The 144179-nt window shown below is 43.5% G+C and overlaps 1 protein-coding gene across 2 annotated transcripts; it reads right to left on the reverse strand.

Moving 5' to 3' along the window:
* Positions 1–19900: 19900 nt before the first annotated feature.
* On the reverse strand, positions 19901–79208 carry FAM107B (family with sequence similarity 107 member B). Of its 2 annotated transcripts, XM_042053328.1 has the most exons (5): positions 79066–79167; positions 77154–77270; positions 29204–29387; positions 25058–25211; positions 19901–23047 (listed from the first exon to the last, which is right to left on the reverse strand). In XM_042053328.1, exons 3-5 carry the CDS (start codon positions 29329–29331, stop codon positions 22931–22933), a joined length of 399 nt encoding a protein of 132 aa, XP_041909262.1. In that variant the 5' UTR covers positions 29332–29387; positions 77154–77270; positions 79066–79167; the 3' UTR covers positions 19901–22930. The 2 variants fall into 2 exon arrangements, with proteins under 2 accessions (XP_041909262.1, XP_041909272.1); XM_042053338.1 differs by lacking the exon at positions 77154–77270 and having other exon boundaries at positions 79066–79208.
* Positions 79209–144179: the final 64971 nt, after the last annotated feature.

Raw genomic sequence — 144179 nt, forward strand, 5'->3', positions numbered from 1 at the left:
GGCTGCAGGCAGCAGGCCAGAGCCAGGGAAGTCTGCTGTAATCCTGCCTGGACAACCTGGCCCCTAATGGGAAAATTTCAAGCTCAACAGCTCAGGAGTTGGTGAAAAAGGTGAGGGCTTTATTTTAAATTCTGCCAGATAATGAACAGCTCATCTTGTTGTTGAGCAGGACAAAAACTCATGGCTTTTATCTCCAACACAAGCAGCAGCTCATTTCAAAGGGGAATGCAGGGCTGGGAACCTCAGCTGCCAGGCTGAAGGCAGTGACTCTCCTCAGCAGTAACCCCTCTGGTCACCAGCACAGTCACCAGTCTGCACGAGCTGGAAAACATTGAGAATTTTTTCCATGAAGCAGATTTGAAGGTAATTTTGTCCCATAAAAGAAGAAGAGGCAAAAGCTATTAACTTTGAAAATACTTTGAATTTCACATTGCTTAGGACAACCTTTTTCCCCTGCCATTTTTATTGTAAAGGTAAAATGAAAAAAAAAAAATTATTTTTAGTTTTTCTTGGCAACTGCAAAACAAGATTCAAAAAGGGTTACTTGAACATCAGTATATGCAAAAATTCCAGTTATAAATGCAGCTGCAGAAAGCTGATAAAACCCTTCCTTCCTCTTGCTCTTTCCTTGTACTTTTTGATCCAGTGTTCAGAATTCTGTCGAAAGTACCTGATATTTTGTGATTCAGGTGATGCTTTTTCCTGGTCTTAAAATCAAGAGTCAAACACGGTTAGAAGGGGAAAAGGGATTTTACCTTGGTACTTATTTTAAGGATCCTTAGGTGCACACGTCCAGGTTGAATGCACAGAAATGCACACTGCAATGCACATCCCCAAAAGATCTGGTATAACATTATAGGTTTTACTAATTAGCATATCTATCAAAAATTCCCCAATGAGAGGCTTGAATGAGCCCCCCCCTCCCCGAGGAACCTTCCCCTGGATGGTTCTATCTTAGTTTACAGAATGTGTTCTGGAGAGGACCTTGGGGTCTGGGGCACACTAACCTCTACCTACAAAGCTTCTAAAATGTTTAGTCTCCTGGCTGAACAAACAAGTTCAAGAATGTAGGCAAAAAGCACTAAGAATACAGAAGTTGTAAAAAGGTATAACAGGGGTATAAAAGAAAAGGCAAAAATTCATGATGGCATCACAGGACAGATGTGAGCAGCCAGAGAGCAGCTGCTCCAGGACCATTCTGGACTCTGCTTTTCATACCTGCTTGCAGATATGGATCCAGCTGCATCCAAACCCTCTGCAGCCTTCCAATTGGAAGGATACTGGTTTCTCAGAGAACCTGTATAACTATAGATTACAAGTACTGCAGCTAAAGCTCTCCTCTCCTAACCACACACAGTGGAGTTGCAAATTAGACTTAAAAGATTGCTTTTTGTATAAAAAAAAATTCTGCATGAATTTTACTGCCAGGCTGTGCCCAAAAGGGACACATGGGGTAGAGGTGGCTGTGCATGTCTGTGCATGCCACATGCATGAGCCACATGCTCTTTGTGCTTCACCAATTTTTCACCTGGAAAAAATACTGCGATGACCAAGTACTGTCGTATTTCATACAATACTCATCTTTGCATGACCAAATAGGTTTATCTGAGTAGCTGTCAGCAGCAGACATCTGGGGGTAGTTATACATCAGCCTTGATGTTTAAAAAAAATAAAAAGTGGTCAAATTCAGAGAAGACAAATTATTTCACAAGCCTCAACACCAATTAAATGTGTATTTCATTTTCATATGATATATTGCAGGTGTCTGAAAGGCCTGTTGCTGGCTGTCTCCCTGCCTGTGCACTTGATTCCCTGGATCTGCTCCCTTGCAGAAGCAGTCAGGGGGATGCAGCAGAGGAACACAGGTCCCTCCCCAGATCTGTGCTCTGAGCACACGTGCAGGGATGTGATGGTTCTCCAGCCATTCATGGGCCCTGTGAAGAGAAAGCACAATCTGGAGGACATGGGAAAGGGACTTCCCAGAATCAAGCCATGGAGTAATTAATGTTCCTGAAGAGTGAACTCCAAGGAGTCTGTGACTGAGAATAGAGATGCACTGATGTGTCTGCTTAATCAGGGCAGAGTAATGAACAGATCCACAGGGTCTGTATGGATCAAATTCCACTCGGATGCTGTGATGGAAATTACACCAGACTCTGTTGAATATTGAGGAATTATTCTAATTTGAGACAAAGTGCCCTACCTGCAGGGGAGTGACAGCTCTCCAAATCTCACAGGTGCAGGTGAAAATGAGAGAAGACAACTGAATACCACACCTGAAGTCTTCTGATGACACACAACATTATAGTTAAGACAAAATCTATAAAGCCATCAAGGTAAATATGCTGCTGTTCTTGCTGGCCAGTCTTCCCAGACACTAGGAACCCAAAGAGCAAGGAATAAAATCAGGTTTTAACCTGGATCTCTATATCTGTCAGAGGACAGTGGCCTGAATAATAAGCTCAGCCTTAAAGCTCTAGCTGGTCTCATGCTGCCAACCCATTCTTCACAAAGTGATGATCTGCATAATTGTTTTTTTGAAGAATTGGCAACAAAACAGGCTATGTCATTTAAAAATTTAGCCCTGAATTCTCTTTAATAATAAATGAGGGCATAATTTTAAGTACTGGGCCTTTAAATCATTTACACCTTTTAAAACAAATACAGTATTTGTATAATAGTTTGCATTTGCTGCCCCTCCCAAGCTTTCTCATTTATTTCCTCTTCTCCCATCATCTCAATTACCATAGAAAGTGGATAAATGCCAGCCAAGACAGACGCAGCTTACGACATCTCTGAATGCCCAGGAGGAAGGCAGGTCCCTGGGGGGCAGGAGCTTGAGTTCAATGCAAATTTTAGGCGAAGCAGAAGAGGGACCAGCACCTGACTCTGTCACACTCGAGAGAATTGTCTAATTGCTGACTGTTAGTCCTCTATACGACTCAAAAACCTGTCTATGCCTCTTACTAAATCTTTACCCAGGGCATAATCACTGGGAATTGGAATTAGATGCTGGAATGATGCAGTAAAACTGGCAATAAGCACAAAGTCAGGGGAAGAAATCTGACCCTGTCCTTTTATTTTGTACATTGGTTGCCTATAGGAAGCACAGTGACACAGCTTCAGTTTGTTTGGGCACAACAGCCCCAGGATTTTCTGCCCCAGTTTTCAGGCACATCAGATTCTGCTATGGCAAGTAGATCTGTTATCCAGAAGAGGCATCACTGCTACTCCAGAAAAGCAAACATCAGTTTCAGAGTTAGATTCCTGCTTCCCAAGGCCGTGATGGTTTTCTAAGAAGCATCCCCAGACGCCCAGGTCACATCCCCTTCTCTTCTGGCCAGTCTCAGACAGCTCCCTTGATCTCACTTGTCCAAGTGCTGACCCTAAACAAATCCTGACCCCTATGAACCACCTTCAGTGAGATGAGGGAGATCAAAACCACAGAACATATAGCTTTTGTAGGAATTACGGGCTTTGCTCTCCTTCAACCCCCACCAACTCTTGCTGAATAAGATTCAATGTGCTACAGCCATAAAAAACAACAGAGAAGTTGATTTCCCACTGTAGCTCTTTTTTTTAATCTTCTTTCCAGCTTGTCTGAACTCCTCTGATCTGCTTCACTATATCTTGACAGCTCCAGCATCTCAGTGGCAGGAGAAGGAGCCCGCTGAGAACCAGCTGATACCTTCCTGTGTCCAGCCCTGCTGCTCAGCGTGGCCCTCCCAGGTCCCCAGTGCCTCCCAGTGAGTCCATCTGTGGTGGGTGGATGGGGAAGCTGAGCTTGGGGAGGGCAGCAGATGTCTGAACAAAGCCAAGCACTGAACCTGGCCTGGGCCAGGAGCCTGTGTCACAGTCCCATGGCCAGGCTGGGTCCCCTCCACCTCCTGTCCCTTGCGCTCCCTTGAGATTCCTCTTTCATCCCAAATAAACGTGGGAAGGCTGCGCTGTGCAGGTGGCAGTGAGTTAAATGGAGCACGGGTGCTCCATAACTGAGAAATGTGCAGTCACAGGAGGTGGCAGGGAAGGAATGGCTTTGAAGCTCAGCTTCAGTGTGTCCCTCTGGGATTTTTGTTGGTTTTTTTCTTCCTTACACTCGTTTTTTGCTTTTTAAATATACGTATTTTAAATGGCTGTGTAAATAAATGAGGATCTGGGAGAGGATCTGCCACAGCACAGAAAGGAAAGAAGTTTCTATGCACCAGACAAAGAAATAAAACATGAGAGGATGTGGTACCTTCCCTTCCCTTCCCTTGGTAGCAGTCATTAATAATACCAGGCTGGAGCAATGGTGTTTGGATGTTCACACCTTTCCGTGGTGCGCTCTGCTGCACCCTCGTGTGTTTGCTATTTGCAGCTCATAATTGACAATTTTCTCTTGCTTAAAAGCCCCAGGGAGGAAATAGCAAAAAAAGAAAAATCTCCAACTTGCTACCAATCCCAAGTTCAGGGGGAGGCATCCAAAACTCTTCCAGTCCTTCCTATGAGCTGTAGGGGGAAACATGAAATGTTCTTCCAGAATCTGGAGTCCAGGTAGTTAACAGATACTCAGCAGTAATTTGTGATAAAAGAAAAAGAAGCAGGAAAAAAAGCAGTGAAAGAGGGGGAAAGAGGTTCTTGCTCTATTCCATAAGATTACATATGTTTCCTAACTGAATTAAAAATCAAAGCAGAATATATTGTTTTCAAATGAAAGCAATTTTTTTAAATTGTCTTTCCAAATTTGCGGGCATTTTAAAAAATCAAAACAAAGAAAAAGAAAGCATTAAATTGCTTAAAACAAATGGAGCAATGTGTGGCTGAGATCATTCAGTGCTACAATAGGCACAGTACTTACTCTTTTATATCTTCTCCTTTCAGACTGGAGACCGGAGAAGGAAAAAAAAAAAACTCATTAGATGATGAAGAGCAAATCAGAACTGCTTCAACACTGGAGCTCAACACATTCTGAGAGATTTTAAGGTCATCTTGCTAGACAGAAAAGGAAATGATTACAGGAAATATTACACTTCATGCTTCTGCAGCTGGATTAAGTGTTTTATTACTTACCACTGAGGACACTTCTGTTTGACACAAATATATTTGTTAGAGTATTTTATTAAATTATAGCAAACATCTGAATTCAGAGTGGGGCTATTGAGAAGCTAAATGTAAGAAGAATTGACATTACAGTGTCTCAGCAGCAGTAAAGCTGCAATCAGTGTTGACAGATATTACTCAAGTGCTTTAGGCTCAAGAAGCTGTTCAGATACCACCATGGAGAAGCAGAAAAGCATGAATTATCAGGAGTTCCCTAGGAACACAGCACCATGGAGAAAGGCTCTCCAGAGACACTTCTCCCTATTTTTCACCAAGAGCTCTACAAAACTGAGGGCTGTATGTAAATAACTGGTAAATCCTTTGGTATTTAGAAAGATTTGGCATGTTTGTCAATAGGTCTGCCTCCTGAACATACATGACTGCATAGACAGCTTATCCATCATTATCAAAGTGTCTGGCCCCGGAAGCTGTGGACAAATTGTAGGCAGAAAATGAAACTATCCCACTGAGGGTTTTTCAAGCAAAGTTTTAAGGCTTGTTTCATGAATTTTTTAATTACCATTTGACTTTTTTGGATGTTTGGAAACAGTAATTTTGGATCCTTTATTTTGCTGTTTCTAGCAGGAGAATTAGGAAGGGCTGGTTGCTGGTGCCTGCTGTACCCCAAGACACCCTGCAACAGCTTGGCAGGACTGAATGCCAGGTCAGGGCAGCTGAAGGGCAGCAACCCATTCTTTCCTTCTCCCTTGGACATGGAAGGCAGGAGGAGAGGCATAAAACAGTATCAACAGCGGGGGATCCCCAGTGGGATCCTCTTATTTAAGTAAATGTTAATTCCAGGCCAGAAGGAAATTCTATTCAGCAACACTTAGACCAGTGTTCTGTAACAATGTGGGTGCAATATGACCCCATTTTTTTGTTGGTTTCACAGGAGAACTACTGTGCAGGGAACATTTTTCACATCTCCAATATGCTAGAGGCATTTTCAAAGGGTTAAAGGCCTCTTGCTCATCACAGGGCAATGAATTTCCCAGAGGAACATTCTTAGGCTTATCCCTTATTCCTTTCACTTTGCTCTGTAGTCCTGGGAGTCGTTAGTGCACAGGTACATCTCCAGACATTTTTGCAATACCTTAGGAATTGCACAACTGAGATTACTTCCTCTCCCCAGCATGCAAATCATCCCTAAAAGGGTTTTCCTGGAAAACAATTCCTTACATTCTTTCCCAAGGGTATGTGCTCTTTTATTTGTCAGGGATCAAAATGCTTATGTGGCGATGCATAAGGAGATATTTAAACCCAGAGTACTTTGAGGTGACAGCAGCTTTTTCTTCACTTCATTTTTTCTCATTCTTTTTTCCCATTCATCTGCTGAGCCAGAAGCTCAGAAAAAAAACTCCAAACCACATTTAAATGGTTGTTCAATGCCTTAATGTGCTGAAACCAGCCAGTTTCTCTGCAAAATTCTCTTAGGCACCAGCTGTTTACCTGTAACTTCTTGTAGTAGACAAGCTTTTTCCTTTATACACTCCTTGGACTTCTATTTTCCTTACTCAAAGTTTGCACATAGTGAAGGGTATCTCCTGCAGAAAGCTCCATCCCACCTGGGTCAGTGGTGCAGGATTATCCTCAGATGTCTGCAGCACTTTTGTCGAAGTCTCTGGACCACCACAAGCTTGTCCTTTAAGTCTCCAGCCTGTAATGAGCAGCAGGTGCCAGATGTATGAAACAAGGTACTACATATTTGCTCCTAATTAAATCCTCGTGACGTATCCAAATCCTTCAAGGACTTCCAGGGCTCAAACCCAGCTGAGGACCCTCACTCAATTCCAGCTCTTTGAAGACAAACACAGGCAATCTTTCCCAAAGTTAAATGTCCTGGATGGTGATGTTGGATGTATGCTCACGTTCCAGGGATTTTGTTAGGAATTAAAAGCCAAGACGCAGGTCACTGATAAATTGCAGTTTGGCCATTCACATCAGGACTGAGATTTACATAATTAAGCAAGAGGCAGGAGCTTTGGTGACCAACATACAGAGTGTTTCAAAGCCTCCAACAGTTTGTGAGTTCAGACAGACCACCAGCTCTTTGGGCTGGGTCTCCTGCTGGCTGTGCCAGAGCAGAGGGAGCTGCTCCATTGACTAACTCCACAGGGAGTCCTTCCTCCAGACTCTGTTTTGCTGCTTCACAAAAATAAAACAGTTACAGCTTAGGTGGGATTTCTAGTTCCTGGAAGTCTCCCTCAAAATGAAGCTGACATACAATCCCACATTGTTTTTTCCTGGTGTTAGGGACCCCGAGACAAAGCCACTGGAAATGATAGCACCATGTAGAGAAGTTCAAGGGTCTAATGCAACAAAGGACCTGTGTGTTCAGGTCTTTTTCTCCTTTACAGGAGAAAAGTCTTATTCTTTCTTAGTTTCCTCTCTGGAGAGAGCTTTATTTAAAATTCTGTTTGTACATCTTTTTTTTTTTTTTCCTTTAGTGCCTCTGGGCCATGAGAAGTCTGGAAGCTCAAGAATTCAAGATTCAAGGAGGTTGTTTAGAAGAAAACTTCAGTGTGCTACAGCATTTTGTAAACCCCAGATGCAGGCTGGTGCCTTTGATTATTCATACATGCCATTCAGGCTCTGCCTCTGTCAAACATTTTATATTTCCACACTATTGGATGAAAAACTCCCCATCCAGCAATTGCCTTGTGAAGCAGAAAATGCTAATGTTTGTGTCTGTTGCAATGTACCTCTGGCAAGAAAAACAGAGGCTCTGTGCAGGGAAATCTTAGTGTTGTCAACCTCTCCTTTTCAGGTAGAGAATGCACCTATGTCATATTTTTATATAATCACAGTAGGTTGGTCTCGGCAGAGAACAAAGAGCTTAAATTTATGGCTTGCCTGGCTGTGGTTGTCCCCTGCAGCTCATTTGACTATTCATCATTCTCCACACCACCAGCCCTTCGTACAGCCGAGGATGTCACCTATCAGAGGATAAACCCTTTGGTCATGTCATAAATTTAACATTATACATTAAATATCTGTATTATTATAATACTGACATAAGATGTTTTATATGTATTAAATCTTTAGAACTCTGTGTGAAGAGATTTTGACTGTCAGGTCCTCCTCAGGCTGTAGCTCCAGTAATTATACAATATTCCTCTCATAATGGAGCAGAGTTTCAACTGGTTGAAAAGCCAAAATCGATGCAGCACCACTGCAGCAGCTCTGCCAATTCACACCATGATGGACTGGCAGCACCTTCCTCCCCTTCATCCCTTATCCAGCTCTCCAGGGACTGAGCCCCAGCTCAGCTCTACCTGTGAGCCTCAGGCAGCACAGCTCATCAGGCAGGGGAAGGAGGTTTGATCCTTCCTGGGCTTGGACAGGCTGGGAAGCTGCGAGCTCCACAGACAGTTCTCCACCAGGAATATTTTCTCGGCCTGGGCTGCCATATAATTCCAGCTGTCCCCATCTCTACTCCCCAGGCAACCCTGGGAAGGGGTTTCCCTGAGGTGACAGTCCCCACTGGCACTTAAAATGGGACCAGACACCAATGTTCAGGTAACTAAAATCTGCCGGTGCCCTTACCTAAGTAAGCCCAAAAAAAGAACCCAGAAAAATAAGGGAGGTACCCAGCTGAAGGGTGAGGAACATGATGAGGCACTGAACAGGCTGATCTAAAAGGCAGTGAAATCTTCTCCTTGGAGATCATGGAATCACAGACTATCCTGAGATAGAATGTACCCACAGGGATCATCGAGTCCACTGAGATAATAAAAACTCAGCTGGAGCAGGCTGTCAGTGACCTCGCCTAAGCTGGCCCCGATTTTAGAGCGCATCAGAGACATCCAGAGGTCCCTTCCAACCTGAATTATGCTACAAACTCAGGCTAACAGATGGGATGAGGCCCACAGGACAGACAAATAAGATTGGGGTTGCCAACAAGAGATCTTGCTCTTGACCCTCCAAAACACAGGGTGAGAGGGAGTTGCATCTCAGCCAGTTATGGTTTGGTTTTCCAGAGAGAAAACACAGCTTGAGAACAAGTGTATTTATTTGATTTTCATTAGCTAGGCACAAAAATAACCCGTGTCAGCTGAACTCTCCTCGTGCTTTTCAGTTTTACAGATTTTTCTCAGAAAGCTTCCAAAATTTAGAAATATTCCCAGGCAACCTTCCAAAACTCAGAAAGCAGAGAATATTGAACACTGTTTTCCTTCTTCTAGACTCCCTCATTAATTTTAATCAGCAAGGAATATATTTTCAAAGCGGCACTTAGAGGCAGAAAAATCACGTTAAAAAGTAAGGGTATTTCCATCCCTAAATCACCATGACCACCTTTAAATCATACCTGAAGGCAGCTCATTACTCTGCCCAGGCAAAGAGTGAGGCAGAGGGAAAACTCTGGGTGCCAGAACAGGTCTGAAGGATTTTTTGCTTGAGGAATCCACATTCTTTGCACATGCTTAGGAAGGATCCCGGGAGCAGGATCCCCATCCCTGGCACCTGTGTCTCACAGGACCTCTGTGTAATCTTCTATTTTTTTCTTTTTGCTGCCCACTCCCTGGAGCGCCCACTCCACACAGCATCAGAGTCTCTGTTTCTTAACACAGGGTGGAAGAACAGATGTTAACTCCACAGGTCTGCACCTACATGAGCAATACATCAGCCAAAATGGCATCTCAATCCATATCTTCTCACCCCACAGACAAGATGTCAGGTTAACTGGTGCTCTGGACTTGTGTTCGCACGCTGCATTTTTGTTTTAATTACACCTCATTAATTTTCGACTTCTAAGCCTACAAACAGCAGTGAGAAACCCAGATACTCACTCCTGTTTTTCATGCACCTTCATTTCTTTCCATTCTGGGTGTGTGACATGCACAACATATTGACACCAGAACACTTGGTAACAGAAAGTTAAGACCCAAACACAAAAGCATTTATTCTGTTGACTTCCCATTGAGCTCAGTGGGATGTTCAGAGTCTCACCAGGAGCAAAGAGCAGCAATGGTTGGCTGAATTGGAGCCCAAGGAGGAGGCCAGGACCACACAGTGAGCTGGAAAGTGCTCCAAGAATAAAACCCAGGAGCCTCCTGGCTCCTTGTTCCCCATTCAGGACACAGGATCAGGCTTCCTCTCTCCACTGATGTCATGTGGGAGCAATAAGGGATGACACAGGAGCCCACATGCATGATTTGGGGATGGCCTGTGCATCTCTGATTCACAGTGACTGATGTTCCAGGTAACCAACACAGAAAATATTTGAGGAGAGGGATGTAACAAATCTGAACATACCTAATTGAGAGAAAATAAAACTGCACAAATAACTGGCTTGAAAGCTAAGATTAGAAATAATTAAACACATAGGTCACGGTATTACCTGCCACAGTGATCTGTGATGAAAACAACAGACTTCAGGAAATAAGACATTTCTAGATTTTCGGGAATATTAACAACTTTGAATGAGGCTAAATGCCACACTTCTTCAACCCTCCTTACAAAACAGGAATGTTACAATACATAAAAAGAACGCTTAATTTTTAACAGAAGAAACTGTTGAAGTGGCCCTTCACAACACGACGCCACTCATTAAAGCTGTTTTTTAGCACAAAGGAAAAGAACAAACTACACATATGAGGTGGCCCAAACAGCTGCCCCTACTTTGTTTTGCTTAATGAGTTATCCTGAGGCAGTTTCCCCCTGGCACAGCCACAAAACCTCAGAGCTCTGCTCGTACTGCTGTGGGCTCCAGCCACATTTAAACACAAGGCAGAGTCCTGGAGCTCCTCGTGTGCAGAGCACCCACTGCAAACATCTCCAGCACCACTCCCAGCACCTCCTGCAGAACGCTGACATTCACATTGCCTGTAATGCAAATACCTCTGAGCTTAAATATCAGCCAAGATATTTCTGAACTGCCTTCAGTGCTCTTTCCATGAGATAACCCCTGCCTCAAAAGGGGTGAAATAATCAGTCAGTCATGGCTGGAAGAAGGATGTCTGCTAGTCCCATCCTTCTTATGTTTGAGATAATCATGGCATTTTGAAGACAATGAGAGTTTTTTGAAACTTCCTTGGCTGAATACTGGCCTTTATGAAGACAGCTGCTTTGAGGGAGCTGCATGTACAAAATGCCTTCACTGAATAGCATCACTTAACTATGCAGGCATTTTCTTAGATTATTTCCTCTTGTTTGGAAGCTTAGCTATTCCAAATACCTTCAATTTTACATTAGCTTAAGTTCAGGGATGTCATCATTGCTGCATATTAATTCACTGGTAAAAAAATCCAATTACGAACTCAGCCTAGAATCCAGAAAGAAATGCAGCAGATAGTGCTAAAATCTTTAGGAATTAGAATAACTGCTGATAAAAAAGCCATTATCTTTTCCTGAATGCTTGGTTGAACAAATCCAACTCAAGGTGAGAACAAACAAATTTGGGAGAACTTCTTTGGCATAAACTTGACAAGGGCCTATATAAACAGCTTTTCAGAAGCATAGCTCAGGTCTGAAATCTTGCAGCAAGAGGATGAAAAAGACATCCAAGCTATTGAGCCTTAATTCCCTCTCACGCTCCTCTACACACAGCCCTACATACCAGGATGACTTAAAAACTGGGAATGGAAAAATACATGGACTGAGAAAACCACAACTTAATGTAACGTGGCAGGGCTGAAATGCCCTTGAAATGACAGGTGGAAATCCAGGACCCTTCACACATTCCCATTTGGATGGGATCAATGAAAGAATGACGCTTTCCCTGGAGAAAATAGGGGATGCAGGACCTGTGGTACCAAGGTGATCTGCTGTTGGAATTTCTTCCATTTCACTGGATAAGTCAACTTGGGTCAAAGGATGTCTTCTGTGGAGCATTGCATCTCACTGCTGGGTCAGCTGCTCTTGTCCCCGTCTCTGGAGCATCCCCAAGCTGGGGAAGGCAGGCCAGTACCACTGGAGGTGGAGATTAGGCTGGGAAGCAGCAGGTTGGTTCCTCAACCAAGGTGAGGACAAGAACATCTGGGCCTGGTTGCTGCTTTTGGGATGGCACAGCCTGGGCCTGCCATGGATTCCAGCTGAGCCTGCTTAGAGGTACAGAGTGCAGCCAAAAAAAACGGTAGCTGAGAGTCTCCACTTATAGGACCACCTCACTGCTTCCTCAGAGGGTGGAAAGCTCAGGACAAAGGGACACTGTCCCCTGTAGTCACAGGAGGAACATATGTGTCCTCCTGATGGAAAAGTGGCAGTAGCAGCTCAAATTTGTCTGAAGCCTTTTCCCAATTATCAAAACCAGGTTGTGTGAAAAGCCCATCTGTACAACGAGCCAAAAACATTTTGCACCTAAAAGTAATTAAAAAAAAAAAGAGATTGGTAGCTTTGGAATAAGGAAGCTCTTGAAACCAGAAATCCAAAAACAGCTCTTTAATCCAAAGCTCTGTATATAAAGAAGAAAATTTATATTGCAGTTGAGGCCACAAAAATAATCCCAAAATTAACAGTAGCAGATACGTAGCTCCAGCTGCAGCCAAGAGTGCAAAAACAGTTCGCTGCTAAAAGGAGCAGAAACTGCCAGAAGTATTCTAGAGAGCTTTCCAGTTTGCTGGGTTTAAAGTGATTTCACTCCAGTTAGTGAGGGTGAGATATAAACACCAAGGGGCTGGAGAATTTAAAAATGCACACAAAGGTACTTATAGGGAGCAAACTCTCAGCAGGTCTCTTTGGCCATGCACCTTGCTTGTCAAACAAACAGTGGTGGAGGAGAACAGCTCCTCAACCTCGCCAGCCCACTCACTAGAGGAAGCTGCACTATTCAATACTTGTTCTGTGAAACCCCCAGATTTTCCCTGGCCTCCAGCCTAGGAATGGAAAATGGAAAATGTTACAGGTAAAGCAACAGCTGGAGCTGTCCTGAGTGAGAAGATGGCAGAGGATATAGGATCATTCAGGTTGGAAAGGACCTTTAACATCATTGAATCCAAATGTTAACCCAGCACTGACAGTCCACCAGTAAATCACGTGCCCAAGTGTCCCACCTACACATCCTTTCAATGCCTCCAGGGATGGTGACTCCACCACTTTCCTGGGCAGCTTGCTCCAATGCTGGGCAACCCTTCTAGTGAAGGAATTTTTGCTAATATCTAATCAAAGCCTCCACTGGTGCAACTTGAAGCCATTTCCTCCTGTCCTATACCTGGAAGAAGAGCCTGACCCCCACCTGGCTATAACCTCCTTCCCTAGAGTTGTAGTGATAGGATCCCTCCCTGAGCCTCCTTTTCTTCATCCTCAACTCCCTCAGCTGCTCCTCATCAGACTTGTGCTCCAGCCCCTTCCGCAGCTCCACTGCTCTTCTCTGGACATGCTCCAGCACCTCAATGTCCTTCCTGAACTGAGGGGCCCAGAACTGAGCACAGCACTCGAGGTTCCTGATGTCCCTCCAGTCTGGCATTATCCTGGGAGGCTGTCCTAGGTCTTTTTCAGCAGGGTGGTCAGAAGTCCTTGTGATGAGCCCTGGGGACAGCAGTTTGCCCAAGGAAAGGGCAGCAGAGATGCAGCTCAGAATGAGGAGCCTCGTGCCACACTCTCTCAGCCAGAGAGGAACTCACTGTTTCCATCTGCATCTTCCAGTCTGCTGCTGCCAGCCCAGAAAGGCTTGGAAAAAGCAGTTTTAACTGGAGCTCATGATCCAGGGTGGAAAAGCCACCATGAATGTCTGCTAGTAGGGCCCTCAAGGAGCTCAAGGGTGGCAGGGCTTGTTTTTCTGCTCTCTGCAGGACAGCAAGCTCTGCCCACAGCACCCTTGCAGTAACAGAGAGGCTTTACACAGCACCAGTGGGTACTCCTGGGCTGGATGCATGGCTTATGCCACAGGGCAGGGACACCCAGACTTTACTTTAGAAAAAAATTCTTTCCCCTGCGCCTTTGTGCTAGACACACCTTCCAGCTTTCAGACCAGACCAGGATACAACCCTGGACACATCTTTTTCTCTGTATTTCAAGCAATTGTCCACATTTCCATTCATAATTTAAGCTGCATGGGATTTATGGGCCAAAAGAATGGTGTTTTAGCTCAGAGGGTATGTGGGACAGTCAGTGTGGTCCAGGTCATGTGTGTGGACCCAGCTGGAGGGCTGCAAAGTATGTACAGAGGGGAAAGGAGGCACATGGGATGTGCAGAGGGCAGCAGCCCCCCAAAGGGAGCAATCTCCCCCTTGCAGGCAGATGGCAAAGACTTGAGGAAGAAGAGAGTGTGTTCACACCTAGGGAGTGATGATTTGGATGCAGGCAGGGAAATGTGACAGGGTCTGGCCAATTTGGCTGGGCTGCTGCTCGTTGTTATAGCAACAGGAGGAGTCTGCTGCCAGCCGAGAGGATGGAGCCGAGGATGGGGGACATTTTTAGAAAGCAAAGGAGAGAGTTTGAATGGGTAGAGAGAGGGAAAAGTTGTAGGTATGGAAACCAGGATGGCAAATGCAGACGGACGAGTGGGATATGTAGGAATGGAGGATTCTCCCCACCTGCATTCTGATGGTCCCATTGCACTCCTTCCCTGGGGCAGAGGGAGGGTCTGCCTGGGGTCTCTCTCCTGCCAGAAAGGGCTCCCAGGCCACAGGGGGCACATCAGTGCTCTCCTGAGTGACAGCAGGATGAACACCACTGCTACTGGTGTGGGCAGTGGAAGGCAGCAGACGGGGGCCAGCACAGGGACGTGCTTGCTGCTGGAATTGCAGCAGGAGATAAATCCTCTGCAACGACCCCAGACTGCAACAGTGGTGGCTACTGGAGAAGGCTGTTCCAAGCACAGCCCTGGCACATTTGGGCTTATCACACCTCCAAATCATCCTGAGAACGCCTTGGATCTCTGCAGGGATCTGTCGGTGGATAGCCCCAGGGACTCCACAACAGCTATCACAGACTGCTCCACGGCAAACCAGACCGAGCGTTTGAACACAAGACACCAAACACCCCTTTGTGAATCCAGCTCCTGAGTTACTGAGGTCTTGAAACACACTCAGTCAAGGCTTTTTAACACGGTGAACCAGCGATGCCTTAGCGGAAGTGTTAGTGAGATCGGCATAACAAAAATCACGAAATAATTACGCGTTTTCCCAAGAAAGCACCAGTCACTCAGTCTCGACAGCTCAGCGCCGCGGTGCTTTAGAGGAAAGCCCTGGAGGGAGAAGGAAAGGCAACCCCTCGATCCCGCTCCGCTTTGCCCAGGAGAGGGCAGCAGCCGGTGGGAGTTGAGCGGGGGCTGCGGGAGCATCCTCGCTGCATCCCGGCCCTGGCAGCTGGGCGCTGGGTAAGACCTGGGTAAGGAAACGCCGGCACCGCAAATGCTTCGAAGAGGCTTTTTATGACTTTAAGGAGCGCAATTTGAGTTTGCCCACGCATTGCTTCTATGTATTTTAGGCTTCTTGCTAATCATAGAATGGCTTGGTTTGGAAGGGAATTTAATGATCACCTAGCTCCTGCCCAGTGGCAGGGATGCCTTCCACTAGACCAGGCTGGTCAGGGCTCCATCCAACCTGGCCTCGAACACTTCCAGGGATGGGGCATCCATGACTTCTCTGGGCACCCTGTTCTAGTGACGCACCACCCCACGAGTTAAGAACATCTTCCTAACATCTAGCCTGAATCTCTCCTCTTTACTTTAAAACCATTCTGCTTGTCCTATGACTATCTGCCCACATAAAAAGTTGCTCCCCCTCAATTTTTTAAGACCCCCTTAGGTACTGGAAGGCCACAGTGAGGTTTCCTCAGAGCCTTCTCTTCTCCAGGCTGAACAACCCCAGCTCTCTCAGCTTGTCTTCCTAGGAGCGATACTTTTGCCCTCAGATCATCTTTGTGGTCTCCTCTGCACCCACTCCAACAGCTCCATGTCCTTGTGCTGGGGATCCCAGACCTGGATGCAGCATTGTAGGTGGGGTCTCACAAGGTCAGGGGCAGTAGAGAAGGAATCAAGGAGCAAGCTTTTGCCATCCTCCTTTTCACCCCCACAGGGTTTTTCTCATCACGGTCCTTCTTTTTAAGTAGGGCTCTGAGATAAAAGCTTTAAGATATCTATATTGGTTTCTCATTTATGCTCTGTCAGACAGCCACTCAGAATTTTTATTTCCACCTGCTCCTGGTCCCTGCATACCCAATATTTCCCATCTCCACTCCCCACATAGCAAGGGCTTGGGCTGCGTTTCCCTCTACACTGCAGTAGTCAGCCTCAAACGCCCATTTTAGGATCCATCCCAAGGATTCTTTGCTAATTAAACGCTTTTCATTACAAACCAGCCCTGGGAAATAATCCAAAGGCAGGGAGGCCTGAATAGGCAGGAAGAGCTTGGGGTGAAAGGAAACAATAGGAAAGGAATCAAAAACACAATGAGGCTTCAGGGGAAATAAAAAGGCACATGGTACATTAGATGCAAACACAGATGCAGGCTGTGTGCATCATCCTCAGAGTTGATGTTTAACCTTGGGTACAAGGTGGAAGCCTTCATCAGTCACGCACTTGCCTTCCCACTGTCTGTTCCTCCTTTTTAGCACCTCCTTTTTCCTTCCCTGACAGCAATCTCTGCTTTCCAGCATCAGGACTGAGTGGGTCTAACTGCAGAGGGACATGCAGGTAGTTTGCAGATCATCTCTGGTCTGGTTAACATAACAATTTCCTAATACACAGAGAACAGAGTTCTTGCTATAAAGCAGAAGCAGCTCCCTTGCAACAAGAAAATGATAAAAAATGCAAGATCTCTGTCTGAAGAGAATTTACTCCTTGGTATTTAGAAAGTTAATTCTATTTGTATTAAAAATGAGAGTAAAATTTCCCTAACATACCAGAGATTGTGATGTATGGGGCCCACTGTGCTTAGCAAATTCCCCAAATCCACCTTGTTGCTGAGCTCAGCTCATGAAGGTGGTTCCCTGAAACTGCATGGAGCAGAATTCCACTCAGATTAGCACCAAAACGAAGCTGAATGAAGACAAGTGCTCAAACTGCACAATAGAGAAAATCACTCTGTATGGCCCACAGCCACAGTGATGAAGGACTTTCCAGGTTTGACAGCGTAAGTTTAGGAGGTCTCTCTCTTTTTCTGCTGCTACTGATGAAAGCAAATTCCTGATTAGCTTTTCATCAGAGAATATTTTAGGTTTCATTTGCCAAATGAAGGACAGATAACCAGCTGGACACAACCCCTCCAGGGAGACCATTTCAGACGGGCTGGGTTGCCATGTCCTGACTCCAGAGCCGGCAGGTTTCAGTGCTCCACAGGCAGCTCCCTCTGCCTTTCCATACCAAGCAATACATACCTCAAATGAACCCCACTAAGGGGCTTAGGCTTGCTGGGTGCTCTTTAATTTTTGAGCACAATGAAGCAGACTTGGCATTTAGATTGCATTATTAAAGATTTGTTTCCAAATAGATGAAGAGGGGGAAAGAAATATGTTTCTCCTTCCCATTTAATCAGGCTGAAGTTTCCATGTGCCAGCCTCAATCTCTGTTAAATTGCTCATGCCATCCACCCAAGAGATTATAGACTTGGGTGCATAATAGGAGTTAATTCCAAAAATGTTACTCAGATAATTAAGTACTATGGCTGTAGCAGTGGGTGATTCTGGCTATTGGAGCCCCCTCTCAGGTGCTTCACGTCCTCCTCCTCTCCCACCACTGTGGAGATGCCACCTCCCCTCCTGCTGGTCAGCATTTGGCTTGGGGCAGGTCCCTCCTCTGCAGCCCCCTGCAGAGGCCCCATGTCCCCTCCAAGGAGCTGGGCTGACTCCATGGCACTGAGCACCAGAGCCAGTGGGCACAGTGCAGAGACAGGCTCTTTATCACATTATGAACCACACAGACATGAAGGGGCAAATTTACTAAAGGCATCCAGGTGCCTCATCTATCCTGGAATGCAAAACTCCATGAAAAAGAGCAGGTGGTTTGGAGGTGGCATTTGAGCTGCCCAGCTTCAGAATCCATGTAACGTAGACAATGTTCTCTACGAGTCAGGCGTTGTAGGCTCCTCCACAGTCAAAGGAAGGTAACCACACTCCACAGGGCTGACTGCTCTGCTCTGGTATCAATGAAAAGTGGCTGATTAGCTCAAATGCATGTAGTTGAGGTTCAGAAGTCAGCCCAGAGAACAGAAGCAGTCCCTGCTAACCCCAAAGAGGCACTGCAGGCCGTGGGATGGACTCACTGCAGCCCTCACCTAGGACTGCAGCAATGCCAAAACATGAGCTGTGGAACACAAGCACTGGAGTGACAGTCAGGACATCTGTGCTCTATTACCACCACCAAATACTTCCTCTGGCCACGGTTTCTGCCACTTCCATGGAGGAGAGTCATCCTTAATATTGACAAGAGCACCACAAACTCAGACAGATGAAAGATTCCAAATAGAGCACTGTTTAAACTGGCAGGGGGAGGGGGAAAGTATCTTGTATTTCCACTCCTCCAGATCTCATCAAGCATTTGTGCTCTTCTATTGCAATGCCTTCAGAACCCAACTTCCCCTCCAGTTCTTCCCCCCAAAGACATCAGTTCTGATCCCATGGAAACTGCACAGCAGCAGCTCTTTGGTCTCCAGTTACTTTCTTAAGTGAAACTGGTCACAAGTGCCACCAGGCATTTTAGGTTACAGACACTATCCAAGGACCCTTTAAGAGTAGCTAAGGGACCTCAAGGTACTTCTTTCCACAAAGCTATGGCATGACACAACCCGTCTGCCTACGGCCACAGGAGCACAGGCAAAGTCCCCAGTGGACTGGTGCTTGCAAAGCCTACATGACAAAACCTATTAGCTCAATGCAACCCAAAAAAGCAGACAAAAGGAGGTCGTCTTTTCTTCTGGACATGCTACAAAAGCAGATCACATGGCCTCACCATTTTCTTTCTGGAGCTGAAGTGAAATATCAAAGGATAATTCAAAGCACATTTTGCTACACTTGAGGTAGGAGAGCACAGGGCAGTATCTCCAACAGGCCATAGAAACTCACCCCTTACTAACTCTCTGTTCTTTCTTACCTCCCCCGCATTTGAGAGCTCCTGGAGCGGGTCCAGCATCATTGCATCAGCAGTACTGCCAGGACCATTCCACATGCTGAGCAGTTCCTGAAGGAAAAAAGCATTTCCTGACATCTGTTCTGAATTCACTGCTCTCCTCCTCCTCCCCCACTTCATTTTGCCCTGTGCTCCTCTCCAGCTCCCCCTCCATTGCCACCTGCCTGGCTGACCAGGGCTCACCAGTGTGAGCCGAGGATCTTTGTGGAGAACTGATGGCACATACCTCTTCCAGCCCTGTTCATCCCCTGCTACTTTTCCTGTCTGTTGTGGACACAGGATTTTGCTCTTTGGCACTGAGCTGTCTGACCCTAACCCAGCAAATCATTTGTGCCTGTGCTTTCTTTCTCATGACCAAGTCCTTCCTACTGGAACCACAGGTTGGAGCATTGGCTAAATTAAAAGGACCATTGTAGGACTTGAACCCAGAACCAGGCTCAATACTCTCTTCTCACTCCTGTTTGAAATGGAGCTAGGCTGACAATTCCAAGGATAGGGAATGATCTCCACAATTACTTGACTCCCATGATAAGTTTTCCCTCATGCTCTGCTTCATTTTGTGCTACCTGAACAGCTGCACAGTCCTGTTAAAAACTTTCTGCATCAAATATATTCAAAAAATTATATTGCTAAGAGATGAAGCAAACTCTTTCTGCCAACTTTTGCACATACAAACAGGGATGCAGGGTTTTAGGGAACCAAGTGCCATCATGATCTTGATACTTCCCCCCACATTGCAGAATTTTAAACAATGCAGATATCTCAGTGCAGCCCCCAAGGTTTGTTTTTTTGCAGGATATAACAGACACCACCACATACACCAAGCATGTAGTAGATTTTATTAAGCATAACTTTGGTTCTAAGTATTCCACCCTCATTCTTGTAATACCTTTAGTTAAAAACAATTATACAAGAGCAAATACAAAAAATATTAAATTATGAAAACAAATCCATTAAGGCTCCCTTTTTATATTTATATATATTTATATATGTACACTCAAACAAGTGCAGATATTAACAGAAGGTTAAAGCCACAAAAATGCTAAAAAATTTACTACTATACTATCAAAAGCAAGAGTTTTAAAAAAAGTACAAAGTGGTAAGTGAGCGATTTTCAAATCACTGAAGTATTTGCTGGATTGCTTCAAAACCCATATAGCTTGAAGGGCAGAGCAGGAATTGCTTACGCTCACTGCAAAGCAGTTTCTTACTTGAGTAGCCGCACAGGACACTTGTGGTGTGACTAACTGGCCACCCATTGAAGGGTTGCCCAATCCTGACTTCAAAGACAAGCATTTGCCTGTGAAAATCAACATGAAGGTGGCTGGGGTTCCTAGACTAAAGGATTAGCAGGATTCAAAGATGTTCTAACACACACGTTGATACTCTGTTCACACGGAGAGTTAATTCCAATGAAAAACAAAAAACAACTTCATGCTGTATGTACAAGGAAGTTTTCTGGCCTGCTGTGTTCCAGAAAGAGAAACTCTATCCTGAACGACAAGCTAACCTGGGGAGAAAGCAGACTGCCTTCAGCCTTGAGGGCCCAATCCAACACACCCACGGAAGCCAAAAAGGGGGTCTTTGTCCCCCACTGTCGCCGGTGCCACCAATTTCATTTCCCTGTGCACGTGTGGTAGGATTGCCATGATCACCAAGGGGAAATGGCTGACACGAAATGATCTGCTCAAGCCAGAGGAAGGGTTCCTCACTCACTTCTAGACTTTTCCATACTGAGCAGAAGGTTAATGTGGAGGTGAAACCAAGAGGCAGGATGTTTGGTAGGCTGGGAACAGCTAAGATGAGAGTGGAATGGAAGGCTTGGACATAGTGCTGTCTGAACAATATGAAACAAAATCAGTGCAAGTGTTGGAATGATGTGTTGCCAGAGAAGATCCTCTCCTTCCAGGAGAAAGGAAGGAGAGAGGGAAGAACCTGCAGCATTCAGGGTGTTCCTTTGTTGAGATGGAACATGGAAGAGTCTTATATTTGGCCTTTGTCTTTTGTATGTCTATAATCTGAACAGTCTGTTAGACCATCTTCACATTTAATCTTCTAGACGTGAGTCACACTGCAAGCCTAAATCAATGGCAATATACTTATCGCAATTCAATTTACCCTCAATCTGATTACGTCCTCACAAAAATGCCTGTATCTTGACAAAGTTTGTATGTAGGAAACATTTCTAATTGTATTTTGTCCCAAGTGCTAATCTGAAACTGTATTTAAAACATCCAATACTTACAGGAAAGGCAAAAGGAATTATAAAAACCAAACCAACAACCCTCCACCACACCTTTACAATACAAACATGCCACTGCTGATATTAATTAAAAGTGTTCTCAAACATTTGTGTCCAATGTAATTACAAAGTAGAAATTATTGTGTTTAGCATCCTAAGGCAAAGGCTAGGGATTAGATCCTCAGCTGATATGGATGAACACAGTTTCAGTGAGAGCTAGGACTGTCCTAACCAAGGAAGACGAGGATTTCTCCCCAAATTGTGAAGATATATCTGTACCCAATCACACCAGGTAAGAATCCAATTCTATAATCCTACATGAGCAATCTGCTCCCCACTCCTCATCCCAGGCTTTCCTGGATAACTAGTAGTCATAAGCATGAAGGATCAGATACTGTCATCCCTGTGCAAGCTGAGCAATATTTTATTTAATGGCAAGTCACAGGGGCTACTTGCAGAAAGGCAGAAGATGACAGAATTGGACACAAAGTCTCAGCGGTAACACACTTCCCTTCTTTCTTGAGGCTAAATGAAGGATGGGATAAAATGAATTTCATTTTATGCCTCACTTTAAGGAAAAAAAAAATCATTTCAGTAGATTCCAGTAATGGTTTGGTCTGGTTTAAACACTTCTCTACTGCAGAAACTGCAACGTGTGTCTGCAAGCAAAGAGTAGGAACAGACGGCAGATCAGTTCCAGCAAATGAGTTCAAACACTACCAAGTAATGTGTTACCACTGTACTCTGTTCAGCATGTCCTTGGAGGAGAAAGGCCACAACACCAAAGTGAGCAGGATTTCAAAACATGAAAAGTAGAGGACAGATCATTTTGCTTTGAGAGGTAAATTCACAGGTAGCACTGTACAGGCCTGTACACAACAGTGTAACTTTTATAGACAGATTAATCAGCCTCTGGAGTCTCCCTGGCAAAAGGATCATCAGATTTTCGCTCTTTCACAGCCCAAATTCTCCAGGCCAAACAGCAAGAAATGGGCTTTAAGGCTGCTGAACTTTTCACTGCTAGTGAATTTTAAGCATTCTCATCTTGCCCACACCTGCCTATCCTAGTGGGGATGGGCAGCAGTAATCAGCACATCTCATATCCTCCTAGATTTAGTAAAAATTCCAACTAAACACAAATTATTGTGGGATATACACAGCCTGTAGGTCTAGCTGGAGGAAATCTACCTGCACAGCAAAGCTTCGTAAGATATCACAGGAGGATTTTTGTTCTGTTTTAAAGCAAAATATAATCTGTGTATCTCCACTAAACTAGGATCACAAGAGTTAAAGCAGTGCAACACTGAAGGAATTTCTCTAGTATCCCTGGTTAAAATCTCTGAGAAAGCACGTCAGCCTGGTCCATGACACTGAACTGACAAAGACACTCCTTATCCATTGATCTCAGGACTGTATTTGGCAAGTCGATCTGTTTACGATACTGTCTTTTTAATCCACACGTCCCAGGAATTAAAAATCTCATCTTCAGTAAGTGTCAGCTGGATGCTGTTATTTCCCCTCATGAGGAGCAAATGTGAGACAACTTGCAAAAGCCTCTCTCTGCAGGAAAGCTGGAAGTCTTAGTGCTGGCTTAGGCGCTGGCTCTAGGAGTCTGGTGCTTCTGTTGCTTCCTGGACCGTCCTCCTCAAGTTGCCCTTGACTTTGACAAATTCAGGCGCATTTTCCTGCTCTTCCTGTATCTTCTGCTTCTCCAGTTCCAGCTTAAAAGGGAATCACATGTTAAAAAAAAAAGTATAGAAAACACATCATTGAAACAGAAGACAAAAAACTAAAGGTTTCAATAACTGGCCATGCCAAACCCTTTAAATTGCTTCCTTTCTTTGTCTCATGGAAAAGATAAAATTGCCTTTCTTTGGGAGTATGTGTTCTCATAAACAATAAATCTTTTCAAATCCTTGGCTCTAGCTTGTTCCAGATGTCCACCTTTGCCAGACAGACAAAAACTCTGCAAAAGCTCCATATGAGAACAAGACGAAGCATTTTTTAAGAATTGCTTGGACATCTTCATTAAAGAAACAACAGTAATTCTCTTCTCTGGCTTTTACAACAGAACAAGGAAGAATGTGCCTCATGGGAGAACACGTGAACAGCTACTACTGAGCGCACTTGCAGAACTGATTTCTGAGTGTTTAGGTATGGAGCTCTGTATCTAACTTGAGCCTCTTTAGGAGTATCTGGTTTGGCTAGCACAAAAAGCAATAAAAAACCAAAAAACCTTCCTTAGCCATTCATTTTTGAGAGCCCATTAACTGACGTTTTAACCAACTTGGAGCTCCTGCCCATGCAGAGACACTTGACATTTCCATGTGAGGAATGGAAATGCTCTATGTGGCTAGGCTGTGCAGTGTCCATCCAGCACAGGCTCACACATGGCACAGAACGTGGATTGCTTAGCAATCCTTAGGGAAGGCAGATGAGCTTGCAGAAGGAAAAAAAAAAAAACCTTTAGAAAACTAACAAAAGTGCCTGAAAGGAGCTTTTTTTTCTTTCTTAACAGACCAAGGTCTCCCTGATTAATGGGGACCACGTACAGCTCACCTAAATAATCTCTCCTTTGTCTCTGGTTCACCCACAAGGGACATGCCTTGTTTCCATAAATCACAACAATGTCCCTCCATGAGTCATGGTGCCAATTAATGCCATTCCTATGATGTTTACAAAGTCACAGCACTGTCTGCAATGGGCAGGCTTGTCCTCTTCTAAAAGAATTTTCTAATCTACATAATCTACGTTGGATGGCTCAGTTTCAAATTAAATCTTCCCACAAGCTGAACGATTCAAAGCTGGGCCCTTAACAGAGATTAGAAAAATGACAGGATGATACACTTAAAAATACAATAGCTTTCTCCAAAAATATTCTTAAGCCTAATTAAAAAAAAAACCCAACCTATAATAAAACCTAAATAAAACCTAAAACCTAAATAATGATTGGATTACATTTAATTTTTAATAGTAATTATTTGGTTTAATTGATTTCTATTGAGAAACACAGGAGATACTGATTTAAAGCATTTATTTATAGCATTCATTTATTTAAAAATAAATGCATTGCTCAATGCACAGTGACTTCTCTGATGAGCTGTTTCACTGTAGAGATATTCCCTCGCAAGCACAGGAAGTGCTTCCAGAGGCACAGAGAAATTTGGCTGGCCCTGTGCCTGGCAAAAAGCTTCACCACAAGGAACTCCAACTCCACATCATCTCCACACCCAGGGTCGGAGGGGAGGACCTTTTCTTTCATTTGAAAACACCAATGGGCTCACACATTTTAAGGCTATGAAAGATCTTTTTAAAGTAATCTAGTTTCTTACATAACGTAGGAGAATCAATTGATTTTCAAAAATTCATTAAATGTAGCTTTGATGCACTACAGCCTAACAGTCATTCTTAGTGGATCATAGTTAGACTACAAAAATTAACTAAATCGCCACAGCTTCAATGGTTAAATAGTGTCAGTGCTCCCCACACATTCCTGTTGCCTGGTGCAGGATTCATTTGACCAAAGGCAGACCCCATATGCAGTTTCTATACAGTAAGTGATAACGAACAGGTAATTAAAGCCTGTGATTTGACTTATCCTAAGAAATATCTGCATTTAATCAGGGGAAATATGAGAAATATTGGCTGCTGCTTCTTTCCCATTTACAAAGAGAGCCTCAGGTGAGGAGCTCAGATGCAGATGTGTGAAGGTCTGGTATTCGCCATCTTACCTGCTCCAGTTTCTGCTGCCTTTTCAGTAGCTCTATTTCCAGGTCTGACTTCTTCTTTTGTGCTTCCTCTTCTTTTTGTTGTTTAATAACTTGATCTCGTTTCCTTTTCTCCATCACCTTCTGTAGCTCTGGTTTATTCTGAGGTGCAAGACCCCTTCAAATTACATGGTGAGGAAAAAAAAAAGAGAAGTTTCAATTAGCAGGAATTCACACAGAATTGCAGGCAGCTTTACTAAAATTAAGTAGTTGCCTATTTAGATACATTGGGATATAAATAAATAATTAAAAGGAAAAAATATTCAGCCATTTGCCTGGTTTTTAATCAGTACCCTAAACTAGAATTTAAGCCATATAACCATCAAAGATATTTCCTTTAATGTGCATGCTGGTATTTCTCCTGTATAATTCATTAACTTTCATCTTTAGTCTTCACTGTATTCTCTCAATTCCAAAAGAATGGATTGAAAAAATCACCACAAATCAAGACACTATCAGAGCTAGGAACAAATTTTGGACAAGAAGAATTTGCTTGGTGGCCAGTAATTCAGAACAGCTGTGTTCAGACAATCCTGTGCAGGGTATCCTGTCCACAGAAGTTTGCATGGACAAAACTAAAAAGTGGTCTGTCACACCGCTCTGGGAAGTCATGGATTCACTCCTTTCCTTGAAAATGTAACTGCTTTACACATGCCTGGCTGTGAAACTGTTTCCAGTGAGAGCTCCCAGGCTACACTAAACATCACAAAGAGCCTAAGACAACAAAAATCCAGAATAAAAAAGTTGCTGTCACCTTGGAGACCAGACAAAGCCTGGAGGATTCTCCCTCTGATGAGCCTTTAGGTGCTACATGAACTGAATGTTTTGTTCAACACAAATTGTTTTCCAAGCCAGCTACTCCGGCATGAGAAAGCTCACTCCTTGGGAAGAAGCATGACGTTATTTATACAGGCACACACTTGGATACTCACTCCTACTTATTTTTGTGACTCCAGCTATTTCTTTTATGTCTGTAATGCTATGATGGTTTCAAAATTTGTTATAAAATCCTCCCTGTTATTCAGGTATTAGCGTAACTTAAGGCAGAGCAGAGAGATCTGAAATTTGTGTTTGTTATTATTGTCTTTCCTGTGAAGACTATTATGTGAAAGCATCCAGCGTTAAGTTTAATATCAACCATTTTGATTTTAACTTTAAGACATTCAACAACCTGATTAAGCTTTCAGAAAGCATATTTTTACCCTTCCTACTTGCTATATATCTGTGGTTGCCTAATTATTCATTAATATGCATATCTGACAGCATGTCCAATAAAACATTAAAATGCCATTTTATGGTGGCACCTAGGAATGACTCCATATATTATGCAACACTCTATCCCTGTACATACCCTGACAGTAAAATCAAATATTTAGCAACACCAAATGCTGTTCCCTATTTCTCGTAATAGATCTCATGGCCTGAGTGCAACAGAAGCTACAAGACTGTGTTTATATTTTATGTTTCATGCTATTTTAATTACATTTTAGCACGTAAAACTGAAGTCAGGCAGGAAAAGCTGGAGTCATTTTTTACTACTACTACTACTACTACTAGTGGATTGGTGAGAGCAGAGTCAGTGGAAGCTTCCACACTGGTGATCAGCAGTCAAGACAGCCACAAACCAGAGAGCAGCTGCTAAGTAACATTCTGTTGCTGCTTTTCTGACTAAGGGCGCACCATAACAAAGCAGAGGCACAGACTGATTCAGATGTGCTGTAACAAAGGGAACCTGCAGAAAGTACAAGTAATCTATCCCTCCATCCAATCAGGTGAGGGTGGCAGATCTGTAACAGAACTGTAATGTCAGTCCTGTTTCCACTCTCTTATGTAAAAATGAAAAGCACCAAACTGGGGGATACTGTAACTGGGGTCTTGTATCACCTCCTGGTGACTGTTCTGGTTAAATTACAAATCCTAAGGCTTTGATACAGAGGGAGCAAATTGTGTTACAACACAAGTTAGAGCTGCTAGGGTTAACACCTCTGGCAGGGACAGCACCAATACTCTGCAGAGCTGAGGCTGACTCCTAGTAAGTAAAAATAATTTAAGTGACCAGTGCCTTGAGGTAGCACCCCCTGAATCCTGGTTTGGTTATTTTTTCCCCCAAAACAACGACCCTTTCTGCCAAGTGAATAACTACAGCAGTTCAAGACCCAACAGACACTGCTCACAGTGGGCATGGAGAATGACTGGACCAGTACTAGCTAGTATCTTCCAACATCCATTTCTGGCTGTTCAGAGCTGATGGGTCCAAAAAGTGAAGCTGCCAATGTCTACACTGTGTCTTTGCAACAAAATAAACAGCATGTTAAGCAGACTTCTATAAGAGCACTGAAAGTCCTCCATACATATGACAGTTTGGTGTAACAAAGCAGAATACAGCCTAATATCACATTACTGAAAAGCCTCCTATCAGAGCCAGTACAGTGACACAAAGCACAGAAGACTAACCCTCCTCTAAAGGATACCAATTTTTCTGCTGGTGAAAATCCTCAAAGTACTTCATTTGTGCACCAATAAATAAGACTCTAAAATTAACAGCTGTAGCTAATCAAAATTACAATAAGAGAAGGTATTGAGGGCTGCACATTTTTTCTGTGTAATAGGATATTTTCCTAGAAGAAAAGAACTCCATACTATTTAAAAGTGCTTTATGCTTTCATAAACTTAAAAGAAAAAAAATAGTCTTAATTTATTGCAGCCTCCACATCCTCTAGATTAAGATCATCAGGAAACTTCAACTATTTTTCTTTCAATGACTATAAACTTCTTGGTGCTAGGAACTGACTTTGATGTTTAATCCCATTAATGAAAAATAGGACAAACACCTATTTAGGCCGGTTTCTTCCAATTCAGTTGGCATTCTGTAAAATATCTCTCCTTCTTCATCACTAAAGAAATGCTATATTGTGTATGCAATTCATTTAGAATTAAGTCTCTAAGCCCAGAATTTGTGAGGATTTTTCTATTACAGATAAAAAGACCCCTTCTTCCCCCAAAATACTACAATGCCTACAGATTAAAAGGAAAAAAAAAAGAGAGAGAAAAACTGCCATAATGTGACTCTTCCTGCCAAATAGAAAAATTCAGTTGTGCTGGAGTAGCCAAATTAATGACTTTTTATTCTTCTTTATCAAGATCCTGAGTCTCAAAAAGTCAGAATGGCTGCTACCACCAGCTTTCTGCTCAAATGCACTCTGAGATACTGTTCTTCCACTTCTATTTTACAGATCCCCACACTTTGCCTTTGGAAAATCAATTTTGGGTGTCTTCAATGCACCAAATCACCAAATGATATCATGGGTTCTGCTGGTTTAAACAAAGGAGCATCAACAGGCTTGGTGCCTTTTCTTCCACCAGGTCGTCTGGTGGCTATTTTGTTAATGTGTTTTCTAAATGACTTCTCTGTTGCTGAAGAGATCTCATGACAGAACTTCAGCTATTTCTGGGCCAGGTGCTCGTGTCTCTGAAGTTGATGAAATGGAGTCATGGTTGTTTACATCTCTAAAAGCAATATATAGAGCAACAGCTGTGCATCCCATCCCAGAGAGGAGCAGGCAGCATTTGCAAAACATACAAAGAAACACTTGTGCAGCTGCATAGCAGGCACCAGACTATCACACTGCGTTGTGAGACAGATCAAGTACAGTTTCATGTGAAATAAACTACATGATTTCTGTGATTTAAAAGTGGCCTCATAAACTCAGCACACTGGGAATGGTGAAAGCCCACAGATTTTATCATCCCGCTGTTAACAGCAAAATTTTGTCAAATACTTGATAATGTTAAGAGTACAAGACAAATTACAGTGCCCAGGTAATCCATATGAAAGGTAATACGGGAGAACTGAACTGTTTCCTCTCAAAACTGACCCTCTGAGTATTCACAAAAACTAAAAGAGAAGCCTTCTAGAGCAAGCTTTTGCACAGCAAAATGAAATTCAAACAGAAATAAATGCCACAGTTAAGAATCACGAGTCTTGCAATTTACAAGATCTGAATCAACAGTGCCTGCTGGGTTTTGGGTACAGTGTCATTTTGATGAAACTAAAACTCAAGCTGGGTGTTTGGGGTGGGAGGGTGGCACAAGTGATTTTTAGACTCTTACCTTTTCTGATTCATAAGCAGCTCTCTATGGAGATCTTGATGATTCCGGGATGACTTCACAGGATTAATTAATTTCTGAGGTCTAATTAATTCTGGATTGTCATCATCTATGTAGTCTGGTTCAGCCATAATCTTTCTTGGAATGGGAAATGGATCTTTGGGTTCAGTATCCTTGTTCACAGTATCTGTAAAACGGGAAAAACTGTTGTGAATCTACACTGAAAGGCCTTTTAAAGATGTCCTAAACCACAAAGGCAGCATATTACGTTGGCAACACTCATGCTTTTCCTGGGTTAGTTTTGTCTGTAGAAAGTAAAGGCTCTCAGAGCAAACACCAGTAGCATTTTATAAAATAGGCAGCAATTTCATAACAATGACATCTCCAACAGCCTTCATTCAATAACCTGGAGACAGTTTCCCCCATTTTAAGAAGAACTTGACAAATAATTTAGGTTGTGTGTGAAGATCCCTATTGATTTTAATAAGCCTATTCAGATGAAACATTTTTGGATCAGTATTACTGAGACCCTAAAGACATTTTAAACACTGATTATATTAAATACTATGAATGTGTATCAAAAACAGAGTCTCATTTTGTGCTGTCAATGTCATGTCAGCTGTGGGGAAAACACCTCTGTGGATAAGCAAGCCCTGAACTGTATCGCGAAAAAGCTTCCATGTGGAAATTGCCAGATCTGCAATTGTTGTGATGGGGGACTGGTTTCTACGTGGAAAAGCAGAGAAGAAAAAGCTAGGTGAGATTATTTCTTAAAGGCCATATTTCACCCAGTGAAAATCCACAGAAATCCACTGACCTGAAGGCAATGAATTGATGATTTATTTAATTTGGAAAAGTGGCACTTTCCTATCCTGCTACAGAAAAATTACCTACATATCAAATCACAACATTTTGAATCAACAGCTGACAAGTCAACTATGGTTTTCAAATAATTTATACGTGACCATTCATACCCCTTTCCATTCAAATGCACCAATCACAAGATGATCAGCATTCAAAACAAAGCACATTCAGGAAAAATCTGTCTCTCTTCACTGTTGTGAAAACCTGCACATAGAATTTGCAGTTGTCAGTTTGATGAAACGTTGGCCCCTCAAACAGACCCCAAAAAATAATCTCACAGCATGTGGGTTTACAGAGAAGAATCAATGGGACATGAAAGAAAAGACGAGAGGCTTCCGTTCTCCTGACTGGCAGAACAGCTGAATGCTGCACACTGTACTCACGGGGCTATGAGACAAATCAGAGAATCACTGGGATTTGCCTTGCTTTTTCCAGTAAAAGCTGAATATGTGCTTTAATTTAGATCCCATTGTTACCAGCCCTTCCCTTCCTTTCTCACCCCATGGGCTAAAAATCCTATGTTCAGCCACAGATTAATCCCTAAACTATTTTCTTTCAGTAGGAATCTAATATTGTTGCTCAGGTCTGATCAAAATCCACTTGATATGGCAAAAAGATTTTCCCTTAATACTTCAGTACATTAAAACTGAACAGTACCATCATCACCCAGCTGCAGCTGCTTACAGATGAGGAAGCAAAACAACATGAAGTTTTCAGCAGATGCAAAAAAGATACTCTGGATTTGAATGTGTCCAGTGGACCTGGCAGAGACCTTTCAGCTTCTTTGAATGGATGATGTGAACTGTGTTTTAGTGGTGCTCCATCTCACACACCAAGTTTCTGTGGAGCAACTTCAAGGAGAAACAGCTCACCAGTGTGAGCTGCTCTCAGGGTGGCTCCTTCATGAGTTCTTCAAGGCAAGTTCATATGAAGCATTTTTGAATTCTGTAGGAGTGTCAGGTCTCACAGAGACCTGTGAAACTACTATAAAAATTGTCCACAGTTCAAAACTGTGGAAGTGCATTGTTGTACATGGCAGAAACCTCGTACTGACACTGATCATGCAATTAAAATACTTCTCCTGTCACCCCTTCAGAGTCCTCCCTGCTTCAATCAAGCAACCAGCTATTACCACACACGCCAAATATACGGGATCATTGGAAAACAGGTCAGAAGAAGCTTGGAAGGTTTCTAATCCAAGCTGCTCCTGAGAGCAGGAACAGCTGTAAGAGGAGAGCAGGTTGCTCAGGACATTTCCCAGCAAGACACTGAAGTTCCCCAAAGCTGCATAGCCTCTGTGGATAGCCCTTCACTCCTCTTCACAGTGGCTTTTCCTTAAACCCACATGAACCTCTAGTTTCAACTCCAGCCTGTGGCCTGTCACTCTCCAGCCACACACTCTGGTGAAGAGTCTGGCTCCATCTCCTTGGAAAGCACCTCCCAGGCACAGGGGGCTGCTGTTTGGTCCCCCCAAACCTCTGCTCTGGGCTGAGCCAGCCCAGGGGTAGGGGTCCCTCAGCCTCCACCACAGCTCATCTTGGGGGCGCCTGGCTAAACTCACATCTCAAATCCCTCACTGTTGAATAGCATGCCATATAAAAACAAAAAACAACCCCCAAAACCCCTCAAAACACACCACCATGATGTTAATAAAACATTTGAGAGGTCGATTCTCTTAGCACATATTGTGAATAAACTAGCTGCAGTTCTCTTCTCATTTCATACTTCCTCAGTGTTAACATCAGGCTTATTACAACTAAAACAACTAAAATATTACATATCCAACCTCCACCCAAAATAAACCTTCTCTGTAAATATTTGTTTTGCTTTACTACTCTATCAGTTCTGTTGCACTGATGGGCCTGTGAGTCTTCTAGAAGCCATTTATCATCAACAGCCCTCTGTTAAAGTAAATCCAAAAATAACCTGCTGCTTCTTCAAGATAATTCTTGTTTGCTTAGGTGAAGATGAAAAATGCAGAATTACTCTACAACTGCCATAAACAATGTACAATTTTCTTGACACAAGCCCCTGAAAACCAATTTGATTCAATCATTTCTCAAAATGTGGTGCAGTATTTTGCAGCATATCGATTTGGCTTGAGCAAGCCCTTAAAGTGAAGTCTATTTATTCTTCTTTCTTCTGTCCCATCACTATTTTTAAAACATGTATTCAACTCAGAGGTCAGGAATCATGGTTTCCTACTGTAACATGAGCTCTACTAGCAGCAAACATGAATGAATAAAAACTCCCCTGGGAAGAGAAGTCTTTCCATGTGTGATTAAGCTGCAAATTACTTCAACTAGGATTTCCAAACAGAGCCAAGGACACAGGGCGCCCAGTTCCCACTCAATGAATTCTCTCACACCCTCTGCAAACCTCAGCCTGGCTGCAGGCCACCGACAAAGTCCTGCACAGTCACTGTGTAATATTATATGCAAACAATACAATGAAGATAAGGTGATCTCTACCCACACCCTGTCAAAGCTAACATTTACAAAAGCACAGGCAAGTTTCACATAAAAAGGAAACTGAGGCACAAAGGATTCACCACACCAAGGGCAGACAGAACAGAGCAGTTTATCCCCAGAGTTTCATTCTGAGGTTCAGGCTCACACCAATCAACCAGTCAAGCTCGATGACAGAATCCCTTAAAAGTCCTTAAACAAGTTTAATCAATGTTCAAGCAATAACAATTAAGACATTATTAATTCCATGAGTCTCTAGTGCTCATCACCACAAACGTCACAGCCCATAAAGCTGCTTTCAGATCATCACTAGGTGCTACAGTGGGACATTAATAAACCAAATAATCACTTAGCAGGAATATGCTGCCTGAAGAGCATCCGAGAGGCTCCTTTTAACCATCTGCTGTTACGTGATCGACTGAGAATGCACGATCCATTGCTGTGTTTCCTCGTTACCTTGCTCCAAATAAAGGAGATTTCGATTCAGGGGATGTTTTAGCTGAGCTTAGCTCAAGTTTAATACACCCACTAATTTGGCAGGTGCTTCCTAGTGCATTTGCTGAATTAGCTGTTGCACCACGAGCACCACAAAAGCATTTATCTACCTTAACTTGTCGTGCCTGAGTAACTCGCAGAGTCTTTGCCCACAACCTCTTTGGTGTATGTGGATTTTGATCCACAAAGAGAAAAAATAAACTGGGAATCCTGCATGGAAGAGCAATTTTAACTCCTCAAACAACTGCAAAGCAATTTCAACATCCCACTAGACCAAGAAAATGCCTCTGTAGAAAAATTACTTCAACTATCCTCCCAGACAGAAGTTTAATGTTTCCAGACAAAAAGATGCTCTTAGAGTAATCAAGAAGTACCATACAGGTACCTCAGCCTTGAAGGGCCAAGACCAAGCAGTCACATACTTGCAATTCTCTCATTTAATTTCCTTGGAGCGCAAGTATATTCAGGGAAAACAGAAAAGACCCTTCAAAAGTTTGTCCTGCTGAAGAGATACAACCAAACCAGAGCATGCCAGAAGTGTGAGTACATCTGGGGGAACATGTCCAGCAGATACCTTTGCTTCCAATGTTATTTATTTTTTATTCTATCTACAGAGGGTTTTTTTCCAGCAAAAGTCCCTTAATGGTAGTAACACTGGAAACACGTGTACAGAGAGAACTACAGACAGACACCAGTGTTTTTAACAGGTATCTTAACAACACCAGGTTAAGGATTCAGAAGCTGCCAGTTTTTGCTACAACAGGGTTCCCACGGCTTCCACAGGAGAAAGAAGTTCACAAAAAAAAACAACCCACCAAAACCGAAACCATCTCATGTCTATATGGCATTCAGGGAATTGTATTTATTTTCTATCTGATATTCTTCATACCAGAAATCACCCTCTACATATGGAATCTGAATATAAAAATTCCTGCGAGACACCATATATTTATATTATTACACATATATATGGCATTTTCACCCTTCAAATGATTCCCACAATTATTTCCAGCTGTGAAAGCAGAGGTAGAGTTGAGGCCCCTCAAAAAGCAGATAAATAAATGCCTAAAAATACCAATGGACATGAAAATAATAGACTATACTAGATCCAAAAGTTACATTAAGACTAAATTCACATTATTTCCTTTTTGCCTTAATAAATTCTTGAGGAGCACTAGCTCAAACACTGAATACCTCCTGAAGATTTTATTCTTGAAAAAGCTTCAACATCTGTTCTGATCTGTACTGTGAAGCATCAAACGCTATGTTTTAAGACTTACATTTTTAGCTTTTTAAACTATGGCACAGACTTGCAGTTTGCTACAAGAAACCCAAAGGCATTCTTTGGGAAAAAAAAAATCGTGTTTTACTCTCCCCCTTCCAATTTCAAGAGGAATTGAAATAAAAATTCTTCAGCATGTCTCCGCTTAGATGTTACATGACCAAGCACCACTTCTCATCAGCCAGCTTGGGCAGAAAGCAAAAGAGCTACTTAAATGCAGAGTGTGCTTTGCAGGCAGCACCTCAGCACTGTTTGCACATGAAAGCTCACGCCGCTATCGTCTTTATCTATATGCTCTCAGTGCAGTGAGAGGCACTTGACTAGAGAGATTTACTTGATTAATCCTTGATTATAGATATCATTAATAACTTCCCAACGTTCACCCTTTAATTCAAAGTAAGAGTTCCTGAAAACAGAATACAAAATACTCTTCCCAGCCAAGATGCTTGAGCCAGACACCAACAAAGGAATTACGTCTTACACTGTCTTTTGTGGCTGAAAGGGAGGATGGAGTTTGGGTCACAGCAAAACACAGACTGCCTTGGAGGGAGAGGGGAGGACCAGAGAGGTCCTGATGGCTGCAATTCCTCCCAGCCCCTCATGCTTTGTTCAAAAAGGCTGCCACTTCCCAGTGACAAGAGCTTTGCTCTAGATCCGAAGAGTAGTGTCTTCACCTGCCTCAAAATCAAACACATTCAGGGCAGCATGCACCTGGGATTGCCCCCTGAGTACTATCTTGCTACCAGGTTACTTACTACATTACTGTTCTTCAAAATTAACATCACAAGCCTTTTAAACCCTTTAGCAGGCATCTGGCTTTTGTTTACGGCTCCACACATGAAAGAGAAGAGCATCTTAGAAACTACCACACGTTTCTGCAAGGCCAATCTTACTCCTTCTTGTCATGCACTTCAAAATCTCACATCCCATCCCAAGGCTGACTAAGTTCTGTCCATCCCATGCCAGGACAGTTTAACTCACAGCACCCCTCTGACACCAGGTATCATGGCTTTAGTTAATGGCTTCATTAGTTCCACAGCTGCCTAAAGACTGACAGACCACATAGAATTCTCTCAGGAACAAGGGCTAACTTGATCAGGGCAGCCCAAAGCAATCTCAGTGATGTCAAGGATAGGGAAAGAAGCAGAGCTTGCTGGCTCCTAAAGCTGTTCCTGTTGTCGCTTTTGATATTAAAATGACTTAACCCACTCAAAATCTGACAGAGATCCAGTTAACACTCATTTTCTTCCCTTAAGTACTGCCGAGAGTAACATCAACAAAGCACAGATAAAACATCCACTAAATGAGAAACCAGAAGAAAGAGGGTCATTTTAAAGATGTTTGCATTGGCACTGACACCTAAAGGAAGGCAGAGTGCAAGATCTGGGGCAGTGCTCCACACTGTTACAATTCTCTCAAATGCAAAGAGCTGCTCATGGCTCCCATTCAATTTAAACAGCATCAGGCAGTCTCTGTTCCAGGACTTTGAAGTTCATTCAAGTCTTGGGTGTGGAGGGAACAGCCTTGACCCCCAGAGAGGCTGATGCCTGGAGAGCAGTGCTGGTGAGGACAGAACGGCTCCTTCCTCTTGGTCTCTAGTTTACTTGGGAAAGATGCAAAAGAAGACACAAACAGCTTTAAGAACGGCCTCACACCTTCCACTAAAAACCCCAGGAGCCCCAATGACAAGAATTTCCCTCAGCCTTCAAGATCTGCAAGGAAGCTCTCTGCCATTGGCTTTCAAACCAGCTGAAAGGATCAGCTCTAAATAGTTGCATTTCTTTCTTCTCTTGCTAAGTTAAAATGCTGAAAGAGCTGTCACTACAGCTGTGTAACAAGAGGCAGCAGACAGAAAGTGCCTCTCCCCTCCTACTGCAAGGAGAGGTCTGCACACAAGGTGCTTTAAGAATACTAAGAGAGGAGAAGATGGAGGCCTTCCAAAAGGTCCCCTTTTTGTCAGACACGGGCAAAACTCAAGATACTGACTTTCACTGCAACAAACTACTTAGCATCTAATTTTTAATACAGGCAGAAAAGACAGACACAGGATGAAGAGCAGCACTGTGAACAGCACTCATCTTCCCTAAGTCCTGGTCTCTGATCCACCCACTGTGACACCACAGTTCCAGTCTGGGACTAACAGCAGATAATGCACACTGTGCATCTTGTATCATTTGTCTTTCCCGAATTCCCTACATGTTTCTTAAGGACTTTATATTCCTCATACCCATTTTGCTAAGGATCCTGTGATTACCTAAATCCCAAGACAGGGCTGGGGATGTGGAAAGCCATTCTGATGGGAAGGAGAAGACCCAGTGTTTTGGACACCTCTCATCCAAAAGGCCCTAAGTGACTATAGTGCTTTTGACCTTCAGAATAACAGCAAGTCGTGCACACCCCACTGTCCTCTCAACTATGCCAGTCCTTCAAAAGGAATAAATCATGACTGGCAAAGGCACACAACTGAACATACACATAACTTTCACCAAAACACTACAAAGGTAGTTATAACACCACAGTAACATGATTTTCAGGAGATGATAATTGAAATTATGCCTCTTAGGAAAGGTACTCAGTAGCACAGTTTGCAACTAGATTAATCCCCAAAGGTAACAAGCAATTTATTTATACATGGGTCAACAGTGACTCGTATGTAATTCTGGAATGATGCATTTTTTAAGGAGATTTTAAGAGCAGAAAAGCAAATAAGATCAGTTTATACTACCTGTGGCTACAGTGCACCATCAGCATTGTAGACCCATCAGTGTGGGCCACGAAATTAAAAATCAGGACACGTTTGTTTGAATCAAATTTTACTACATTAAAACATGGAATTCCACATGAAAACTGAGCCCTGACTCAAAATCAGAAGTCCAAAGAGTGAGGGGAGAGTTTCTTCAGGGCTTCACTGAGGCAAATGTGAAGAACTATCAAACAGTGGCACCCAGTGGTAAAGGACTTTCTGCAAACAGGAACACGACAGAAAAAATTCAGGAGGGAGAAGGGGGAGGACTGCCCCAAATCCATGTTTATATACAAAAATACTGAACTGAAAGAGCAAACATACTAAATCCCCCACAATTTTAGCAGAAAAGTATTACTTCTAAGTCATTCTATTCGTGTAATCATCAGCATTAGAGGAAAGTGACTCTTCAAATACAAAAGGTTTAATGTGAAACAGGTATTTCTGAGGGAGAGAGGGAAATCCAGAGCAGCCAGCAGCCCCTTATCAATTGGGAGAGTGCAAACATTTCGAACATCTGACTTGAGATACCTAAAAGGAGACTGGTGAATCTTGAACAGCCTTAAAATCTAGTTCACAGGACTTTAGCAAGATTCTTCAAGGGAAGAGAGAAACATGGTGATAGTGGTTGTTTTTCCACTTGTTCTGTATTTTTTTCACATGATCTAGAGAGAAGGATTAGAGACTAATGTGTGTCCCAGTGAGGCCAAACAATGTCCAGGACCAAAGGGTGTAGGTCATTCTCCTGGAACAGGAATCCTCTTCTGGATGCTGTGATGATAGCAAGGACAATGGTGATGGAGGGTTCTAGCAAATATTCAACCAGGCAGAAGTTTATATCAGATATAAGCCAAAAAGGTTAAAATTACCTTTGATATATGTGAAAAAATTCAGAGCAAAAGAAGAGGCAGGTTACTTAGTAACCCTGTAAACATTACAAACAACAGCAAACAAACTGCACAGCAAACAAAGTTTTCTTTGTTATAATGAAATTAGGAAGTTAAAAAGCAAATGGAAGAGGAACATCTATAAATGGGAGAACGTGCCCTATATTGAGGTTGTTCTAACAGCCCTGTTCATTTGATTTTTAAGAAGTGAAGATTAATTGAAGCCTAATAATCATATAAGCAACAAGCCTGACAATGCTTTGAGAAATTTTGATGACTGAGTATTGAGGCTAGAAAAAAAATTACTTAAATAAGGAGCACATTTTTAAAGTGAGGGGAATAAAACCATCGATTTAGTAAAAGATTTGCGTTCAGCTGCACAGGGAGACCAAATTACAGGACCATAATTATTCCTTCTAGTTCTACAAATTTAAAATCTATGAGTGCAATTAATAAGTGTTTGCAAGGGGGTCAGAAGATTAGAATCTCTGCATTAATCAGGTAGTTATGCATTCATTAGCTACAGCAACAAAAATGAGACCAAGCAAGCAAAGTATTTCTCATGCTGCCTCAGTTACTCCAGTGCTGTAAATCCCCAAGTCTTGCCAAAGGAGCACAGCAGGACTGCTGAACCAGATTTTGCTCCGTGCCACGTGCTGTTCCTTAGGGCACAGCAGCATCCTGCCTGGAGTTAGGGCACAGCACGATCTGCTGAGCTGTCACATCTTCCCTCCCCTCTGGGGCTCTCTGAATGACAACTTAAAAAGAATGCTAACCACCCATAAAAGAAGGCCATTTGCAACAAGTTTAAAAACACTGACATAATGAAAACCACACAGTCCACTGCAGCTTGCCAGTTTCCTAAACAGACTCATAGGTAGTTATGTAAAAGTTAAGTACTTCTTCAGGCCAGGCAGATACGTATCAATTACCTGCCAACTCAACAACTCAAGTTCTTTTCATTTTCTAGGAAGAAACCCTTCTCCTAGGAGGGAAAAAAAAAAAAAAATCATCACCAGCAAAGCTTGCTTTTTTTCCTTCTCTTTGGTGACAAATGGCTCAGAGCAAGCATCCAGCCCCTGTTTTGATTTCTTAACACAGGGAGATTTTCTAGAAACAGACAAAAGGAAACAAAAAGAAGTAATTTCCTTAAACCCATTGCTATTCCAAACTAACACACTCTCAGCTTAATCACAGGAAAGAAATAAAACCTTCACCTCAAGGAGTTAGTCTTGGCTCAGGCAACTACATCCACATTCCAGCCTGCACTGTGTCCACAAAGAGACACCCTTCCTTGCCCAGACTTGTTTCATCCACTCTGAGCTGGCACAGATACATTTTAGTATGAGGCTCTGCACTGCAACTCAGCGGAAAAAGAAGCCACTACAAAGGAAAACAAGACCTGAAGGAAAAAGCAAAAATGAGGACAACCAGTAAAACTGATGACCAATCTTCCAAAAGTGAGGTAGAGTAAGAAATTTTTTAAAAAAGGCTGTTCCACACCCTCCTCATGACCTTAACCAAAAGCACGAAGCTCTAGTGGTTTAAAAGGACTGAGTGGGTGTAAGCATGTATGGCAGCCAGAGAACAAGCCTCCTGGAAGCTACAAGTGGGCTTAGGACAGCCAAGCCTGATACACATGATTTCATTAAAATGCAACAGTGATCAAAAGGCGTCCTGCAAAGAACACGACATGCCACACGGTGTGTAGAGGAACATCATCTGCTTACTGTTTGATGGGAAGAATGAGAGATCTGAAAACCAGGAATTTACAGAAAATAAAAATGGAGAAAAATGTTGACACTCAGTCCTATCTGTCAAAGCTGGTGACTTTTCACTGGTGCTCTTGATGAGCAGCTACAATCAGCAGCTTCTCCTGCAAGGTCATAAATCAGTAAGCTGTGACACCAGGGCAGGGCTGAGTATCAGCCAGAAGGCTGCACGTGGAAGGGCAGCAGAGCCTGCCTCACTGCTCAGGCGGAAGGGTGTTGTTCTCTACAGAAACAAACCTCCACCTGAACAGCATTGATGTGTTACTCAGACAAGTGAGCTTCCTTTTGCTTCTCAGCCCCCCTGAAATGAAGAACCCAGAATGTCAATACCTAAAACAAAATCAGCCACACAAGCTTAGCATGAACACAAGGAAGATTTTAGCATATACTCTGGCAGGACGATTTGTTGTGTATGCTGACACAGGACTGTTTCTAGGATGTTTTCTGTCAACTTTTTCTCTTTTTTGTCTTTTTAGAAAGACTTGAAAAGGTTCAGGAAGGGAGAAACAGACCACCACTCCCTAATCCCTCCAGAAAGGAACTGTTAAAAAAACTTCAAGTAGTTAGCAAAGAAGAGTAAGAAACTAGAAGGAGGACCCCAATGCCTCCACAAAGGGATTGTTTGTTGAGCTTGTGAACTGGTGGCAGGAAAGGAATTTCCTACAATTGTTACCTTTCTGCTTGAGAGACCACCTGGAGGAAAGTCTCAGGCTGTCCTTCCTCAGCAGCACTTGTGAAAGAGCTGTGCCCCTGGAGTTTGTAGGACCCCCCACTCTGCTCCTCACGTCCTTCTCCAGGGCTATAGAGAGGGCAGCTGCTCACTTGCTTTATGTGCTACAGAGGTGGAACTGAACTGGACCTAAACTTGAAATGCAAGAATGCTGAAGTATGTAAGTTGAACAAGAAAAATGCTCTCAGTAGTCCTAAGAGGCACTACAGGGATCTCCATCAAATGGTTAAAACAAACCACCTACATCCCAAAAAGTCACACACTAGTTTACAGTGGTCTCATAAAGGAAAAGAAAATGTGCATAGTCTTGCCTCTTCATGCTCAAAATTAACGAAAAACAAGACAAAAACCAAAGGGTTGCAAAACAAGACTTCAGTAGAGCCAAGAAAGGGGCTGAAGGTCTTTATCATAACATGCCTACAGCTGAGGAACAAAAGCAGTGTGAGGTCACAGCTTGGCTCTTGCTAGTCAAGGTTCACAAAAGCAGCGTACAGAGCTTCCAGAGAAGTGGATGCCATTTATCATTCACAGACAGACAGCCCGACAGCCACGGCTCTGAAAGAGGCTGCTGCCAGCCCCAAGAGAAGAGGGCTTGAAAAAGGCCTCCTCCCAAGCCTTAGAGCCCTCTTATTAACAACATTTCACAGGTGACTCAGCTTACTTTACAACAGGCACGGTGAAAAGCTGTCCTCTAGCTGGGTTTTACAGCAGCAGCTTAATTAATAGAATGAATACCTATTGATAGGCAATCATACCCTCCACTGCCAGCTGCACCTCTTCATGCCTGAAGCCAGCCCTGCTCTTTGTTCTGCTGCTGAAAACACAACTTGGGGGGCTCTGAGCACCTGCTGTGCCTGCAACCAAAGAGAGAAACTTTCAGGTCAGCAAACTTTCTATGTTGGCAATAAACTGCATGTTAAGGACTCCTTAAAAATGTCACCATGCAGTGTCCTCAGCAGGATATCATCTCACTGTCTCAGATATTGGTGAAGGACGGAACAAATGGCAAGAGGTGTTTCTGTCATACTTTTCCTGATCACCTTCAATAGCTAAACAGGGTATTTAAAAAAACCCTAAAAAACAAACAAAAAAAAAACCACACTGAGAAATTGTAATTAAAATTCCGATGAGCCCATGTGGCTTTCAAGACTTTTAAAAACACACATCCCTGTTTTGCAAGCAGAAGCACTCCAACAAATGGTCACAGGTGAATAGTCAGCACTTCAGCGGACACATGCCGTGTCACATCTCACAAGCACTGCCTCTCATGCTTCCTATCACTGCATTAATTACTAGTTTTCTCCATGACTGCATAACCTACAAAGATGTTTTGGACTTATTAGAAGAAGAACTTTCTTTATGACTAAGGGTGAAAGGTGAATTGATATTTATGTAGGCATCTCATGCATTGCTAATTGCTGGGGTTGCACCTCACTATGGGAAAGGTGGTCTGCAAATGTGAGCGCTGTTTCTAAAAATATAAAAGGAGGTAGAATCCCTTTCCTTTACTATAAATTCTTGGCTTGCTACTAGTCCTATAAACCTGAGTGAAACAGACCAAACTGCCACAACACTTTCGAACATTTTAACCCAAGTTGTTCAAGTTCCTACACACACCACAGCTTTTCCACGATCTTACAACACAATCACTTTCTCAACCTGCTTGCTTAACAAGCAGTGGAGAATTCTAAACTGCGAAGTAGAATATTAACATCTGCTTTTTTTTTTTAAATCAAACAATCATATTTTGCCATGATTCACTGAGGAATTATGTTTTAAAACTGCAAAAAAATTACTGAACGAGGGGAATTCATCAACATTTGAAGCAGCACTGTTCATTATAATGGGCTTGGTCACATCAGAGGCTCGCTCAGTCTGTAGGAAAGCTGCCCCACAATTACAGTGAGGAACTGAGCCATGACAGAAGAGAGAGGCTCTATTCTCAGCTCTACCAAAAACTGGATTTGTGATGCTGAGCAAGTTGCTGAGCCTTAAATTACTCTGGAACAAGCTGTGGTTGTCAGCACAAGACAACGTGTTGGATTCCAAAAGCAGAGAGAGCAAGACAGGCTTTTTTGGATGAGCAAATAAATAAGAAACATCATAAATTACAACAACACTATGCTTTGTTCTATTACAGGCAGCATTTTGTCAGACATTTTGGAGCCGTTTCATGTTAAGCACTCTTTTTTCTAGGATTGAACAAATGCTTGCTTTAGAATCAAGAGGCAAAATCCAAACAGGTAATTTGCTGAAATAAGTTTAGAAAATTAAAATGATGATGTTTAAAATAAGGTACAAAGTTATGAATTAAGAGATACACAGAATAAAATTTAGAAAGATGTTAAGGTTAATAACACAGAGGCTGTGAACTTCTTGGTGCTGCAAAACAAATGCCAGGGATTTAGAAGTCTCATGCCTAAAGGATTGACACTATTTTCACCCCAAGCCTATTTTTATGAATTTCTTCCTTCCCAAGTTATTACCAAAGTCCCCAGTGATTTTTTTTTTTTTTTTTGTTATTTGTCTGTGGATTTATCATCTCAACAACAAAAAGAGACACATTAAACACATGCTTTTTTAAGCTGCACTAGTAAATATGTTCTCAGAAATGACTCCAAGACAAAAATCCACATTGAAAAGCCGGAATGAGAGCTGGGAGCCTGAGGGCTTTCCTATCCCACTGGTGAATACAGCATGTTCTTTTTGAGCATGTTCATAATAAGACAGAGACCCGTTTGTCAAAATCTGTCCTCTTTAACACAGCGTGTATTCCTCAACAGCCTTGGTGCTCAGCAGGGTGTAAATACTGCACCTTAGCCACTTCCCCTATGTGAGTTTAACACATACATTAGTGTTTAAGATTGAAGCAAATGTTTGCTACAATTAATTCCCATTTAATCTAAGAATGTTAATAGTCATCCTTTAATATGAATGTTAACAAACCAGCCATTTTTTCATATCATCATATGTGATGTTGAACACAGGCTTCTGACCTGCTACACTGAACCCAGCAGCTTGTCTGCACAGAGGATGTTGTCCCACTGATCCCCACAAAAGATCAGAAAGGCGGCACAGAAACACAACAAAGGCAGCAACAGGATCCACTTCCAGTTTAGAAAGGCATTGGGTATGAAAGCTACCAGGCTATCAGAAGTAATCCAGGAGCCTTCCCCTGCACAGACTTGTCATTAATACTTCTTGCTCTCTCGCCTGCACCCTTCCAGCACTGCTGAGAGCAGCACCACCACAGGTACCAATGGCACCACATTGCAACTGGAAAATGAAGATGGTGAATATGGGCTGAACACAGTGTCTGTTCATCCAGATGTGCGTCTTAAGGATCCTTCCAGCAGACAACACTCTGCTCCAGCCAGTCCCAGCTCCTCATACTGGAGAAACCCTACAGCAGCTGATACTGTACCTGCATGAGCAAACAGCCCCACGAAGAAGCAAAACCCTCAGAAAAGACAGGCACAGTCAGCTGGGACTGCAGCTTCTTCTGTGCAATGTACTAGTTAAACTCAGCACATGGATCTATCTGTATCAGTATCAAGCAGAGTTACTCCAGAGCGAGAACAAAAAAACCACAGTCAGCTAGTGCAGACACTCAGCTCCCTTCAACCCTACAGAACAACTTGTACGAAAAGATTAGAATCCCAGTAACTCTGAAATATCAATCCTATTCAAGTTTCATTAGACCCTATGTTATACATTTATTTTACAAACAGCAATTGGAACAAAAATTAGAGCAACCTCACTGTTCACACATACTTGAGGGAGTCACTGTGCTCCATCAGTCTACACAGATGACTGAATCATTATCCCCATTTTATATACTCTACCTTGCTGTAAGTACCTTTGGGATTTATAAATAGTGGAACTTTTGCAAATTTTACTGACTGCACTCAGCCAACATTGTGTCCCTCCAGAGAGATACAACCGTCAGCTCATCTTTCACACAAAGGTAACATCCCACTCACATTTTAGGTAACTGTTTAGTTCAGATTTCCCAGATAAAAAAGTTGGTTGCCACCTTCATCCCCAAATCTGACCGTGCCAGCACTACTAACCTGTTTGCTGCAAATTGGCTGCCTGAGATACATTATTATGTGCCTTTGAGCAGGGTGACAGCCACCCCCACGAGAGCACACCAGCATGGCACCATCTCATCATAGGCACCATCACCATCAACTCCATAGTTTTGGGTGAAACACCCTCTTTTCAAGAGCCATTTCCATCTCACCAACATACCTAATTACACATACACCTCAGGGCCTGGTGGCAAAAACAGCAAGTCTTTGTGGCTGGGCAGGGGTACAGGTTTTGATTCAGGAAGTGTACGTCTGCAAATTAGTTTTGATGTGCACCCTACTGTGCTCAGTGCTTTCCCATGGCTTCCATTCAACATAAACACTTACTACCATTGAAAACACAGTGCTTCCAGGAAAACAATGTTTAGTTAAATTCACACAGTGATAAAAAAATTGCAATAAGACCATTAAAAGTTTGAAATCAATGGATGAACTTTCCCACACAGCAGCTTTACTAAAATGCACACCAGCAAATGTGCCTGCTCATCCTCAGAAGTACCACTCTCACTAGTAGGGAGGTAACATTTTGTTAGTAGTTTTCTAGTAGAGACAAAATAGGTAAGTTTGTAAAGGCTGCAGCACAGACTCTTTATCAGGGAAAGAGATCGATGCAAATTTCAGAGTTTATCTCATCCAGGGTTTTTTCTATTGCTAGAAAGTGCTGACATCCATTTAGTAGAAAACCTCTGAACATGTCTTTTAAATATCCCTTTCCAAAAACTTCCCATGGGACAGCTTCATTACTTCAGCAAGTGACTCGAGAAGCAGGATATATATTAAATGAGTATGGCAGACACAGAAGGCCAAGGCAACAAGAATTTCATCCAATTTCTCACACCTCATTCTACCCTTCTGATGAATCAGCATTGTTCAGCTGCAACTGCTGTCTCCTAATCTTCCCCAATACCTCGGCTAAAAGCTGAAGACATCAACCACTTGTCTCTCTCTTGCTTAAGACCTTTTATATATCCACTCTAACCCTTATTTATACCATTATGATTATTATCTAATTATAAACAATGGCTTGATTAAAACACACATATTTATAGAAGCATTCATGTCACCTACCTTTAGGCCTTTAACTGCTGCAGCTAAAATGGGAAAGCAAGCTCCTTATAGCATTAGCATGGTTATCCAGAGGGCAAATCAAAGCAGCTATGCTCAGCACTAAAGTCAAACATCATCACTCTCAAACAGCTTCCAGACACTCTCGCCTTCCTCCACTGAGGTTATGAGAAGTCCAGAGAACCTAGATTCCCAAACTGCTTTTTAAAAGGAATGGGGAAGGTCCCTTCAAAAGCAAAAGAGTTAGATATTGCAGCTGAAATTTCATAAACTACAGCAATACTGAACAAATCCAACCTGCTGCTGCTTTTTACACTATCTCCAGCATGCCAGTTACTTCCAGCTTCACATACAGTGTGATGTAAAACCATGGAAAATACTCAGTTTAATCATTTCCTGTATTATTCACCACATTGTGTGCAATCCTTGTGGATTAATTATCCAGATAACAAAATGACTGCAAGTGCCATTAACGTTGCCGGTCTGAAGTGGTGATCTAAATAATGACAGCAATGTGCTCCTATGGTTTACAGCATGAGAGAGGCTGAACTGAAGAACAACCCCCTCCTACCCGCTACACATGAGTGAAAAAAGACTCTCCTCCCTGTGCAGGAAGGTGAGTAAACCATTAAGCAACTGTGGAAAGTCCCGAAGATTAGGACAATCAAAGAAAGAAAAGGGCTTTCACACGTGGAAACCAAACTGTTTAGAGGACTGGAGAGAAGGGTCACCAAGGAAGAAATGTTTTATGATGAAGGTGGTGAGACACTGGCACAGGTTGTCCATAGAAGCTACAGATGCCCCGTCACTGGAAGTGTTCAAGGTTGAATGGAGTTTTGAGCAACACAACTGAGTGAAAGATGTCCCTACCCACTGCAGGGGGGTTGGACTAGATGAACTTTAACTGTCTCTTCCAACTCAAAGCCTTCCACGACTTCTGACTGATGACATTTCTATGAGGATGGGATAAACACATTTTGGGGGTGCTTGTACTGGTGCACAGAAGCAATCCAACAGTGAGAGAGATGCCGCTCCGCTCCTGGACCCAGGACATCCACACAAGCAAAGGAAGCCCTGGAGCAGAATTACCGCTCTCCCCAACCACAGATGTGGCCACATACCACTACCCGTAACACAGCTGGAAACATCTCATTTCTGTGCCTCCTGGTTAAGCAAGAGGCACAAATTTCTGTTTGAAGGCAATCTAAACCGCACCACTGGAAATACCAATAGAAATATTTCTGTTATTTCCAGGCCACCAAACACAAGTAGCGCTCACTAGTTTACTACTCTGGTTTCCAATTTAAGAAATGCCTTTAATGGAAGCACTTTCTTGAACACATACCAAATGCCACTGAACATAATTGTGCCTAAACTGCACCTCCTAGAGACCTCTGTTTTTAGGTTACAACATGCTCACAGTTTATTTAAAAAGGGAGGAGAGAATAAAAAATAACAAAGAAGAAAAGAGGAAGAAAGTCTCTCTTGTGGCACTTTTCTTCGAACACAGGAAGAAACAGGTGTTGGTATAAGCAGAAAGGAAGACAGATTTACATCTCACAGATTCAAAACCAAGTGCTATCAGCAAAAATACTAGATTATTGAGGCAGAGAGAGACAGAGGAAGTTGCAAAACTACTTAACATTTCAAGAAGGTCTGAGGCTTTTCACTCAGTGTTGTAGCTGGGGAAAACGGACATACACTTTGACTATCATACAATGGTTTGGACTAGAAGGGAACTTAAGAAATCATCTAGTTCCAACACCCATGGCATGGGCAGAGACACCTTCCACTAGGCTAGGTTGCTCAAAACCCTGTTTAGCCTGACTTTGAACATTTTCAGGGACAGAAAGAGCCACCACTTCTCTGGGCAACCTATTCCAGCAATTCACCACCCTCAGAGTAAAGAATTTCTTCCTAATACCTAATCTAAATCTGCCCTCCTTCAGTCTAAAGCCATTCCACCTTGCCCAGTATCCCTCTCCAGCTCTCTTGTAGACCCTTTAGGTACAGGAAGGGGCTGTAAGGTGTCCCCAGAGCCTTCCCTTCTCCAGGCCTAACAACCCCAACTCTCTGAGCTGTCTCCATAGCAGAGGTGCTCCAGCCCTCTGAGGCTCCAGCCATCTCTGGGCCTCCTCTGTGTTCACTCCAACAGGTCCCTGTTCTTCCTACATTGCGGGCCCCAGAGCTGGGGTAGAGTTGGATTAGCAACTCGGTAACAACAGTCAAATAAATGAAATGCTGCATCTGTTGTTACAATTAAATTAACAAAGTACTGATAGAACCATGCATGTTTTCCCCTTGTGTACCATGCCCTGGGTAAAGATGTTCTGTAGCTGTACATATTTCCTGTGTTATAAATTAAACACAAGCCAAATTTACTCTTCCTGCAATGCTATTAAAAATCAAGGGCAATTACTCCAGGGATAAATCTGGCCCAGTAATGTTTTTCAACAAAAATGAGTTTCTAGAATAAATTCTACTAAAATAAGTCTTTGTGGAAATACTTGAAACATTTTCATTTGTGTTCCCAGAGCACTTGTTTAAAAATAAATTGGAACAGAGAGTTCCCAGTATCAAATAGCTGGAAACTGTCAGACACTCTTTTAGAATACTGTTTTCAGGTGATCAACCTGATATTCTTACTGTCTGGTTCTGTGGGGGGTAGTTTTGTTGTGGTTGATGTTTCAATTTTTGTTGTTTATTTGGTTTGGGGTTTTGTTTTCTTGGTGGTTTTTTGGGGGTGGGGAGGGATTGTGGGGCTTTTTGATTGGTTTGGGGGTTTGTTTATTTTGGTGTTTGTTTAATACCTCAGTATTTGCAGTCTTAAACAAAGGCCGCTTACATGCAGCTCAGGTTGTGTACCATGAACTGAGGAGCTCAGAAATTAGGTGTACATGGAAAATCAGGCCCATGTATTAAAGATTTCAAATTTTTACAATGAGATTACAGAATCAGACAAAATAACAGCTACAAATAGCATCAGGTTAGACTCTCAGCTGGCCTTAGCTGGAGCCAGTCTACTAAAATCAATTTATCTTCCTCTGACTCCTGAGGGAATATGGGCAATATTAATATTGCAGCTCCCCACAAAGTCACACATGCAGAAGTGCTGGCAAGAGCAATGGCCTTGGGAAGCCTCTGGTCACAGCACACAATGCTGCAGACCCACATGGATGCACCTGTAACGCTTCTCCCATGGAAAAGTGCATCAACTACAACGATGGAAAGAGCCAAAAAACACACACAAGTTGCCAAAAGCAATTTATCTGCAGCAATTTGCACAGCCAGCAACCACTGTAATCACATTTTTGTAGAAACATGGAAAATCGGGCTGTAAGGAACTTCAAGAGGCCCCTCGCTCCTTCCCTGCCCCAGGGCAAGCTGTAGCACACCTACACACCCTTGCTGTCTCCTCCTTCCAAAGAAGTTTCTGAGCCAAAATTTTTCATTCTTGATCTTAATCCAAAACAAGATGTGATTTAAACCCAGTTGTTATCTGATTTTAAGCCCCAGGTGTTGACATTTAATGCTAGTGAATATACAGAATATCAAACTGGCTCGTTAAGTTCCAGTGTGAGCACAGAGCTGAGCCTTCGCTAACACAGGGACACCAGAAGACATAAGCAGGCAGACTAACAATTTCTTTAGAGCAGGAGTCAAACGTAGCAGAAATTAAAAAATCATTTCCCCAGATTTTTTTTCAATCTCCATTGCAGCAGGTATTTGTAGCACACCTGGAGGAGACCACAGAGCTCATGAGAAAACCCGCAATGCTCTCATTGAGGCCGTTGTCTCCACGACAGGCACTGAGAGGCAGCAGGTATTCCCACTGCCATACAGAAGAGGCCACTCTGTTCCCAGGGAGAGCTCGTCTCTCCTGCCTTGCACTGATCAAGACTGGTTTTGACCCCCTCAGGCTTTTACAAGCTTATCCCAAAATCCCCTTGCAACGGCAGAGGAGTATGTACTTCTTCCCTCTGTTTTCCCATCAGAAAGTCACAGGCTCAGGACAGAGTCGCACAGAGCAGAGAGCTCCTGGCTCCCCTGCCTCCCAAACCTCCTGGGCCACAAATTCAGAGGTAAGAGTCTGTGGAGGGAAGAAAGGGGAGGCTGGCAGGGAAAGCCATTCAATTTGCCATTTTGTAAAAATAGTACTTGGATGGCTCTCAGCAGGACAGAAGGATTCAGGACTAACAGCTACTGATGGCACTTCAGTGGTCAGGTAAAGGGAGAAGGGTCTGGACATCAGATCCTAGTCTTAAAAAAGTTTTAAATTATTAAAGCAAGGCCTCAATTCTTGCAATAAGGCACTGCAGCAGCTTATTTAAAGAAAATAATGCACTAAAATAAGAACATTTATTTCCTTCCACATCTTCTAGGCATGGAATCACTAGGATCTGTTTGGAAGTGTTTCCATTGCTTCTGCCAGTCCTGGAAACAATCTTGTGCTCATGAAGAGATGCAACCCAGTTTGCTCATTGTGATTCTAAACCAGAATATATATTGCTTCTATTTTTTCCCCCTATATATATTTTTTTGCATGCAATTATTCAAAAAAATCATACTCCCCAATCTCCTGGGACTCAGTTTATTGCAGTAATTGAGAGGGCTTTTTTCTTCTCAGATGTTCTGTTTTTCAGGGAAAGATTCCTTTTTGTGTATGATCCTTTTTCAACTATGCAAAACTCAAGGCAAAAGCGTAATAAAAAATGCAACAACTCTCTTGCTTATTTTTATACTCTGACATTTTCATTTCGTGTCATTAATGAGTCTAATCAATCTCTCTTGCATTACACACATATCACATTCCCAACCAGTAGCAATTAGAAATAGATAGCCATTTGCTTTCTCCCAGAATTGTAGAAAATTAATGCCACTTGTCACAAAAAGGGTTCCAACTACAAAGACCAACACACAAAACACAAAGTATTTTAATTTGACACCATTCTTCATGCAGTTCGCAAATTAAAAGCAATAGTGTTAAATTCTATTACTAGTCTCCTGCTTGGATCACCACTTTGAATAAAGGCATTAATGAGACGGAGACCTGCAAAGCGTTTTCTAAGAAACCAAAGAATCACTAAATTAAACAATTTGGATGTTAGCATTAAAAAACCCGAGTGAATTGCATATTCACCAAGAAAAGGTAAAAGTGCTGAACAGGAAGCATCTGTAGTGGCTCTGTCACTTTTTGTACAAGTGACAGGCAGGGTATCTCCCGTGACCCATGTTAGACTGTTCCCACTGTGGTCAGGAGCTGCACTGGCAGATTTCCATCCCAGAGCTCAAATTCTCTCATGGCTGCCCATACAGAGGGCTTTCCCATTCTCCCCCAACATGCTTCCCCCCCTTGTTTCTGGAAAGGTGACAAGCACAGTTGTCCCAGTTAAGCTGGAGGTGTCCTGCACCAGTTCATGCCCTCCCGAAGACCCAACTGGTCTCACTTTGGCAGCTGCTGTAAAAACAACTGCTCCCCATGTACAAGGAGCATCCAGTTGCTGCAACAGCCAGGTCTGTCCCAGATGATGGAAAGGGGAAACGGCAATGTCAAATGGGTTACAGAAGCCTTGCCTTTAATTTCATTTGAGAGCTCATCCCTATCTATTGGGTTTATTTGGTGCATCAGGCACTTATTCCTTAAAAAGTTCAAATGCAGGGGGAAAAAAAGGATGCAGAAGCTGGCATAACACTGAGCTCTTCCACCTCTGTATCTCTAGAAGTGGCTGTATCACATACAAAGTGTGTTGGCTGACCCTGTCAGAAGTCAGAAGGCTGCCCCAGTACCATTCCCATTGCTGCCTGTTGTTCATCCATGTGCTGTGAAATACAGACTGTGACTACAGCAAAGATGGGCACAGAGCACCAAAGACTCTGTGATTCAGTCTCAGCTCACAACCACCTACACAGATGTCACGTCCATTTCATAAAAACATCAGCCTGTTCCGCATCTGTGCTAACGGGGAAAGAAAAAAGCTGAGTCTCACAGATGTGCAGAGCTCAGACAGTAAAACAGGTCACTGATCAGAGAAACTCTCTGGGTGCATTCACTGTGGAAGATGGCACGAATGTTGTTCCCTCATGAGGTAACCAGACAGACAGCGATGCCTACTGCAGAACTGGCTCAGGAAAAGCAAGTGACACCATGTGGGATCCAGGACTTTTGCAAACAAACCCATTTAAGCTGAATCCCATATAACATAGGCAGGAGTGGGGGTACAAGAACTGCACAACTGCCAGCTGCCACATTACTGAATCTTGGATAAAATGCCTATGGCCAGCTGTCCCTGAGATTTCCAGGGCTGAGTTAGGAAAGTCTTAACAACTCATCAGCTGCTACTAAAACCTGTGCTCCATGAGAGGTTAAGAAAATACCAGGTGATTTCTTCTTATTAGGTCCCAACTTACCATTGAAGAAAGCAACAAGACAAGGATCCAAGGAGTCTCCTTTATTCCAGAGATCCCTTAAGGCCCCGTCCCTTCAAGAGGGACAGAAAGCTTTCAGTAGTGAGCAATTAACCTCACAGTCACCAAAAACCTGAAGTTTCATTTAACACATGAAATTTTTTATGCCTTTCTGAATTCATTAAACAATCTGTGCATTAGCAAGTGCAGGTTATAGTTTTTTTATTTTCATAAAGTAAACTAAATATAAACCCAATAGTTAAGAGTGAAATAAAAAACTGCAGATTTAGAATACTGATTCTTATGCCTCACCCATATTTGTATTATCTTCCAAATGTTGAGTAAATCAAAGCCCAGGGAAAAATACATCCTGTAGGCCAGATCTTTCAGCAGGTAAATGGTCTGAACAACTCTTCATATATAATTATGCTGCCAAATACTTGATGAAAAGAATTGAGTGGATGTCAGCATATGCTTCTTGTAAAACAGACAAGAGGACCTTTGTCAGACAAGACGTAAATTAAGATTCACTATAGGAACTGTATCATACAGTTTAAAAGAAAACCACAAACACATGTGCAGGCCTGAAAATGGGGGTAAAATGCTTGAGGAGAAATGTCAGCTGAGGTCTGTTCTTTGCACAGAAGGAGACTGAACAGAAAAGGATACTATTATCCATTGCATCCAGAGAACTGGCAGGCTTACTGCTCAAAAGCAGCTGCTTGAATATTTAGCTTGAAAGGCGGACTACTCCTTGCATTTTCTCTGGTGTGGCTTTCAGCTGCACAGCAGTGCCAAATGGCATCATGCTTCCTGCGGGACCGGAGCGCCTTTGGGCTGGGTACAAACTGCACATGGTTTATAGGGCACCCTGAAGGGGGGACCACAGCACTGGACTGGTGCCAGAGGGGCCTAGAAGCTGTTGCAGAATTTCTGAGGACGATGGCTCAGTATGTTCATATCAGCAGGGTGGCTGACATGATCCATTCTCAGTGCTGGCTATTTTGTCACAGAGAAAGACAAAGAAGGAAGGAAGCAGTGAGAGACAGCGAAGGACTCCTACACTGAGAGATGCACACAAGATCGGTCCATGCTAGTCAGAGCTGGGTATGACAGATGATAACTCCAACAGCCTCCATTAAACAGATACCGGGTTTGCAGCCTACACATCTGCCAGTTTTCTTGCCAGGTACTGAAAAGCAGCAGCCATCTAATCACTAACCAGCAGTAATTCCTTTTCCTGCTTCAATCTTCTGTTACATGCTGTCACCCGGTCCCAGAGACTTAAAATATATGAATTAACAACATCTGACTTTTGTGTTGGAACAGTGGAGCAAATAACTGATAAACTGAAACTTCAAGAAAAAGGGCAACAAATTTAAGTTCACAAACCGAAAATGATTTGCAAAGCAGTAATTCAGCTGAGTGTGCAATTTTACACACATGCAGACACACAGGTTTTCCACATATTAAAATAATGCTACTAATTAAATGCTACTAATGAACAAAAGATGTGCTCAGCTCACTTTTGAAAAGCCTACCATGCAAGCAGACACCTAATAAATAGAGAGACAACTGTAGTCAGAATCAATATGGCAATTTCATTCTGACACAAATCTTGCTGGCACAGAGGCTGAAGTCACACATTTTCATGCAAAACTTCCAGACTTTTCCTGGTGTGAATATTTAATGTTTTGAGAGAAGCAAGAGGATTTTGTATTTAGAAGTTACTCCACCAGAAGCATGAATTGTTATCTTAAATGTTTTGCTTTAAATTATGAATAATCAACTTGTAAGATTGCTCACAGAATCTCCAGCCCCTGAAGAAGCAAACAAGATCTCAATCAGAAAAGCTGTGGGCAAACGGGATTACCAGTCTGACTTGCAAGTGAGAATTGCCTGGTGAAAAAAGGCAGAATCATGTTTCCATGTGGAAAATGTTAAAGTTATTATAACTAAATATAACAGCTCAAATTTTCCCCCTCTATTTTATTTCCAGTAATACACACACTCATGTCTGCTTGTTCCATTAGATAACAACAGGTAGCAGAACCAGTCATGTTCTTGTCCAAAATCCCCTGGGATTTGAGTCCTCCTTCCCAGCTTCCCCCAGAGGAGAGCAGAAATGCCAGGACCACACAGAAGTAGGCAGGCACATGCCAGGGGGAGAGCAATAGGAAATAGCTGCATGTGGCTTTCAGACCCATCTTCAGCATGGGCCTCAAAATAGCCACAAAAGAGCCAAAATTCCTATATAAATCTGAACAAGAGAGGAGGGAAAGACTGAAAGTATCAGGATGTTCCAATTTGGAGATGTCATTAAGAACGATAATTCTGAGCTAATTAAATGGGGGGCGGGGGGGGGGGGGAAGGGGGGAACATAAGAATCAAGCAAAGAATATCCATGTCATACGTCACCTAGATGGCAAGAGAGGAGGATTTATTCTGCCACACTGAGATATTCTGTATTCACAGTCATGGCCACAGTGCGGAATGACGTGAAGGAAAGGGCTGCTGCTTCATCCTTGTACCATTTGCTGTTACTGCACCCTCTGCCATCCAAATTCCCACTTTCTCTCACACCTTTACAAAATGTCAGTGCAGAGACTTTCTAGGAATTTGGGTCAAGTTCAAGAATCCCCATCTGCTCCTGTTGGAGAAGGATGAGATCAGACTGTAAATGAGTGGCAGACTCCTAGCAAGGAGACACGTGAATACAGTTTGGACACATATGAAAGTCAGTCCCAGCCTTCTTCATTTAAATTAACAACTTTAGACTCTCCTCTGTCTCTCTCTAATGAAACATTCATATAATCAGTTATTCATCCATTTAGGTTAAGTGCATGTATAGGCAAGTACTCTTAAGACATTTTATTAATCTACATTTATCTTAAAGCTGTTTAGAATTGCAGACGTGCATGCACAAGATGAATTCTTCAAGACTTAAAAGCAATTAGGTCTTGAGAAAAGTGGCTTTGGTAGCACATGCTCTCACAGATATTTAAATAAGTTCAAATCAAATACAGGTTTAAATCAGCACAAGACTTCTCATTAGACAACAGCATTTTTTTCAAGTTTCCAGAGTTTTTCTGCAGTGCTTTGCACTGTGTATGTAGGAGCATACACCTGTGCTGGCAGTCAGCTTGCAGAAGGGTTCCCCTTACAAGCCTACACACACACAACATGGCTTCAAAAATTGAATTTATAACACTTTCTTGTTATAGCTGGTAGCAATACGGAAATATATATACAAAAGGTGCCTCTTTCTGGAAGTGTTTCTCCCCACCTGACTGGTTATCACAGTAGCCCAGCGCTAAAGTCAGGAGCAGAAGGATGGTGTTCATCCACTAACATGTTCCAACTTTGCCTCCATGGCACCCTGGAGAGTTGAGATCAAGCTTCCTTATTTTGTAAGAAGGTGAACATTTAAAAAAATATTAAAAAATCCAAATCAGAAATCAACTTACTTGAGAAATTAGGTGGAACATGAAACTCAAGGTGGACCATGTTAAGTCCCAAGTGAGCCTTGTAAAAAAAGCCATTCTGCATTTAACCAACTCTTACACTTCTAGATGTGCAGTAATTTCAAATCCTGCCTACTTAGGCTGTAACAGAAGACTCATGAATTTTACATCACTGGAAAAAGATGACCCTAACTATGGCAGAAAGTATTAGAATTCCTTATAATCACAAGTGTCAATCTTGCTTACATCTATTTGTTTTCCTTTTAAGTCCACAAATGGACTTCAAAGGAGAATAAACAATCCATTTCTTGGCCACAAATGCAGCCAAGAAAACACAATGTGATTACATTCTGCGTGTGGGTAAGGCCTCCTGGTTTCAAACATACACATGAACACACAGATACATTTGCACATACACAGTCCCACATACTGCCTTGGTTAATAATCAGAACAGATCTTGATGAATCACCTCTAGTTGATATTTTTACAGTGTTTCTTGTAATAAGCATTCCCCAAATGTGCAAACTATTAAGAAAATATGTGAAAAACAGTCTGATTGGCAGACTAAAGTTGGGAGGCTGAATAACACGTAAGCCTGTTTAGCATTAATGCCAGAAATCCCTTCTCACTCTAAAAATCTGACATATCATTTACTTTATTAGTTCCAAATCAACTATTCATTTAATTTACAATAAAATATGAAATTAGAATTAATACAGATGATTTAAAATTGAAGTCATGCAAAGACAGTACTTCTTTTTTAATAGACTTTCATTTTCGAAGTGAATATTACTGCATGCTGCTGAATTCCTACAGCAGTCCACAAGGCCAGCACTGGAAGTCTATCGATACAACCATTAAGATTTCATTTACTAAGAGCTGATTAATTCAAGTCTTCCTTTTCCACGAATTAATACCACAAACTCTCCAAATATTGTGCATTTAGTTCTGAGTGTATGAGCAAAGAATGACCATCTTACACACCACATAGAATTACAATTTCACAGGTCCAGGACATGAAGCCTTTTTTAAATTGGGAAAAGAAAAAGAAAGGCAAGATAGTGCTTTACCCTAGTCAAAAGGTCACTCAACTCAGATTAACTTAGAATTCATGAAACTCTAGTCAAGAAAGTAAAAATGAAAGTCTGACCCTTAAAAAGGCCAGATGTCCCACTAGTTTCCTCTTACATTTTAGTCAAGCACATAGTTCACAGGCAGAAAAGTTTACTATGAGTCACAAATATGCCACCAGAAGAGATCCAAGAGTTTCCCTTCCAAACTACAGACAATTCCCAACAAAACAGAAGACACCATTCCAGCATCAAAGCCAAACAAAGTGAGCCAGAGGTCATCAGCAATCCCACCTAGTGGAAATGGCGATGCAGAGAAACAGCTCTGCAGGCAGATCCTGTGGCTGGAACAGCTCCCAGAGCATGGGGGTGATGAACTCCAGCAGAACAGCATCACAGTCACTCCAGCCCCTGCTCACTGCAGGAGTCCTGCTAACATTTGTGTTTACTGCTCCAAGTCAATGCCAACAACTTCACAGTCCCGACCTAATGAAAAGTGCTGTCCCACTCGACCTTCAACCCCCTCCATATTCCCACTCTACTAAGGTGGGTGCCTCTTATTCCAAACACCTCAAAGTCCATCTAAGACCATTTTCATCACACACACAGAGGCCTTCTTACCTTTCAATCTTTTTACTCTACAAAACTTTCAAAGGGGATGAAAATTTTCCCTTTCTTAATCTTGACAAAATCCTTTCCCACTAAATCCTCTGTAACCAGGCTGCTGCACAGCACCATGGCTGGAAATTAGGGGCTTATATTGGAAATGCTGAGGTAACCTTAGACACAGCATCAAGCTGCATGAAAACCCTATCACAGTACTGGAAAGAAAGTGCATTTAAAGCCTAAGAGGCTCTGTCATGCAGCACGCACTGCTGCTGCATGCTCTCAAACTTTATTAAATGGGCCTGGGTGTGGCAGCAATGAAGCACAGCCTCCTCTGACTTTGTACAGTATGAGGGCTCATTGCCACCACCAGCTGTGACCACCTCCACCCTAACAAGGAAGGGAAAGAGAATGCACTAAATTAGAATCTAGTTTTGTCATCACAAAAAGAATAAGGGAACAAAATTAGTCTGTATCGAAGTCAGTGCTGGAGGGTTACTCTCACTACCTGGCCATTATTCCCTTTGCTATTCTTTGCCCAGCATTAACACCTACCCATTCCTCCAGCCCAGTGACTCTCGTTATCATCCTCATTCCTCTGTTATTACCAAACCAGCCTTCCTCTGGGAAAGGTCTATCTATCAGCTGCAATGAACACTGGCCACTGTATTTAGCATAAAATTTGGGACTTCTGAAATTAAGACAGTAAATCACCTCTATCCTCTGCACGTAAGAGACAAGTCCAGATGTGACCAAGATATAATGATGCTATTTTATTAAAAGACGAAAAGAAAATTGAAGAGAAGCGAGTGAGACTTGGTCTTAGTGAACATTTGAAAGTTAATAACTCTACATTAATAACCCTGACGAGGACTGCTGTTAGAAAGACAAAAATATCCAGGAATTTAACACAGTAAGTTTTATTAAAACTATACTTCCACCTAAAGTGCTTTGGATTATTTAAGATTTATTTGAGTGAGAGCAAGGAGACCTCATCTAATCAGGAAAATACTGCAATAGCCTTTGATTCAGAAGCCATCAATTTACTTTGTGTTCACAGACTATGTAAGATACCATAAAATGAAATAATAAAAAGCAGTAAAGTAAAAGAGATGATAAGGCAGAAGACCCCAGGTAGTAGCAAGGGGAAGAAAAAATAATTATGTTTTAAAGACAAACTACCTGCATGCACAGTTCTGAAATTATAACTCCCAACTTCCCTATCACATTACTGTGTGAGCTGCAGATGAAACAAAGTAATGGAGAATAACAGGGCCACACTGCCTTTTTTGAAAAGAAAACTTGACCATCACGGAAATCTAATAAAGAGAATAAAAGCAACAGGCAAAATTAGGAAAGCAGAGAATGAAAAGTAATAGTATTGATTTAAGTGGTTCATTTTTTATTTATGGATATCTTTCCAGTGGATGTCTCAGAAGGATTTTATGTTTAATAGGCACCACCACTGTGCAAATGTTTTCTAAGCAAAAAGCCCCCACTCTTTACTAAGGCAATAAATGGCTTCATAGTAGAAAGCCCTATGAAGAATTCAAGAACCAAAATGAAATGTGGACCATGGAAAGCACAAGGAAACTTATCCTCAGTGAAAGCCCTTTGACACTGAAACAATTTAATAGAAGGTGGGTGCTACAGGTGATAATGTTTTCATTTGGTAACCCTGGTTGTCTGTCAGACATTCTTGACTTCTCAAAAGAGAAGGTGTATGTACTACTGACTGAAAAACCAACAAAACCAAAACAAAACCCTCCACTGAATACACAAGTCCTAGTCTCAGAGCCTTAAAGAGAGTTGCTTCCTACTTCTCCCCCTTCCAACTTCTGGTTTAAATGCTTCTAATAATTATGTTTTGAGTATTTATCCAAAATGCAGTCTATTCCAGAGACTTTAACTGTAAAACCCTGATTCAGCTAAGAAATTAAATCCCACTGTTTAAACTACAAATTTTAATCCATAATTAATATGTAAAAAAAGGGCTCTATTTATTTGCATAAATTGTTCTCCTCCTTCCCCAGTCTCCATGAGAGAGAATGTTGTTTGCCAATATTTTACTTCATAATTTCATTACCAGTCTCTTCTTCCCTTTCCCATCGGTCAGGTTTTGTATTCAGATAGAAATGTCTTCAGATACTGCCTGGCAGTATCCTGGAAGCAATCACATCCAGCTGAAATTGAAAATGCTATTTAGTCTACTGTGATTTTGTTGGTATCAAATATTCAGATTAACAGTAAAGATGGTGGTAGGGAAATTGTAACAGCTTTGGGAAAATGTAACATACTCAGTACCCATTTCCTTCATTTACTGAGCAAACATGCTGCCCCTGGGCAAATGAGTGTCAGATGGCTAATAGTCTCTGTGCTGAAGGGAGCCAGGAAGCAGACTGTTAATGAAGCCCAAAGGGTACTGGAAAGAGGCAGTGGGACAGGACTGGCAATCTTCTTTCAGAACCCAGAGCCTCACTGGTGCAGCTGACCTACATTCTCCAACTCGGAGTTGAAGGCCAAGTCAAAACACGCATAAATAAAATAATGGCTCAGATTCAGCGGGATGTCCAAGCATCCCATGCTGGTGAGAACAAGCCTACTACTCCAGCACAAGCCACAGATGGTAAATATGATCCCAAGCCACTTAGTTTTAACTTGCAAAAGGCCCTTTACATAGCAGACCGTACTTTGCCAGAACCTTGCGTTAGATTGCTATTTATTGACTCTGGTGGTGGTGAGAAATCCAAGGCTTTAAATGACCAACATAACCCTTGCCTTTGAAATCTAATTCGAACCAGTTTTATGACTTCCTTCTTATAAGTAATTCCCTTTATCCAGGCATCTATTAGATTTAAGAAAGAAATCATAGCAAGCCTCAATTTTCAAACTCATTTTTACCCAGTGTAATCTTTCCTTAAAAGATCACAAATTTTCTTCATGATCTGCACATCTAAATATCTTCTTGCACAGCCAGGGGCAACATCTGCGTATTGAAAGCTTGCAGTCTGTGGGTTTCACTGTTTTACATCCAGAGCAAAGCACATGCAGACTCAAAATAATGCCATGCCTCCATTTTTCTCTTCAGCTAAAAAGGATTCAAACAAAACATATGAGAGGAGAATGCACTGGTGTTGATTTGTATTCTAGAAGTGAGCAGATGCTAAGAAATGAAAATTATTTAAGCAGAAATCTTGATTGCTATTCTCTGCAGAAGGGTTGCTGTAACATGAGCCTTTTGTTTGCTGAAGAGGCAGATAAACTGCACCACTAATTAGTCACATATAACACACAAATACCCAAATCCTTTATAGCACATGGCAAATGACTCAGTTCTAATGCTCTAAATGAACACACTTTCAACTGATATTCCTATAAACGTTGTATTAAGAGAGGTAAATGAAGGCAGAGTAGATTCACAAAACCATCAAAGTGAAACTGATTTTATTTACTTAGATAAAACCCCCTGAAGCAGGCTGGGCACAAAGTGGAACAGACATCTTGTTTATAGATAAAATTTATTAAAGTAATTACTATCTCAAGTTCACAAATTGATTATTTTTTGTCCTGATTCCAGATTTTAGAATTACTAGAGCTGTCTTCTTCTGTCTTAATCACATTCCTGACTTTTCATGACTTTCTTGGCTTTGGAATAACTATCTATTGAATTGAAATAGCTAGTTGCTAACTTCCTTGAATGTAACAAAAATCAAGAAAGTACCTCTGAAAAAGTACTGAAACATTTTGCTTGTTTCTCAAAAAAACCCTGCTTCTGACCTCTTAACCAGTAAATTTCAACAGGTCATAAAGGGGGAATCCTGAAGGTGCTTAGAATGGGGCGGGTAAGTAAGGCTGCTAGACTGAATTATTTCATTATGGCTAAACTACACATTTATTTAAAACTAAATTACAAATCAGATTTTTCACCATTACTTTTATATATTTCTAGTCCAGTTAAAATTAATATTTTGACCTGCACAATCCTAAAGACCTACCCCCATTTATACATTCAAGAAAATACTTGGAAGTTACAAACCAAGCTATTCCACCCTACAACAGATTTTTGCCAATCCTGAATTTACAAGGAGCACTTAAGTCTTATCCCCACAACTGAGAACCTAAAGAACCCTCCCCTGACCTCACTCCTGTACCACAATCATGGCAGGATTCCTGTATGGAGACAAAGGCACAGTTGTAGTGGGTGCTCCCATGCACCTCCTGGAGCCACCAGTTTGGCAGCAGAGCAGAGAAGACTGCAGCAGCACAGCTTTACCACTCACCAGATAGCCAGAGCAGGATCTGAGTCACCTCAGCCTTAGGTCCTGAAGAAAGCCTTCAAGCTCTCCTCACTTGCATTTTTCTGCTCTGAAGAAGCAGAAAACAAATATTTGAGGCACAAGGCCCCAAGAGCTAAAGTCCTCCTCTTCTTCTTGCTACAGCCAAGATGCCTGCCCTGGAGCAATGGACCCAGGTATAGGACAGGCCCTCTTTCCTGCCTTTTATCCTCACCCTTACTGGCAACAACAGAAACCACCTGGCTCCCTATATCAGATAGCACAAGCTGTCCTAATCACCCTGCAGCAGCTGCCACCCACTCTACCACTGCACTCTCTTTTCTGTGTCCCTGCACCAGCCCTGCTCTGTCCCCAGGATGTGAGGGACCCACAGCTCCGGCTTCGGAAGTTTCAGTCCCCAGAGCAGTCCTGCACAGAGAGGTGGAACCACCTCGTAATCTCAGCCTGTGTTGGCTCAAAAATACCAAGCAAACATCGGACTGTGCACTTTTGTGTACACATCTGGATACAAGGAGGCAAGGATGATCAAAAAGATACAGCTGCCTAAGTGACTGCAAAGCTTTTGGCACAAATTCAGGTGTGCCAGGGAGACACGGCAGAGGCTTGGGAAGCACAGCAGCTGGACAGCCAAGACAGACTTGTTACAATGAGAGCAAGGAACAGAGCTCTGCAACAGAGAAACCTGAACTGGTTTAACTGGGTCCTTCTCCTTATAAAATAGTTATATAAAGAAATGTGAGATTACAGGACCAGCTGAAACTGCTGTGCTAATAAAACACAGGAAACCATTGATCTCAATAATGTTTGCTGAATGCTTACAGAGAAACAGGTCTGCAGGGCTAAAATATCTTACCAGTTCTCATTTAATGTTTTTAGACATAAAAAGATCCTTGTGAAAGTCAAACACAGCAAGTGGAGAGAATCCACACCCAAATGATTCCACAGTAATAGTGGGTTTGCTGAAATTTTGAATGCAGAAGATAGCAAAGGTTTTCCTGCATAAATACAAGACTGATAACTTAAAAAAAGCTGTCCACAACCTGCCATAATAACTTAGTACCACCCATCTCAAAGAAACAAGAGCAACATAAGGAGTTCAGAGAAAAAACTCAGAAGTAAATACAATTTATTTTTTTCTTCACATGAACGACTGTGCAACTGAGATCCTCTTAAATTTAAGCATCACTAACAGATTAGCCAAAAAGCTAAACTAGAAACCCAAAAAGCAAAACTAGAACACAAAAAGAGAGATGGAATTTACTTAACAAGGTCAACAATAGATCCTGGCACATCTCTGCCTCAGGAAAAAGAATTTACAAATGGAAAAGACACTTACCACAGAGTTTTGTAAATATGGGTTGATGCTCACACACCACCACTCAGCGTAACATGCAAAAATTCACCCTTGTCAGATGCACACACATACCCCTGAAGCCACACATTTATGGCAGCTTTTTCCAGAACCAGTCAGAAGTTTTCCTTTATGTCCACAGCTGATGAAGTACCATTGCATGTGTACCTACCATATCGTGTCGAATTCTCCTGGGTTTTGAAATGATCCGCACTTCCTACTTAGAGCTGGAGCTAACTCATTTCCCAAAGAGTTTGGTTGTACATCTCCCTTGATGAAAAATTTAAATTGTTCAGCTAAGAAGCAGTGTCTTTTTACCCCAAGACACTACTCCAGCAGGAGTTCAGTAAATAATGTGAAACAAAACCAGGGAAAGGAATCAAAGTGTTTTGTAACTAGCACAGAAAGGGTTTGGGGTTTGTTTTCACAAAGTTCAAACAGAAGAAGTTTTATGACTTAAGTAGAAGGAGTGCCAAAGAGTTTGGAGAAGGAAGGTTTCCATTAAACAGATCTGAACTGGTTCAACAGTAATTTGAGCTCTGTATGAGCTCACATTTTGCTGTGCCACTGTCAGCAGTGAAGCAAAAACTTCACAAAACACAGGAGGGAGCTGATGACAAATGAGAGGGCAAGAGGCAATGCAAGGCCAGCTCTGAAATAGTTACTTGCACTGTATTACAGCCTGCCATGACAGAGCCTTTCCCACATTTTAAAGCTGCAAACGTAAACACCACTTAAAAGGAAATTTACGTGAATTGTGAAGCAGGGAATGAAAATAATGGGCTGGAAGAAAATGATGAGTTTTCCTATGCCTCAAGGAGCAGCCTTGGGATGTTCTGGCTCTCAAGAGGTAATCATGGTTACCAGGGCTCTCCATTTGTAGGGAGCGGGATTTCAGGATGGTGTTTCCTTTCCCCCACCCTTTGCAGGCTGTCAGGAGAGGCTGCTATCAGCTGTGGCAAACCCCACTCTGGGACATGGAGATGATGTACAGCAGCTCAGGACAGCTCATGGGCAGAAAGCTCAACTGCTTTTGAGGTCTGGCAGAGACAACTTAAGGAGTTGTCTTTCACCTGCACGTAAGTCAGCTCTGATTCACAGCAGAATTATAATTTCGATGGTGAAAAGCAGCTACTAAAAATGCTTTCTTGCAACAACACTGCCAAGAAAAGAGCCAGGAGACTCTCTGACAGCATCTGCAATTTATGGGAAATAGGCAATCAAGGAGCCATTGTGGGGAGGCTCAGTGGTGGGTAATGCTGCCTGGAGTTCATCCCTGTCTGCCAGCACCTATATTGCACAAGGGCAACTGAGCACATTCCCATCAGTTCCTGCAGCAGGTAATGCAGGTGACCCTTTGGAAAGGGGGGCCCACAATCCCACAGCATCAGCCCACAAGAGGGTGACTGGGGAGAGTCACACCAAATCTGCAGCTGACGTGAGTCCCAGCTCCTGCCTGGTGCCAGGGCTGCACTTACAATGGTGCGGATGCTGTCCCTGCATTCTCCCCTGTATGGTACACACAGGATGGCACCCAGGGGACTGCTGGGCTCTGGAAGGACATGGTGACATGGTTTGTCTGATGGGGATCTAACAAGACACCACTTCCTCTTGGGCAGCATGGCAAGTCTCCCTTCTGACAGCTTAACGTTTGATCCACAGATCTGCACATAATCAGCTCAGTGTTAGGATCTGCAGTTAAACCCCATTTATTGTCTGAACCTGAAAATTAGAGACAAAAACCAGAAGATTCAGGGACAAAAAGTAAAGCAAGGCAGTCAGAGTTGTTTCCCTCCTCGCTATGCATGACTGTAAATGCAGCCAAAGGACATCCACTGGCAGGCAGAATTGATACTGGTTCGATCCCTTCTAGAGAGGCGAGCAGGCTGTTACTATGCTCCAGCAGAAAAAGTTGGGAATTACTAAAAACCTCACAGAAGTTTGGAGCAGGGAGGTTCATTCCTCCTGGGGAAGGCAAAATGAGTCACCGTCTGCAGTGGCAGCCCAGCTGCCCAATTCCTGCTCAGACAGTTTAAAGCCTGACTGAGTGGTGAACAGCACTTACAGCAAGACATCGCATCAAGAGAAAACAGGTTAATGGTACAGGAGGCAAGGCACAGGCTTTGCTCAACAGGAGCTCTCCTCTCCCAGGAGTTCTGCAGATGGCATCCTTCATACTGCAGCAAATCCAGACAATGCTGGAAGTGTTCAAGGCCAGACTGGATGGGGCATCGAGCAACCTGCTCAAGGTGTCCCTGCCCATGGTAAGAGTGGTGCAACTAGACAATCTTCAAGGTCCCTTCCAGCCCAAACCATTCAGTGATGCTACAAACCCTGGGCACACCTTACAAGAGTATCAACAGGAATCCTGCTATGGGACTCATACTTTGCATATAGGAAGGCAATTTTAAATATGGATTGGCTTGATAAAGGGGACTCTTTAGTACACCAGTGCAAACATGCAAATGAACAGAAACACATAACCTGAATAACCAAGATTTCTTTGCATATTGAGACTTGCCAGCCAGTTCTTCTTCAGGCTTCACTGTAAATGGAAACATAAGTATTTTTGGTAACCAGTAATAATGACTTAGGAGAATCTCTCTGATTTTTATGTATTACATGGGCAAGAAGCCAGACAGAGCATTTAGTTAATTAAAGTTTTATTGATAGTAGTAAGTGGTACATTTCTGACATCCTTCTTTTTTCCTCCCCTGTAGAATGTGACCCTCGCCTTCCTTGATGTGCAAACAAAAGAAAATAAGAAAAAATAACTATGTTACTTCCTGCAAGAGCCAAGTAAAAAAGCTACCACAAAAATAAATAAATAACAACCAAATTCATCATTCAACATAGCCATACCCACAGAAACACTAATTTGCAGATGAAATGGGAAAGAACCTTGCCTAGGCTGCTAAAGAGAAATTAGATAGATACATTTCAAATAAAAAAACAAAGGCAGGAAGTAGGAAAAAATAATGAGATCCTTATACTCTGCAAGTTGGCCAAATGCATCAACCCTTGTTATATTTGGTTTTCATGTGTTACTCACTAGGCATGTTCATGCACTGGGAAGAAAACCAGATAAAACATGTGGTTATTGGCCCACAGAGATATCACAGCTAGAATGCAAGCTCAGGTCTGCAGTAGCTTTCCTTAATAGGTTCTTTCTCTATTTAAGCAAAGATTGATCCTACATGATGTGACAGGCCACCGATACAAATAAATTGCCTTATGATATGATCTGTGAGCAGCCAACATATATTCACCATGGGCTGAGTTCTGTACTAGCATGTCTAAGTTTCCACTTCATGTAAAATCAACTTTTATCTCTCTGTGATACAACCCAGCAGTTGAAATCAATGCTTAGTCTTTCAACCCAAAGGCCTGCAGCCAGTTTACAACTACATAATTTGAAATAACAGGAGTTTCCGATCCATTCCAATTTTCAAGCCTTTGTGATGCACATGTCATTGAATTACAGGAACAGCTCATGCAGTTACAGAAAGCTTCTAGAAGGAAGTGATAACTGAACATTACCCTTTACAGCTGTAACCAAATAATGGGACTGAAATACATTGGGTTTTTTCCCCGCCTCCAGCTTTACAGAATTTCATGTGGTTCATGGGTCAGAAGGTCAGCAAGGACAAAAGTATTATCTGCTGTTCCCCACTCGCTACCCACAAACTGCCAGTTAATGCTGAAGGAAATTGGAGTGGTTTGCTTGTGCAACAGGCCTTTCTAAAGAGGTAGCAACCATGTAGTAAAGCATTTACACACGAGATAGGGCTAGGATGCCATTCTGATGCCCACATCTTAATGAAATCAGCATGGCTCTAGCAAAACCAGAGCCACCACAGGGAGTTCCCTGGGTACAAAGCTAAGCTGCAAAAACACATCCAGGGAGAGACTGTTCCGTAACCATGAAGCAAATACAGGGCCAGGTCAGGAATTTAGGTGAAACAACCTTCTTAGATTTCTTGTATGATAATGTAAGTGTGCACATGCAACCCGCCCCATAACTTTTGGCCAGTTTCAGCCAAATTTTTAAAGGGTTTGAAGCCTCCATGAAACTCCCCTAAACTTCATGTAAACTGATGGCCGAGCAATGAAAGATGCCAGGAGTCCTGTCTCTGACAGGCTTCAGTTCACTGCTGCCAGACAACAACTGCAAGTAACAGCCTTTGGCAGAATGTTAAAAGCAACAACAAACAAAGAATTTGAATCAACAGGAAATGAATTGTCAGAAAAACAAACCCAAGGTTTATGGAAGGCAAAACTGGAGGATCCCCACACTGACCACATGTGAACTGTATGACAACACGCAACACAGAAGAGGTCAAGTTTGTGATGATGGAGTGAACGATTCACACAAGCTTATCTCATACAGCTCAGATAGAAAGTGTACAGCTTCGGGCTGTAGCAGAAATACATATGGTACAAACAGATATACCCTTCTTTTTTCTTAGTTACCTCATATTTCACTTTTTTTACAGTCTAATATTACAGTGTGACCCATTTTCTTTCAAAGTTTATCAAACACGATGAAAGGATCAACTCTAACATACCTACCTACCTCATTCTTTCTCAAAGCAGGTGTCCTGTTAAGACAGTTCTGGCTTCTGGGGCACATTTAAAGGAAAAAAACCAAAACCAAACACACACACAAAAAAAACCACAAGAAAAAAAAAAAAACAGCCCAAAACAAAACAAAAAACCCCAGCACAAACAAACAAAAAAAGCCCCAGAAGCCAAAATTATTCCAATTTAAAATAAAAATACCTCTTCTATAAGGAAAAACACACCATCAATGTCATGAACATGATTAAAATTTCAGAATCTTTCAAGAACCACTTCCAGTAATTTTACAAATTTCCTGTTGTTTGTAAATTACAGAATTGGCATCTACAATCTAAAGCATCTTTCACTTTAAGGAAAAAAAACCAAACCCTACTAACCTTTAAAAAATTGCCATATATGGGATGGAAATGTAACTCTGCTGCAATGAGAATAAAGCCAGTTTCCTCCAAACCCTAGATTAAATTATAAACCCTAGGCAAAGGTAAAGAAAGGCCTTCTCAGAATGCTCTAGTCCCTTCTACGAACTTTAAAGTAGTAACACTTAAATCTAGTCTAGACTTTCAATGTCCCAAACTTGAATGATTCAAGCTTTTTAACTTCCATTCAACCAGTCTTCATTTAACACTTTGTTTACAAAAAGATATTTAAATTGTTCTAAAGAGCACCACAGCTCACTGTAGAACCTTTTGATTCTCTAGCAGGCACTATCATTTATTTACTTTAGGTTTTCCATTATTCAGGTGCTGGCTAGTGCACATTCAAATGAATCACAAACAGCAGAACAAACAAGACAGTTCAGGCAAAGGAACACAATTCAAACAACATCCAGTATGGGAGACATTTAGACGCCCAGAGAACTAGGAAATTCTTGCTCTGCTTTTAACTTAGCATGTTTAGAACCAAAAAATTATCATTACAGAAGACTGAAATTGCTTAAAGTTACACAGAAATGCCACTAAAAACTCCCTATCTCTTAATTTTCACCAGTGATACAAAGGCATTGTCCAAAAACACTGCAATAAATAGATACTGCAATGAATTCTTTCCAAAATTCCTTCCAAATTAATATCCAGAAGAGGAGGAGAGAAACCCCAAAGCCTGTTACAGGACTACACTGTTCTTCCAAAATACACAAACATTGGAGTGGTGCAGTGACCAGGTGTGTGCTACCACCCCAAGACCACGCAATTTAGAGAAGTAAGAATTGTGCTTGGAGATCCACCATCCTTTCCACTAAAAAAATAACGATCCTGGATGGCCCTTGTGATCCAGGGAACTTACCAAAAGGAAAAAAACAAAAACAAAAACAAAAAAACCCCAAACAAACAACAACAACAAAAACCCACAAAACACAAAAAAAACCCCAAAAAAACCCAACCAAACAAAATTATGTTATGCTCAGCCAAAATTGCAATGAAAATTAACATTTGACCAAGACAGAGAAACTGACATTTAATGAAGCTGCAGTTGATGACATCCCATAAAATTATGCCAATCACTTGTCTTTGAGTCAGCTCCATCTCCACATTTAGTACAGGGCTCTGGCTGACTCACACCAATCCTGGGAGATAAGTAAAGGAAATTTCGAGCGTGATTTTGCTGCAGCTTTTCATGATGAACTGTAAATTTGCCTAGTTCTCTTCATTTGAACTCTAGTTATTTGAAAATTTAATTTAAATTCCAATTTGTTTTTAGGAATTTTCTCAGAAGCAACAAGCTTAATGGGGGTAATGCTGGATGCACAAAATTGGCAAGTAGAGAAATGATCTAGTCTAAACAGATTCTGTTTTCAGTAAGAAGCAGCTTTTTAGGCTGCTTACTTGCCTAAAGGCATTTATGGGAAGAAGATTTCTATATTGGGATAGTGAGTTTATGCTTGAAATATAAAGTTTATATTATCTTTTCATTATGTTTCTATTTGCATTGTTTCATCTTGTCTGTTGTTCTCTTGGTTCAAAGTCCCAAGTTCACATTCTATCCTTGCATTAATCAGTTATAGCTTTAGGCAAGTCAATTCAGGCTTTGTTTCTTAATCTTTAAAAGAAAGACAATAGTAAATATTTATGTACTCTAAATAGATATTGGAAAGATGTGTTACCCTGACACAGTCAGTTTTTCAACCACACCACTCTATAAAATTCTATGCAAAAATTACCCAGTCTACCCACATTAACTGGAATGGTTGTTAATTTTTGTAAATGGCCTGTGGCACTCCCTATTCTTTCCTTCCTCAAGGAGACCATTTCCTACAGTACATTTCAAAAGCCTCCCATGCAGCAAACCATGCTACCCAGAGCTGAGTTCATGGCATCCTAACTATGACAGTTAAAAAAAAAAAAAAAAAAAAAGTACATTGATTACAGAGACATTTAACCTTAGGAATCTGAATTACTGTATATCATAGTACAGAATTTTTTTCCACTCCTCTTCCTGGGGGAAAATACAGAGGAGTAAGAGCTCCTTATGTCATTGCTTTTACAGCAATAATTTTTCTGTGATATTCAATGTTTTGTTGACTAGTGTCTGTAATCTGGTCCTTTCTAAATCCAATCTTTGCCTGACTTCCTCGCACACAAAACATCTGCACTTACAAAGTAAATTAGCTACATCTGTGCCTGCTTTACTAGTCAATTAATCAGCTTCCTATTAGGGAGAAAAAATATCCTAAACCAAGGTGGGAATCTGGAGATAAAATAAAGATGAACCTCAAGCCTTGTGAAGCATCAAACCTGAGCAGGAAATCAGCTGGGGCTTCTTCATCATTAGAGATAAAACAGGAATAAATAAACTCACCACTGGCTCAAACTTTAATTCTTAATTCTACTAGTGCTGATGTTACTTGCAACAAAGAGATTAAAACCCAATACTAAAATGGGAGGAAGGGGTTGAAACAGTCCCTTAGAGCAGTCATTTAACAAAGCACCACTTTATCAATGCATGCCATGCCCAATTTGATTCATTAATTCCATTTCAGTGCTGGAAGGAATAAAGTCTTTGAAAGCACACACTCTTCTACTTTAAAGCTGATTCTAAACTCTTGCCTTCAGAGCACAGAACAGCACTCCCCCTATATGCCACCAGATGCTGACAGTCAAAACGATTAAGCATTAAAACAAAGCCTTCCATCAATACAAAAAAGAATCCACAGGGAAGTTGAACAGGTGACACTACCTGTTCTTCAGCAACAAGTCTCCTTCATAATCCTGTGGTGGGAATGAAAACTACAATGCTTTGAAAACAACTTTACTGAAAGCTGATATGAGGATGCTTCAGCAATTAAGAATTTTGTACACCAGACACCGAGATCTTAATTAGAACATCAGTATAAACCTGGGCATCCTTCTGGGGCAAAGCTGTTGCACATCACACACTGAGCCCACCACAACCTCAGCACCACAGAAATTAGATCCTCTCCCTGGCAGATGCTGCCTGCAGTCATCCCGTGCTAGCAACACTAGGACAGCTTTGGGGAAAGGAAGAACTACTTAGCCACAGGAAATCATGGCAGTGGATTAGGAAGAGACTAGACAGACACAGGAACTACAGTTTGAGCAAAAAATTTAGCTACTTAGGTATCCATATGGCCCACTGCCACAGCATACAACAAGTCCCCTAGGACTTAAATACTTCCCCATCCTGAAGTTCTTTTCCCAGTTCCTTTAAAAAGATATCCCAGTATCACTGACCTGACTGACTCCTGACTGCATTTTGAGTGGGCCTCCAGTTTTAGAGTCATCTGCTCTAAAATTACACAATTAAAGTGACAGCAGTTCTAGAAATGTTCTAGAAGAAAAGCACTGGTCTAACTTGTATTAAGCCCTGCTTTCTTTGAAAATCAGATTTACTGTATAGACCAGTGTTTCTCCTCCCTGCAATATTTTTGGCTGAAGCTGGAAAATGGATTACATTTAGCTAAAGAACACGTTGTCTTGGATCTGTTAATCCTATTAGTTACCTGGAAATAGGTACCAAGGTTGAGGAGATGCTTTTTTAGTGCTTCTATAGAGAAAAAGTAGGCCCTAACTAGCTGCAGAGCAATGAAGCAGCTTTATATAGATACATAATGTTACACTGGAAGTTTAAGTAAAAAATCTGTCTCTCCATCAAAGCAGCTGCATTCAGTGCAAGAAAAATTTTTCCACTTCAACCCTCACACCAACATGCTTCACCTTTTTCTGTCTCTAATATCCATTCACACACCCTTACTTAAACTGTAAGTTCTTCAGGGCAGAGACTCTCTCTTTACAACAGTGATAAGCAGGAAGGGCCCTCAGGCCACTGGAAAAAAACCCCCAATAGTTGGCACACTTATTTTCTAACTTCATGTGCTAACTTGTCCTCAAATCCTTAAGCAAAGAAATTATTTTATTTTGCTTACATACTACACTGAAAAAACACCCAACCAACAAACCAAAACAAAACCAGTCATTGCACATTCAGTAAATTAGATTTACAGAGGAAACTTTGAAGGTACAGCACTTTTGCCCAATTAGGAAAAGGATGTACCATATAACATGGCCAGGTGATCCTCTAACCTCTCCCTCTTTATGCCCAGTTGAATCAGTCATTAACTGCAGACAAAGCAAGACAGGCCCAAGAACTCAGAGTGGAGCTTCCCCAAAAGAGATTTTTGATAAAATGGCATCTGTAACATCTGCTTTGGCCTTTTAAACTAAATCCTCCACCTAAGACTGACAAGCACATTCACAAACTCCAGTCTTCATTACAAGCTTCAAGGCTGGCTTTCTAGTTACTCTGTTTCAGAAAAATATTTTTTAAAATCTTTTCAACACGATTTAGTTTCACACCAAGAGATAAATGCTTTCTGCTCTTCAAAGGCATTAATTTTCTTGAATTCTAAACCTTGTTTTCAAGGTATTTTCTGAAAAAGGAAGAATATGTTTGCTCGTATTTTGTGTAAGAAGTTTATGACTTGCTCAGCCTTCTTGTACTTGAAAGAACAAACAGATAAATGAACAGTAATGGGCAGGCTAACATTGCCTTTGGAGAGTCACTCCCACAGTTGCAATCTGTGGTAACAAACCACTCACAGGACAACCCTTGCATAGCCAGGGCTCCCTTCCAGAACACACTAGACTCCGTGTGCCTGAGCACTTCTGATCAGGCAGTGTGTCACTGCGCTGCTCACTATGACAAAGGACACAGGAGAATGGTGGGACAGTGACAAGGCAAGCCAAGCTCACCTTCCAAAGGGCACCTTTTTGTGTGGCAAAGCCACTGCCCGCACCCCTGACATGCTGGGTACAACCCCCAGCACTTGTTTGCTTCTGCACATTAGACAGGGATGGCCTCAAATGTATTTGAGGCTTGGAAGAAAAGATTGGTTTACTTTTAGAAATACCAAACCATTGCCTTCCAGCCAATGAAAATCCCCAAACTACCATGATTCTCTCCCTAGCTTTTCCTACATTCTCACGTGAACTGGGTTATGAATTTCTGACAGACTGTTTTCAGGGAGCAGCACTGATGTGCCAGGTATTATGAGAGTTTAAGAGGTGTTTTACAGCTTGCCTTATATGTCATAGATCTTCTTCACGGACAAGTAACCTCGAAAAGCCCTAGGATGAAAAAAAACCAAATCCAACCATAGGACCATGAAAGAAATCATAACCCAATGAAACTCCTCCTCCCTATTCTCTCCAAAAATAAACTCCACAAATCCCAGTGGCTTCAGATAAAAATTGGCTTTCTTCTTCTACCAGCAGCCAAGCCCCAAACTGCATCTCAAGGTGAGGCCAAGCACCCACTCTTCCTTGAAGAGCACCAAGGAGCTCAACCATTGCAGCAAGTCTGAAGGACATAGCAGCAATGCAATGTGACACTCAGCAAGTCATCTTTGTCCTCAGTGACACTTCAGAGGAAACTGAGGTAGCAGAGACATATTTCAGTGAAACAGCAGAGCAGTGTACATGTTTGAAGGGCTGCTCAGCTAGTCATCGTGCCAGGAAGAAGAAAGGTTACTCTGACTTAAACTCCTCACTCTTCAGAGGTACTAAACAGTAAAGCTGTACCTCTGTGGTGTTTCTAACATGCAAAGCTACCCCAGACCATTCCCTCTGAGCCCTGTCCTTAAGTGCTCCACTCAGCTAGAGGTGCACTTCACCCAGTTGACAGCATAAACTCCAGCTTCCCTGAAATCTTTTCAGCTTGTTTAGAAGCATCCAGCACAGGCACTGGCCTAGATTAGGAATGCAGTTATGCACACACGAATGGTCTTGACCCACTTCTTGTCACATTGTCCTGGCTACTCAGAGCTGTGAACTCTATTTATTATTAGCACCAGAACAAAAAAAAGCCTGTGTATGTACATGAGGTCTGACAAATGCCCACTCACTGCACAGGCAAGGAATGAAAGGAATTGTTCTACTATTTGCCTTCATCATCCTCCTCTCGCCAGCCCACTGAATGCCAGGACTATTGAAATACCTTTGATGGGCAGTGTTTGCCTCCCCTTCAGGGCAGACACTGCTGACTGAGTTAGTTAGCACCAGAGGGCACAAGCATGGTGAACTGGACATCCTTCAAGGGGCACAAAAGAACTCTTGATATTCAAGTAAGGAAAAGCAGCTCACAGTGAGCTCCCCTCCACACAATAACACTTTCAAGACTTAGTTTCCCCTGCCTAAAATATACTAGACTACAAACCAGAGGGACTGCTTCAAATGAAGCCAAACATGAGGACAGTTTCTCCTTTAGAAGCATTCCTGGGTTTCAGCTCTCCTGCTTACAAGAAAGGTAAGTAAGTCCCCAGTATAAGGTAAAAAATAAGACCCATCCCACCACAAGCAGCAAGGCTGCTCTCCAGGATATTAAAATACCCCGCACAGCAGCAGCACTTTTCACGCTTCATCATCACAAGCTCTCTACAGGACTCTAATGCAGCTCTCACAGAGAGTCTGTAAATGTAAACGCCTGAGATTTGCTGAAGGACAGCACAGAGGTTTTACAGTTCATCCTGAAAGCACAATGCTGCCAAAAATTGCAATATAAATGTAAAAATAACGAAATTGAGCTCATCTAAATGAAAGGGATTTGTGCCACTGTTCCTAAATGACTGCACTATTTCTTTCTTTGAAGAGGAGCATGTATGTGCACAAAAGGCAACTTTCTGCTTTCATGTTGTCAAAGACATTTTAAAAATGTAAGCAAATCCAAAAGTTTTGCTTCAAGGATAAATAAAGCTAAACAAGGCAAAGGTTATTTCATTTGTGCTCCCTGCTGACAGCACAAAACTAGGATCCTTGTCCCACCTAAGCAAGCTGATGATCTGCTAAAGACTCAAATTCCACTGCAAACTACATCTATGCTACAAGCAAACTGCACGAAGTCACCACAAAACCTGCCCCTTCAGCTACACGCCCAGGCTAAACCAGTGGAGGAAACACTGATTTCAAAAGTTATTTTTAAATGTGATACAGGCCAGCAGACAGCACTGCACACAAACGCTCCAAAATCTTTGCGACTTATTCTTTTGTAGACACAGTTGCAAACACTGCTCTCCCACCTGTGAGAGTCCCACCCTTCATTGCACAAAACTTACAGCACTGGACTAAGCACAAGATATAGGCTGTCAGCACAAAAGATGTTTTGAAACCAAAGTTACAAACAGGACTGACTTCACAATTATAACCACCAAGCACCAAACACAGCACTGTAAGGAAAAGCACTACTTCAGTTTTCCCAAAGCAACAGAGCACAAAGGTAGCAGGTAACCTCCAGTGCTTTGAATGACATAGAAAAGGGAAGAAAAGACCACATCTTTCCTTTTTTTGCAGATACCAGTGCTCCCTGCTCATATAACCCCGTAAGATTTCTGCCACAAGAGAACTGCCACAGGCCACTCCCTGCTGTCATGCAACACCCACAGCCCTTCATACCAACACCCCAAAGCAGAAGAGCAGCCAGGTGAGAAGAGCAGCTACGTGAGTGTCTGTGCATAGCACAAAGAAGAGAAGCCACCCCTTCAGAAACCACTTTTTTAAAAAAAAAGCACAAGCCTGGTTTCTCAGGGTGGGGATCTGCACTCAAACCTCACCCAGCTGCTGGGGTCACAGAAAGGCAGTCCTGCTCTTGATGTGACCCGCCTGGCTCTGCAAAGCCTCCTCTGCCCTTCTGCTGGCACCTGCTCACACACAGCTGTACAGTGGGACAGATGAAGGACCTCCCCAGAGACCCAGCCAGAAACCCATGGGTAAAAACAGCACCCACTACCTGAAGGCAGGTATAGAAAGAAGGAAAACGTCCCGTTCTTTTTCTTCTCTCCTGTGTATGCTGAGTATCTTTGTTTAAGTACTTATCACTACAAAACCCTTCTGTTTTCCACAGTCTAACAAAGACCAACATGCATGGTGGTGATGGAAGAGCAGTCAACCACTGAGTGCATCACAGCTGGGTGACCCAACCAATTTCCACATTGTGCCTTTTGGGCTGTGCCTCTTCTCCCACTCCTTCTGGCAGGAGCAGTACTGTCATTTCAATGCTTGCCAATAGCTCAGGACACACAAATTCAAGTTCTTGCACCACTACACAGTTCCTGGGTGGTCACAGGGAACTCATTTTCTTGCTTGTGCTTTTATTCCCCATCTGCAAAGGAAAGGTGGCTTCCCCACAATGGGAAGATGTGGTACCTTCCCACTTCAGTGTGGTTCTAGAAGGATTAATATAAATGAAGCATTCACAAAGGTAAGCCTGACAAGAGCATGCAAGACAAGTGGAAGTATCACTGATAAATGTAGTTCTAAACAGATAATTTATCTTTCTCCTAAAAAAAATATTTTTCCTGTCAAATTTGCAGCTTTATGTTCAGGTTAGCATGTGAACAATTCTCTTTCCACAGCTGAATCCTTCCACTGTCTTATGTCAAAATGAAACATCAAAACCCTGACTTACATGCTTTTTAAATAAACACAGAGGAGTTGCAGGCTCCTTGCAATATTATGTTGTGCTGCAAACCATACTTCACTGACAGTCAAAAACACACCAGGTCTGGCCAAACCAGAACAAACTTTAGAGTAATAACTGCGTTGAAGAAGCATTACGCACATTTTCTTCTCCTTCACAGTGAGACGGTGCATGTATCTTGCTCTTTGATACTGTGTCAGAATGGTATCAGCCCTGAGCTGTGTCAGACACGCTCTTTTTGTGTTCTTATGAGATGCAAATAGATCCAAAGTTGTACAGCGCAGAGATGTCAGATACAAAACGGCTCAGCAGAAGCTGAGCATTGAAACTGGCTCTGTTTACAACTACCACAGTCCCAGAACAGACTAAGAGTTGGCCACATGTATTTAATACTGTTAACCATGTACAAAGATAACATAGCTTTATTCAATAAAATATTTTCTTTGAAACTTTGATAGAGCCAAAGTTCTGTTAGAGCCAATTACTGGTTAACAGTTCCGCTCTTCTTCCCACAGCTAGCAAACATGATTATTTCCTTCTCTCTTTCCCCATTTTTCCTTCTGCTCCAACTTTTAGGTAATTTTCCTGTCCTTACTGATGTTGTGAAGAAGTGCTCTCAAAACCAGTTGTTTCTCAGCATCCTGAGTACGGGCCGTGTGTAAAAACTGAGTGACTTCCCCACCCCCATCCCAGTCTACCACTCTCTCTCAAGCCAGGCTGTTCCACTGCGTGACTCTGACAAACAATCTGCCACTTCAGCAAACGCACTGACCAGAGCCACGGCACAAATCAGATTGTGAAGGAGAGCGTGTGCGAGAAAGATCTCCCAACTGCAGCTGCCACACAGCTCCTCACTTACCCAGTCGTGCAGGGGGGGTGCAGGGTTCAACACAGTCTCAAAACCTTTAAATGCCTGGAGGTGAACTGGACTTCAGAGAAACTTCTTAATTTTGAAGAGAGAAAAAAGATGCTAAGACTGAAAAAGAAGGAGGAGAGTAAATTAAGGGATATGAGATCTGAGCAGAAAGAAGAAAGCACGTGGGAAAGTATTGTGAGGACCTGATGAGAGAATTCTCCCCTTTCTTCAAACTTTTGGGAAGCATCAGCATGCCATTTCAATTAACAATACTCAAGTGGTGAAGACAATATAGCGACACTACTCTTGAGCATTAGGGACGCAGAAGTGACATTTCACCTGCCAAAATCATCCCTGGCAAAACTCTACCATCACCAGTAGAACGACACCAAGCATGAAATTGGCCCAGAGTTGCATTAAGACAATAAAGGCTTTGTTTCAGGAGATATGGGGCATTTCTGGTTCCTTATAATAAAGCTCAGCAAACAATTGTTTATTGTCCCTGAGCAAATATCGCGGACACCAAACCAGCAGCCACCACATTCATAGAACACACTGTCTGTCCATATATTGCTAGGAAAACATCCATCAACAAAGCAACAGATTGCCACTGTCCTGTTCATATCACGAGGAAATTAAAGACATTTTAAATGCCTCCCAAACTGCCTACCAGATCCACAAGCAGTCATTCTCATTTTCAGCAACATCCTTCCACACTCCTACTTCTCTGCCAAGTCAATGAAAGTTAAATGTCCTGACTGGTGCTACAGGACTCAGTGCACACACAGACATACAACAACGCTCCACTGCCAGAGTTATTCAACAATACTCCCACCACAAACTATACACTGCAACCACACTATGCTCACACAGAAGCATCTTTTTCTCCTTCCGTTGCATTTTTGTTTGACCATGCGAATTCTCAATGAAATCCCACAAGTTCACATGTTCCTACCGCTCTCTCGAGTTTGCCACAAGCATGCCCTGGACTTACAGACTCTGCTCCAACGCCAGCCACGGCTGTACACCACATCTGCACAGTATCGATTTATGCCAGACCTCATTAAGCTATGAAAAAACTCAATGGCTGAAGCAAACAAGTACTTCAGGCACACAAAGTTCCTGTACTGCACCCTTTCTCCTTGTGCACCCCCAAAGTGAGTTCATCCGTGCAGTTTCCCTGGCCAGCTGTGCAGCCTTTCAACCCAATGCATAGGAAAACCTGGACATTTGAATTCTCGGGATCCTTGAAGGAAACTTTGACCGATCCAGGTGGGAGCGGTGGGAGCAGAGAAGCAGCTCCTCGGGGCTTGTCCCGCTCCCAGCTTCTACTTGTTTTAAAGATCTGTAAGGAGACATCCACTGCCCACACCAGAAGTTCAGCTGCTCTGAATGCCCATTTTACAGGGCACCACATATAGGAAATACAATATTTATCTTTTTTATCTGCTTTTCCGACTCCTCTACACATCCACCACTACCCACTCCCCCAGTCCTGCCAGCCTGCACCCACAGACCCCGCGGGACTATGGGGGTGCTCACACGGCTGCAAGAGTCACCAAAGGATCAAAGCTGCCCCCAAGAAGGCGCCGAACACACCACGGACACACCGAACACCCACCGACCCCAAGGCCTCGGCGAGCCGGGGACACCCGCAGGGGGCGGCGGGACCGGCGGCACCGCCGGAGCCCCGCGCACCCCGGGCACCCTTCTGCTTGCTCCCCCTTTAATTTATGCAGAGCCACGACGAACTCCCCGTGCTTCCCTTCACGAAGGAAGGCGCGGGTGCCCCCCCAGCCGGTACCCGCCGCTCCCCCCTCCTCCCCGGGAGCGACCGTCCCTCAGCCCCGCCGGGCTGGGATATCCCGTCGCTCCGCGCCAGCGCCTTTGTGTGCGGAGAAGACACAGAACCTACCTCGGCGGGGCGGCTCTGCCCGCCCGGCAGCGTGGGGGACGAGGGCAGGGGGAGCCGAGGAGCGACAGAGAGGAGCAGCCGCTGCCTTCCCGCCCGCCCGATGCCGCCGGAGTGTCCGCCCGGCCCCGCCACACGCGGGGAGCCGGCCCGGCCGCGCCTGAGGGGAGCGGCGGGGCGGGCCGGGGGCGGGCCCGGCGCTGAGTCACCGCCGCGGCCGCCCCGCCGCCTCCTTTGTTGTCAGGCGTGGAAAAATCCGGGGTGGCGGGCATGGCTAGGGGGAAATCCCGAGGGAAACGGGGGAAAAACGGGGCCGCGTGGCGGCCCGGGCCGGGCTCCACGGGCTCAGTGCCGCCCCGCCCCGGGAGGAACAACGCGCGTGGGGCCAGCCACGGGTGGGTCTCAAATTCCTGCCGGGGCCGTGGGTCCGCTGAGCGGCCCCGCTCACCTGCGGGAGCCGCCGCTCTCTCCATGGAAGAAAATCTCCCAGCTGTGCCTAACTTTCCCGAGTGGTTCCTTCCCGTGTCCCGGAGCCCTGTCGCTGTGGATATTCCCACTTAATTCTGTCGGAATTAAGATCCCCATCCAAGTCGGAGGCCAAGAGGTCACGGCCAGCCAGACAAAACGTGTTCAGTGCATGCAAAATCTGTCTCGAGTGAGCACTACACGATGGGGACGTGAAAGAGAACCTGGGACACGGCATAGATTGCACAGACTTTGGGAATGAACCCAAACAAAGAAAGACATCTGAGGATGAAATATGTGTTTATACACTGGGGTACGCACTGGGATTAAATAGATTTCTTTTGTATATTTATCGCTGGGATTATTTTGGGTTTCTTCAAAACAGATGACTTGAATCACAGCACCGCGGCTTGAGTCATCTGAGGGATGGAAAGCTTCAGGCTGATCTGGGGAGCTCAGTAATTTGAGGAGCTGAGCACTCGGCATCCCTTGGGCTGCGAAGACAGACCCTTCCCCTGCAAAAGCCCCAGCCTCAGAAGTCCCAGCAGGAAGAATGTTGGGTGCTCAGTAGATGGTGCTATTTCCACCGAATTTATGCTAAATAACCCACTGCCCCAGGATGGGAAGGGCAGCGAGTGAGTTGGAAGAAACATGTTTTCTGTGGGGCAGGGCTGAAATCCGGAGTGCTGGTTTGTACTAAAGAAAAGACTATTCAGGTCTTTGTGTGCAGCTGTTCTTCCACTAGGAATAAACGGCAGCCGGGGTGAAACCTAGGAAATAGATGAAATCCAGGGCACCAGTGGCTATTGTCACATCTGGTTCAATTCAAGCCTGCTGCCAAGCACCAACATACACAATCAGAGCTGTCCTGTGAACAGATGAGATGTTAAAAAATACTCAGTGCTCCTCCAAAAGTCTCTTGTGACATGCCAAGTTGGACAACCGTTTGTGTTGTCCATGTTCACAGTGTCCGCCCTGGCAATGGGCAGCCTCATTCCCCAGCACTCTTTCCATTACAGGAGTGTTGTGAGATATAGTTGTTTTGTATGTGGTGCTCATGGACGCTGTCTGAAGAAAAACCTCATAAAAATTGATTTTTAAAAAATAAATGTGGTAAAATTATGTGCCTGGATGAATGAGGCAGTGTAAATATTGATTAGTTCCCTGGTCTGTGAGCAACCCTCCATCTGAAGCATGGGAGGGGGAGATAGTTTATGGCCAGAAAATTGCAAACAGCAACGAAATAAAGTTAATTGCAAGGCCAGCAGAATGCTGGATTTCCTTATCTTTTGCATTCTTGACCTTACAGACCTCTCCATATCAATGCTGTATCCAAGCATTAACCATTTGTATTCTGAAGACACTTCGTAGTAGCCCCGATCAAGTTTTTATCTCTGTTGCCTTAGACACTGCACAGGCAGTTGTCCCTGTTCTGAAACCTGACATCTCACATCAGTGTTTCCCTACCCTTCCTCGGCTCAGACAGCTATTTTGTTGTGATATGTATGATCTTCCCAGCAGATCCTGCACATCCACACCTTTAAATGGAATGTAACACTTTTCTGAAGCAAAATTACAAAAAAACTCTGCATCTCTTGCCATGGCTTGACAAAGGAGCATGGGCATTTTTCATGGTGTTTTGTTCCAGAGTTACATTCAGTTTAAGTGTGTGGTTATGCAGCATCGTTGGCAGGTGCAGCTTTAGCCAAGTCCACACACACACACAATTCTCTTGTGCTTTGTGAAATTACTGTAATGCTGTGCAACCCCTAAGCTGCCATGGCTGTATCCAGGCCTGAAAAATATTGCTGGATTTAAGTGAGAAAGGGGAAGATTTGTGAGGGGCAGAAAGCTGAAAGGACACACCAAGGACACACCTGAAGACCAGCAATGGCTGAGATCAACCTGTTACTGTGTTGTTTTAATTTCTCACTCAGTGCCTCATAAAAGACAGTGGTCAAATGATAGCTCTGAGTTAAACATCTCACAAGCAATTAAAGGGATAACTTGAGTCATCATGTTGCCTGGTTTTGGTGCAACAGCTGCCTGGTACCTCAGACCCCTGGCAGGGGAATGAGTCAGTCCAGCTCAGCTGCAGCCCCGAAGAGAGGAACATGAGTGGTCAGCATTGTCTCCCATCTGTGAGCCACTCAGATTCCCGGAATTCCTATTCCTTCTTTCAGGCACATCCTATGTGCCTCTTGCCTTTTGACCACAAGAAAATTACAGTCCATGGTTCATGTGATGAAGAAATTTGGCCACAACTGCATTTTATTCATGACAAGCCTTCTCCCCCCAGCACTGTGGGTACTGAAACTCTAGAAAGCGCTCGAAAAAGCCTCAGGGATCTTTCTAGATTAAAAGCAATATATAAATGCAAAACATTACCATTTTATTTGACATGAAAAGCAGTGTATTGGAATAGAAAAGAATTAATAAACTGGCTGCACTTTAGACAAAATAATTCACTGGCAATACTTAACATGAAAAAATTCCCTTATTAACATTATAGCCAAAAGTGCATAGACATTCTATCACATGATTGTCACAGGACATATGCAGTATGTACTTTGGCATTTTGGTATCTCACGAATCAAGTATTATGTATTTTAATTGCCTGTTGCTGTTTGTATTTCTTTTTAGTCAAACTGCAGAATTAAAAGCAAAATCATCCTTTAATTTAAATCCCTCTTTGTGAGGTAGGGAATTGCATTTTATGCCGTGTCCACACCATACCTGGCTTTTGGGTATTACCACATTATAACCTTAAATAACAGTAAGAACAATTTTAGTGTAGCAGAAACAAAGTGGAGTATTTTACAGGGGCAGACACAAGTGGAGTCAGCTGCTGTGGGATTCCCCTTCCTTAGTTTTAGCTGTCTGAAAGCAGACGTCTCGTCTAAGCAGGTCATGAAGGCTGGGTTAGAAGTAGGTACCCTCAGAGAGAGATTTGTGCCTCCTACTCTAAATGTCTGTATTAGAAGTGGATTAATTGCTTTGGAAGTGCTTCTGCTGGTTGTACGAGGCAGCACCTGACCAGCTTCAGCTAGATGCCTTCCTCAGAATTTCTTTAGCTTTGTGTAATTCCTTCACCCAGAGTGGCAAAATTCTTCCCCATTGCCTGCTCCTCTTTGCAAACAGGAGTTGAGTGCTGCCTGTACACCAGGATTTTTATTCCATATAATGTGGGGAAGCACTGACTTGAATCACAGGAGACTGTGGTTTTCTTTATTTGCCTATAGCCACTTTAAATGTAATTTTTTTCCTAGATTTTTAATTTAATAGAAGGAAATCAACTGGAATGCAGGTTGCTATGAATGTTTTTCCATACTGTAATTCTGTAGAAACATCAGTTGAGTATTTGAAGAAACATCTGCTATGCACATAGATGAATGAATATATATAGGAGCTGAACAATATGACTTTGGAGCTTGCAGGGTTTTCTTTACACAAAGCCAGGGGCATAAAAGGGATTTCCTCCAAGTTTTCCTGTGTATTAATAATGAAGATCAGGATGCCACCTTTGCTTCCTCCCCTTCTGAGCATACAGTGAAAGGAAATGGTTCTGGATCAAATCATAAAGAGCAGTGGAAAAAAACAGACTACACTCCACGCTGGCACTCAGGAGTTTAATTATCCAGCATGCTGCATCTTTATGGAAGAAGTAGACAGATAAATCCCATATGTTAGTAGTTGGCCCCCTGTGGCTGACCTTTGGCTCAAATATTCCATATTGTGATTAATGTCACACAGTTGGATCCAAAACATGCTCATTCCCCAGGCTGCAGAAAAAAAGGGGATTAAATTTACCTTCCAACAGCAGAGTTTCATTTGATCACTCTTTTGGAGACTGATTTTATCCCTGCCTGTAGTCTGGCCTCTGAAGAGCTGTTCTGCACTCCCTCTGCTAGGACTTAAGACCCAGCTTCTCATATTGCCTCCATTACTGACTCACTGAGCAACCTGAAATAAGTCATTTTGCCTCAGGTTCTGGTCTTGTAGAACAGAAGATAACTGTGACTTCCTTGCTGACACAGTTTGAACTTGCAGGTGGAACACACTAAGCGAGGTTCATCTTCAGACAAAATTAGGTATTGACCTCTAGAACCTCAAGGTCTTACAAGATTAGGTCAGAAAATTATAGATATGCTTGGATTGTGGTTTTCTGGCCACCTTCTCCCTTAATCTGGCCATTTTTATGTGCCATTGTTTGTCTTCTCATGTCATTATAGTGGTCTTACATCATTCTAGTAACACAAACTGTGCCCCTGGCACTGGCATAGGCAAGCAGGCACCAAGATCTCTGAGCCTACGTGTCAGTTTGATCATGAAGGACACAGGATCTGTGGAAAGGATACACATCCTATGTGTAATACAGATACACAGTGCCTAGCGTTCCATAGCACTTTTCTGGGGAAATCAGATCCTCAGACATACATTTACAAGAGGGCTCAGGGTTGTAATGCAGAACATTTTAACAGACTCCACAACATGTCAGTGGCATCCTCTGTAGGGTCAAAGCCTTGAGGTGCTGCAAGTAATGATACCAGAATTCCTCCCCATTTCACCTCTCTGGAGTGAGGTCAGACACAGAAAGCCTCATTCAGCTAATTAAGCCATTGCTAAAATTGCCACAGCCCTCAAGTTAGTTTAGACTGAGCCTGTATTTCTGCCTGCCTCTTAGATGAGATGAAGCAACAAAGCCTGATGAAGGCTTGGAAACTTCTCCTGCTCCTGTGGAGGTCACGAGGAATTTTGCTTCAACTGGACCTAAAAAGATACGCCCAGCTGTCTTCCCAGGGATGACACAGGAAAGTCTGTGAAAATACAGCTGTAGTAGCTGGAGACCCAGAAAAACGTGAGACAAAGCCTCTGAGGAGGCCTGTCCCTACCTCCAGCTGGGACACATCTGGACTGTTGTGCAGGCTGGGCAAATTTTTCCATTCCCAAGCTGGTTTATTTACCCAGGATGACAGGCTGTTAGCAGACTGTGCTCAGGGTGGCCCTATAGCAGTGGGAGCAGACAATCTCATATCATTTCGCACTACAAGAAATAATCAAATGCTCTTTCCTCCATGAAAGGAAAGATGGGCAGATATTCTCTGTGCTCTAAACCATAAAGTACATGCAAATTGCAAAGGACGAGTAGCTTTATTTCTGTCTTTTGTGCAGTAATGATTGCACTCTGGAGGCTTTCCATGGGCCGTGTGAACACGTGCAGAGGATTATTCTCATGGAGCAAGACTCTACCATCACAGGATCTCAAAGTGCTGGTTAAGCCTGACAACTTGTCCTGATTTTGGCTGGGATAGAGTTAATTTTCCTCCTAGTAGCTGGTACTGCAAGACAACAATCACCATGGTGTTTGTAGCATGCCCATCACCAGAATATATAAGCATGTCTAATTTAGAAATGAAAAAGATTTCAACTGCCAACCCTAGCTGAAGTTAATTGGAGCATTAGAGATCACCATGCCTAAAAATAAAGTTAAAAAAAGAAAAAAAAATACAAAAAAAACCCCCAAAAGAACAGCTGCTGGCCTTTGATACCTAAAGCAGAAATTTGAATCTCCAGGTGTTGAGTTCTCTAGTTTTCTGTGTGAGATTTCCTATGCAGAAGTCCATGAACCTCGGTTATGCTGTGCCAAGCAGAGAGAGTTGAGCAAGCGCCGTGTCTCAGACCCTCTGTGCAAGCTCTGCAGAACCAGTGGGTACATGCCCAAATATTTTGAATGTAGGCAAATCCCCTTGCACAGGCAGGTTAGCCCAATTTATTATACCACAACAGTTGCTGAGCACCTAGAAATCCTTAAGATAGCCAAGCTGCTCTGGTTTTCCATAATTTCCTAGAAAAACAGAAAAAGCCACAGGATGGCAGATGATTTAGAGAAGTGATAGGGTTGACAGAGACTTCCAAGCCAGCACACTGGGCTGGTAGCAGTTCTGGGAACAGGAGTCAGAACTCTGGGTTCTCACTGTCCCAGTAATAGCCAGGTTGAACACTGGAGTGTGTGTCCACCCCAAAACTGGGTCTGTGATCAGCACATGGCATCTCTGGCTGGCTCAGGCCCATCTTAGGCAGTCACACAATGAAATTCTGCCTGGATTATCTCTGGTCCTGCATGCTATTGGGATTTCTGGGCTCATTCTTCCTGGGGAAGTTGTGCTAAAATAAGTTCAAAGTCTCTGATTCTTTCTTAGTGAGTCATTTATCATGAGAGTGCTTGTCTTGGTCCTCTAGACACATGGAGAGAACTGTGGGAAGAAGCTGAAGAGACAAAGTATATGGGATAGAATCCCAGGGGAAGCCAGAGCCATAGCCTGCACTTCCAGCTATGGCTGAGAAGCTGGGTTGTGTGTGAGTTTATTGTGTACAATCAAGAAAGAAAATAGGGGGAATGCTGTATCAGAACCTTCAGCAGTGGGTAGTGAAGGCACAGTGTGAGCACAATAAGTCCATTTCAGCTTAATCAGTTTAGAATTTCAGCTGAGTCTCTTGTCACCAATTCTGCTGCAAATAATAATGGAGTAATGACAGCAAAGCAAGCAATTAACTGAAATAGGTTGCAAACCTTTTTCCTGGTTTCCCACTTGAAATAAATCATTATTCTGTCCCTAACTCTTCGTTTTTATTGTCTGCCTCCTGTGGTCTAGTAACCAGCTGGTATTCCTTATGAAGAAATCAGCAGGTTGATTGACGCTGTGGCTACCCTGAAGTCCTCTGAGGCTTTCTTATTGATTGACCATATCTTAGATAAGGTTGCCAGTAAATTATAGCTCTCCTTAAGAGCATCTGCCTCAGGGCTGCTCTCTCCTCATTATAAATCCTGATCTAATCCTGCACATCTCCTCAATTATTGGAGAGTACAATTCAAGAAGTGGCTTCCCCAGTGCACATGAAATGAGATAAACTATTCCTACATAAGGTAAACATGACTACTCAAGAGTGAAGCTAAGCATTTTCAGGCCAGTCTCCTCCCGATTTTCATGCGGTTTCCAAAGGAAAACATATCACCACTCCTGTTAATGATGGCTGTTATTTCACCACAATCAGTTCTAAAAATCAGTTTGAAAGTTCTACCTGTCTGTGGAACTACTTTTAAGTATTTCTAACTGCAAGAGCCCCATGTATTACAATTCAGGTGACAACCTTAAGAAAGGTATTGGGTAAGTCACTTTAGAGTCCCCAGTCTGCCACAGAAACCCCTGGAGATGCTTCATGGCCATGCCAAAATATGGGAAAGACATTTACCTTATGAGATCGATGAATGTGAAAGAGCAAATGGAAAAGGGACAAGTTTATCTTAACACTTTTTTGTGTTAGGCAGATAAATTATGTTCTGGATTGCTGGATGAGTTCAACATATCAGTGCTGATGGAGAAAGTTACTCCTTCTTGTAACTCCATGAACAAAAATATCTCATTTGTGGAGGCATCCTATTATACTGAATAAAGGGTGAGTAAAGGAGCCTGTTAGTGCTCCTGTTGGATCAGTACCTGCTCCGAGTTCCAGTAACTGAGACAACTGCTGTCACTTTCTGTGGTCTTCCACACACACCACAGCACCCAAGTCCAGCTTTGCAGGTCCTGCCTGAGCTCTGGCCTGTCTTGAACCTCGCCTTTTGTGAGGAACCTTTCTCTGGAAAAACCCTTACACTGCATGTTGACTTTATGCAAATACAAAAATTATGTTTGAACACTGTTAGATGGGTGACTTTATTTACAGCTTTGTATTTTCACCAGTATAAATGGGAAGAAACAGAAGGATTTATTTCATCCAGGGGAAAATGTGCATCTAGGAATGAAATTAATGTAATCTGTGAACCCACAGCAAGGTTATGTGGCAGTTTGACTCAATGTAACATTAATGACTTATTCTAATTGTTAAAGTCACAGATTATGTTTATTCCACAGCATTTCCTTTCATCTAAGAGAACTTTATTGTTCACCCAGCTCCAAATACAGAGTGAATTTTGACATCTCTGGTGGGAAATCAACAATCTGTCTCATTGCTTCCGTTATCTATGTGAGGTGTTTGCTTGACCATTTATTTGTGCCAAGCTAGATTGGGATGTCAGATGATAGAAAGAAGAGCACTCATCCGAGGGTGTGGTGGGACTACACACAGATCATCCTTCCTCAGCCTCAGCTTACCTGCCAGCCCAAGGAAGCACTGCCTGTCCTGGGACAGGCCTTGCAGGGTCCCCTTGGGAACCCTTCTTGCACTTCCTCCTGATCAATCATAAGATAAAGACATAAAAGTCTGTAAGAGTGGCTGCAGTGTCGAGGTTAAAAATCTGTCATGACCCATTTACAAAAGTAAATTCCCAAGGAGTACTACAGGAAAAGGGCAAACATGCATGATACTCCAATCACAGTCTCTAGACACCCACAGCCTCCTGAAAACTGACTGCAGTTTCTACTAATTTCTACAAATTTCTACTAATTTCTACAAATAGATGAAGATTTCTAGTTATAGCCCTCCATTGATCTTTTTCCCCTTGGACCTGTCCAGCCTCCCCTTAAATTCGTGTGAGACTCTGGCAGTATCATTTGGCAAGAAATTGCAAAGCTCAATAGTCTCCTCATTCTGCACTGGTTAGTAAATTTTTTTGTGAATGTTAATCACTGTCACTTAGTACAATTCTTCTTACAGGAAACATTATCCTACAATCAATGGAGACAAACTTCTATAGGCTTCTCTGGTGTTGGATCCCAGTAGTATTGTTTAACCCAAGCCCCCTCAAAATCAGCAAGAGATTCTTAATTTTAGTTAGGTCCACAATTCCTGGCTGACTGGAAAAAATTGTCCAAATTACAATTTAGTCAAAGTGAGGTTTCACCTCTCCCTAAGTATCCGGTATCCTTTATTGCAGTTCTGGCTTTGTAATCCTGCTTTAGTTTCTAGCAGGATTCATCAAAACAATAATTTCACTTCAAAAAAAGCTACAGAGTGTTTTTTAAGGAAAGATGAAAGGCTGAATGGTGATTGGGGCTGCCCCACTACAATTACCGAAACAAATAGGTCCAATAAGAAGCTCTGCTCTCATTTACATGGCTCCAGGACTCATCTTGCTAAAGTGTGGCCCCTTTTATCAAAGGATTTAAATCTGAATTATCTCCTTGTAATTCCCTCAAATTTATACCATTTGTATTCTGGTTTTCATCTGTGCTATTAACTAAGGCAGAGGCACCCTATAAATACAGCATACTTCAGTGGACTCCCTTATTTATATATTACAGATAACTTCAATATTTCCCCAAACAAGATGTGCCACTGTGACCCATAGAGTCAATACATATTGCATTTGCATTCTTTTATAATGCAAGGCAGTTGTAGAATTACGTACAAATAGACCTCTGGGGGCCTGACCTCCCAGCTGTATTAAATAAATCCCCTTAGCACAAAGGAGGAAGAAAAGGAAACAAAGAGCTTCCTGCTGGCTTTTCCTGGAAGCATAGAAGTGAAATAATTCACTTCAGTGTCCTGTGGAAATAAAGGGTGGTTAGAAAACATCAGAAATCAATCTTTACAAAAATAACAGCCCTAGAAGGGAGAGAGTGAACATCCTGGCTGTAGAGAAGAGTGGAGTTTTCCCGGTGTATTTGCTCACTATCATGGCCCTTTACTAAGTTACTTTAGTCTTTACTCAGACTAAATGTCCTTGAGCTGTGGAAATCATAAGGGGAAAGTGCACCACTGGGATGGACATAGTTACAGGGTGGGTTTTGGCAGGAGTTTATATAAACTCCTCTGAGAGGAGCTACACTGAGTTGCAAATTTGTCTTTATTGGTACACATACAGTACTCAAGCTGATTCTGATCTGATAAAAGGAGCTGTTCAGACATAATTTCTGGTTTTCTTGCAAAAATATTTAAACAAAAACTTGAAAACAATTCTGTTTCAGTTTAAAATCAAACATTTTTTCAGGGTTTGTTCACGTATTAACCAAAACCCACATGCCTTCCTAAAACTTTTAACAAATATTTCCATTTAGTCTAAAAACCTGTTTCTGAAGAAAAAAAATCTTCTTTTGGAAATACCAATTCTTCTGGAAAAACTGATGATAGTGTTTGGTGATGCTGAGCAGACTCTGTAATGTGGGTGATTCTGTTTGTTCTGCCTTATGGGAGGTTCCTATGCATTAAGCCTGGGCGAATGGCATTTCCATTGCCTGTAACACCAAGTCCTCCCCTGTGTGTCTCTCATTGTCTGTACTCCCTGGACTTAATGGCAGTGGAGCGATATTTCATTCATCTCCTATGACAAGTGGTGTTTTTCATTATGTTCATTCCCAGAAAGAGACAGAATGGAAAATTAATGTTTTTTTTCTAGTTTATGTATGTGTTAACAGAATAAATTTGGGAGAGGGAAGCTCAGCAGTGCTTACTCATGGCCCCTTGGTTTTGTCTACTGATGTCGTTGTCCTGTCTCACAGCATCCAAAGTGGAGACACACATTTTGTTAGCAATTAAATGAATGGGAAAAAGGCTGGCAAAAGTTTTCCCTGTGGCACATTTCATTTCAGAGACCGCTGAGATCAAGGGATCAGAGGGAGGCAGCTGAAGCTTAGCATGTGTCAGCAGCCCTCCAAGGACCTGCCACATCTTGCATACAAACATGATTTTACCAGTCCGAGCACTGATCCTGAAGCCCTGTTTGCATATGACAGCATATGCCAGATTTTTGTTTGTAAAATCCAAAGTGGGAATGACTGGGATATAATCAAAAGTCCCTGACTGGGAAATTTTAGACAAATGGTTCTGGTTTCAATCGATCTCCTTTGTTAATCTTATTATTGAGGAACTACTTAGAGCTATCTCATGCTCATTTAAACTAAATGCATAACCCAATTAAAACAATCCTGAGCTATTTAGATCTATAGAATTAGACAAAATTTCAGTGCTTCTGATATTTTAGATCATTCAGGGCTCCGGTGTGCAAATATCTATATCATCAGTTTATCTTCTCCCACTTCAACCATCATTAATAAATTGTACATATGGGTTAGGAGATTGTCATATTTCATATATGACACAACAGTTCTAGCCAATTTCTAAATTACTGGGTACTGTAATCCCCTGGTACAGCTCTGTGTCTGACTACAGGATACAGGACTTGGGTGTGCAAATCCACTTGGGTGCCTGGGATCATGGGAATGTGCTGAGGAGATGGCAAAAAGGACAGAGGAAAAGGGTGGAGCTGGAAGCATTTGATCTATCAGCACAGCAGCTTTTCCTAGCAGAGCTGGAGACTTACCAAAGGCCTGATGACTTTTTTCTGCTGTAGGAAATAATCTGCTAGCTAGAGAGTTCACAGTGGAAGGAAACAAGGAGAAGGGAGTAGTTAGATGAAACAATGAAATGCTTTTCTCATCAACTGTACTTAAACCCAGCTGCAATTTGATCTGTTCTGTTGGGAACAGGCAAGCAAGGTATTTCCAGGGGATTCTCACAAGGTTGTGATTAAAAACAAGAAACGTGCAAGAAATTAGAGTGAGAATTTAACTAAAACAAGGGCAAGAAACTCATGGCAAAGGGAGCTCAGCAGATAATTCCATTCACAATTTGTTCCCTGGATTTCGTACCATTTATGTTCACAAGCTATTCATGAACAGATTGCACATATTAAAACAAACAAATGAGGAAATGTTTATTAATTACGGAATAATTGATATACAATATGTTATGAGTTAGAGATTTTTCTTGGTCTTCAAATTGTATCAGCCAGGGTTGTGTGACTCATAATTTGCACAGTGTCACTTTGTCACATGAGTCAGATGGCTCTGCAGGACAAACCCAGCACAGTTCATCTCAGCTTTGATGTATCAAAGAGAGAGGGGACCTGGTGGAGCTGGAGAAGGTACAGAGGAAGGCAGCTGAAGTGAAGGGGATGGAGCAGCTACCTCACAAGGAAAGGCAGAAGAGGCTGAAACTCCACTGCAGTTTAGAGAAAAGGCAGCTGAGCAGGGATATGACTGCGATCTGCCTGTTCACAAAGGTGGTGGGTCAAGGGACAGAGTTATCCGTGCATCACTCAATACTGTAACAAGTACAGCAACACAAGAGCTGCTTCTTGGGGGGATCCATGAGCTGAAGCACTGCTGCCAAGGGTGCTGTGCCAGGGGACATGACAGCACCAGGGAAGCAACCAGGCCTCCCAGGCCGTTCTGTGATTCTATGGTTCTATGATCCTATGATTTTGTGATTCTATGATTCTATGACACTGTCATAGATTTGGCCACGTAGGTTTTGGTTTGAACAGTTCATGTCAGATCCCACATCTCTGCTCATGGGCTTGAATCCCATAATCCCACTAACATGTGGATTCTTTCCCAGTCACAGAGGAGCTGGGCTTCCCAACGTCGTAAGTGCCATGGATTAAAATTGGTGGAATTAGTAGAATTTTACTACTTTTATTAGTAGAATGAAAGAACCTCAAAAAGGCAGTAAATCTGATTTAATTTCTGTAGGCTCAGCTATAGGACATTCTTGTGCCCAGCTCTTTGGTCAGTAGCAGATGTCAAGGGTAAGGAGTTCATTAAATAGCCCTCCACAGTGTCTTTTACCACCTCAGCTTGCTTTCCTGCTTTCCTGACACAGCTTTAAATTTCTTGAAGATACTTCTCTACCCATGCCATCTCCTTTCACTCCTCTGTGCCCTTCCACACACTGAATATGCATTTGAACCTGACAGACACAGATCCCTGCTATGCGACAGGGCCTTGACTTTTTTCTTCCTTTTTAAAATATTTTCTTGTTTTGTACCTGCAAATTACTCTGTGATTTTCTGTACTCAGTTACAGGGGAGGATAATTTGTGCCACTCACAGGGCTTAGCAAAACTGCAGGCACTGGTACCTTTGTGCCCAGTTCTGGAAAACAAAATGCACCTGCAATTATGTGTCCATGGGTGCAAATTATAAGGATAATGCTTAGACAAGACTGGGAATTTTTCAGTGAGATGGATTTTTGCTAGAAAACAAAGAAAAAGAACCTGATACACCTGATCTGAGGGGTTTCTGTGGGAATTTTCACACCAGTTTCAACAACAATGGCATTCCTGGGAAAATCCACACCACATGATAATCAACTTGTCCTACCTCAGAATAGCAAGAATTCAGAATTAGAGCATTTTCTAAAGATGAGGGAGCCAAGGTCAAATCCTGCTGTGCCTAATTGATGTCTCACATCTCCAGTGCATGCCCAGCCTGCAAGGTTACCAATGTACCAATGACTCCTTCTCAAGGTTTTCGTTTGAAGTTGTCTCACTCAGCTTTAAGAAGTCTGTCTGACTGCCTCAGCACTCACAGGACTTAGTAAGACTGAGGTTCACAGCTGGCCTTTCATTTAGACACAGCAAAGTCAGGCCTCCCTTTAGACTGAAAATGGTATAAAACTTTTCAAGTCCCAAACACATTATGAATCACCCGATGCATCCCATGTTATTGAGGCAAAGCCAAAAAAAGCTTTGCTGGTGTTGTTTCTTTTTCAAATGTCTGTTAATAACTATAAATAACTTTGAAATTCAGGCAGGGTTAGTCCAGATGGGTCAAGGTGCTCCACGAGTATGCTGGGGGCCATATCTGCTTCCTTTTTTCCAGTAAGAGCATACACACAGGCATTATTTTTCTCCATGTGAGAAAATAGTGCTCCTATTTTACAACTCATTTCCCTCTTAAAGACTGTAATCACGTGAGAAGAAGCCAGCTGGTCTAGCCCCCAATAAATAGCCCTGACCAGCTGTAGTGGAAGGAAATCTGGTAGTGAAGCCATATGAAGAGCTGTCTGTGGCTCTATGCCGGGCTCCCGCTTCCCTTTCCATGCTGGAACATAGCTGAGCTTGGAGGTGAGGCCAAGGCAGGCAGTGAGACCTGTCTCTCACAGAGCTGCTGCTGCAGATCCTTCATCATGAATGGCCTCTCTTAGTTTTGTAAGTTCTAGTTCACATCCAGGACCAGGTACCAGAGCACTTTCCCCCACTGATGCTGCAAACTAATCCTGACCTACTTGTAAATATGGCAGTGAAAAGCTTTGGTGAAAGGCATGAGGAGCTTTGAAGGGCCTTTCTGTGTGTGTGTGTGGTAAGAGTCTCTTGCTTCTAAAGAACTGATCTGAACAGGAAGAGTCTTAACTTGGCTGAGTCCTCTGAGCTTCATTGCTCAGTGACAGATGACATTTCTCAGCCTTGTCGGAAAAGAACACCACTAAATTGAAGCTCTGTCTCATTCTGCTTCACTAGAACATAATGAGGCAAAATTACAGGGTTTGCTGGCACTGCTCAGGAATTCAGCACCATGACTGTCCTCAGAGCCAGCCAAGTAAGAGAGCTACCAGCCCCTCCTGTGGCACCTGGCACAGGCTCTGGGGCAGTGCAGAAGATCCACTCAGGCTTTTTCTGGAATACTTAAAAAATCCTAAATAGCCCCAAAGGTTCCAGGGGCAAACAGAGCAGATGTAGCAGCTGGAGGACACTGGAGCAGAGCTGCTCCAGCACTGCTGTTGCTGAGGGCTGTGAGGGGCATTAATGGGTCCCATGTGCTGCAGGAATGCAAAGCTCTGCGTGGGCTGGGAGATTTATGCTCTTGACATTGGGGGGATTTCCTGGCTAAGAGCTGATTGTTTTGGTCTGTGCCTCTGCTCCAAATTACTGTGACTTTATTGAACAGCAAACCTGAGGAAGCAGCAGAGCCAGAGACGGATGCTCATCCTGTGTAAGATGCTACTGGTTTAACCTCACATTTCTGAGGATGTGGAGCATGAATTGTTTTTGTTTAATGCAGTTTGTGTTTAGTTGTCATTTAAGTGTCATTAAAAGATGAGACTGGTCTCATTATGGTTATTTTCTATTTTATGTCTTCCACAAGGCCCAGCAGTGAAGGTATGTAGGAACAAAATAAAACTATAGTGGTTTCCCAGCCCTCAACAACGTATGGGATGTGCTTAGCCACAGATGGTGTCTTTATGTTTTAGCAGCCTTCAGTCACTTCAGTGATTTTTATGAATTTTTTTCATTAATGAACTCATGTAAACTGCTGGCTGCCCAAACATCCCATAACTCAACAAAACAGTGTGGTGAACTCTTTACTTTCCTTTGATTTGTACCTGCTGTTTGGCAATACTGCACCTCCTACAAGGTATTTAGGTGGTTGTGTGGGCTGTAGTGTAGTTTAATTGGCAGAATGATACACTTGAGACCGACATCAGAGATTCAACTGTTCCATTTTTTGTTCATCTTGGACTTCTGACCACCACACCTGAAGCTGAGCTCCCCATAGGGAAAGAATCAATGTGTTTGAAGGGTCTGCTTTAGGTGAGATCACCTGAAGACACAGACATTCAGTCGTAAGCTCAAGGGCTCAAGAACTCTGCTTTTATCTTTGTAACCCAGTGAGACACTTGACAATGGTTTGGATGCTCAAACTGTGAGAGGAAACATGAAAGCAGATAGAGTGACATACTCCAAAAGGAAAGGAAAACTGTGAGAAGAAAATGAGTGGCTCTGAAAAGATCTGGCAAAGACACATGCACAGAGGTACAATAATAGATGGAGATGTCAGAGGGATGGAGGAAGGAAAAAGAAGCATAAGGTTCAGTGATTTGGTTTGTGCCTGTGATTTAGGTCTGTGCTTAGCTTGCAATAGTTTGTTTTGAATGTCTACACAGAATAAAGAAAATCACAGATCATAAGAGCAAAAAAACCTGAGGAAAACAAGGCCCCTTCTGAAGGGACCTTCCCCTCTGGCCACCACATGGTTAACAGAACCTTTATTCCCCAGCCCCTTATTAACACAGAATTGTCAAGCTTCAATGTGATCCTTGAACACCTATAGTTCATTCCTGTGGTTCCCTGAATGTTCAAGCAAGACAGAAATTTAGTCGGGTAACTTATTTAGGAAAGCCTTCTCCTCTTTCCTGTGCTGATCACATTGCAATATATTGCTGGCATTGTTTAAAGTGTTACTGGCAAATAACGCTGCTTTGTGCATTATAAATAGAAATCAGGCTGCAAATGGAATTAAGTGTGGACTGAAAGGCACAAATTCCTGAGCAGAACAGTCTGTGTGTCTGACAGGAAATAGACAAACTTTGTTAAATTTGCCCGGGACCAGCCTAATTTGATCTTGGAGTTTTTATTTTTTTTTTTTTTTTAATGTGGTTTTACATGTCTACAAAATGTAACAGCTACTTGAAACTGAAAACAAAGGCAACCAAATAAGATCTCTCCAGGGCATTCCAAATTATTTAAACCTGAGCTTTTCCAGAATTCCTGTGCAACAGATAACAGTAAACAGTAGGTTAAAAATGTACAACATTAGGGTTATACAGGCAAAAATAACAGCAGACATTTGTGAAGGACAGATTAGCAACAAATCCCTGACCTGGATGATGGGATTGAGTGTACCCTGATCAAATTTGCCAATGACACCAAACTTGAGTGGGGAATTAGACACTTTGGAAGGGAGAACCACCCTGCAGGAAGACCTGGATAGGCTGGAAGAGTGTCCTAATAAGAACCTTGTGAAGTTCAGCAAGGACAAGCGTGAGGTCTTGAACCTGGGAAAACACAATCCAGGAGTGCAGCACAGGCTGGGACCAGCCCAGCTGGGAAGAGACCTGGGTGTCCTGGTGGGCAACAAGCTCGGGATGAGTGAGCTCGGTGCTGCTGAGAAAGAATGGGATGCTGGGCTGCATCAACAAGGGCATCACCAGCAGAGAAGAAAAAGTCATCATCCCACTCTACTAAGCACTTGTCAGGCCACACCTGGAGTTCTGTGTTCTGTTTTGGGCCCACATCAAAAAGAGGTGTGGGCAGGCTAGAGAGGGTGCAGAGAAAGGCCACAGAGATGATCCAAGGACTGAGAAGCCTGTCATATGAGGAAAGGCTGAGAGAGCTGGGTTTGTTCAGCCTTGAGAGAAGAAGGCTTAGGGAAGACCTTGTCACCATGTTCCAGTATTTAAAGGGTGGCTACAAAGAAGATGGAGACTCTGTTTTTACAAGGAGTCACATAGAAAAGATGGAGGGTAATGGGTACAAATTATTCCTGGGAAGATTCCAGTCGGACCCAAGAGGAAAGCTTTTCATAAGGAAAACTATCAGCCATTGAAATCATCTCCCCAGTGAAGTGGTGGATTCCTCAACATTAATGCTTACAAGATTAAATTGGAAAGGGTCCTGGGCCATCTAGACCATGCTTTTGCTGAGAGAGGTTGGATGAGATGATCTTTGAGGTCTTTTCCAATCTGGTGTTCTATGATTCTAGGATCCTATAACATTCCAATTTCTTAAACCGTGCAAAACATCAACTGTGCTGCAATTCTGCAGTGTGCTGGTGGGGAATTGCATCCGTCTTTTGGGATTTTCCGTCAGGTTCTGTACTACTCAGGCATCTATCACATAAAATATGGAGCAGATGAACTTCTTAGAGTCTTCAGCTTATTTTATGTTGATTAATGTTATAGGTTTTTTTTAGTTTTGCTTCCAGTTGCAACTTTCACAAGAACATTGTGGATATTTTGGTGACAATTAGAGGGAAGAATGTCGAGTTTCTAACAGTGTCTGTCATTTTCTGCTGGGGTAGCAAGGCCTTTTGGAAGATTAAGATTAATCTTTCCTGCTTCCTGGCTCCTAAAGATAGCATCCAAGCTCTCCCCTAACTGCACTCCAAGTTCATTCCACAGCTAAAAGCTCTCCTTATCAAAGATCTGTTCATACCCCTCTCTCTCTTCCTCCTCAGCTTGCTTCCTCTTTGGCATTTTAGAAAAAGATTTAGCCACCCTGACAGTTTCCATATCAATACTCAGCATCACTGAGTTGCAAGAATCCAGTCTGGTAACTGTTAACTGGAGGTTCCCTCTACAGGCATCTTTGGGGCTTTTTGTAAACCCCAAAAATCAAAAAATGTTGGATTAGAATCATATAATTTTCAGTTTTGTATTGCAAACCTTGGAACATTTCCATTTTCTTCATGAGATTTACATTCAAGGTCTCTTGGAGAATGTATTTCCTCTGAAAACACATTTTGGCTTTGGAGAAGCCCAGGTTTTCTTTCCAGTTCTGCTGGAAATTCAGGAGGAACCCATGTCAGCTTTGCTTTGCTGGAAAAATCTATTGCAAACTCCGCTAGGGGACGAAGAGCTGCCTGTAAACCCGGGGAGGTACATAGAGATCTGAGCTCTTTAACGTAGCTGGGCATGGACCTGCCCTGATCTGAAAGCCGAGCATTCCCAAACGCCTTGTCTTTGCAAGCAAGGTGCTCCCATTTTCCCACTTGGTGTAACAAAGGAAGAGGCACTGAGTGCTGTCACCCAGCAGGGGTGCATCACTGAGACACTGAAGTCACAAAAAAGGACTGAATCATGCTCAGGACTCTGCTGAAGTCAGAGAGGGTCCTGTGCAGACCCAGGCACCTGGAGCTTATTCCATGATCACAGCTTGGATTGATGTACGTGATCCTACACTACGGCAAAGCTCCCATTGATCTTCATTATGCAGGATGAGGATATGAGTGATCTGGGACTGAGGAAACACTTCAAGCACAAGAGACCTTCATAAGTATTTTAATTCCAACTCTTGCTTTAAAATTGTAACCGTGATCTATGGCTATAATTTATGCAGCAGATTGGTAGTAAAAGTATTGCGCAGTCAGGGTGATATTGCAAATGGGAATTTAATAATTGCTGATTATTTTAGAAATGTTGTCTTGTAAAAAAAGACATAGGAATAAGTGATAATCAAGGGTAGAGGGATTACTGCTGTTGATTTAAAAGCTTGCTGAGGCAGATTCGAAATCCCAAAGCCAGAGCATTTCTTTTAGCAAATAAAAATGCAAAGAGGAACAGACTGGTGGAGTCTTGCTCGAACAACTGGCAGGCAAGTAGCAATAAATCATGAAAAAAACGTTTCCTAAAACTTTCCCTTTTAATAAATTAGGTGTTGTTTGTAAAATAGCTTGGGAGAACATGTTAACACAGAACTTCTAGCTAGATAACAAGCCAAATCCATCTCTGCATTTCGGCCCAGTTGCACCAGGGATGAATTTGGCTCTGTCTCTCTACAAACATGAATCAAGCTGTTTGCATTTTGTCATTACACTATCCCTGACCCAAGAGTATACATTTCCTTGGCAACAGCAATTAAAAGCCTGACAAAAACACTACACATTATCTGCATAATTTTTTCTTCCTTAGCAAAAGTTGTATTTTCCCACTCCTGCCCCTCCCTAACTAAGGAAGATTAAGGGGCCCATCCAATTTCCTGTGAAACTGAAGATAAAAATTCCTCTGGTTTTGACAGCAACAGCAGTGCTTTCTTCATTGAATGATTATTTATTTGATTGATGGCTGAGCCAGGCAGCAGTCCCAGCTCTGTTGGCTCTGTGTTTGGCTTATAAAAGTTCTCTTGTCTGTGGTGACATCCATTCTCTTCCAAAGAGAAGATGAAGGTGGATGCACCAGGGATGCACTGGGAGCCTTCTGGGTTCCCAGGTATTTGGGGGAGTTGGCATCAGCTAGCAGGGATTTATTTGGGAAATTCACCAAAAGTAAGATCTGCATGAGTATATTGGGACCACACATATCTATTTAACCAAGAGATTCACCATATTACTCATGGGTTTATTCTCTATGGAATATTTTGACGAATAAACCCTCTTCCAAACCCTTATCAGACTTCTCTTCCTGATTCAATGCAATCCAAGACTAAATAAGGTGTATAACTAATAATTGCAGGAATATCCATCATGGCTTTTCTCAGCTGGATATTCCAATTAGAATGAGAGAATTTGCATGTGCATCAGTTATAACATACAAGATGATATTTACCGGGCATCACCAAGCCTCTGCTCAGAGCAGTGCTGATTGCAGTCCCCATCTTTAAGGAATTTTCTGTGCAAAATAGTTTAGTCCTGTCAAATTCTATTTTCAGAGGAAACCCCAATGAGTGTTTCAGGGTTTATGTTCCCAGGCTTTTGGCAATTGCTGCATCTCAGGGTGGTATATTTATTCCCTTGCAGGGAGCTGAGCTGTTGACAATGCAAACTCTAATGAATGCTCACCTCTGCTGGAGTTAAAACTTGCCTCTGCTCCCTTGGGATGGCTGAACCTGACTTGTAGCCTTTCAGCTGTCATTGCAAGGAGCTGGGAGATGACCAGAGTCATCACACGCTCCGCAGTCAGTGGTTCAAGAGAAGAGTATTGTTATTGGCTGCATCTAAGAAACCCACCAAGGTGCCCTGTGAAGTTTTTACCTGACTAATGGTAAGAAGAACAGCAAGAGACAAAAACAAAATCTGTTTTCATTCTGCTTTGCTTGTTTGCATGGCAACATGATAACCCCACTGCCAGAATCAGCAGCCCTTTTCCATTAGCAAAACTAAGCAGTCATTACCACCACACCGTAAAAGAGCCCAAATCTGCTTTTTGCAGCTTCTGAGAGACAGGCTGCAAAGGGAAGGTGGATTTTCCACATCTGTTTCCTCCATGCACCTCTCATATGCTCCTGCAGGGCAGGAAACACATTGCTCCATGCACCAGCCGCTGACCCCCCTGGGAGTCAGCCTGTGAGCAAGGCTGGAAGTCCTTCACACTTCATCTGGTGGAGCTTTGAAAACATGGATTGCTGTTAAACCCAGCCTGACTTGCTGTGTCAGGGCAGCAGTCTGAGCAGAGAGAGTGCTTACTTTGGGTATAGTAAAGAGAAAAGGAAAGGGCAAAAAAGAAGTCAGTGAAGGGACAGAAAAACAATGGAACCTGGCCTCACGAGGGGTATTTCAATAGCTGTGCATGTCAGTGTGAGGAGCTGGCTCCTTCACGGGTATGCCCTGGCTGTCCTTTCACACTGAGCTGCAGATCAGTTCTGCCAAGAGTCCCCTTATTGCCCACTTCTCTCTGCTTCATAAATCTCCTTCAGGATGTCACCTCTGTAGAAGGAGCCATGTTTGAGTCTTTCCTGCTATGAACAGGGCCCTAAAAGTCCATCACCTGACTCCAACACCTTCCCTGTCTCACCCCAAAGAGCCCAGTCCCAAGGCAAGGTTGTCCCCTCTCTGCCCTTTCCCCCTGACTCCCATGAAGTTCCCCTTTAGTCTTTAAGTGCTTCAGGATACTGGCAGCCAGTGTGACACCACAACATGATCTGCCAAGGAACTCTCCCACTTGCTCCAGTGCTTCGTTGGGGCATGTGGCTGTTGGAACTTGTAAGGGTGTTTACCATAGCAAGAATGTATCTCTAAGGCTTCAAAACATAGAAAAAGATGTTGTTCTTCCCCACCCATCCTCTCCTGACAAAGAGTGTTTATGAGCAATTGAAGATAAACACTTGTCATAAAAAAACTTGTCATCTCTTTTCCCAGTAACCTCTCAGCATCTGGCCCCTGTCTCTACTGCAAAGCCAGATAAGTTCCCTTCCTGATTTCATCCAGCTCATTTTCACACTTTCCAAAACTTGAAGCCTGCACGCTGTTGAGCCCTTGAGACTGATAGAGAATAGCCTGTGTTAAGCAAAAACACCAGCCAGGTCTTCACAGTGCAACAGCCTTTCCCAAAATCTCCCACAGTGCCTTGTGTAGTTCAACAGAGGCCAGGGTGTCGTTCCAGAGGTCAGCTCTTCAGCTTGGGTCTCGCAGCATCACTTATGGGGGGCCCTACTTAGGCTGACTCCCTCATTAGCAAGGGAAAGGAGACAAAAGGGGAAAGAGGTTGTAATTTTAAGAGATTTCTAGGTCCTGCAGCAGAAACGAGAAGGCAACACTGAATTGTATCCATGAAGAATACAATGGATTCCTCTGCTAGGCAGGCAGAGGGTGCAGCGTTGTGCCCTTCTCAGATGTGCACAGGTCCCCACGGCTGGGTCACGGGGCAGGCTGCGCAAGGAGGAGAGCGAGAGATGCAAAGAGCAGTAGCAGAGCAAGGACAAAACGAGGTGCTCTGCGATAACATCCTGACTTCCTTCAACATTTGTCACTTCAGAAGCAAAACTCAGTCCGAGGCAGTGTTGTTTATCCCACACTGGGAAGGATGTGCCTTCATCTTGACTTCACCCCGACCTTTTAATCCCACACGTTCTCCTTAATGAGATGTGCTCTGAATGCTCAGCAGATACGAGTGCAAATGAATCCCTGGCGTGCACGGAACTGCAGGGTTTAGCGTGGGGTGTTGATATAGCTCTAGGATTATATACAATTAGTCTGTCTAGACCACGTTCAGCAGGGATGTGGATGGGGTGAGGATTAGCAGCTGGGAAATCAGATATTCAGTGAGAGGGTGGGCAGCTGGGTTGGGGCGGGAGAGGAAGCTGAGTGGAAATGTAAGAAAGCACCAGATAAATGGCCACTGGGCCGGATTTATTGTACACCCTCACCTTCCTTGCACTGGCTGTTCCCTGTGCTCTTCTGCAACAGCTCAGCCCTTTGCAGTCTTGCATGTCTTTCCTCCTCCACATCCCTGTTAGCATGGAAAATGGCATTGCTTTCCATTAACACTGAGTCACTGAGGCAGAAATTGGACAATAATCATAGAATCATAGAGTTCTTGAGGTTGGAAAAGACCCTTAAGATCATCACCTCCAACCATTAAGCCAGCACTGTCAAGGCCACCATTATACCATGTCCCCAGGTGCCACATCCACGTGTCATTAAATCCTCCAGGGACAGCGATTCCTCTTGGTTCATACAGAGGGACTGTGGAAGAACAAAGCCTGAACCCAGGTCCCCAGGATGTTCCTCTAATCCTTGATCCTACTCACATCCCCAGTTCTTCCATTCCAGTCACCTGGGATGTTCACCTTGTTACCAGGTATAGGAGTACCCCTATAGAAATCAGAGCCATGATCTATTTGACATGCCACAACAAGTACTACTCCCACTGAAAACAAAAATGTCCTGTTTTGTTCCTCTTGATATTTCCTCCAGGTGGCTGGGCCCAAATCTACCCCCACACCAGTGCTGAGTATTAAAGACATGCACAGGGGAGATAACTTGTCCCTCCTCAGCCTCAGGCTCATGGCACAGGTTGTTTTTCCCATAGGAAGCAGGTGTAGGCCTGCTTTGGGGACAGTTTGCGTGGCCCTGTTGGGACATGGCGGGCACAGACCACCCTGGGTGGATGGCCCCAGCTCTTGCTCCTTTGCATTGGGCCCTGCTTTGCCTGGCACCGGTGTTTTGGAGCCAGATGGTCCTGCAGCTTGTTGCTTCTTGCAGTTGGGCTCTGCCAGCCTGAGCTGACGGATCCGAGGGGCCTCGGAGAGAGCAGGAATCTGCATTTGCTGAAGCGTAGGAGCTGTTTTAAACACATCAGCAAAGTCTAGCGTGGAGAAGACCCTGCTGCCTCAGAAGCATATTTAGCCAGAAGCATATTTAGCTGATACAGAAACCTGACCATATTTTACAGAGCACATCATTTACCCTGCTCCAGGCATGGCCTGGGACTGGGATGCTTCATGCAGTTCCAGCTGTGGGGAAGGAGAGCTCTTTCTCCAGCAACCAGATGAGGAAAACCACAATTTTTTGTTGCATGAGATGGAAAACCAAGCACCTAAATTCATCTGTTTCTTTATTTACTCCTCCCTCAGTGCTGTTGGAGGATCTTCAGGTACCTCTTGGCAGCAATCTTGTACCCTCCCACTCTCCACACTGAAATAGGACAGGAGGTTGGGAGGGCGGAATGTGAAATTTTTGCAGCGCTGTTCAACCTGTCCTGTGGGCAGCAGCCCTGCCTCCAGGTGTCCTGCCTGCTCTGACCTCAGAGCACCAGGAGCTTTCATCCCTTCTTGGGTAACTAGCTGATCCTATGCCCAGGGCACGGCTTGGTGCTGAGGAGTGTGGGTGCTTTTGTACTGTCTGTAGCAGAAAGAACAGAAATTAATCTCTCTCTGCTCTTGTCAGCCCTTACATCACAGATACTACACAGTCTTTGTAGTTTCCAGCAGTACTTGGCTTTGTGGAACTCCTCAGTGGCTTTCCTGTCTCCTCTTGGCCCTTGGAGATGTGCTGCTACGCACTGACATCCCACTATCTACAGGCTGGAGGCAGGAAATACTCTGCTGATCTTCTTGGCTCTAAGGATGCAGTTTCCAGTCTGAACAAACCCCAAGAGACTTGAGGTTTTTGCTTGCTGCATGTCAAGCAGCAGGAGCCATAGGTGTGGGGTGCTTGGGATGTATCCCACCACCCAACAGCTGGCAAAACAAATCTTTCCACAAAGTTTTCACCACCTGCCCAGCTTCCTCCCCACAGGAAATCCAGCCTCCCCCCTCCTGGAGACAAGAGCTGGACCTTTGTTTGCAGCTCCCCTTTTACAAATAAAACCAGTGCTGACTAGTAAACACAGCACCACTAAATGTGCAGAGCAACACTCAGAGATTGGAAGATAATGGTGGTTTATTCTACTGACTTGGGTAAGAGGAGCTGCCAAATCCTTAAACTGTGTGCAAGCAGCTCCTTGTTACCGAAATTTGCTTTCCAGCAGCACCCTAAAGCCTAAAGCCCCAGCTGGGACTGGGGTCCTGCTCCGTACCTGCTCTGCTGAGGTTTTCTGCTTCTTATGCACTCAGTTTGAGAGGCTGGTTGGGATTGTGAGAGAATTAGGGACAGATCCAACCTAGATACAAAACTGACTCATCAGGAAGAGTTTAGCTGCAGAGAGTGTAACATGCAAATGGATAGAAACAACATGAGGATCCCTACACTGGGTCTGACCTGGAGTCCAGCTAGATGAGTATCCAACATCCAAATAAGTCTGAAACCAGTGACTTCACGAGCAGATAAGCATATCCTATCCCTTCAGCTATGGAGATTATATTTCCCTTCCAGTAGTGGTAATAGCTTAAACCCCCTTAAATTTGGTCTTTTTATATCTCTCCTACACTAACTAGCCCCATGCAAGCTCTGTATCTCCCAATAAACAAAAGGGTCTCAAGACTGAAGAATGTAAAGAGTTTGAACATTATATGAGCGTCCATTTACCTCCTCCTTATATAGTACTTCATTGCCTTGAGTTAAAAGAGACTATAAGAAGAAGGAATAAGAGGTTTAGGTTGAATATGAGGAATAATTTCTCCACTGAAAGGCCTCTCTGCTAGAGGCTGCACTACACAAAGAAAATGCCCAAAGTCCTACTCTCCAGGAGGACAAGAGAGGGAATGTCCCTCCTTACACAAGCAGACATGAAGAGGGACAGTTCATCTGGATCCTTGCATGCAGACTTTCCTGAAATATGGCATGGCATGCAATACTTTTAGTATAAAAACATACAATTATTTTTCTTTTCTAAAGTCTTTTTCTAAGAACTGTTAGCTTGGAGCTGCTGGAGAATCCCAGCGAGAAGTAAAAACCTGGAGCAAGTCTGTAGTGCCAAAGTGGCTTATCTCCCACTGAGTGCAGAGGAAGACCTAATTCTGGAGAGGAAGAATCTGTGGGATACAAAAGGCTGGAGGAAAACTCCTTGGAGAAGCTTCCAGAAGAGGATTTCTGTCTAGCAGATCTGCCAGAGGTTCAATGTTCCCTAAAAGCAATGCTGACAACGGATTGTTCTCCTGGAATTTGCTTTGGGAAACAACTTTTATGATTAAAAGCAAAAGTTTTAAATGGCCAGAAGTTTTGCTGACTCTGTTTCAAGGATACTGATATTTTAACTGAGAGCATTAGTTTCTCCAGGAAGAAGTTTTTGATGGCTAGGGAACTGTGGTGGTCCAAAAGTAGTTTAAATATAAGTGATTTACATTTTCTATAAAAAAAAAAAGCAGGAGGTGAGGAAAGTTTCACTGAGCACAATGAAAGAACTCTGGATTTATATGGAATAAAGTAATAACCAGGCTGAACTGCCAAACCCCTTAATGACCACATTCCCTTTCCAGAGATGGAAAAAGAGAAGGACCAGCACCTTTTTTTTTTTTTTTTTAACCTCACATTTCCAGGAATCTCTTTGCTTTGTTTTTCACATCAGGATTAGAAGAGGTAGGGGTAAGATATCAAGATAAAGGTCATCCTTAAGTATATTTAGTCTGATTGAAAGTAGGAAATACCAGAAATCCCTCCAGATTCCCAACTCCACTTGCCCATTTCAAGAAACACAGATAAATCCCCCAACATCTGCTTGCCTATCAACCACACCAAAAGGGAAACTGCAAACCATCTGCTTTTTGGAAGGCAATATCCAAAGCAGTTTGTTCCTGAGCTGGTGCTTCAGGCCCTGCACTGTCTCTGTGTCAGTGACCAAGGGCAGGGAAGGGACCTTGCAGAGGAACACCCCTGCTCCTTGGCATCTGGGGGAGCTGCCAAGGAACCCCCTGCCTCTGTCTGCTCCCCTTCAGATGGGCTGTGACAAAGGCTCCTGCTCTCAGGAAAGCCAGGCCAGGGCTAGTTCTTCAAACATGAAAGGATCTGCTCTCTGGTCCCTGACACGTTACGTGGCGTTTGTATTTTGGATCAAGTCACATGTGACATGAGTTGTTACTTTAAATTATATTCAAGGTGTGTGCTGTATATTTGCATCCTGTGCTGCAGGAAGGGATTTTTTTGAAGTTCTTATTTTTGTCTCAATGTAAACAAATGGACTGTAATTTGGAAGAGCATCTATGATGCTGCAGATGCTTTGAGCAGGAAAAGAATTTTTGTCACTGGAGGATAAGCCACGTTGAGGGAGCTCCATGTAATAAAACACCCACACACCTTGGGCCCTTTCTTCTCTTTTATTTCCAGCACCGCCCAGGATTTTCAGCTTCCCAGATATACATGGCATTGCAGAGGGGATCACACGTGAACCCTACAGTAGGTGCTGTGTAACAGGGATGGAAACAGAATCCAGATCATTCTACCCACAGACTCCCACTCTTGCTGCAGGGTCATGACTGGCTTGGCCACCAGTCACTTATAAAAAGAAAACTGCAGTGTGCTTGAGGGAGGTGGAAAGGAAGTTAATCTAGATCATGGGGTATTTTCTGATTTGTGAGACCCAAATCAGAGGTTGATCTCCACTTCGCACCAGTGGGTTACTTCAGCAAAATACTTTCTTAGAACCTGCTTCATTTGCCATTTTTTAACCTGTGGCTCCACTTCTGCTCAAGCAGCTTTTTTGCCAAGGATAGAAACATCTTGGCCAGTTTAGGCTTTTATCATGTTAAAGGATAAAGTTCCAGATCACAAAATATTTCCTTCTCTGGTAGCTGGAGAAGGAAGTTGTGACTTACTGGAGAAGCCCTGTGAGCAGCAGAGAGCCACGAGCAGAGCAGAGACCTGCTGAACCCGGAAAACTCTCTCTGTTTTGCAGCTGAGCAAAAATGCAAAACAGTTGCTTCAGTGCTGGTTAAAAATACCTGTGGCTTGATCCTGCCAGAATTGAAGGAAGTCTGCTCTAGGTTAAGAAAGGCATTTTTAAAAAAAGTCATTTTGCAGCAGTGCAGATGTTTGCTTTAGTGTCACCAACAGCCCAGGCTGAAAGGCTGCAGGAATGAACACACACCCATGTCTCACTGGGCAGCTCACCATCCACAGCTGGCATTTCCATATTCTTTATCACTAGGAGATTTAATCATCTTCCCTGGTGCAGAAGCGGATGAGCAGCACATCCAGTCAGAGTCTTTAATGTATTAAATTACTGCAGCTACATCCACTTGCCAGTTACCTGCAAAGCCCCTGATTTCTGCTCAGAAATGTGCTTTCTGCTTTGCTTGGATCATGGCCAGTTGGCTTGTGGTGCAGCTGTAACCACACCACAGCAGCAAGAAGAGAGGAGCCACCCCGAGAGTTTTCTTTAGCAAGGAGCCAGAACGTTGTTTTTCCTTCGTTTCCCTTGGTTTCCTACTTTGGCTTTGCTTTCAAGGTTTGTGGAGGAGGGATGGGTGGTTTTTGGCTGGTCTGTGGAGCTGATCTTTCCCTGGATGCTGTGGAACTCACAGCCCATGCCAGCATTGCTTGTGGTGTCTGTGCTGGGAGAGCTGATGATGATGGGACTGGTGAGGTTGCAGTTGCAAAGCAGTGGTGAGAAGGCTGACAAAACTTTCTCTTAGCATCACACCGGGCTCACACTAAAGCCATTAGCAGGGATCCCTGTGCCACAGATGTTTAGGTAATGGGCCAGAGCTAAGGACCTGTCACCAAAGAGCATGAGGAGGAGCAGTGTGACAGCCTGCTCTAGCCCACAGAGTGAAGGTGCAGCTGGCTTCCTGCAGCAAGGTTAGCAGGCACTAAGATGAGGAATTTGTGGCAGAGCTTCACCTGCTCTTTCACTCCCCAGGCAGCCAAACACCCTCACCCCTTCCTCCTGGGTCTGCCAGGGGTCCTGCTCCTTCTTCCACTCTTTGCAGCTTGTTGGAACCTACAAACTCACCAGGAATGTCCTCAGCAACACATGGGTGCTGCCTGTGGTCAGAGTTAACCCCTTTTTGCAGTGACAGGCCATAAGCAATCACAGAAGAGGAGGACACTAATCTAGTACCTACGTAGAGGGAGGCCTAGGGAGGTGCTGAGGGGAAAAATCCCTCAGCCTCACCATGCAAAGCAGCTTCACAGCCACCCAACACAGCGCCTGACAACTTCCATGTCCAGCCTCACAAAGGTCTGGATTGGGAAAGGCTGTTCTGTGCTGCAGAGTCATCTGCAGACAGATGCAGACAGCAGTTGGACATCAAAGTGGTTCCCAGAGCTTTTGTCTCTCTTCCCAGTTCCTCCAGGCATCTTGCTGGTCCTGAACTGAGTTTTGGTCAGATATTAATCCTTGGAAGTGTTCAAGGCCAGGTTGGATGGGACTTTGAGTGACCCGATCTAGTGAGAGGTATCCCTGTCCATGGCAGGAGGGTTGGGCTAGAGAGTCTTTAAGGTGCCTTCCAACCCAAACCATTCTGTCAGTTTTTTCTATTATTTTATGATGTATTAAAAACAATCCTTTCGTTGTTTGTTTTTTTTTTTTAAAGAGTATTTTCTTCACAAACTTGCTTTTCTGTTGGCACCATTCTGTTTTTAAGTCAGGAAAATATGTGGGTTTTTATTTTTAAAAAAGACACATTCCTGTGACCAACGTTAAAAAGCAATAACAAAATTATGTCTGAGCTTTTCAGACTTTACATGGAAAATATTTGTTATTCATCTGCTCGGAAAATTACATAAGCCTTGCTCATGTTCTCTCTTCGGTGCAGTTTAGAGAAATCGTGGTTCAGAGGGCTCAATATTGATTCCCACTTGACTCTTGAAACACCAGTCCCAGAGCTGTGTGCTTCTCAAAGTGTCTCTGCTCACTAATTTTCCTGCAAATGCCAGAGCCAGGAGGTTCGCTTCCATTTCTCTGCCACAAAAAATAAAAGCAACCTTGTGACTGATTGCAGCTGATGGAGGGTAAAAGCTACATGGGTACAAATGTTTCATTTCATTGCTGCATCCTCACAACGCTGCCGTCAGGATGTGGCACAGACGCTGCACGTGAGCCCTGTGTGTCCCTGCCAGGCTGGTTCAGCACTGACATGAGTGGGGAAGATGGCAGGGCTTGGGTTTATGGCTTTTTTTTCCCCCACTTTTTTTCCACATCTCTATCAGCTCAAATGCCATCCCTCAGCGGGTTTTTCCTGCTGCACTGCCCTGACCAGCAGCTGCTCAGTTGTTGCTGTGTTTTCCCCTCTCCAGTCCCAGCATCCTAAATCTCAGCATCTGCAGCTGGTGACAACCATTTGCACCATGGCTTGTATTGTCATAAATAAATAGGGAATCCAGGTTACAGCACACACATGTCCCAGCACTGGATATTACCAAGCAATTCATTCACTTGCCCAGAAAACTCTAAACACCCTAAATAGATGCCCAGGCAGCTTTTTTCAGGGTCCTTTTCCATCAACTTGCTGTCTGGGTGGGCCCATATTAAACACAGGCACCCTCTTCAATCTATAACCACAGATTTGCAGAGAATGTTTTATTTTATTGCTCTGAACAGAGCAAACCAGTCAGGGAGAGAAAGGTGGGGGAAACTCCACACAGCTGAAAGCTTTGCTGGCCTCTCCTTTGTTTTGCCTTATCTAGAAAGCCACAAGAGGAAGATATAGTCCCTCCAGATTTTGAGTCTGCAAAGCAGATACAGCAGCTAGGTTTGAGAAGTGATTGTAACACTGATGATGGATGCTCTCTTAGCAATCTGAAGTCTTCTCTTTGTAAGAAATACCTGTTGTCCACTTCCCCCAACATGTCTGGAAGCAGAGGCTTCAGAGGCTACCAAAAATAAATCTGGGCATGTAAAGATAAGAGGAGCAGGAACTTCCCACCAAAACAGGCTCAGAGTGGCAGAAAAAAGACTCTGCTGGATACCTTTTTAAGAGGTGTTTTGGGACTTGCCAGTGATTTTAACAGCAAGATCTACCAAACTGGAGTAAACAACCTTTAGCCTGGTTGTGATTCATATCCAAAACTTTATAGAGAGGTTTCATGGCCCATCGTTTCTTGTTAGCAAAAAGGGAATTAAGTTCTTTAAAGGGGGATATGGACAAATTCCGCTTTATTCATGCTGTAAGAACCTGTCTCTTCAGTGTATGGATTGGGGGGCAGATCCAATACTGCACATACCCATAGTCACTGTCTTTTGCAAGAGAGGAGGTGAAAGCCAATTTTAAATGTATTTAGCTGCAAATGCCTGCCCCACAGAACCACCGTGTTAACAGATTGAAACAAATCCCAAGACAATGGACAAGCTGGAATAGACATACAACAAGTTCCAGGCCTGTTATCACAGATATCTCTCATTTGCCATGATCTGAATGTCAGCACATTATCATCCCAGCTCAGGCCCATCTAGAAAAGACTGGTTTTAATTTGCTCCCCAGAATAGATGCAAGCTCCAAACATCACTCATACCTGATAAGGGCTCATTCTCCAAGACTGGCAAATCTGGCTGCTCCTGTGGTGACTCTTCTTCTTCATCATCTTCTTCCTCCTTTTATGTTGCATTTCCCAATAGAAAGCAGAAAAAAAAAAAAAAAAAGAAAGAGAGGGAAAATGCAAACCATTAAACTTTGTCAAAACGAGACAGAAAATTTTGGTACTAATACCAAACAGAAACATGAATTACATCAAAAACATCTCTCTTCAAACAGTCTTGTAACTCATGCCTAGCATTAAAACAAGGCTCCTAACAGCCCTGTGTCAGGCATCACCTCCCCATAATGCCAGTAGTACATAGGGAGGAGGTGATGCTCAGAAATCATGTGAAGCCTCAGAGAGCTACACAGCATTTGGCTGAAAAAGCTGGCTGGAGCCAGCTCTAAATCCAAGATTTAATCTTGACACTTGAACCCAGTGTTGCCTGTCTCATGCTCCAGCTGAAGTCATTAAGCTTATCTGTCCAGTTCAGAAGAGAAAGTTTTACTAGAATTATTCAACTTTTCCATATTAAAATACTAGCTCCATTTCTTTGAAAAATCCATCGATGCCAAACACAGAACAAAGCAAAAGGCTGAATTTTTTTTTTTTTTTTTTGGAGATTTTGCCCCTTGATAAATGAAGATATTCAGCATTCAGAGGAAAAGTCTGTTCACAGCTAAACTTCTGATTCACCATCTCAGATGTCTTGAGCTAGATCAGATGAGCCCTGCCATCTACTGTACCAGCAGTAGTGAGTCCAGCAGGACCAGAACAGTGATTCTTCCCCTGTATTCAGCACTGGTGAGGCCTCACCTCAAATCCTGAGGTCAGTTTTGAGGCCCTCATGACAAGAAAGACATTGAAAGGCTAGAACAAGTCCAGAAAAGGGCAACGGAGCTGGGGAAGGGTCTAGAGCACGAGTCTGATGAGGAGCAGCTGAGGGAGCTGGGAGGGAGTTCAGCCTAAAGAAAAGGAGGCTTCTCACTCTCTACAACTCCCTGACAGGAGGGTGTAGCCAGGTGGGGGTCAGTCTCTTCTCCCAACAAGTGATAGGAGAAGAGGAAATGGCCTCGAGTTGCACCAGGGGAAGTTCATGTTGGATATTAGGAAAAGGTTTTTTACCACGAGAGTTGCCAAGCAGTGGAACAGACTGCCCAGGGAAGTGGCTGAGTCCTGGTGGTATTTAAAAGATGTGTTGTTGTGGCACCTGGGGACATGGACAGGAGTGTCAGTGAGGCAGCCTGGAGGGCTCTGTGCTGGCAGTGGCAAAATGCCACCAAGCCGCTGGCAAGGCAGGGAGGCGCTGCCGGAGCATAAAGCAGGCAGATCATATTCGTCTTTCAGAGTAGTATTTCCAGATTAAATATAAGAGGGAAGCTCAGAGAGGTCAGAGGCTGAGATTGACTTTCAGAATGGTGCCTTTGACATCCAAAGAGGGAGGATAGGCTTATTAAAAATGCAGTGTGGATTGCAAATCTGTCACACACCCAAGCCACCATGTGGAGCGGGAGGATGGATGAGGCGGTTATGGAGAACCTGCTGACAACGACAGCCTCTCGAGTGACGGGTCAGTGAATAGTTTGCTGCTATTCAGCATTGCTTTGACAGAAACTACACAAAGCAACTGTGTGGGGGGCAAGGAGCAAATGTTCTCTTCCACTTGGAAGCTTGTTTAAAGTCTTGTGGGGGGAAATAAGACCATGAATGAGAATTAAGTTCTGCATTGATTTAGGAAAATCAGTTTAGTGAGGCAGAACAGAGAGGGGAGAGAAGCAAAGGGGGAATCATGCGAGATGGCAACAGCAAAGACAGAGAGAAAGACAGTGAATCAGAGCCACTGAGACATGCTGGGTGAAGGCTCCACCAGCTTCTGCCGTCTCCCTGTCTTTCCACTGCTGTGTCCACTCTGGAGCACACCAGGTTCCACCTGCTGCACTGTTTCTTGGCCACAGTGAAAGCCCCTGTAGGAGACTAAAGCTGACAGTGTCCAGTACAAGGGTAAATGCCAAGAGGAAGCCACACCATCTGCAGGCAAATGTTTTGCATGCCCTGCACCGTTTCACTCCCTCTCATCTTTTATCCCTTAGCAGCTGCCCGATGGCTGCCTCACCACCATCATGGCAGCACCATTAACTTGCTGCAAATTGAACCTTCCCTATAGGAAAATTCTGGGTAGAAAATTTTAAATAGGAAATTTTTTATGTTTGGTGGAAATTTCAAAACAACAGTATTCATCAGATGTTGAAGGCAGTGACTCTCGAAATGTTGCCAAGATGCCTCACAGGTGTTTAGTTTTGGTTTGAGCTTATGGATGAGTGGGGTATGCTATAAGTGCTCTGTTCTCATTTTACAAGCTATAATCTGTCTCTAAAACCATCTCCTTTTTTGAGGAAATGGAAGTTTCAGGCAGATTTTGGGGACATGGAAGCCAGATATCCTGGAAGGTACAGATCATAATGCAGGGGGTCCAGAGACAAGGGAATTGTATTACATGAGTCTTAACTGCAGCAGACCAAAATTTTTGGTGAGGGAGACATTTATTATAGTTGCAAGATGCAGCACCAAAGCATCCAAACAAGTGTAACTCACTACTGCATGGGGCCACCACTTTCTCCTGGCAAAGTTTAATCAGACTTAAGTAACTTGACTGTGGTGAGGCTCTGAAACAGGATGCCCAAAGAAGCTGTGGATGCTCCATCCCTGGAAGTGTTCAAGGCCAGGTTCGATGGGGCAATGTAGGAATCCTTAGTCAGGAGCTGCTGGGTGGATCCAAGGGGAGAGTGTCACTTTTCTGCTTTTCTTGTTTTTAAGAATAAATTAATTTCTGTATCTATCAGAAAAGCAGTTGCCTCAGGCAGTAAAAGGAAGCTAAGAGAGAAGCTACGTGGAATAACAGACTCCCTGCCAGTAAGTGCTGTGAAAATCCTCTTAATGCCATCTCCCAAGGACCCTTCTGAGAGAAAGGGGGATGGTCACCTCTCCATCAGGCACAGGTTTAGCTTGGCTTGGATCCAGGTAAACTTTTCCAGGGTATCAATGACTGGAGGTTGCAAGCACTAAACCTGTGTCTCTCCTCGCAGAGAGGGTCACACGCTCAACCCAAACCTGGGATCCTGTGCCCAACCCAAATGGATCAGAAAACAATGGGAAAAGCAGTACACGAGTGCTCCTCCCTGTCAGGAGTGGGCTGATAAGGAAGGGGTGGCATGGTTAATGACATGCCAGGGGGATGAAATAATGTCTTGAATGAAAGCATCATGATAGGCAAGAGCCATATTTATGGGTGCGCAGGGCAACTAACATTTCATACATATTTCAGCACTTCCAAGATAAAAATAAAAGGTTTTCTTATGGGCCTTGTGAAATAGATAAGAGGATTTATAATAGCTACATTTCTGGCCCATAATCCTTGGGAATGAATGTATTTGCTCCACATGCCAACTATGACATAGAGACGAGCTACATGATCAGCTCATTCCATCATGTAATTTGGGCTGTAAGAATTAAAGCTGATCTTTCTGTTTCCCCTTGGCCCAGCAGAGCATGCAGATGTATCACCCTGCAAAGAGCTGGTCATATGGCTGAGAGCCAGCCGTGGTTTTAGCAGTGGGATGCACGACTCTCACCCCAGGTCTTGGCCCTTTACCTCTCCCCTCTCCTGTCATGCCCCAACCCCTCTAGCAAAGTCACCTCTGGCTTCCCACCACCACGACTGGTTTAAATTCAGCAGCACCCTTCTCATTTGAGAGTTATTTGGGAATCTATCCAGCAGGCACTCATCACCTCCATCCCTCTCCTGCAGCACAGCCGCAGCTCACTGAAAATTCGGGCAGGGGTTTGACACAAGGGGAGAGCACTGGGGAGCAGAGCCCTTTGCCCCCAAACTGCCCCCACAGAGAGACGCAGGCTGGAAGGGCTCTGCCTGGGGAAGAAGTTGAAAAGGAAGCCTAAGGCTGTGGTAAGTGGTAGATGAGTGACCATCCATGAAACTTGAAACAAAGGATTGCTAAACCTTCCTAATTCACCTCCAAAGTCCATGTCAGGGGGAAGGAGATGGGTGATAGCAGGACTGTGGCTCTGTTTGGACATTCAGCTTTGATTGTCACACATTTCTGAAGTGCCTCTGCAGCTCACAGACAAGCCACAGAATTTTCCCTTGGCAGAAAATCTGCCGTTGTGCCTCTCTAGCATAGACTGTGTCTCTTCGGTCCCTGACAAAGAACAAAACCCACCGAGTCTCCAGGGATAAAAGTAAAGCTTGGAGAAAGCTGTGGGATCCTGAAAAAGCCATTGATAACAGGATGCACAGGAAGGATGGAGGATGGGTGTTCACATACGTCCTGTCTGCTGTATCTTTTCAGTGCCCACCAGGCCAGCAGGGAGCACTTGATCTGACAGATGGTTTTCTTCAGCCCGAGTAAGCCAGGGGGGACATCACACCCACCCACACTTCCCAGCTTCCGCTCCCAGGCTCTCCTAAATCCCAGCAAAGAACCTCACTGCCCTTTCAAACAAATGCCTGGAGACTAGTAGCTGCCCCCAAAGTGTCCACATCCTCATCTGAGAACTATCAGAATTACTGCCCCTGAGCAGAAAGGACTTTCTGGCTTGTTCTGACCAAAGCCCTGACACAGACACAAGCTCCAAGTGTCCCCTTCCTCGAAGTGGCAGGAAGGTGCCAGTGTGAAGGTCACTTAGCATCCCATGTTTATAGTGTGATCATCACCACTCTGAGCTCCCAATAATTCAGAATAGTCTATGCATTACTCATGCAAACTTGAAATTGCCCACAGGGACCGCAGGACAGGTGACAAAAGCCAAACCAGTCTCCCTAATCCAGGGCCCAGGGTTGGTGAGGCACAGATCAGCCATTCTGGGTGTCAGATGTAATCTGTGCCTTCAAAGTGGTGGAGAATGGAGTGTCTCTAATCTACCCAGAGTGGCACTGTTTGGATGATTCGCCTTGATAAACCCATATATAAGAACTTCTCTTGCTAAGGGCTACAACTGGCTTTAGTGGGATCCCAAAAGATGTTTAATTCTCGGCATATAAAACTCGATATAAGCTAAAAAAGAAAATCCCATCCTATTCCATCAGCAAAGGCACCAGCCCCACCTCAAGGTCAGAAAACAGCTGCTGAGCCACACTGCCATCCATCCCTCAGCCAGGTCAGAGCTCCCTGAGCAGAAGATTCACCTTGTCTTTAATTCAGGGTGCGGGTCTAATGCAAGCGCATTTCTCCATAAACAGAACAAGTCACACAGCCCAAAAGCATGTGGGAGTCAGAGGCTGTTCTTGGTTTGGGGTTTTCAGCTCCAGAAGAAGCTTCCAGATGTGTTATAAGTGGCATGTATGCTGCCCATTGCTGCAGGATCTGAGCTCTTCCTGCATAAAATCAATAGCAAGTCAGTGGGGAATTTCCTGGACTCATTTGATTTCTCTCAATTTTTTTTAATGTACAAATAGGTGTATAGAAATGAATACTATTTCTTAAAATTATGTTTGAGAAAGTTTTTTGATTTTGAGAGGATTCACTTCTCACCTCATTTATTTTGTGGCTGTTAGAGTTACAAGGTTAGTGGCAAAGCCAGCGCTGCAAAGCGGCTTTGGAAAGGATCCTCTTTATGGTGGGATGGCTTTTCACAAAGAAGGGTGGCATTTTCACAAAGGGGGGTGGCATTTTGGGGGGGTCTAAAGCCAAACTGGTCTTGCCTGATCTCTTCTTAAAGTTCACTCCCTCTTACTGTTTTCCTCAAGGAAGAATGCTTTGTCACAAGCTCTCTCCAGCCCTGCCCTAGGGCTTTGTGATCAAATACTGAAGCCCATATAAACAGCTTTTGTACTTTCTGCCTGGAAAACCTCTTTGTCCTCTTACAGAAACATTTTCTCACAATTTCTTTGGGCAGAAACCACTTTCCAGTTGAAATAAAAGCTTCACTTTTTCTGTCTCTAAGCCTCTTGATTGTATTAAAAGGTACTGGATGCATCAACAAATTTTAATTCCACCTCAAGATGAAAAAGGCCTCTCGAACACTTAACTCTAATGTCTCAGCTTGGAGTCATATTCCAGTCTCCATCCTGTTTGTCAAAAACACAAAGTCAGTTCTGGCCTTCCACCCTCTGGGTCTCAAAGGTGGCCCTGAGAGTAGGCTGGGCCTGCAATTATTGTGTATCTCTAAATTTAGAGAGGGTTTGTAGAAACAAACTGAATGGAGGAGGGAGGATCCCTGGTCTTATAATAAATACAGGACTTAAAAAAAAAAGTAAAACCTTATTGGGGGCATGGCATTTTATAGATTTCTTGCAGAAAGGAGTATGTTTATGGAAAATTTTGAAAGCTTTTGCTTTTGGACCAGTTTGGAAGAAAATAAAATTTTGCCGCCTTTTGTTTTCCCAGGAATGATATACCCACCAGAAACAGACTGTGATTTTCAGATGGCTTGTCTAAAACCAACTCAGTGCTACCACACAGCACATTCCCTGGCTAAACTTGTTGATTTCCATGTTCTTTGCTATCCTGGTTTCTGCCTTTCCTGCAATATTTGCTCTGCACTTGCAAAAAGACACACATGAGCTCCTGAGTACAGGCTGATTCCCACTCACCCAAAACAGAATTTACTGACAATCACCTGAAATAGCCACATTTTTAATAATGATAGAGTGGCTAAACCTGTAAGGAGAGTAGGCATTATATTAAAGCTACTTGTCGTTACTTTAGAAAGATAAAGAGACAGGAGGCTACCACAGGAAGTACTGCTTAATATTTGTGCAGAAGAGAAATCCCTTTATATCCCTTTTCTGTGACTTTTACAGCACTATCATGAATTTTCCCCAAATCTGAAAGGGAGGACAGAGCTCACGAAAGTTGACAGCGAGTCCATCCAGTGCCAAAGAGGAGATGGAAACCCACAGTATTACAGGTGACAAACAGCTCAAGCAAAACAGGGCCATGAGCTCTTTGAGATATTTGTCACTGAGGAACCTGGTCAAAGCTTTCTCTGCATAAAGGAGCAGGTCAGAGGCGGAGCAGAGGAGAGCCATCCAAAAACTGGTGGCAAAATATCAACACAGGAGTTTCTGGGTAGTGGGAAGAGGAAATTTAAGATGGGAGCTGGACACAGGCAGAAGGATGAGCCAGGTCTCCCTATCTGCCCTCAGCAGACACCTGGTACTTTTCTGTGTAGAGGACACAAAAATAGATCATATTTATGACAATAACACTATCTGCACAATGTTGTCACAAAGAACAAGTCATGTAGGCGTCTTTACTCCTTTCTTTACTTTCATTGACATTCGTTTAAAGTCTTGTCCTTGAGACATTTTGTTTCTAGGAACAGTTTCCTTCAACGTCCGCTGCATCCCACACTACTTCTGGTGATCCTGCCAGTGTGTGGCTGTATTTGAGAGACTGGATATTTAAGGAACACAGTCTAGAAGATAATTTCCTTGAATAAAAATATTCCCCCACCTCCTCACTCTTGCGGTGAGTTTTGGTGCCGAGGGAAGATCCTGCTGGATCTGTGGAACTGGAAAAGGAGTACATGTGGCACTTTGTGATATGGTTTAGTGGGCACAGTGGTGCTGAGTCAAAGGTTGGACTCGATGACCTTGGAGGTCTTTTCCAACATTAATGATTCTATGATTCCATACCATTATGTCCCATAGCTAGGGAAGACAGGCAAGCAAGTTTGCCGAAAGCAAAAAAACAAACTTGAAAGCAAAGGGGGAAGAGGAAGAGGAAAAGAAAGGAAATCCTCATCAAATCCTCATTTATATATTTGTCCTTGATGCAGCAATACTGCCAGATGGCTGACATGTGAGGCCAAGTTGGGCAATGCTGCAAAGGGCTTTGCAATAAGAATTGAGAAAGCAGAAGCTGCTGGTTTCTGTGGTTAAAGCCAGCTGCCAAACACCCAGGAATGGAAAATGTCCCACAGCAGGGCCGTTCCTGCCTACTCTCAGGCTGCTGACATCCCAGCATATACTACAGGTGCTTCTCCACGCTTGCAGGAGAGACCTACAGCGAGGAGCCTTCATGGAGCCTCCCTCTTCCCTGGGAGTGGGCTGTGCTCTGGGAAACCCCCAGATCCACTCATACCTCTCATTCCTCTCCCTTCCCCAAAAGTCCCTTTGCCCCCACTGCTGCCCCTTGGCTTTTGCAGGGATCAGAGTTCCCGTATCACCTGCACATTAACCCCACCAGAGCAGTGGAGGAACATGAAAAGTGGGGAAAAGATGGATACAAGTTCTGTGTCCCACCACAATGCTCCTCTGCTTGATATGGGAAGCACTGGGGGTGCACAGCACAGCTTCCAAGCAGGAACACCACCTCCATCCACGGACACACCAATAATGGGCAGCAACACTGCCTTCACCCCGGCTGTGCAAGGGGATTTACTGCACTAGCAGAGCTTGGGTGTTTGGGTAAGAGGGGTCCCTTCCAGCAGAGCTGGTGGGGCAGGGGAAGGGGCAGGTGGAAAAGCTGCAGTCCTCTTTCTTGTTTCTCAATTGGAATTTATTTAAGAAACAAAGGAATGTTTGCTCATGCATTTTCCCTTCTCCGTCCTGCCCTTCATGTTGAGGTTAAAAGGGAGAAAATGGGGCAGGAGAAATGTTTCACTTCTCAGTTTGATAGAGAACTTGGAGGCTTCAGAGAATTCCAGGTGACTGTGCAGGAAGCATTATCAAAAAATGTGAGGTTTTGTTAGAAAAGTGGAACTATCATTTTCCCTTGCCAGGGGTTAGGGTCTTAGAGGATCCCCTGACCCACAGACAAGTGTCCATCTCAAGGCAGGTGTGGGTGGGCTACGGACACAGCACAGGTGCTCTGCTTGTGCTGCCTTGGCTAGAGAAATACTGGAGATAATCAGATAATAAAAGCAAAGCTTAAAGTTGTCAGCACTGTCCTTTCTCTCACTGCCCCATCTCTCTCCTCTCCAATGCAAACCTCCCCTGCTGAGCTTCTCTAGCACTCAGGTTCTCTTGTTGGCCCTGGGGACATGCTGGGTGTCTTTTACACATTAATTTTTGGGATTTAGGAGTTTCTCAACTCCCATACCCTGGTTTCAGGTGTGCCCCTTCACCATGGCAAAACTTCCTTCCTTCTGCCACCACCCTTCACTCCCAAAGAGCCTGTGCGGATCTATCCCTGTGCATCCAGTGATGTTCTATTCTTAGAATAATTTAAAAATCCACCTAAACAAACAAACAAAAAACAACCCAGAGCAAGCGACATAGACACCAGAACCAAATTTTAAAAGTCTCTGGTTACTTTTGTCTCAGAGACCAATGATTCAGGTTCTGCATCTCGCAAAACTGTCTGGGAGCTAAAAATATGTGACCTCTGCAAGGAGAAATACATAAATCTGCTTGGCCTCCACAAGTCACCAAACTTTCAGGGCAATGAATGTTCTGCAGTCTCTGGTTTATTTTCAACTTCACTTCTGCAATCATAAAAGTCTATTAGTGCTGAAAACCTGGAATTGAACTGCCCTTTGGAAAAACTAAACTCAGATTAATGTACAACTTGGTCTGCTCAAAAGCATGAATTAGTCACGCAACGTTAAATCATTCAGATAAAAGTCTCAGAAAAGCAAGTACCTTTCTCTCATGACTGGTATTTTGCTATTAATAAATTAATTAGTGTAATAACTGTATTTCTTGGCTATTAGTCATTCAGATGGGGGTCACTGTATTCTTGTCCCAAAAGAGAATTGGTTTAAGTCTGTTATAATCTGATGGATAAAAATTTCTCCAGTCTGCTTGTTCTTGTTGTGAGAGTTTGAGCAAACTTAAGTGCCTTTAGTAAGTGTCCCCATTTCCCACACAGCACACCCCCACTGTGAGCCCTGGCTGCTGACTGGATGCAGAAGATACGTTCAGAACTAGGGGTACCCAAACCTACAGAGCCTGAAAAAGACCCCTCAGCCTTGCTCATGGGAAATGCCGTGAGATGTCAGCCCCACAGAAAACCTAATTATTGACCACAAGTTGGAAGGAACAGGCTGGTGATCTTGTATGGTCAGAAGTGGCACAGAGAGAGACCTGCCAGGTCATGTCCCTGCATGTGGCAGGGGCACCTGGGTGTGTCAGGCTGGAAATGCCCTCCTGAGTCATGAACTGATCACCCCCAAACTCCTCTTCAACTCTACAGTACGGGATGGGCCAGCCAGCAGCAAAAACAGCAGCCTCTGTGCTCTTATTTCTGCTGAAGCTTGGTAGAGCTTTTGGGGAGGGAGTGGTGAGATCTTTATCAGCAAAGTAGCTTTAACAATTCTAACAAATGTTTTGTATAACAGAACAGTTCTATGGGACCAGCACTCAAAGCCAGGAGGGACCCTCAGAGGAGCAAATCAGGTTGGGGTGAAGCTGTTTCCTCAGGCAGCGCCAGCACTGGGGCCCTCTAACAGTTCCCCATCCCTGGTCACTGTAAATGCACCAATCTTCATGTCAGCACCAGGACAGCAGTGTGGTGAAGGAAGAGGGAGAGGATGGGCTTTTTGGTTGGTGTTTAACCATAAATTTGATCTTGAATTTATGCTGTGGGAGCCTTGAAGGATGGTTTCTCAGCCTCAACTACCCTGCCTGTTCCTTTGCCTTATAGTCCTGTCCCTACAGCTCCTGCTGGCTCAAGATTATGTCTGGCACATTTTTAGTGGGGATTTGCTAAGAGGAAATTATCATTATGGTTTGGGAACCACCTGATGGCACATGCACAGTGTAAGGAGGATGGGCAGCTACAGCAGCAGTGGCTTGGACTCCCTGGAAACCCAGCACCCAGATCAGAGGGGCTGCACTCCTCTGCTGGCATTAGACAGGAAAATGAGGCAAATAGCCTTGAAAAACCCGTTCATCTAAACATCACTAGTGTTGGTAGAAATACGATCTAAAAATGCTCTGCTTTCACAAGATGAAAACAAGATGTACAGCCGTGGGGTGCCTTAGTGCAGGGGTTTGTCACGTCCCCCCCAAATGGGCACGTTCCTCCTCAGTGATTTATTCCCAGCTCTCCTCCAGTCCCCCTCTGTGCAGGTGGCCTGTGGAGGGGCTGAGCTGTTCATCAGCTGCGGAGCAGGAGGCTGAGTACAGCCTGCAGCACGGTGTGAAACATGCAGAAATGGAGACCACAGAAATGATATCTGGGGAAAGACATCCCCTCACTGAGGGTGTATTAAAACCCATGAGCTGGGAACAGCCCATAAAATGTGTGCATTGGGGGAGAACACAGCTGCAGTGGGAACTGAGTTGTTAATATTGCACGAGTCATTTAATGCATGTTACACGGGGTAGTAGCAATGTGGAGAGGGTTACTCCCTCCTTTATTGCCCCAGGAAATTCATCTTTTCACCCATGTGCAGGAATGAGAAGAAAAGGTTTGGGGACTCCATGTGTCCTTTCTGGCAAATGCATCACTACCTGTCCATGGGAGACACCCCCACCATCTCTCATGTGGGCTATCACGTGCATTTACAACTTTATAGCAGCGTGAGTACAAAGGGCTGGGATCTCCCAGACCAGCTCCTGACCACAACAAGCCTTGGCAGGACAGAGCTGGTGATGTGCTCCCACAAGTGGGCACTGGCCAGGCTGCTGGGCTCGGGTCCCATCACACTTAACCCACATTCTCTGGCTGCAGCCAGCACCAGCCTTTCTCTTGACTTTGGCCAAGAGATTTTCTGGTCCCTGCTTATAAAACCCTCTGAGGGAAGCAGGACCTCGCTGTCCTGGACCAGGACCAGCACTGGCATGGCCCTTCAGTCTCTACACCCATAGTTCACAATCAGTTTAAGCCAATCTGAGACCATACTGTCACCCAAAGATGTGGTCCTGCCTACTCCCTGCCCTGGTTGCATGTTTCTTCTTGCTCTCTTGTGTCAGCACAACTTGTGGTGCAGCTACCAGAAAGTTGGATCAGTTTGGTGGCTCATTTTTCAGCCAGATTAGGAGGCTGACCTGCCTCACCATGTGGTTCCACAGCTGCTAGCCTGGCACAGTGGCGGTGGCAGGAATGCACAGCCAGGAATAAGGTTGGGCAGGATGGGACAGGCAAGCAGGACTGTCCCTTTTGGCAGCCAGGCAGAGCTGGATTGGCTTGAACTGCTTGTGAAAACCTGCTTTTAATTTTCCCTTTGGTAAATACGAATAATTCTCTTTTAATGGGGCAGTTATGCAGCTCCATTGTGCTTCAGAATCACTCTAACCACAGCATCTTTCTGCAGATCATAACTGAGTTAAGTGTGTTGAGCAAATAATATTTCAGCTGCTAACAGTTGAGTCAACAGCAGGGTGATCACGATTTAATCTTCTGTTTCACAGGGGGAGACTGCACTGCTATTTTACAAAGCCTTTTTCATCACAATAGGATTCCCTAAATCAAAGGCTTACAGGTGTGATTTTTGGCTGGGAGCAAACAGTTGCATTCCTATCAAATGCATTCTGTTTTCCAAGCACAAATAACTTTCAAATCCTTGATCCAGGAGAATTGCTTTCCAGAAAAGGAAGGTGTTGCCGTCCCAAGAGTTCAAAGGCCCATCAGGAATGTGGTGGTTAGGATGCTGCTAACAAGGAATCTTTCATTACTGAGGAGCAATTCCTAGAAGCTAACCAGGCAAAAATGCCTACAGGAGGCTCAAACTAACAGAATTTAGAGAAAGAAGTAAATTCAGCCATCAGCAGTAAGAAGAAGGCGACATCTCCTTTTCTTTTTCTGCAGAAGCTGAATAAAAACCCCATGCTCCTTAGCTCTAAGCCCTTTCAAAACTGATGGAGTAAAACAGACATCTCCTTCAAAGACAAGCTGAAAAGCTGCTGAATTTTCTTGTTGGTCTTTGTGGGAATATTGCTATATAATAGTCAACGGCTGTGCTCTTTGGGAGGTTGGATTAGATGTGCATAAAGATTCCTTCTGCCTTTTCAGGCTATTCATTTTGTCATATGGATTTCTTTCAGAGTGCCTTCTTTTTATTACATCAACATTCTAAAGACAGGCAGTGATTTCTTATTCTCTAGAGGACTTTGCATGGCCACATCAGCAGAAATAAGCAATTTTATCCTGGAGGGATGTGGGAGTACCATCAATGAGAGGCTCCCAATATGCAAGATGTAAAGGAAAGCAACTCCTTTCCCAGGAATGTGAGGTGGTCAAACCTTTAACTGTCAGCTATGGTCTGATTTCAAATATGTCATGAGAGATCATAGGAATTTGATGCAAATTCATTTATTGGGTGTTTTAGTATTGACAGACTTCCTTGCAGAATTTATGCAAGCAGTGCATTGAGGCCAACAGGTCATTTGGGCCTGCAGGCTGCTTGCCGGGGTATATCCTGGATTAAGGCAGGAAGGTGGAAATAAAAGGATGGAGCAGTTGTCCTGTGCGAGTGGGATTTGTCCGTACGCGATATTGCTCTGTGGGGAAGCCATTCACCCCAACTCTTTTAGGACAGCTTCTTGTCCTTCAGTCGTGCTTGGGACGGCTTTAGGAGAGAAAGGTTAGGGAGCAGGGAGCTCAGCAGAGCACAGAGTCTCTATCTCACCAGCCACTGCTGATCACAGTGAACCTCAGTGTTCGCACAGGGTGAAGCAGAGCCCTGTTGCAACTCCAGCTCCATCTGTGGGGTTACGGCAGCGAGACTGCTCCCTGCCCCACCAAAACCTGCTCCAAACCTCCTGAGTCCCAGCTGTGGCAAGAAACTGGGGAGCAGAGAGGACAAATGAAGAGGGCAGGAGTGAAGATGGAGCAAGGTTAATACACGTGTCAACCTACAGGTCAAAGCTGGGAGGAGAAAGGGGTCCTCTGCCTGCTGCAGAGGGCTCTGGAGGGGTGGAGGCTCTTCTGGAGAGGAGAGCAGGTGAGGAGCCACTACACAACTCAGAAGCACGTGCTGTTTGCATATGCTGCTCTGTAAAATCTGGGTTAAAAAAGGAGATGCTCCAAAATCCTTGTAATACATATGCAATCCAGATGTAATATCCAGAAAGAACAGCCAACCTCCTCTTCAGAAGTACCTGGCAAACTTGGGGTACTGAAGTTGCAGACTCTTCTCTGTAGAAAAAGTTTTTGCAAATATAAGGCAGGAGATTTTGTTTGTAAGAGTCTCCCTGAAGCAGGGAGGAGAGTCTGTTTAGGAGGTGCTCCATAAATTGAAAACAAGCCACCACGCTCTAAACTACATGTATTTTCTTACAGAGCAGAAGGTACTGAAGAGAAACCACCAGCAGAGTTGTAGCAATTCAGGGGTGCAGCTTCCAGAGCTGCTGTAAAGTGCCTTGATCTGGTGGGAAGGGCGACAAAAGACGGGAAAGGGAAAGGGAAATGAGCTGCCAGGAGGGGGAAGCCACCAGCATTTGCTTGTCTCAGCAAGGCAGGGCTTAATGTCTTCTGCAGACAAGGAAGCAGCCTTCCACTGCTGCCCTTTCCAAGCCCAGCTCACTGCAGATAGCAGGGTAATAAATCTGTCAGTCCCTCAGCAGACAGACAACTCCCCTCTGCATTCCTGTGTGGAACTGCAAAGGATTATTTGCTGAATATCTCCCTTTGAAACCAAAGCTAAACTTCCAGAGCTCCTAATCTGACCCTGGCAGTGTATCAGCCACACAAATCTCCTGATAATAATAGGTAGGGTGTGTTATAATTTGCAGTAAGGAAAGCTCTGCATCAGATCCCTGCATCCCAGTTACCTGAGACATTTCTTCCCAAACTTCTCCACCCTTGTTTTCCAGCCAGTCAATAGACAAAGATAAAAAAGAGGTTAAAAAAAACTAAAGTGGAGTAGCTCGCTTCTAATATCTTGCTAAAAAAAGTTTCCTTGCCATATTAGATTGCCTGTGTCCTCTAAAAGACCCGGAACATCAATCACACATGCTCACCGCACTCCCCTAGGGTAAGAAGAAAGATGATGGGATGCCAAACTCCTGCATCAGTTGAGTAATTCTGCTAAGCTGCTCCTTATTGTTTCACTTACAAACCTGATCTGCAATGTAACTGGTTTGGGTTCTTGCCCCCAGTTCCACCTGCACAGAGCAGGCTGGCAGGAGGAGTGAAGCACAGTGTTGGAAGATACATACCCATTATCTTATTACCCTTTGCATCATCAGAGATCCATTATGACTGAGGTCCAAAATACATTAAAAGCCTTTGAACTGATCATTTACAGAAAATCAGCAGCACCACTGTAGTTTGGTATTTCTAGAGGTTGGCTGGTGTCAGGCTTGTGATGCATTTAATGATACAACCAGGAAAGACAGAAGAGCAGAGCCAAAATGCCCATACTGTTACCAAACATCAATAGTTTAAGAAGCCATATTATGAAACTAGAGCATTCTGACATACAGTCATGGTGAATATTAATAAACTTATTAGAGATGATCCAAGTTTTCCATCTTGGCTTTTTGTTTTGTTTTGTTTGCCAAACAACAACAATAAAAATTTCTTCAGCAGAAAGCGACATCATTTCAGGCATGAAATGGTATGACTGTGTTTTGGGACAAAGATAAAAGACTTTGAAATTACAAAATGCATAGTCAGGTCTCTGGGCCGCTCTTGTTCAAACCACACTGACCTTGGGAGGAACAGGACAGGAAGCAGGATCAGGACAGGTTTCAGTCACCTCCCAAAACTTGCCTCACTTCCACTTTTTCAGCATTAAGAGAGTTTCTCTTTCCCTTCCACCTCTGCCTCCTGCTGGCCGTGCTCTCGGGCTGTGATTTCTTGGGTTGGGTGGGGTCTCACACCCCTCTGCATTTACTTCTCAGCCTGTCCAGAAGTCCAGCACCACGGTGGTTGTGCATGAACCAACTGCACTGAGTCTAAAGCCATAAGCAAAAACAGCTCACAGAACTCATCATCCCAAAAATCTACGTTATTTTTTTGTCATGGAAGGTGTGGGAAGGAAGTGGGGGAGCAGCATCCTTCAGATCCCACATCTAGCATTTCTTGTTATACATTGCACAGGCATTTTAAAAGCCAGGTTCAGCTTTAAAACAGCAAATGCACTTTAGGGGGAAACATTAAGAAATAGAAGATGAAAGGCAGGCTCAGAGGAAAGGAAGACAAGAAGTGTGGAAAGGACCGAGGGGCCAGACCCACATACTGAGACAGCTATCAGAGCAGGGAGGAAAATCACAGTGACACTCTATTTTAGGAAAGAAACTCATAATGAAAAACCCATCAGATTAGATTAGACTTCTTTCCTCCAATGCCTTGGTGAACCTTGAAGAGCAGCATGTTTTTTTAAATAACCTATGTGTTCTACATGGTCCTGCGGGTTGGGGAGAGTATTCCGGATATGCAAAACCACTCTGGACTCCAGTAGTCCCATCCTCGGGCTGGAGAATGGGTGTTTATGCCCCAAGGGCAGGTACAGCCAGTGACCACTTTCCTGCATCCACCTCCAGAACAGGGAGATGGGGGGAGCCCACCGGAAGCCCCTCAGCATTTCCCCGTGTAAAAGGGAGGAGCGGCAGCACATCTCTGGTTACGAGCCCATATGGTGATGAGACATCACCTCGGCACGTCAGTGTCAGCTGCTGACATGATCACAGCTTTGTCTGGCACCCAAAGTCTCCTGGAAACAGCACACTGGGCTCCAGAGCTTCTTTACATCTGAATATTTGCATTCCTCCCTCTTGGGTTTTAAACCTAACCAGGCTTTGCAATTAGCTTCACAAGAGCTGCCCCTTCTCCCCGTCCTTGCAACAAATGCTGAGCCTCTGACATAGAATGGCTCAGCGTTTGCACATTGGGGGGCAATATAATAACCAGCTCACCCAATCCATGCTTTCTTATTTATCTGCCTGTTCTTCAGAGCAGGGCAAAGCGTGTGCTCGTGCCCTGCCAGGCCTGAGAGGCTAATCCCTGGATATTCCACTTGGGGTGGTGTTTATTTTATTGCTTCAGATGGCAATCAGGGCTGCTAATGAACTGACACACGGGTGAGGAGAGGGGGAGAGCTGCTGACTGGGGGCCAGAGGAACGCCCCCTCCACTTCCCACATCCCTGCTCTCCCTTCCTCCACACCTCTGCCGCTGCAATGCCACTGATTTCCAAGTCTCCCATCTCAGTCCCCTACAGACAGTGCCAGTTTCTTGTTATTTTTTATTGACAAATGACACCATTAACCAGGCAGATTTTAGTGAGATGTTATTCCTGTTCTCTGCATGTGCAATTCTGCTGATTTTGTTGGAAAATCAAGTTCCTTCCTGTTGCTGGTAACATTTGTTCTTTGGCTGAGAAATGTGGCTGAAGGGAATGAAAACAATAGGATTCAATGAGCATTTGCTTCCAGGGGGTTTCTTGCCAATGCAATTCCACAAGAAAAACTAACAATAATGAAAAATGACGTAAGTGTTAATATTATCTCTGAGAAGAAGTTAAATTGCACAAGCCTGGGGAGCTAAAAGAATGGTTTAATTAAAATCTGCTTGTGTCTGCTTTCTTCCCTACATGTTTGAGCAAAGCCCACTGGGAAAATCCTCCTACAAGAAAGACGAATCTCTCTAAAAACTGGAGAATTCCCCAAAAACTTATAACCAGAAAAATAAGGACAAGGAGTTGCTTAAGGCCACTGGCTTCAGTCAGAGCCCAAATAAGTGGTTCCAGTCCCTGCTGTCCCTGGGGCTGTGCTGGGCCAGGAGCAGCAGGCACCCATGGGCTGTTACTGTGACTTTCAGAGATAATCTTGTTGGCACAAAAATTCTCTTCTTCTCCCTATACATTTACCTGTATCTATCATCTCAGAGCCATTTTTGGACCTTAAATACTTTTCTTTTTCACCACTCTAAATTGCACGTGAACAGAATCCATCCTACTAGGGAGATTTTTCTGCCAATGGATGGTGACTCAGCATAAATAATTTTCCTTTACTGCTTTGGTTTATTGTTTGAGTTTCCTGAGAGCTGGTTCTGCCACTCTTCCCTTTCAGAAATTGTGCATGATTTCAGACCAGAGGATCTCAAGGTCTGAGACTTTATTTCACACACTTTTCTGTCAAACAAAGTTATAATACCAGATGAGGAACTGCTGAATTCTTTTGCAATAAAAACAAACTTGTCTTGAAATTATGAGGTTGCAATATTTGAAATTATTTATGTGATTATATTTGGCTGAAACATGAAAAATCTATTCTAGTGAGCTTTTTTTAATTTTTCATTTACAAATGTCAGTTTTTAAAAGCTGCAAAATGTGGAGGTTCGTGTATAATGGGAATTGTATGGTAGCAGCTTAATGAATACTAGATGCTTCTGTCAAAGGATCACATATGATTGAATAATAGCAGACAAATTGGAAGAAAAATTTCCAGGGAGTGGAGAAAAACACAACATGAAGGACTGAAGCTCATCCAATATTTGAAGCTGAGTAGAAGGAAGCAGAACTGAAACTGATTTTTGCTTAAGACATATTTGCTTTTAATGTCTAGAAGGTCACATACCCACTCAGCATTGAGACAGCGAGTACTGAGAAGGCTTGGGATATTAAAGGAGTGATCTGTCAAGGATAGCAGGTCTGCAGAGGAAGGTGGCAGCAGACAGAAGAGCTTTTGGACAGGTTTGTGGAATCAGACGAAGAATTTACCTTAATATTAGGAAAGGACCTTCTCATGGAGACATCCAAAGACACTGAACAGACATTACCGTGGTCCTCATAGGGAATAGGGCAAATTTTTGCTCACACAAATAAATTTAAGTCTGGAAAATGCCCCATTCTAGTGGGAGATGGGCCTCATTCAATGCAGGTGTCAATGCCTGGGTCACTTGAGCACTCTTCCTAGTGAAGACACCACTTAGTCACTAAGAATTTGTACCAGTCATTTGAAATCTCATTGAGCTGCAACCTGGACAGCAAAGTCACACTGCACTTAATTACTTTTTCTTTTTCCCCTGGAAGGTTCTAGATCATGCAGTTGGGCTGTGGAAGATAAAGATCTACCACTGAAACAAGGTCCTGCACTATCACTACTTTTCATTGCCCAGTTTTGATCAGCTGATGTTGGTTCCTCTAGATGCCAAGTGAAGGGCTCATGTTCCTCAGCAGCCAGAAGTATCTGTTAAAATTGCACTTTAGGCACCTAAAAATTAATCAAATCTTTTGGAATCCAGACACTGTTTTTCATAATAAGCCAAAGGACAGATGCAAATTCTGTTATCACACAGGCCAGTTAGATCTTTTTACTAATCTCCACCATTTAGACCTGAAATTGCAGAGCAAGGAACACACTGTTTGTGTGTGGGTCTAAATATCATTCAGCAGCTTCTACCCACTGAATTATTTGTTAGCTCTGTTAAATTACATGCCTGTGCTTAGCTTGTCTTCTTGTAGCCAGTACAACAGCAGGGCTGGAGGCAGCTTTGTGTGTGTACAGGTGAGAGGACAGTCCTGTTCCCTGAGAAGGCATTGTCTTTTAGCCGCAGCATCTGTCTGCTTTGTGTCAGGGCAGGCAAGCTAAGGGTCCCTTCTGCTAGTGCTAGTTACAAAAAAGCACTAATTTAGACAGAGCAGCTGGAGAGCCTTGACTGCTGGTGTGTGGAAAAGAGGGTGACAGAACAGGGCCACCTTCCAAATGTATAGCTGGTCCCAAATTACAGCAGCCTGCCATTGCTCTCAGGGGTGTTCAGCCTCCGTGTGGAGTCCTTACCCAACACAAAGCTCCGTGTGCGTGTTCTGAAGCAAAGCTCAAACAACAGCGTTTTGCATCTGATGCTCTGAAATCAATGACAATCTCCACTGGGAGGGACCCTCCACATCAAACCCTTGGGTCTGGCTGTGCTCAGTTGTTTCTTTAGAGGAACTAATGGCCCAGATGATTTGGGGTTTTGTTACTTTTGGTGCCCTGTTTGTGATCTAAATGTTTCCATTTAAAAGAATCAAGAAATTAGACCTTTCTTCTAATGGTTTAGATAAGGCTTTTCTAAAGCTCAGTATTCAGGTGTGTTGCCTGGGGAGAGGCTGAGTGCTGATCTCAGTGTAGAGCTGGGCTGCCAAGCCATGGCCCTTCAGATCAGTATTTTGTGTTAACACCCAGGCCCGGTGCATGGGGTATAGCAACATCTGTGGGTACAATTGTCCTCAACACATGGCTATGGGACAAAGAAGAAAAGCAGAAGCAAAGACAAATGCTGTCATGACAGAAGTGTGTGATACCACAGGGAGTAGACTCTGAAGGACTCAAAATAGCTCTACTGTAATCTATTATATCTGGATATAATGATAAATCTATAATGATACACGTAGTATGTATATATATTTTTATATATATATAAATAAGATTTATAAAGTTTGGGTTTTCTTGAGCTCTGTGTCTCTGGGAAAATATAAGGTCATGTTCATCTAAGACCTGGTCTTTATTCACAGGCAGAGTCCCCAAGGTCCTACTGGCTGATGACCAGTTTGGTGCTGGATCAGGCTCCTTAGGTGCAGAATATTTTAGGTTACTAAAACTAATGCCAAACCAAGAACATTGTGGGGGACCATATCAAAGGTCTTCCAGAAATCCAGGTAGATGAGATCAGTAGCTCTTCTCATGTCTACTGATGCCACCACTCCACCAAGGAAGGCCATTTCTATGGCCACTCAGGCACAACTTGCCCTTGGTGAAGCTGTATCAGCCTTCTCTTCTGTTTTTGCTCCTGGAGAGAGAGTGGCCATGGCTGTACCAGATGGGAAGACTGCTCAGCAGCCAGCCCTGGATCAGTAAGAATGCACAATATTGACAGAGTCTGCTTTATCAACAACAAAACAGCAGAGCTGCGATGTGTCAAGTCATAAATAACTCATCATGGGGAAAGTGTGCACCGTCTGGGCAGGGAGCCACAGCACTCATCCTTAGATACGCATTCAAATCAGCCCCATTAGTATCATATTCTTCTGTAATTACTCCATTGATTCAAACTGCATCTTATCTCCCTCCAAGAGCTGCAAACACCCTTTAATTTACTGAAAGGCAGGAGGAATGAGAATGTTACCATAACATTCACACTGTGTTCAGAGCAAGGCTATGGAGAACAGGCAAACAAGGCATGAAAACTGTGGAGCTGAACAGTATCGGTTCTGCAGGTGCTGCAGTGAGCAAAAGCCAAAAACTGAACACTAATGGGATGCCAGTGTTTACTCACACAGCAGCATCCCAAGACCCTCGTGCTCACCCTAAGAGTAGAAGGGGTATGAACTCTTCACTGACCCTGGGCTGTTCTGTGATGGTGATGAAACCCAAAACCTGTCAAGTTTCACGCGGTCTCCAATTTCCTAGAGGAGGTTTCAAAGTGCTCCTGTTACAATATCTTGTTTTCAGAAGTACCTTTCATGAAACTTCACAAATTCTCCTTAATCCCCTTTAAGTGAGGGTCTCATGACTTCTAAGAACTTCCTGAAAGCTCCACTATTTCTATTATTATTGTTGGCACAGAGGAGGTTCATTACTCCCAAGAGCTGTTGGAATAGGTTTCAGGGTGGGAGAGGGCATGAAAGAAGCTCTTAGGCTGTCCCTCATCACTCTGCTAGGCAGGAGATGCTGTAAAACAGCAGCTGAAATGCAACTGCATAACCCCTGTGCAAAAAATAACCCAGCTGACGCAAGCTGAGGAAGGAAGAGGTAAGAAAGAGATTTAGAAAAAGCAAAAAGAGCTTCTTGTCAAATAGAGGAAATGGCACCATTTTGGTTGGGGTCGGCTAAAGCAGTGCCATGTGAAAGATGAAAGGGGAGCTGTTGAATGGGGAATTCTGCAGGCAGGAGAGGGTGGCAGTGCTCCCTGGTCTGTGCAGAGATGTGCCAACCTAGGGACAGCACAGTCCGGGACGGGACACGGCGTCTCTTTGACCAGAACCTGCTGCTTCTACCCCAGAATGGATTTTATTTTGCGCATGTGCAGGCCATGGAAGAAAATTAGTTGTGTTTTGTGCGTTGGCCAGGATGAAAGGCTCCGTGCTGCCATTACTTCTGTGCTTGTGTGGGAGTGGAGAGCAAAGAAAAAATGTATTGACCAAGTCTGGTTTCACTTAGGTGCTGTTTATGTTGAGAGTGAAGAACTGCCAGCCCACACACACTCTTCCCAGACAGCTGCCAGCTACAGAGTCAAGATTAAGAGGGAGAGATGAAGGGAAACATTACAGTAGCTTTCTCTAGTAAGAGATTTTGGTCATAGAGAACAAGGAAACAGAGAGGAAAAAACTCAATCCTGTCCAAGGACCTCTCTCAAGCCTCTTGGAGGTCTCTGGCCAAATCACTAGGGCCATAATCTCCCAAGTGAATTTGTCAAAACATTAAAACATAAATATAATTTGTATAAATGACACTGTTGTATTTGAGATGCTAAGCTCCTGCAGATGTCAGAGGAGCAAATGGTGTTAATGCTCCTCTGGCAACCACAGCCCGTGGTTGAGTATCCAGGCCAGAGCACTTTGAAGAGATGGGGTTTACCCTTTGGGTTTAATTTTATTAAATTAAAGCAAATTTTCACCAGAGTAAAACTGGGGAAAATAAAAGTAGCTTTATTTTGTTGTGCTGGAGAAAAGACTATCCCTATGCAATTCCTACAGTCCCATTGATGAAATGATCACAAACATCTTCTGCTGAGGGGTGGAGTGGAGCTTTTGCCAAGGTAAGCAAAAGGACAGCTAAGTATTGAGCAGCTGCCGTTCACCAAGTAATGATGTTCATTTCCTGCTAGTTTTTAGCTGCTCATCAAAATACTTAACAGCTCCCAAAGCATACTTGACATGCTTCCTTCAGCAGTCAGACACTCAGGCCCACAGGGCTGTCCAGCACCTGAGGGGGGTTTGAACACAACCACTCTCAGCTGTTTTCCCAGGAGAGCATGAGAAGTGCCAGGAATCCTCATGAGTACTGTGACCTTAGGAGCTGGTATTAAAAACCCATTGAGCATGAGTGTGTTTGACTGTGAGAAGTCCCATCATTTTCAGTGGACTGTTGAGATATTCCATGTATTTATGGAGTTTACATACAGGGTATAACTTCAGTGTATGTCTTCACCTGGGCCACTGCTGATGTGTTTCCTCCATCTCAACTGTCCTCATCTCTTGCAGTCCTGTATCTCCACTCAGTGGGCACTTTCCCCTCCTGTAAATGTGAGACAAGTCATTACCAGGCTCTGTTTTACATCACTATCTTGACACTCAGATACCAACAGCCTTGTCTGTTACGTCCAGACTCTTGAAAATACGCTTCACTGTGTCACATCCACTGTGTGCCTTCTCCAGCCAAGGAACTAATCTAGGTCTCAGAAAGGTGCGGGTGAAAAACAGACAAAGCTGCACATTCAAAGTTTGAAAGTAGCTATGAGATTCTCTAAGGGCTTCTACGTAGCCTGAAGGTGTGACTGGTACTTTATCTAGGAAGTTGCAGGTGAGACCAATTTCATTGAGGCTCCCCAGGAGCAATAGGATGCTTCATCTGACATATCATTCCTATGATCTCTTGTTTAAGGTCTCAGCTTCTGATTTTCTGGTGGCTCAAACAGCTTGAAAGGGAAGAAATGATTCCATGATGCACTGGATGATGTTTGGGTCTCTTTTCTTTTGGAAAATAAACCAATCTGAGCTGTGAAGGTCAACACAGTTCAAGTCAGGTGAGTGATATTGCAAGTAGAAAGGGTCACTGATATGCTTTTGTCAACATGAAGCATTTATTGGAGTCATAGCGCAGTTGTTGGTTCAGAGCAATAAGGATTTCTTCTAAGTTCCCACCCCAGAGTTTATCAGTTGGTAAAACTGTACTTGGAAATAAAAGATGAGAAATTTTTTCATGCTGTAGCTGAGGTTGAAAGATCAGGCAAGCAAGTTCCTGTCTTTAGTTCTGGCAGCTTTGATTTATGGCCTTGTAAAGGCTGATAAAGACTCTCCAGGCAGTAGACAAAACACAAGAGAATTAATTCTTTACACATCAGAATCAGGACAAAAATGCAAGATGTCAAGTACTTCATTGACATTTAATCATGCTTTATTACTGAGGCAATCCCTAAATATTAAAATGATGGTTGGTTATTTACAAGCATATTGCTGCCATGGTAATTGTGACCAAACAACTCTAACTCAATCTCTTTGGTAATTATTTTCAAATCTAATTTCTGTTTGGATCATGTTTATATCAGATTTAAGGTTGGCTCCATCTGGAGCAGATGCAGTTTTCTCATAAAAGGAATAATTGATCAAATTCTGGATTTGGTTACATGCATGCAGCGCCGTTGTAATCCAAAATATGTGACTACATGTCCCAGGAGGGAGGGTCAGCTGGAATATCCTGCTAATTAGTATATTACGTGTTCAAATTAGAATGGTATGTGTCTATTAGTGAAAAGTGGACTGATCCTGTGCTTGAAAAGGATAATGCTGGCAGGTAGACAGCAGGTCTCTTGATGCTGGAAATTCTCAGTGTATTTGTCCTTATCTCCTTGATGATGTAATTGTAGAAATGAAAAAGACAAAATACAATGAGTGTTTTTCCTGACATTACTTCAGCTATTGTTCAAAAATTTGATGCAAGAACATTAAAGGTCTCTTGTGTAGGACTGTGAGATTCCTGTGTTGACACAGCATGTTTGCCTTTGCCACTTAGCAGCTATATGCTATTTTAATTCATAGATTTCACTGTGATTACATAGGAAATAGGACAAATTCTGTCTGTTTTGTTGCTGGAGAAACTGAGATACAAAGGGAAATTCAGATATGACAAGAAGGATGGAATTCTCTGTCTTCTCCATTGGGTCTCACTGGCTCCTTTAGCAATGTCTGGATATTACTATTTTAGGACAGGCATGAGCTCTGCTTTGGTACTGAAGCGCCTTCAGTCCCTGTTTTCCATCAGCCCTGTGCTTTCTCCTCTCCTCTCCACTCTCCCACTGAGGCCACCCACACCCTGCTCATGGAGACCCTGTGCTCCTCTTTCTCTCCTCATGGACCTTATTTTCCCTGAGTCCCTTCCCTCAGATGTACACCAGATGTCCTATGTGCCTCCCACCACCTTTTCTCTCCATCTTCTTCCTCCCTCTCACACCAGGAGTTGTGTGTGTGGTCCCCACCCCATCACATGCCTTGACCATAACCTCCCTCTCTTTTCCCCACTCCCTGCTGCAGTCCCCTTGCTGGGACCCTCTTCTTCCTCTCCAGATTTATCATGTCTCTTCCCCAACTGCGGCAGAAAGTCCAAACCCCCCAGTATCTCCACATTCCACACTTTCATTCTCAAGCCACTGGAGTCGGTCCACATCGTGCATTCTTTCTTCCACCCACTGCACTCTGACTTCCAACCAGTGCATCACAGAGCCTTCATGAATAGCCAGGCCCCTCTTCTTCTTTTGCTTCAATTATTTGTTTTCTCTTTACCTGAGAAGGCAATCAGTGAGGGTACTAACATTTTAAAACCAGTTGAGCTGATGGGCAGAGCTGAGGGAGGACCCTGCTTTGCTGTAAGATGCCAAGAGCTGCCACTAAGGAAGTCTCTCAGAAAAACTGAACATGGATACTCAGACACCAAGACTCTGTGGATCCCCTGTTTCTCCCTGACTTGCCTCCAGAATCATCTCAGCCCATTGGCTATAGAGTGCCCTGACAGCCTGGGATTGACCAGGTGGAACATCTGGGCTGTGCGTGCCACGGAGAGAGAAGTCTCCTTGAGTGTGGGGCTTCAGACCTTGGCAGGAAGCTCTCAATGCTGAGGGGCAGCAGAAAGCCCAGTTCCTGCTCTGACAAGGAGTTTCCTTGCAGATCTCCTCAGTGACAGGAAAACATCAAGGCACTTAGAAGAAGGTGTTCAGCAGGAACTTCAGGGCAGGACCACACCTCATCCTGATGGATGGGTTTTTTTGTAGCTTGTTCTTAAAAAATCCCTAAAACCAGTGATGAAAGATGTGAAGGGGTGTCCTGGATGATGGAATTTTAATCACCCAGATTGTCCAGAGGGATTTGGCCCGTTCCTGACTTCTCCTCTGACTGCAGATTCATATAATTTTTACTCCTAAATTGGACCATGGGTGCTCCTGGAGAAATCCCTGGCACAGCTCAGCCAGCAGAATCCCTGCTCCACCGCTGTGTAGGCATGGGCATCTTTGGATTGCTACAGTCTTAACCCTTCAGCATTGCGCGTTCCAACACTACAGGCCTGTGGAGGTTTGGGATGTCTGTGCCCAACATAAGGAACCTCTTCTGCTACAGTGAACACTCACAGCTTGAGAGAGGTGTTGGCAGGAGCTTTGACAGCACAGAGAAGAGCAGCAGGTGAGCAAAGGCAGGGTGAATGGTTGGAAGGGAGCAGGTAGGAGCAGGGAGAGGGAGAAATTGTCACCAAACCATTGTAAAGCCAAGAGCACCACAGGCTGTCTCAGTGACAGCAAAGAGATGCCTCGTGCTTATAAGCTGCATGCATCACCAAAAACCAGACATCACAGGATCACAGTAACAGTGACTGGAAGGAGACTCCTGAGGTCTCTTTTCCAGCCTCCTCCTCAAAGCCAGATGGCTGACAAGGGTATGTCAGGTCAGCCCTGGCTTTGTCCAGCCAAGTCTTGTAATCCTCCAAGTGCAGCATCCCTGTCACTTCTGTGTGACCTCCTCCCATGCTGCTCTGCCCTCCAGGTGAGAAAGCCTTTCCTAATGTCCAACCTGAACCTCCCAAGAAAAAACAAAAAGCAAGTGAAACCACAGAAATGTGCTGGTGAGGGACACCTTGATAACACCTGGTTTGGCTCCTTGAATGTCAGCAGGACTAAGTATACTCACTGCATCCCCAGATAATGGCCAGCTAGCTCTTCTTCAGAATCCAGAGCACCTTCATAGTGAGCCCTCCCTTCTACAAATTATTGCTCTTGGCCAGCTCCATTTTTTCCTTATATTCTACATAGGAGCTGTGGTTGACGGCAACAGGACTGAGGTGGTCTACAGAGCTCCCAGCTCTGGTAATCACAGCATTTCCACTTGGAAAGCCTGATTCTGATAAGTTTCTTAATTCCAGCAGATATATCTCGTATTAAACATTTTTCTAGAACTTGTTCTACAACAAGGGCAGATACCTTTGCCAAACACAATATTACCTGGCTGTGAAGGGGAAACAAAGAGCAGCACTCTGAATATATGTGGTTTGGCAGGAAAACTGGGAGAGGAATGGACTCCTAAACAAAAACTGTGATATAAAAAAGTTGAGTCACACTTGTGGCTTCTATTCCTCAGTGTTTATTGGGGGCCCCCCCCCCGGGGAAATCCTGTGATCTCCAGTTACCTAGCCCAGAGAAAATGAGAACAGCACTATTTTTCCATTACTATTTATTATTTTAGTAGTAACAATGGCAAAACACCCAATTTTGTGATCTTATTAAAACAAGAATAAATTGAATTCACCAAAACTACACTCAAAACCTTACTGTTGCCTCCAAGCACACACAATGTAAAAATAAGATAGAAAAGGCATTCTGCAGCCACTGGTGCCACAGCCTCGAGGCACCTGGCTGAGGTGGCAAAAATGCAGCATTCACTCAAGTCGGGGGGGAAAAAATTATGCCTGTTCATTTCAAGGGATTTTGGATCAGATCCAAAATAAGTGAAGATCAACAAAAGATAGGAAGACAAGTGATCAAAATGTACTGTAAAAGTGCCTGGTATTATTACAAACATCCCCTAAGGCTTCTGATAATAGTGCAGGAAAGCTATAGCTGTCATGTTGTATTACTTTAGTAAGAACAGCCATTAGTCCCTTCCTGACTGCATGCCAATCAATACAAGGCAGATGCTCCTACGGATTTTTTTCCTACCCTTTTTGTACTTCGTAAAAGCGAGCCAGTTCTCTTACCTTGGTGCACAGTGACTTCTAGAGCACTCACCTTTGGCACGTGGATGATGGATGGCCTGGGGATGTGAGTGCAGAGTGCAATAACATCCTCTTTAGCAGCAAACACTGATGACTCGCTGGTAGCAGGCACTCCCTGAGCAGCAGTGTGATTGCTGGAACTGCTGCTTGCACGGCTCTGTTTTTCAGAGCGTCTGCTGGCTTTGAACATCTCCTCGCTGTCCCTCTCTTCTCCGTGCTTGATGCTGCTGGCTGCTACTGCAGATGGCTGCAGGCACACTGCTGAGGCTACCTCCGTCTTCTCCTCCTCCATGGACACAGGACCTGTGTTGGGCTGCTCAAATGGAGTGTTTTCGTGTGTGTTTCCGAAGCAGGTGAGCAGGGCTGAGCAAGGGAAAGGACGCATCTTGGATGACAGGTTATCGGATCCGCTTAGCCTGCTTTCCACATCCGCATAATCAACAGGCTGCACTCAGATCCAGAAGGGCGCCCAAAATGAAAGCCCTGGCATGATGGCATTCCAGCCTTCCTAGGAGAGAGCACCCCCTTTTCTGCTGTCAGGAGCATTCAGAAGTGGGGTACTACACCTCCTGCTCTGTCCTCTACCAAAGTCAGCCTACTATCTCCTCACTGCCACCCACTCCTATTGTCTGCAAGGCAAAGAGGTGCAGACAGCATAAAAACGTGTGCAACCCTTGCATGCTCTTGCTGGGAGCTGTCAGCAGCTGAACAAAGCCCTCACAATAGCCCCATAACCCCGGCGGGCTACAGTTACAGGAGCAGCCGCTCCAGCATCCAGCGGTCCTCAATCAATAGTGCCACGGCCTCAGGTTACCTGGCAAAGGAGGCAAAAAGATAATGTAGCCCGAGCTCTGCAGCCATAACAGCATCAACACTGTATCAGTGTCATCATAACAATAGCAAAACTGGCTCTGGTTACGCTGCTCGGGTGTTTATTAGCGATAAACCACGAAATCATTCATCTGTCACTGACTCGGATCAAAAATGTACTTCCAAGTTCTGGCTGGACTGTTCATCGTTAAGATGGGAAAACAAGTGGGTGCTTTGGTCAGGAAGGTGAAGATGGGGTGCTGTGTAGGCAGCCCATGTCCAGCACACCCTCCTACAGCACAGGAGGGATCCATCCCCACAGCTTCTCCTCCATCGCACATCCAACATCGCATCTCCCGGCTCCTCCCAAAGTCACCTGCTGCTCTTCCTGGCCCTCTCCATTCCCCAGAGGAAACCAGGGAAGCATCCTACTAAACCTTATGTATCATTGGGTGGTTGTAAAGGGAGACATTTCCTTTTTTCAATGTGCAGTGGCTCGAGGCTGGCTGTTATAAAAAAATATGCGGGAAGTGAGGGAAGAAGGGAGTTTGTGGTTAAAGCATCTGCTTCCAGAAAATCCCAGTTCCTCCTATTTTGTGCTGCCACAGGCTTCCTGTGTGATAGCGGAGATGTTATTTGATCTCCATCTCCATCTGTAAAAAGGAGGAGAGTAATTGCTTCTTTTTTTCCACCCACTACACATATCCTGTCTCTTTACAAAAGGTTATAAACTCTTGAGGGCAGCAGCTTGTTCTTATTTGTCTTTAGGCTTCCAATACAAAAGCTCTCCGAATACAAACATTGTATTTACCTGCTAATAGCTTCTAAGGAGAAATTTGGGGTTCAGTCTTTCCCAACAAAGTCATAATCTTCCATTTATTTTTCTAGCCTGGTTTGCTCTTAGATGTTGCTAGATGTTTGTCAGACCCTCCCTGTAATTGTTCCTTTCATCTTCCTGTAAGGTGTAACACTGGGCAAAAAATGTGATATATTAAGAGAAACTCATGCTCCCAGTAGTAGCAGCTCATTAGGAACCACAGTGCAGAATGCTGAGGGTTAAATTCCGGATGTGCCAATTGTCGGCACTGGGAGCAAAACCATCTCAGGTCCCTCATCCCCAATAATCTTAAAGTTCTCTTTCTACTCCTTCCTAACCAATTCTTGCACATCTGTGTGTCTGCATGGCTGGTGTTGGGTTTTAGAAAGGTCCAAAGTGGCCTCCAGCTTGCATAGCAATGCATTTTAGCCTGCAGGGGCTCTTGCTGTCCTGTATCACTCCCCTGCTTGTAAATACTGCCAGGGTGAGGTGAAGACCATGCAGCTCTTGGAGTGAGAATCAGGTACCTGCTGACCCAAAAAGGCTTGGAAAAAGTTAGGAGAGGATCTAATAGTGGGGAAAGCAAACTCAGAGGTAAAAAATGTGTTGCAAAACTGGAAGCTCTTGAAGTGAAGAGCATTAGCTGTATTGTCATGGAAGAGGTTGATTTTAGTTCAGGGTCCACCTCATTTTACTTGAGGTGAAGGTATCAGTACCAATGTCAGCATTCAGCAAGTGCCAGGAGACAAAGGGCTGGCTGTACTGATATGCAGCAACTTCCTCTCACTTTGCATCCATTCGGGTGGTCATGGATCCCTCCAGAAGTGGATTCATTACAGATAAATCAATTTTGCACGTACCTGGGTGCCCTGCTCTTCTGCACAGCCCTGTGGCTGTGAGAGTTCAGATGTTGAGGCAGGACCAAAGAACTGTTTTTATGTGGGAACAGCTTTTGGTGCTTAGATGAGAACGGTAATTTCAAAGTGATGCACAACTAAGACTTCAGTGATCTGACATTTCTTTAATTAAATGGTAAGATGTCCTTAGAATTAAAATAATTATTTCAGCAAGTCAGTCAGCCAACAACCTACATTCAATTATTTCCAGTTCTTCAGCTGCCCATGCCAGCTTTTCTTGAACTCTTTCTGAGAACCTAGTGAGTTTATAGGGACATCAGTCTACACAAAGACTAGTTTCATGAATGAGTCATGACCACTTAAAGTCACCACATGGCACAGATGCATGTCTGAGTGAAGAGTGGTTGCTCTAAAAATCAGGCATGTGCCTGTATTACCTCTGAGGAGGGAGGATGTTCAGTGCCTGCTTGCTGTGGAAGCCACAGAGATACTTTTTCAGCCAACAAAAAGAGCTAAATGCTCCATTGTACCTGTAAGAGAAGTGATCAGGACAAGGGTAATTAACCCGTGAGTCCTGTCCTGAGTTCAAAGACAACATGAGAAATCTCACAAGCTGAGAATATCCAAAATGAACTGGTGGTGACATCTAAGAAGTGACAGCCATGAGCCCCAGCAGTCAGACATGGCCTCCATCTCCTCACAGCTTGGGGCTACTTGGTTGTGGTTTAAGCTCATCACTCTAGCTAACACTGAAGTCATGATTCAAGGTTCATTTCATTCAAGCAAATCTCCTTGAACCAATCAATCATGTGTACTAACCACTTTTCATGTGTGATGAGATATTATTAGGACAAGAGACAAGGCTCACTTTATTTTTTCCTGAATTTCCTCATGAATTAATGATGAGCTGAAAGGTTCTGGCTAAACAGCTCAGGGAGCTGGACATCTTGAGTAAATGGAGAAGATGAATTTCAGCCAACTCTTGACCTGTCTTCAGTATTATTCCTTCAAGAGAAACTTTTCTTTCACATGGCTGATATTATACTCTCTTCTCAGCAGGAGACATCAGGTCAGATTTAGCTCAGATGCTCCAGGCTTGCAGCAGGAACTAAGCCTAGCTGCGTCTCTCACTTCACAGGAGCCAGTTTTACAGCATTTACAGCTTTTGTTCTTCTGTGTTGTTCTTTCTTTCTTTCCTCATCACTCCTACAGTAGCGCCGACTCTCTAAACATCTCTCAAACCCCTGTCTGTCTGGTGGGGTTTTGCCATAGCTCAGCATTCCCCAGCGTTTCCCCTTCCTCATCCTGACAAAAGCCACAACCTGCATCTGCTGTCTCTGTGCTGCCTGCAGAAGGAATAGGTTCATGGCACCAAAGTAAGTTTATGTTAAATCAGAGCTGATGGCAATCAATAAAGTTCCACTGTCTTCAAATTTTGGGCATCTGAAGCAGTGATCAGAGGATATAAATCCAGTCCCCTGCTATCTTCTCTATCTCCTTTCAGACTGCTCAAACTTTAGCTGGAAACCAGCGGAGCTTCTGGCTCCTACTTCATATGAAACATATTAAACTGACAGAGGGCAGGTTTAGATTAGAAATTAGGAAGAAATTCTTTACTGTGAGGGTTGTGAGGCCCTGGCACAAGTTGCCCAGAGAAGCTGTGGATGCCCCATCCCTGGAAGTGTTCAAGGCCAGGCTGAATGGGGATTAGAGCAGCCTGGTCCCGTGGAAGGTGTCCTTGCCTGTGGCAGGGAGTTTGGGACTCTGTGATATATGTTTTCTATACACATACAGTATATACATTCTATGGAAGATGAGAAGGATGTGAAGAGAGTGTAGCTAAACCATGAACTCATGAAATCAGCAGGAAACAATTTGGCACTGCTTGGATGGAGCTTAATAGAAGATAATTCAGAGAAGAGCTTTGTGGTTCCCAGAGGGACCAGTCTCGTGGGAAGGCTTAAAGGAGCTCAGCTGGAGATGCAACAAGAAACCAGTAAGATATGCAATGCGATAAGATGGCCTGTGTTTATCTGAGACACATAGGGATTGAGGCTGAAAAATAAGATGATTATGGTAGCCCAAATGCTCCCTAATAATTTCAGAGTTTCTTTCATCTTCTGTTGTACCTGCTATTAGGCATCACTGAGGGCAGGTGACTGGATGAGAGGAACTATTAGTTTCATCCAGTTATGGCAGAGCCTGTTTTTCTAGGAAGGAAAAATTTAGACTGACCAGCAAAAGAATTTACTTAATAGTAAACAAGTTTTTAAAAACATGAACAAGAAACTTTTTGAGTTTTTTTTAACTCATTTTCTGAAATTTCTAAATGTTTTGACACTTTCAACACCAAACAAACAAACAGGCCCACCCTACCCCCTCAAATTCCATTGCTAATCTGGTTTTTGAAGGTCTTGAGCATGCCTGTCAAAATCTCACTGCTGAGAGGCTACAAAGATCTCCTGTCTTGGGATGCCAAAAACCTGACAGGACTAACTGATCAGCTGGAGGCAGACTCTGAATACACCCCTCTGTCTTCCCAAGAAGGGCTATAATTTTGAGGGGCTGTGAAAATGCTTATTGCCTTTAAGGATTCCCACTGAGTATCTGGGAAAAAAACACAAGTAAAAGGTAAACCCATGTGGTGAGATTAAAGAAGACTGGAAATGAAGAGCTAAACTAAAGCCCTTTGCAACAAATTGTGCTGTTGTACTGCAGAATTAATACCAGAAGTTGGATGACTCCTGAAGCGGGATGGATGCACACATTGCAGTCTTTATATTAACAAAAGTCATTGTTCAACTTTTCCGCTTTTGGCCATGCAAATAATATTCATACCAAACCAAAGTCCTGGGCCTTGGAGCCAGAAGCTTTTGTAAACCAAGTCTTGATTCCGCTGTTGAAATGGGTACAATGGACATGATGATATTTACTTTGCTATCTTCCAGCTGGGCAGGTTCCTTCCATCAGTGAAAACTTGGAAAAATCAGAAGGCTGCTTAATGCATTGGCTCTTTCTTAACAAGTGCTACTAGTTTCTGAGATGGATTTAGAGCCTTGCTCCTACAGCTGGATTAACAGCAACTGAAATAAAACTTCTGTCTGAGCACAAGTTGTCCTTGAGGCAGCAGTAGAATCTCTTCCTTTTGTAGTTTAGAGGATTCAAGATATTTTTGTTTTAAATGGCCCTTCATGCACTAATGACACTTCAAACTTCTGAGCCAGAACAGTTTCAAATAACTGACGCTTTGTAAATTACCAGCTTCATTTACTTTCTGCTCTTTTCTCAATTACACATCCAACCTTCACAACTTTATACATTTATAGCAATTTTCCGGTTTTCACTCTCACACACTGGTATTAACGTGGTGTGATTGCAAGCATTAAGTAAAAAAAAGAGCAATGACAAAATATTTGCTTGAGTTTACTTCATAGAAAGATTTCCTTTGAATTTGCAAATATGCATTCTAGTCACTGTGCAACCCTTTTAAAATAACACAGACTTGCCTGATGGCTGACTTATAGAAATCATCCCAAAA

This window comes from Corvus kubaryi, unplaced genomic scaffold, assembly GCF_017639235.1.
Source record: "Corvus kubaryi isolate FWS band 111438036 unplaced genomic scaffold, C.kubaryi_AGA036_p1.0 135, whole genome shotgun sequence".
Taxonomy (NCBI): domain Eukaryota; kingdom Metazoa; phylum Chordata; class Aves; order Passeriformes; family Corvidae; genus Corvus; species Corvus kubaryi.

Coding starts and splice junctions, on each gene's coding strand:
- FAM107B (XM_042053338.1), bottom strand. CDS start 29,331: ATGGCTGAACCAGACTACATAGATGATGACAATCCAGAATTAATTAGA. Junction 25,212..29,203: donor CTGCTTATGAATCAGAAAAG/GTAAGAGTCTAA, acceptor TGTAATTTGAAG/GGGTCTTGCACCTCAGAATA. Junction 23,048..25,057: donor GGCAGCAGAAACTGGAGCAG/GTAAGATGGCGA, acceptor TTCCCTTTTAAG/CTGGAACTGGAGAAGCAGAA.